The sequence below is a fragment of the Aedes aegypti genome, chromosome 3, assembly GCF_002204515.2.
Source record: "Aedes aegypti strain LVP_AGWG chromosome 3, AaegL5.0 Primary Assembly, whole genome shotgun sequence".
Lineage (NCBI taxonomy): Eukaryota > Metazoa > Arthropoda > Insecta > Diptera > Culicidae > Aedes > Aedes aegypti.
The window spans coordinates 230462569-230583015 of NC_035109.1; the positions used below are offsets into that span (position 1 = coordinate 230462569).

The 120447-nt window shown below is 37.4% G+C and overlaps 2 protein-coding genes and 2 long non-coding RNA genes across 4 annotated transcripts; 2 read left to right on the forward strand and 2 right to left on the reverse strand.

Moving 5' to 3' along the window:
- Positions 1-20108: 20108 nt before the first annotated feature.
- LOC5579041 (protein transport protein Sec61 subunit beta) lies at positions 20109-27230 on the forward strand. The gene is made up of 3 exons (XM_001657185.2): positions 20109-20364; positions 20478-20686; positions 26810-27230. The coding sequence occupies exons 1-3, from the start codon at positions 20362-20364 to the stop codon at positions 26895-26897; spliced, it is 300 nt and encodes a 99-aa protein (XP_001657235.1). The 5' UTR covers positions 20109-20361; the 3' UTR covers positions 26898-27230.
- A 6856-nt stretch (positions 27231-34086) lies between these two features.
- Positions 34087-76466, reverse strand: LOC5579043. Its single transcript, XM_001657186.2, has 5 exons — positions 75977-76466; positions 47085-47766; positions 35611-36283; positions 34915-35542; positions 34087-34851 (listed from the first exon to the last, which is right to left on the reverse strand). The coding sequence occupies exons 3-5, from the start codon at positions 35781-35783 to the stop codon at positions 34678-34680; spliced, it is 975 nt and encodes a 324-aa protein (XP_001657236.2). The 5' UTR covers positions 35784-36283; positions 47085-47766; positions 75977-76466; the 3' UTR covers positions 34087-34677.
- Positions 76467-103398: 26932 nt separating this feature from the next.
- LOC110679297 lies at positions 103399-104025 on the forward strand. The gene is made up of 2 exons (XR_002502370.1): positions 103399-103673; positions 103743-104025. It is a non-coding gene; the product is annotated as an uncharacterized LOC110679297 (long non-coding RNA).
- Positions 104026-108840: 4815 nt separating this feature from the next.
- On the reverse strand, positions 108841-109586 carry LOC110679298. The gene is made up of 3 exons (XR_002502371.1): positions 109240-109586; positions 109087-109183; positions 108841-109024 (listed from the first exon to the last, which is right to left on the reverse strand). It is a non-coding gene; the product is annotated as an uncharacterized LOC110679298 (long non-coding RNA).
- Between the last annotated feature and the right edge of the window lie 10861 nt (positions 109587-120447).

Consider the following 120447-nt stretch of genomic DNA (forward strand, 5'->3'; position numbering starts at 1 on the left):
TTTTTTAGAGTTTGCGACCATTATTATCAATCGCAGATCATATTTCAGTAAAAAAAACCTTGATATAGTCATTTATCATCATCTTAAGTCACGTTGGTATTATTTTAACTAATGAAGCAATATAAATTTAGTTGACCAATAATTGCATTTCTGACAATGTGCACTTATGAAGTCAAGTATCGGGATTACATAGGATCAGGTTGCTGTCTACACATAGGGTGGAGGGCGGCTGTCAACTGGGAGTAAAATTGAAAAGCCGCCAACCTAAGCCCAGAACCAGTTTTATGGCTTAACGCGGATAAGTAAAAATAATCATTCGCAAAATTACAGGTAATCTATGCGCTTGGAAGATATTGTTCGCAAGCAGTTATTTGCTACGTTCTACTGCAGTGTGCTGTTGGCAATTTAATCAGCAAATTCTGAAAAATTCTCATAATGGATAATTTTGAGAAAATTGATTACGCCTTAATCATTGTTTGGTCGTAATTTTGTATGGTTGTTTACTTTTTAGAACCAGCGAAACGTTGTGGGCTTCGTAGCCGAGTGGTTGGTGTCGCCAGGCAGTAATCGCTTCGTGTCATGGGGTGTGGGTTCGATTTCCGCTTCAGACGTCAAAACTTTTCGTCAGAAATGTTTCTCGGCTGTGCCACTGGAGCATGCTTGTCCGTTGTCTAGTGTTAAGTTACAGTCTGTGTAGCTAAATGGCTGAAGACGGTGTCCGTGTCTTTTTTAAAGAGCCGCTAATACCACCCTTGGTCTACACCGCGCTTATTCGTCGTTTCACGCTACAAGTGGCCGATTTCTTCACCCCCGTTTATTAAACGTGGCTTACGGTTTAAACGAAAGTAAAGAAATCGGCCCTAAGACACTTAATGGATCCGACTTATTCCCACACTTTGATTCGACATCCCGTACTACGATCCACACTATTTAAGATCGGGGAGATAAATGACAAAAATTAGTATAAATCCCATTGGAAAAACAAACAATAACTTATAAATTCACTCGTTTTTCTGATTTTGTAGAACTCGACACTGGTTGAATACCGGAATTTCTAATAATTTCTCTTCCCTGGCTATGAACCAGACGTCAGTCATTTACTCTGGATAGTGGATCTGATGCGCCATATCGAGTGCTTAGTTTGAGGATTTGGAGAAAAATCTTGTTCATGCATTCCAAACTAGTGGTGCTATAGCAAAGTAGATTTGTATTAATTTATTTCAACGAAAAGAAAGAGCTTTAAACCACGTCAAATTAATCAACCTTGCACTCGTCTAAAAATTTCCACATCAAACTGACAGCTGTTTTTCCTGCTTCTCTCACATCATAGCAAACCTTTGGTGAAAATAATAAACAAAACATGTGTTGGAAGAGGTTTGGGGGCACGAGTTTGTGTTTGAACAGAAAAATCAAACTCGTTAAGCAAAAACAGTGTTTGCGGCACACTTTGCATGAAGGGAAACTTATTTTCGACATCTTTTTCTTTACAGGATGGAAGAAAATTGAAATTAGAGATTTTTTTCTAAGTTAAATAACAAATTCATTCCCCGTGAAGCAAGGGGACGGGGGAACTTGATAATGGTTGGTTCAGGTCGAAAACTCCGGTCGCCCATAAAGGATGTCCCAAGTAACATTAGTAGCTGAACAATAGTTTATTAATATGAAATAAGCTTAAGAATGATTTGTTCAGCTCTTGTTGAACAAAAATGTTTGTTGGGGTTACCACTTACCACACCATTTTTATCACATTTTCAAAGAAAAACCCAAAAGGATGCTAAAGTCAATAATCAGCGGAAAATCGTTCATGTTTGCCTATCGGAGCCTATCAGGTTTTTGATTTATGTAGGGAAGATGAACCAGTATTCGCCGCCTCGAATTATATACCGTTGTACGAAACATATAGGCAAAAACCGTAGCGTGTTAGTCCAATCGTTTTACAATTATTCGGAAATATTCTTAGAAATCTCAAACTTTTCTCAGAAAATTATAGGAAAAAAATTTCAAAATATTTGCATCTGAATTCACCACCATCAATAAGAAATCTACGTAAATGGCGAATTCAAAAGAAAAAAAAATCTGACCAGTGCTTATATTTTTCAGTTTTCCTTCTAAACATGAATTGGAAGCTTTCGTTCACTGTATCAACAGTGATCTAGGGTCTTTTGATCTATTTATAAAACATATTTTTCCTTAGGCTGGCGAATACTGGTATACCTACCCTACCTACTTGACTGCAAGGCTTACTGTGCCGGCGAATCAACAAAGTTTACATAACGTCAAACAACTTATACGAACAAAGGAGATCTTTTTAAACGAGACTAACGTCAATATTCTGTACAGTAAATACCAATTGGGTAAACAATGTTTTATTCGCCTACTCTGCTACATACTTTTTCGTACTCTAGCCGAAATCTGCTTATTGTTCTAGGATGGTGTAGTAAATAGATGATTATATGTATTGTAGTAAAATTTAACATTGAGTAGTAATTTATTTAGGTGTACCGTTATGAAAAGATGGGCATCGCGCAAGCCTACACTGAAATTAATGTTGGAGTAACTACAACCACTTCATGGTTCTTAAAATTACTATTCAGAATTATGTTTAAATTTAATGTGTTTGTCTTTATAATTACTGAAATGTTGTTGAAATTACTATGCCAGCAATGGATAAAATTTACTACCATGTTCAGTCAAGTGCACTATTGTCATGTATTGGAGATAAACACAAGATCCGTAATTTTTAATGAGCAATGTTATCATTTTTACCATGTGCATGGTAATTTAAACAACAAAAGCGTAGTAATAATGCCCCCATCAACATTCTCCGTCAGCTTGTGAAAAGTTAACACAAGTGTGGACAGAAAAAGTATTATTTTCAGTGTTTTGGGCGTAATATTGAACAAAGTTTTGTTTATTTTTCATAATATTGTACCCATGTTGCTGTTGATCTAGAGTTGGTAAGAAATATTGAAATTTAATACACAAAACAAACAATTCGCTTAACAACTTCTTTTCATGTTGCAGATGATACCATTCAATTTCCAGGCCCAATTAAGTTATCCAAATTATAATTAAGATTAATTTATACTATGTTTCTAGGTGAGTATTCTTCCAATCAACGATTTGTTACTTTTTGTAAATTGACGGAATATTAATCGTGCACATTTTTTTTTTTTCAACAGATAACTCGAGCGATGTGGAGCATAAGTTGAATTAGCCGCCATAATCGTGGATCAGAGATCGGTGTGAAAGCAAATACGGACATTAAATTCATCACAGGACTCCACTACAAGCGCCGTCTTCATATCTAAGATTCGCTTTTTATGGATTAAAAAACAATAAATTATTATAGACATTATTATAGAATAAACGATTATGATTTAGTAATGGAATAGGTATATTGATTTAAAAAAAGTTGGAATAAATATAAAGAGTATTTAAATTTACTATCCGATAGCTGTCTTTTTAAACGCATCGCATGGTAAAAAAATTGACAATAATTCGTTCTCAATATTACCATGTAGCATGGTAGTTTTAACTGATGTTTCTAATATCGTCGGCATGGTAAAAAAGACCACACATCCCGTTTGAGATGAATGTGTAACGTAGTCTGCACAAATCAAGTGGTGCGATGTATTTAATTTAAACCATCAACATGGTAATTTTTACTGCAATGCTGCTCTCAGTGTATCGAGCTTTCTCATTCGACGAATGTCTGATGAAAGCTCATAATTTTTCGATTGACCTGCTTGATCGCGCTCAAATGAAGTTCGTCAGAAGATTGAAACAAAGCTTATGTATGGAAGTGCGAAAGAGATAGTAGTTTTGGAAACAGACGATGTCGGTGACGAGGCTGGTGTTGAATCAGAGTGTGAGAGTTCGGTAGTCTATTGACGATGTTGAGAATGAACGGTTTATTTTTATGGTGCGCGGTAAATTTGATTGTTCGGAGGATTTTAATTGGGTCCTAAAGCCCTGTCCCAATTTTAGTGCCAAACGCTTAAGTTTAGGCCAAAAACACATGTTTACTCAATTTTCTAATGTTTTCCGTTGGTTTAAGCCCAAAAACATTTTTATTAGATTTTGTCACATCCTTTGGCTTAAACTCAAATTTTGAGTGTATTTTGTTTTCCGTGTCCCTTACGAAATGTCAGATAGGAACAACCCCAGTGGTCGAACTAAAACCCCTGTGGTGTTTTTGTCGACTAAGCGAACGTCAAACATGATCAAAAGTGTCAAGGTTCATTTATGGACCAAATTTTTAAATTAAAGTTTAAACATGATATAGCCATTATATGAGCGGGAAAAATTGCTAAAGTAATTACAGTAACATGCTTTTTCGTGTTATTAAATAAAAACAAGATTTCATTACAAATTTTAGGACCCAATTAATCGTCAATATTTTAGTTTAGTCATTTCCGAAAGTGTATAAAAAAGTGTGTGAATCTTAGTGTGCGAAGAATTATGGTTTGTATACTACATGGCGTGGACGGTAGGTCTGTTTGATTCCAATTTTGAGCTGGAATTTATTGATTCATTGAAACTTGAAGAGGTGGAATGGCGCTTGTGTGTTGAGAAGGGTACTAAATGGGTGGTATGAATAAAAAACTTTGAACTTTACTACATGTAGCATCTACTCAAAAACAAAATCCACAAAGTTTACTACACTTTTGGTATGAATAAAAAACTTTTCGAACATGTAGTACTTACTACTTTCGAACATGAGCAGTGACTGAAGCTGCACGTTAAGAAATTTCCATTCAGAGTGCAGAGTGATTCTGCACGTAAAGAACAATCTATTCAGAGTGACGCCTAAAATTAATACAATCATGCATATGAAGAAAATGCATGGAATCTAATCGATTACGCGACAATTTGCACAAATCATGAAGGTGCTGTTATTTGACAAAAATTGTAGTGTAATTTTGCGATTAGTCTGGTATTCTCTTTATGACTATGATTTTATGATGATGTACATCAAAGAATTTTCTGGGTGGTTTTCGGCCTTCGCCAACGCCAGTGATTGATGATTTTTTAAATACTAGCTTAACATCTATGAAGAGATCTTGAGATAACAGCTATCAAATTTGGAACCACATTTTTTCTAGCACCAGTACTGAGATTCTGGTGAAATTGCGGTAGAATTTTGATGCTCCCCGTGTGTTTTCTTAACAGCATGTTGAATTCCGGAAGTTCTAAGTGTTTCTGCGATATTCTCGTTATTTTGGTGGGGTTTCTGATAGTATCCTTGGAATGTCTAGAACTTAGAATGTCGAGATTTTTATGGGAATTGTAGTGATTTCATTGGTAGTCGTTAGAATTCAATGAGGATCTCCCCTAAATCACCGGGAACCCTGGTGAAATTATCAAAATTCTTGTTGATTTCACAAATAATCCCATTGAAATCTATAAAATATTTACTGACATTCAAATCGTTTATATTAAAGCTTTGCTTTGAAATTCCAACGGAACTGGAGATCAACGGAATCTTAAAGGTTTTTACAATAATTACGAAGATTGGTTTTCAGAATTACAAATATTCACACAATAAATTGCAGGAATCCTACCGCAATCTCATACATTCTTACAAAAATACCGTCTCAAAGATACCCACAGAATTCCAAGAGATTATTATTCGGAATCCCATTCCCACCCCAATTCTAGAGTTTTTAACAGATTCCTAATATTTCCGCAATATTCCTAGAATGGTATTTAAACTTCCAGAATTATCACAAAAAATCCGACATCCCTATCGGAATCCCAAAGTTCCTACAGGAATTCCGGAATTCAAAAGGAAATCTGAGATGTCAGAGTTTACAAGTAAAATTCCAAATTATATTATAAATATCTAAATTCCTACCGACATCCTAAAATTCCTAGAAAATAACATAATTATCGTAATGCCAGAATTCACACGGATATTACAAATTGCTACTGCCGGTAATCTTACCGGAATCTCAGCATTGGCGGGGCGAATGTTTTCGTAACCTCTGAATTCCTAAGCAAAACTCAAAATACCTTCCGAAATATCAAAACTCATATCGTTTTCCCATGATTTTTACTCAAAAGTAAATTATTCCATTCAATTCCGCAATCTCAAAGCATGTGTAGCAACCTCTGAAGCTAACTACCAGTAGCTTTGTAGTAAATGCTACCTTTATTCATAGCAATGCGTTGTTTGTAGTATGTTCGAAAGGTGTAGAAAGGAAAATGACACAAACATGTTCCACTCGTGTTCCACATATAGCGTTTACTACCGAGAATGTAGTAAACTCAACTTTACTACATTTCTAGCGTAACATTTGAAAAGGTCCTATCTGCAAAACGTAAACATTGAGAAATTCTCAATTGAAGATTCCGTACCACATTTATAATTCCTATTTTAAACCCATTTGCATTTTTACTAGTTTCATACCTGTGTTCGACACCCATTAAAGTCTGTTGCGTGGCCCATTATGTTTCTAATCTCAAATAACACAACAACTCGTAAAAATTGTTGAATTCAAACATCATCGGCAGATAGGCCCTTTTATGAATCTTCAAACCAGTTAGGCCCTTTGATTGAACATGGTTTCAGTTAGGCCCTTTTATAATTTGCTAATTTTATTGATTTTTGAATCGGTTTGCATAAATCTTGAACAAAATTTAGCGATTATGTGAAAAAACACTATATAATAGCTAAATATTGGAAATTTTCGGTTGAAGATTCAGTACCATATTGATTATTCCTATTTCAAACCCATTCGCTTTTTATTAGTTTCATACTTGGGGAAGATCCAAAAATGACCTCCATTGTTTTTCGGGATTTCTAGAACCCTTCTACCCCCTCTGTCACGCTTTTTCTGATACCCAATCCATGCACTGTCACGTTTTCGTACATCCCCCCATTGCACAGTGGGCAAAAACTGACCAAAAATCGCACTTATTTCGTGCCGCTGATTTCAGGAGGTGGGAAGTAGCTATTTTCATTGAAAAACATACGAGGAATCAAATGGCGCCATTTTCATTCACCGCACGCCATCGGAAGTACCTCATTTTGCCCCATTTTCCCCTTTCTGATTTGAAAACTAGAGTTTTTAGGAGTTTATTTGCTTCTGCTGATTAAAATCGATGAATTATATAATTGAAAACCCATCGGCAAACCAAATATGTATATGAAAAATAATATTTTTGGACAAACTTGACCAATGTACCAGTTTACCCCTTTTTCCCCTATAATTTAGTCTTTTTGATAGTTTCAATAAATTCCTCAAAACTGACACTTGATTTACAATTAATAACTCGCAAACCCTTCCATTAAAAGTTTGCGAAATGGACTGAGGGATATATCGAACTATGCGGACCAAGACGAATAGCTCATTTTACCCCTTTTCCCCTAATATTTCTTCATATATGGCAGTTTTACGATACTTCATACTACTGCCGCTAGATTTTCAATTCAAATCGACAAATCCTATTGTAAAACAGTAGTATGTGAAAGCGACATATGCGTGAATCATGGTTTACTAACCATGATAAATAGCTCATTTTGCTCTTTTTTCCCCTATAATTAGCTTTATACGAAGGTTTTGCTATATTTCTGAATACTGCAGTTAGATTTTAAACTTTAAACATATAATTTATTTTGTAAAATTGGAAAATTGAAAGATGCATATATGAAGCTTAAGGTAGCACGGTGAATAGCCCATTTTACCCCTTTTCCCCTACACTTCGATACATATGGAAGTTTAACGATATTTTACATTACTGCCGCTAGATTCTCAACTCAAACTATCAAATCCTTTCGCAACACAGTAAGTAAAAGCGACATATACGTATATCCTATTTAACCAGTAAAGGAAAATAGCTCATTTTGACCTTTTCCCCTCATAATCCTTTTAAAATTGAACTACAGTATTCAGAAAAACCGTAAAACCTTCGTATAAAGCTAATTATAGGGGAAAAGAGGCAAAATGAGCTATTTACCATGGTTCGTAAACCATGATATACGCATATGTTGCTTTTACTTACTGTATTGCGAAAGGATTTGGTAGTTTGAGATGAAAATCTAGCAACAGTTATGTGAAATATCGTTAAACTTCCATATGTATCGAAGTGTAGGAGAAAAGGGGGAAAATGGGCTATTCACCATGGTACGCTAAGCTTGATATATGCATCTGTCCAATTCCCATACTATTTTACAAAATAAATTATATGTTTAAAGTTTAAAATCTAACTGCAGTATTCAGAACAATAGTAAATATTCGTATCAAGCTAATTATAGGGAAAAAGGGGCAAAATGAGCTATTTACCATGGTTCGTAAATCATGATTCACGCATATGTTTCTTTTACTTACTGTATTGCGAAAGGATTTGGTAGTTTGAGTTGAAAATCTGGCGGCAGTAATATGAAATATCGTAAAACTGCCATATATGAATAAATATTAGGGGAAAAGGGGTAAAATGAGCGATTTGTCGTGGTCCGCATAGTTCGATATATCCCTTAGTCCATTCCGCAAACTTTTAATGGAAGGGTTTGCGAGTTATTAATTGTAAATCAAGTGTCAGTTTTGAGGAATTTATTGAAACTATCAATATGTCTAAATTATAGGGGAAAAAGGGGTAAACTGGTACATTGGTCAAGTTTGTCCAAAAATATTATTTTTCATATACATATTTGGTTTGCCGATGGGTTTTCAATTATATAAAATTCATCGATTTTAATCAGCAGAAGCAAATAAACTCCTAAAAACTCTAGTTTCCATATCAGAAAGGGGAAAATGGGTCAAAATGAGGCGTGCGGTGAATGAAAATGGCGCCATTCGATTCCTCGCATGTTTTTCAATGAAAATAGCTACTTCCCACCTCCTGAAATCAGCGGCACGAAATAAATGCGATTTTGGGTCGGTTTTTGCCCACTGTGCATTGGAGGAGGCCCCAATTGATGGACGTCATTTTCGGATAACCCCTTGTGTTCGACACTTATAATGGTCTATTACGTGGCTCACAACGATTTGAATTTGAAATAGCACAACAACTTGTAAAAATAGTTCAATTCAAACATCATCCGCAGATAGGCCCTTCTACGAATTTTCAAACCAGTTAGGCCCTTTTTAAATTTGCTAATTTTATTGATTATTGAAGTGATTTCTAGCGTAACATTTGAAAAGGGCCTATCTGCAAAACGTAAACATTGAGAAATTCTCAATTGAAGATTCCGTACCATATTTATAATTCCTATTTTAAACCCATTCGCATTTTTACTAGTTTCATACCTGTGTTCGACACCCATTAAAGTCTGTTGCGTGGCCCATTATGTTTCTAATCTCAAATAACACAACAACTCGTAAAAATTGTTGAATTCAAACATCATCGGCAGATAGGCCCTATTATGAATCTTCAAACCAGTTAGGCCCTTTCAGTTAGGCCCTTTGATTGAACATGGTTTCAGTTAGGCCCTTTAATAATTTGCTAATTTTATTGATTTTTGAATTGGTTTGCATAAATCTTGAACAAAATTTAGCGATTATGTGAAAAAACACTATATAATAGCTAAATATTGGAAATTTTCGGTTGAAGATTCAGTACCATATTGATTATTCCTATTTCAAACCCATTCGATTTTTATTAGTTTCATACTTGGGGAAGATCCAAAAATGACGTCCATCGTTTTTCGGGATTTCTAGAACCCTTCTACCACCTCTGTCACGCTTTTTCTAATACCCAATCCATGCACTGTCACATTTTCGTACATCCCCCCATTGGAGGAGGCCCCAATTGATGGACGTCATTTTCGGATAACCTCTTGTGTTCGACACTTATAATGGTCTATTACGTGGCTCACAACGATTTGAATTTGAAATAGCACAACAACTTGTAAAAATAGTTCAATTCAAACATCATCCGCAGATAGGCCCCTTAACGAATTTTCAAACCAGTTAGGCCCTTTTTGAATTTGCTAATTTTATTGATTATTGAAGTGATTTGCATAATTCTTCGACAACATTTGATGATTATGTGAGGAAACAACACAATATCATACAAGCTAAATATTGGAAACTATTCTATACAAAATCAGCAACATATTGATTATTGATTTTTTAAACCCATTAACTTTTTTTACTAGTTTTATACTTGTGTTAGACACTCATTATGGTTTATTACGTGGCCCAGAACGTTAGTAATCTCAAATAGCATAACGACTCGTGAAAATGGTTGCATTCAAATATAATCAGCAGTTAGGCCCTTCAATGAATCTTCAAACCAGTTAGGCCCTTTCAGTTAGGCCCTTCGATTGGACATGGTTTCAGTTAGGCCTCTCCAGTTAGGCCCTTTTATTAAACATAGTTCCAGTTAGGCCCTTTTGGAATTTGTTGATATTATTGCTTATTGAAGTGATTTTCATAGTTTTTAAATAAGATAAAGCGAGAGAAAAACAATGTAATAGCTAAATGTTGGATATTCTCGGTTGAAGGTTCAGTACCTTATTGATTATATCTATTTCAAACCCATTCACTTTTTTACTTGTTTTATACTTGAGGGCCTTCCTTAGCCGAGCAGTTTAAGTCCGCAGCTACAAGCTACAAGCCATTCTGAAGGTATCAGAGTTCCATTCCCGGTCGGTCCAGGTTTTTTCGTAATGGAAATTTCCTTTACTTTCCTGAATATAGAGTACCTTCGTACTTGTCACACGATATACGAATGCAAAAATGGCAACTTGTCAAAGAAAGCTCTCAGTTTATAACTGTGGAAGTACTCATTGAACACAAAGCTTAGAAGCAGGCTCTGTCCCAGTGAGGACGTAATGCCAAGAAGAAGTATAAGAAGAATTCTTGCAGAGCTGTTACAAAAACAAACGAATTTGTTTTTGTGAAAATCGCGACTTTTGGAACTCGATCCACAACTAGAGACAACAAATAAAAATTAATAAATAAAAATTATTCAAATTTTTTAATGTAATTGATTTTTTTTTTCAGGATAAAAAATCAGTTTTTCAACTAACTTCGCATTAAGATTATGATAAAACTAGTAAAAAAGAGAATGGGCTTGAAATAGGAATCAATATAGTACTGAATCTTCAATAAAGTATTTTTATTAATCAATGTTGATTTTCTCACATACCTAATCGATTGATTTTGATCTAAAACTTTGAAAATCACTTCAATAATCAATAAAATTAACAAATTCCAAAAGGGCCTAACTGGAACTAAGTTTAATAAAAGGGCCTAACTGGAGGGGCCTAACTGAAACCATGTTCAATCGAAGGGCCTAACTGAAAGGGCCTAACTGGTTTGCAGACTCGTTAAAGGGCCTATCTGCCGATGATGTTTGAATTCAACCATTTTCACGAGTTGTTTTGTTATTTATGGATTTAAAACGTTATGGGCCACCTAGTAGACTATTATGAGTGTGAACACAAGTATAAAACTAGTAAATAGGAGAAAGGGTTTGAAATATGAATAATCAATATAGTACTGAATCTTCAATAAAGAATTTTCAATATTCAATGTTGATTTCCTCACATAATCGATTGATTATGTTCTAAAACTTTGAAAATCTATTCAATAATCAATAAAATCGACAAATTCCAAAAAAGCCTAACTGGAACTATGTTAAATAAAAGGGCCTAACTGGAGGGGCCTAACTGAAACCATGTTCAATTAAAGGGCCTAATTGAAAGGGCCTAACTGGTTTGAAGACTCGTAAAAGGGCCTATCTGCCAATGATGTTTGAATTCAAATTTTTTTACTAGTTTTTATGTTATGTTAGATATAAAACGGTACGTGGCCCAGTAATAGACTGTGAGTGCCGAACAAAAGTTCAAAACTATTAGATAGCAATGAGTTTAAAATAGTAACAATCAATATGTTACAGAATCTTCAATCGAGCATTTCTCAATTTTTACGTTATGCTGATAGACCCTTTTCAAATATTTCACCAGGTTCCATTATGTGAGAAAAACACTATACAATGGCTAAATATTGAAAAATATGGGGGGAAATTAAAAATGCACGGAAGGGCCAATCTGATTTTGATGGAAATTTTCAGTTAGGCCCTTTTATGACCAGTTAGGCCCTCTTAGTTTTATCATTTTCAGATAGGCCCTTTTAAATTTGAATAAAATTACCATTAATAATGCATTTTGCATGCCCTTTAGAGTATGTAGGAGTAATTTACGTAAAAAATGATACGAATAATGAATAATCAAGTTTGTTTACATTTTGCAGTTAGGCCCTTTTCAAATGTTACGCTAGATTTTATTCATACGGCCCAATGTTTCATTTCATGGATCAGTTTATTGAATGGTTGATTAATTAATTGTTGCGCACTGGACCTTTACTGGATTTCACACTGCAGAAGTCTGAACGGGTTCATAAATGTGGAAAAGGCAATCCTTTTGTTTTCGCCATTGGCGAAGGTAGTGAATAGCTTTCGCGTCAATGAAAATTGTTTACTTTTTAGCAAAACCATGTGCTTTTAGCCGGGTTGCTAGTTTGTTTGTGTTATGAAACACTTGCTTGCGAAAAAAAAATGTTATAGAGCAAACAGGTCTCTACAAGAAAATGGTTTAAATTAAAATACTTTCTAAGTGGATAAAAAAAAATAAACGAAAATTTTGAAACAAATGATTCTATTCAATTAATGAAAAAAAAAATAAATGAAAAAAATACAGAGAATTGAAAAAATAGAGGGCGAAGGTCTATCTTTGGGTTAATTAGTAGAGCGAGTAGTTCTCTACATAAAAAAATCGGAGCGAGTAGGACTCCCATGAGAAAAAAAGAGCGAGTAGGTCTCTTCACAAAACAAAAACGGAGCGAGTAGGTCTCCCATTATTAAAAAAGAGCGAGTAGGTCTCTTCTCAAAACAAAAACGGAGCGAGTAGGTCTCCTTGAAAAGAAATTGTAGAGCGAGTAGGTCTCTACAGAAAAAAAAATCGGAGCGAGTAGGTCTCCCATGAGAAAAAAAATGTAGAGCGAGTAGGTCTCTACATAAAAAAATCGGAGCGAGTAGGTCTCCCATGAGAAAAAAAAAGAGCGAGTAGGTCTCTTAAAAAAAACAAAAACGGAACGAGTAGGTTTCCTATGAAAAGAAATTGTAGAGTGAGTAGGACTCTATCGAAATAAATCAGAGCGTGTACGTCTCCCATGAGAAAAACAAAAATGTAGAGCGAGTAGGTCTCTACATAAGAAAAAATCGGAGCGAGTAGGTCTCCCATGAAAAAAAAGAGCGAGTAGGTCTCTTCACAAAACAAAAACGGAGCGAGTAGGTCTCCTTGAAAAGAAATTGTAGAGCGAGTAGGTCTCTAAAGAAAAAAAACGAAGCGTGTAGGTCTACTGTGAATGAAAAGTTGAGCGAGTAGGTCTCACATTGAAATCGATTGTAGAGCGAGTCAGTTTCTACACTAGGAATTTGGATCGAGTAGGTCTCCTGTGGAAAAAAATGTAAAGCGAGTAGGTCTCTACATAAAAGAAAAAAAAAACAGCGAGTAGGTCTCCCATGAAAAAAAATAAAGCAAATAGGTATACAAAAAAAAATGAGCAAGTAGGAAAACAAATTTAGAGCGAGTAGGCCTCTACGTAAGAAAATCAGAGCGAGTAAGCCTCCCACGAGAAAAAAAATAGTAGAGCGAGTAGGCCTCCAGTAAAAAAAAAATGTAGAGCGAGTATATCTCTACATAAAAATAATGAGTAGCAAGTAGGTCTCATTGGTCCAATAGTAAGTTGGTCCATATACAAACAAATTTGGAGCAAATAAGTCTCCTGGGAAAAGTAAAGCGAGTAGGTCTCTGTATAAATAATTCATAATTCAATTTCAGATTGTAAGAGGAGATGTACAGAGCACTTCAACTATTAAATTAGATTTAAGCGATGCATTATTGAATTGTAACTGAATTAGTTTTGATATGTTGATGCACCTTTCTGTGCCCCTTTCTACAAAAGATAACAGAAAAAATTAAAGCAGCTAGGTTACTTGTGGAAAAAAGAGTAGAGAGAGTAGCCTCTTCAAATGATGAGTTTGTCAAATGGAAATTATTCTTTTTGGCATTTTCTGGAGCCTGGCAAGCTCCATTGATGAGAGCAAAATAAAAATCAGCTATAATGTTATAAGTAGATGAAACCTTGAAGATTTATTATAATAATGTTATGTTACAGATAATTGAACATGAAGAGAATTCGCAGGAGAAAAGAATTGTTTGAAGTTTTTTTTTGGTATTGTGGTCTATAGAATCTTATGGAGCCTTCATCCAAGAGATTATAATCAAAATCTGCTATTGTTGTACCATGGAAAGTATGTAGAATATGTAAATATTTAGTAGAAAAATAAATTAGTTTTGCAATCTTTTGGTTTTGTGCATCAGAAGAATCCATAACTAGCAAGCTCCATTCAAGAGATCAAAATCTGCTATAATGTTGTTTAATATGTAAAAAAAATCACAGAAGAAAATTGTTTGAGACTGTCTGATTGTGTGCTTCGTAAACCTTTTGGAACCTGATAAGCTCCATCCAAAAGAGCACCATTTAAATCAGCTATTTTTATGTCGCGGATAGCAGAACATACATAAATGGTTCGTAAAATAAATTTGTTGGAAATTTCCTGATTTCGTGCTTCTTGGAATCTTCTGGAGGCAAGCTCCATTGAAGGGAGCCAAATCAAAATTTAGCTTTGTTGTTGTGTTACAGATAGTAGAATTGAGAGAATTCGCAGAAGAAAACAATTGTTTGAAGTTTGTTTTGGTATTGTGCTATATGGTTTGGTTTGGTATTGTCCTCTATGTGCTTAAGGGGCCTGGTAAGCTTCATCCAAGAGAGCAAAATCAATATAAGCACAATTCAATCGCTACGATGAAATTCAGATAGGCTTATTTTTTTCGTTCTTCAATGACGTGAATATTCGACATGCAAATTTGCAACATTTGATGATTTTTGTTATCATTGTGACGGTAGATCGACAATTTCAGATAATCGCGTCCCGTGAATTTTTCTGGCAGACCATAATATTTAAAAGAAGAATCAATTTATTTTGCAATTTTCTGATTGCGTGCTTCATGGCATTTTCTAGATCCTGGCAAGCTCCATTAAAGTGAGCAAAATCAAAATCAGCTTAAGTATGTTACCTAACAGCAGGCTTGATAATTCTCCTCAACATCATCAGAGTTCGGTGACATACTCTAGAGCAGCGTGCTGCCAGTGCCTCTTTGCGAGGGAGCCAAAAAATGCTAAGCAGCGAGGCAACGAAAAATGAGCGAGGAAGATGCAGCACAAAAAAAAACCGAGTTAAATTCCATCAAAAAAGGGTGCTCTCACAACTCCCCGAGGACTGTCTGTTCGGGCGGCAGACTCGAGAGTTCGTTTGAAGTGTGAGTAATGGTGAGCATCGCAACGAGAGAGAGAGAGTGTCTGAAAAAATCCTCGCATTTTTCTGCACTCTCACTCGAATCGCTTGAGGATCTGTGTTGAAAATTTTGAGTTTATTTTTTTCTCCTCAGAAAAACGGCAAAATCGCCTCCTCGTTGCATCGCAGAGGAGTTTCTATCAAGCCTGCCTAACAGAAGCACATATGAAGATCTAACAGAAGATTTTTTTTCAATGCATGTATAAAAAGAGCCTGGGAAGTTCCATGGTAAAAGTAAAAGCAGCTTCATATATTGTAGTGTTATCGAAGTTACAGTCGGGAAATTAAATTGGCTTAGAATTTTATATTTTTTTTGCACCATCCAAAAGAGCATTATTATATGCAACCATAGTTTTATTTTCATTAAAATATACACATATGTATAAAGTATATGCATTACGTATCTTTATAACGTCGCATTGTTATATTCAACGACAACAAAAATGAAAAATGTTCGCGATAGTTCAAAGGTAGAGAAAGGGGCGAATGTAGTAAATAGATGATTATATGTATTGTAGTAAAATTTAACATTGAGTAGTAATTTATTTAGGTGTACCGTTATGAAAAGATGGGCATCGCGCAAGCCTATCGAGCTTTCTCATTCGACGAATGTCTGATGAAAGCTCATAATTTTTCGATTGACCTGCTTGATCGCGCTCAAATGAAGTTCGTCAGAAGATTGAAACAAAGCTTATGTATTGCGGCGCTTATATTAAATCCACATCCAGCGGCGGCGGTAGCACGCAGAAGATATGCGCGCAATTCAAACGCAACGTCAAAATTCAAGTAGGCTTGGATTTTTTCGTCCTTCAAGGACGCAAATGTTTCAAATTTGCTAAATCTGATACATTTGGTTATTTTCATTACCACTGCGACGGTATATCGACATTTTCAGATAATCGCATTACGTGGATTTATCTTGCAGAGCACAATATGGAAGTGCGAAAGAGATAGTAGTTTTGGAAACAGACGATGTCGGTGACGAGGCTGGTGTTGAATCAGAGTGTGAGAGTTCGGTAGTCTATTGACGATGTTGAGAATGAACGGTTTATTTTTATGGTGCGCGGTAAATTTGATTGTTCGGAGGATTTTAATTAATCGTCAATATTTTAGTTTAGTCATTTCCGAAAGTGTATAAAAAAGTGTGTGAATCTTAGTGTGCGAAGAATTATGGTTTGTATACTACAGAGGGCTATCTGTTCTGTGATAAAGGCTCCCCCAGATCTAAGCGACTTTTTGCGATGACAGCAACAAAAAATCGTCGCGATTTCACTGATGTTTCGCTGCAAGCACTGTTTGATGAGCGCATCTAAGTCACAGCGACGTGATTTCGCAGCGATTCGCGTCGTGTCAGTCAAGATGGTTTCATAGAAGAGTGCTTGCAGCGACACAACAACGAAATCGCGACGAGTTTTTGTCACTGTCGCCGTAAAAAGTCGCGTAGATTTGAGAGAGCCTTAATACAGAAAACTACTTTATCAGCAGATTATCACTCTTCCTCTTTGAAAATATTTTGTTCAAAACAGATTTAGAATGTTGCTTCACAAGTATTCGAATTCGATACACAAAAATCTATAATACTTCCATTACGAAACATATTGTTGATCAACTTTTGGAAACGAAATAACTCTTCAACTTGGAGAATAACAAGTTTGACACTTTGATAAGGACAACACTCAAACGTTTGAGCAAGCCATGATTTGCAAGTTTGCTGAAAGTGTACATTTAAAATGCATTTGAATGCATCAAATTTTCTCGATACATCAAGTGCATCAAGTGATCCACCCCTTGGAGTGGGCCCAAGAGATGTCGACGCAAACGGTGCACAGCCACCAAACCGGATCGCGCCGGTGTGACTCACGACGCGCCTCAACTCGCCGCATTTTGAAATCAGTTTTTTAGAGTGGCGCTAGATTTTTACAATTTTTATGAAATCAGCGCCCTTCCGCTATTTATTTATTGATAATTCAACGGACTCCTCTGGTCTAATTGAATGGGTAAACTTAATCTAAAAACACACGATTGAAAGGATGCAAGCATAACATTTACACACATTAAATCCTTGAATTAACATTTCATTAACGAATTCTAACACACTAAAAAAAATCAAACATTGATATATTTCGATCGGTTATATCTATCTTCACAGTGGTTGCCAAACATCATCTTTAAACTCTCTGAAGCGTAATGCAGTCGGCCAGGTAGTCGGTAGTAGCGCAAGCTCCTTGAAACGTGCGTTAACTCCAACCTTAAATGACACGTATGGCATAGATAGTACATCCTTCCCTGCAGGAACAAGTTTCTTTACGTCAGCATCATTGGTTCCAAGTGAATCGGAGACTAATTTCGTAATCTGGTGCTCGTCAACGCAGTTTTTAACCCTCGTAAAAAAGAGCCAGAATCGATCGTTTGCGTTCCGTTGCCTCACTACACTACTACCTTGACTACTACTGTTGAGGTTTGTACCGCGTTGGATGTCGGGATATGACAATAGCGACGACTCAGCAAGTGGACGATGCTCATTCAAAACGTTTGTCTCTACACTAGGTATGGTAGATAGGAGAAGTGACTGATGTATATCGGCTATTTGTTACTTCAACTTAGAAATTTCGTCATCGATGCGAATAATGTCGTTAGTTTTCGGTGATCTGTCGATTATATGTCGATTATAGGTGTTAATGCATCATATGGGCTCATTCATTTATTTCATAATGCTAAAATTGACCATTTTGGACACCCACCCACCCCCTTGTAACGCTTTTTGTATGTTATTCAGTTTTTGTATGGGCCGTAACATCCTTAGGACACCCACCCAAGTCCCACGTCTGCGGCTGTGTTTTTTAAATGAAGGAAACTGACTCCCCTGGGCACCCTAATTACTTGGTAGATAAGACCCACGCCCGCATCTAGAAACAACGCAATTAAAAAGCAACAAAATATCGTAACTGGGCACTCTGAGCACTCAAAACATAGGTGGTAAGTCCCACGTCTGCGACTTTATCAACAAACTGAATGACCCCACTCGTACAACAAGAAAGAAAACCGGATCCTGAAAAGAAATAAAAATCATCAAATTGGGCATAATTAAGCTACTTTATACCCGACTCACCCCAAGCTGTCAGTCGATCCCCCCTCCGACACGATACGTTTTTGGAGGAGAGAAACAGCTTCCCACATAAGGCATATCGTTTGCCTGAATCAGGGATGCTGACAGGATCAACCATCTCTCCGAATCCACACTGCTACCCCCGCGGCTGCCGGTCGCTCAGGGCTTGTTCATATATTTCATAACGCTAAAATTGGTCATTTTGGATACCCACCCACCCCTATGTAACGCTTTTTGTATTATTATTTTTCTGTTTTTGTACGAACCGTAACATCGCAAGGACACCCACCCACCCCCTCCAGCGTTATGAAATTTGTGAATGGGCCCTCATCGGTTCAATAGCTGATTGGTGGTCTTCTCCCGCACCCGTCGTAGCCGGATTTGCCGCATACTCCAACCTTGGGATAAAGGAGTCTCAAACTTTCCTTCCTCACACGACGGCACATCGAGGATTTTCCGCTGAAAGGCTGGTGGGTGCTCCTTCTAGTACCCGTTGTACTCTTTTACGCGGCTCATCACAGAGACGAAGGGGAAAAATCCTTTTTTCCCGTATACGGTGTTCCCACGACGAAATGAAATCGGGTTCCACAAATCCATCACGGGGCTCACCAGTCCTCGGCGGTTTTTGGACAGACCCAGAATTGGCCGAAACAAGAGAAAAATTACGGACATTACAACACAAGAAGAGGAAGCGCGTGAATGTCAAACGTTGGGACATCACAAAACGGAACGCAAGTTCCATGCAAGATGCAAAAAGCCTCCTCATTAGCTAGGAAAATATGTTGTTTCTTTGTTTGTTCAATTCCAATCTTAACTTGTAGTATTGTTCCTTTCATTTTACTTGTTTGTTTGAATGTGTTAACTGTAACTAGTAACGTTAAATATGTGAAAACTTTCTATTTTTTCCGTCTAGGCTAGCCCATCTGGCTAGTATTTTAGTCGTTAAAAGTGGTGAACTCGCCAAGGGCGAAAAGCCACTCTAATAAAGATAAATAATAATAATAGGACACCCACCCACCCCCTCCAGCGTTATGAAATTTGTGAATGAGCCCTATCGCTACACTGATTACACAGCCACCAGAAGTTGGAAACTCGGCGATATTGAATTAGATCTTCGTGACTCAGCTTCACACACGAAGCATGAATCCCTCGCAACCAACACAATCAACACCACTAGCGATCACATTTGAACAGTGTTTGCACGTTGATGATTTGTTCACTTTTGTTTTATCATCCATGTTGAAAAAGCAGCAGAAATACACTCGTTGACAACAAGCCGGTTAATATATAATTAATCGACCAGTAACACTTCTTCGCCGATAATATTGTCCGTTTTATTCCAAGGAATTGTAAAATAATGCTTTGACGTACTTTTCACGATTTTTTTAGCAAAACTAATCGGATAGCAAGAAAATAATTTAAGAGCAAAAGCGAGAGACTTCGTGATAGTGCGTTACGTAATATTTAAACAATCCCTTCCGTGTACAATATTTTTAGAGTGCTCTCATCAACTTTACTCATTTTAATTTGCTGTTTCGAATCAGCGTGTACGGTGTTGCGCCCTTTCATAAAATTCAGCTCGCAAGCTTTTCAAAATGACAGATCTGTCACCACGTCTGTCAGTCGTGTGCGCTGTTGATGACGTTTGCTTGCGACGTGTAGTGGTTTCTTCGATACGTGGATTCCCAAAGTGGCGTAGAAAGTGTTCCGAAGGCATCCATCCAGCACAGACAGGCAGCTTGATCATTGAGTGTGAGCTGGAACGTTAATCGCGGTAGCAAATCCTAACCAACTCTCAGCCAGTCGAGAGTATAATTCGTGTGTTTTCGATCTGAACTTTGAAGTGCTTTGGTGAATATCCACTAAAACACAAAACCGACAAAATGGTACGTATTATTCCTTCCGGAAAAGGCAATTTACGATGTGCTGATTTTGTAATGTGACCATTTTCTACGTGTGATGTGTCCTAATTCGGTTCAATTATGTTTTCGCTTTTCAGCCTGCTCCAGCCAGTTCAACATCCGTGGGAAGCGGAAGTCGATCTCCCACAAAGCCCACATCGGCCCCCCGGGCAAGTGCCGGAGGTTCCAGCAATCTGAAGCAAAGGAAGACAACGACCACGACCACTGCTGCCCGGAATCGTACCACTGGAACCGGCTCCGGTGGCATGTGGCGTTTCTACACTGACGATTCTCCCGGAATCAAAGTGTAAGTACAGTCCCTAATTATTATTTAACATTTATCGTCAAAATTAAGGCTAAAGTGAGATTGAAGCGTTTTCGGAACAGAAATCATAGAAAAATACTAACGTCCGTTTATCGTAACTGGCAAGTTTTAAAAAAAAAGCTTACGTAGGACTGGTAGCAGGTTCTTTTTTAGAGACTTGGTCATTATTGGAAGGCAATCCTTTCAAAAGTCTATTTCTAACGGAAGGGCTTTAAAGCCACCTTTTCTTTCTTCTTAAGAATGGGGCATATAGCTCCAGAGATACCTTCAGAGATTCGTACAAGACTATTCCACGGGTTCTTCAGTAATTTCTTTACGCATTCCTCGAGGAAATACATCAACATTTCTCTGGAGGGATCTTCTAGAATATTTGAAACAACTTCTCCTGGTATCTCTTCAGCAATACTTCTTGGGATTTCTCCATCAATTCTTCCAAAAATTTTCACCAGTGATTTTTTCAAGGTATGCTTAGAAGCACTTCTCTAGTATTTTTACAAAAAAAAATCAGCACTCCAACGCTCTTTGCTCTTTTTGAAATAATGTCTTTATGACATTTCTTTTGCAAAATACAAAAATGATTCAAAAATAATATTAAATAAATAAAAAAACTGTTTTAAGACAATGTTGTTGATATGTCCAGTAATTCGTCGAACCTTTTTCACAAAGCCATTCTTGAGATATTATCAACGGTTCCTCCCAGGAATTGCTTCAAAAAATTCTGCAAGGATTACTCCTGGAAATCTATTCGAAGCAATTTCAGGAAATCGATAAATTCAGCCAGGGATTCCTAATGAAATTCTTCCGGCAAATCTCAATAAATTTCTCCAGCACTACATCCAGAGATTACTCCTCCAAATTTTCTTTTTGTCTCTCAAGTAATTTCTTAAGTAAAACTTCTAAACCTTTGTAATTCAGCGATTATGCCAGCAATTCCTCCAACCTCCGATAGTTTTCAAGGAATTCCTGCTTGATATTATCTAGGAACTCTATTGAATGTTTATGTATAAAATTCAGGGGTTTTTTGTTTTTTTTTATTCAAGAATTCAGGATTTTTTTTTAAAGTTCCTCGCAAAAGTTTATCAGAAAAATAATATGATTCCTTTTTGGAAACGCATTATTGGAAATTTCAAGTACTCATTCCAAAAATATTTGAAAAATTTTCATTACTTACAGCCCTGGAGACATTCTTAACATTCTTTGGGAAATTTCTCAACGAATTTCTGGAGCAATTTATGAGGGAATCTGATTCAGGTGGCATCTCTAGAGTTATTACTGAAAAGAAAATTCTTGGTCGAAATTTTAAAGAAATCCTTAACAGTAATTTAATCTCACCAGAAATTTCTTTACAGATTTTCCACAAACTCTTACAAGAATTCATTCTGAAAATCATCAAGTGATTTTTAGGGAATAATTTAATGAATTGCTTTGCTACAGGAAATCCGACGTAACTGTCTTCAGTAATTTCCACAGGTATTATCTGCCATCTACCAAAGTTTCCAAAAAAAAAATTCTTATTCTGATTTTTTTCCAAAATTCCTTCATAAAACGATCCACAGTTTGTCTTAGAAATTGCTTCAAAATTTCTGAAGCTATTAAAAAAAATATATAAAGAACTCTTCTAGGAATTTACAAAAAAATCAATCAGGGGTTCCTCATTGAGTCACACCAGATTTTGTTTCCAGTAAGTAAGCTCTCAACTAAAATCTCTTCAAAATGATATTTAAGGTTCCACACCAGCAAATACTACAGCAATTATTCCGTTCATTCCCGAGCAATGCTTAAGATTACATTGCAAACTAATTTTGATGTTGTGATGTCGCGAATATTGATATCTCAGTTTCTGTAATTATTCCGTTCATTCCCGAGCAATGCTTAAGATTACATTGCAAACTAATTTTGATGTTGTGATGTCGCGAATATTGATATCTCAGTTTCTGTAATTTTTGTCGTTTTAACAGGTAGGGGGACACGGGGCAGTATGGACACCCTAAAGATTTTGCCTATTTTGACTGTAAATACATGAATATTATACTGTTTTTTATTAGCAGTATGCTTTTTAAAGTTCTTAAGCATTTGTTAAATTTGGAAGAACATATTTAGTTTTCAATAAAAGGTTAAAAAACTTATATTTGGTAGTTGACATCAAGCTGGCGGGGCAAAGTAGACACCCCCATGGGGCAATATGGACACCCTTACATTTATAGGAAAATTGTCTCGCGATTATTCTCAAAACCTCGAAAAATGAAGTACATATTCAGGGAACCATAGTGACAGGTCACTATGCTAGTGAAAACATGATTAAAACCAATTTACGACATTTTACGTAGAAATGCTTGCAATTTTGCCTCCAGGTTAGTTTCTAATCAAGAATTGACGATTTTCAACCGATTTGTGGTTCCGCATCATAATCATTGCATCAAATGCTAAATGTTTTTGGATAATTTTGTGTTTGAAGTTATATTTTTTTCTCTTTCAAGTGTCAGCTCTATTGTATCACCCGGTTTCCATATTTCCCCAGCAGTATAAAAAGTTTTTTAATGTCTTAAGGGGACACGGGAGACCGTGTTATTTTCCCTATCTTTCGTCTCACTCTAACAATAATCATCAAAACTTTGTGGAAGCAAATCTCGAGTTTTAGTGAACCGATGAAGCTGAAAATTTATCGGGTTGTGCACTACATATATAGAATCATAGTGATACATTTTTGCATCGATATATGGAGTGGATCTTGAGATTTGCTTCTTGAAATGGATAAGGTGATTATGATGACGTCCCGTGCGGCCTTAACGATCAACGCTCCGTCATCGTAATCATCGTCATCATCGAAACTTGAAAAGCAGTTTTCCTGTTCAAAACTAAACATTATTCGATGAAAATGTGTTCACAGTGTTTCGGGAGGGGAACAGAATACAGTGAACACATTTTCGTGTAAATTTTCTTGATTTTGAACGAAAAAACTGCTTTTGAAAATTCCGAAATCAATGACGGATCCTGCCCCCTTAAAGTACCAGAAAAAAATCTACTATATTTTTGAATATAGCATAAATAATTGAAGATTCAATCAAGAGCTACATTATTGGTCAACTTGCAGTTACTTGACCCTGAAACCTTATTTGATGAAGTGTGAATTTTTGAACCAAACAAAATCATGCTCAATTTTTTGGTTTAATATCAATGTTTTAAACATTTTTTCTGAAAGTTTTGTGGATAACTTACTTTTCGCCAGGCAATTGAAATATTGTTTTCATCGAAAGTGTAAATTTATTTTTTTATGCAAAGAGCAAAATGAGAACTCATTGAGGTGTACATTTTTTCGATTGATGTTGAAAAGTGTCTGCTATAAAATAAATGCTTCATTTTTAGATTCTCATAGCGTTTGTACATGTTGCACGAATAAATTTTATAATTAGGGTGCCGGTACCAATGGTTGTAATGTACCAGTAGATTGGACTATGGAATAAAACGTACATTTTTCGATAAAAACGACATGTGCTATTTTTGGTGGATAGATCGCCTCTAGTTTATTCGATTTGTCAAATTTCAGCTTTTTTATCTTATCAAAAAGTCATCTAAATAATTAAGTTTACGTAAAAAATTGGCTCCCTTGCACCAATAGTAGCCGTCGTGTTCCAGTAGTGGATCAACGGTTGGAAGCAGTTTTGAAAATGGATGTATAAAAATGGAGAAAAGCCCTAGAGATGATCTTTATGCTTCATTCGAAAGATATCAATTGCTGTTCCGAGGGAAAAATGTTAAACCTATGTAAAAATTTACCATTTTGTTTAAAATTCCTTTTATCATTCCCGAACGTCTACTACTGGAGCACTAGCGCAACTACTGGAACACGTGTACCAATAGTGGCTCAAGCGATTTTATGTTAAAAAAATAGTTTTATCACTCTTTTTATATTTTTCCCATATAGTAGAGGTTGAAATCTTTGTGTTGACGCCAAAAGATCTCTGTTAGGGCGTTATTTTGTTATGATTTTTTATAGCTTAGGTAGTCCACTAATGGCACCGGCACCCTATTTATATAAAATGAAAACATTACCAAAAATTTAAAACAATAGCAGGACGAAAACAAAATATGGTATCGAATATTTCAATAACAAATAGATATCAAATTATGATATCCACTTGATGCTGAAAACAGAATATGCTTTCGACTTCTTCTTCTTCTTTCTGGCGTTACGTCCCAACTGGGACAAAGCCTGCTTCTCAGATTAGTGTTCTTATGAGCACTTCCACAGTTATTAACTGAGAGCTTTCTTTACCGATTGACCATTTTTGCATGTGTATATCGTGTGGCAGGTACGAAGATACTCTATGCCGTGGGAATCGAGAAAATTTCCTTTACGAAAAGATTTTCGACCAGCGGGATTCGAACCCACGACCCTCAGCTTGGTCATGCTGAATAGCTGCGCGTTTACCGCTACGGCTATCTGGGCCCTGCTTTCGACTTGCTTACTTTTTAATGTTGGACTTTGCTCGGGTTCCTACACACATTTCATTGGGGATTTCGCTTGCTGTTTTTCAAGTATTTCAGGATTCCTTCCTGGGATTAAATTGATTATTTTTAAATACGGTCGAAACTTGTTATAACGACATTGCAAGATACCGTCGTAATAGAGAAAAGTCGTTATGAACAATGGTTATAAAATATATTTTTAGAGAGCTATTCTTGCTTCAAAAGATGTCGGTATAACGAGCTTTTACTGTAACTATCTTAGCAATTTCCAGCAAAGCATTCAAATAGTTATTCCCAGCAAAATATATCAAGATATCCTCAGGAGTTAGGGAGTTTTTTTATCCTTGCAAGAGTTGATCAAGAATTTATACAAAAGTTTCACTAGAGATTACTATAAGATTTGTACTAGCAAAATCAACCAGATTTTTTGCAGAAATTTCTCCAATGATTTCTATCCTATCTGTAAACAGTTCTTTTGAGACACCTAAACAATTTCCTGGTGAAATTCTTCGAGGTCTTCATTAAGAAAGAACATTCTGTAGGAATGTGTAGCAATTTTCTTGATGTATTCTTAGGCATATTCATGTTTCAAATATTAAAGATATCCTGAACAACAATGTTGGTGTAAACACAAAAAACTTCCTGTAAACATCTCTGGATAAATAACTACTATGAAAATGTTGGACAAAATCCCATCGAAAATAATGGAAAAATCACTGAATGAACTCCTGAAGCACTTAGAATTTTCTTGAGAAATTGGTTAAAGAATTTGATGAAATACAAAACGAAATTCACGATGGAACCTCGGGAGTAATTTCTAGGATTATTCTTTAGCAAATTCCAGGTATCTTGAACGAAATTCATGGAAATGATTTCCTGAAGAAATCTTCGGGGTAATAGGGTGCAGAGCTGCTTGGGCACTTCCATGATTCACTTTGGCATGGAGGTTTTTTCTCGGTCGAAATGTCTGAAACTTTGCACAAAGATAGGACGCAAATTGTGGCCAAATATGAGATCGATAGCTTTCAAAAATCCCCACTGCCGAAGTGAATCAAAAGTGCCAAGAATAGGATCCGGCTCCCTACCTGAATAATTTTCTGATGAAATGTATGCAAAAATAAAACTCGAGAAAGTACATACATTAATAAGAAAAGGTCGTAATGTCACGAGTAAAACTCGGCGTAATTAAAAAGAAAACTTAATACTTTCATCTCCTGGTTCCCGCTATTCAAAAAAAATCCAGTGATACCTTCTGTTTTTTGAAGGATCATGAAATCATGCAGGATGTGATCCATGGAATTATGTTCAATATTTTTATCAATAATTATCTCAACAATTTATCTAGAAAATTCGCCAAGACTTTCTTAAGAAATCATGAATTCTTTCAGAAGTCCTTGCAAAAGATCATCAGGAATTTCTACTGAAATTTCGTCAGAGATTTCTTCAGAATGTCCTTACATCTATTAATTCCTATAGACAATAAAAGTCGAAAACAAACAAAATTTCAATTTCAAAATTAACATCTAGATTAACTGTGCTTGATGCATGCAGTAAAATACTAATCTAAACAAACGTTTGCTCACCTTATATTCGACTATGTATTTACCCTCACTCCCCTTATTCTATTTGTGTTTCCAGTGGTCCAGTGCCAGTTCTAGTGATGTCTCTGCTGTTCATTGCATCCGTGTTCATGCTGCACATCTGGGGCAAGTACACTCGCTCTTAAGGATACCTAGTTTTATAAGCCGCGTTCGCGTTTTCTAAACTGCTCGTGGAAAGCACTCCGCAAAGACGCATTCACTTTATACTATTATAACTCTTTAACATTATTGTGTCTAAGTATGTTTCACTCGATGTGTGCCCGGAAGGCATTTTCCTTATATTTTTTCATATGTTGAGTACGTTCCGGGGAAGATATTCTTTTCCGGAGATGATTCATGAACCCATATGATTTTGTACTGATGTGTCGATTCTTGTAGAGGAATATACAAAATAATTTAATTCACAAAAGGAAAATAACGTTATCATTTGAAAAACTATAATAAAAATATAGAGATTTAAGAAGTGTAAAGTTGCTTTGAAAGAAATCTTCCTTGAAATAGTTCTAAAAGCTTAGTCGTGGGGCGAAAATTTACCATTAATGTACATGATCGAGGTATCTCGATTCTTTAGTATTCTCCCTTCTTGTATCAAGAGCTCGGGTTATTCTTAGGGAACCACCAAAGCGTAGCGTCACGCCATTGCCGGGCGTATTGTAGAGCTCCATCTTCGTCGGTCTTGGGCGAAACTTCTCCAGTTGCCCCGAACGTTTAGGGTCGCCAGGTCCTCTTCCACTGCGTACAGCCAGCGTATTCGTGGTCTTCCCCAAAGCCGCCAACCTCTACTTGGTTCCCTGCTGAATATTATTTTCGCAATTCTTTCTTCCGGCATTCGCACTAAGTGTACAGCCCACTGAAGTCTGCCGGATTTTACACGATTGATAATATTTGCATCTTTGTACACTTGATACAACTCGTGATTCATGCGTCTGCGCCTCACACCATTTTCGAGTTTCCCACCGAGTATTGTCCGCAGCACTTTACGCTCGAAAACACTGAAAGCTTTCCGGTTAGACTCTTTCAACGTCCACGCTTCATGCCCGTAGAGAACCACCGGAAGAATCAATATTTTATACAGGGCGAATTTTGTTTCCATTTGCAAGCTGCGGGACCTAAGCTAGTTAGATAGTCCGTAAAATGCCCTATTCGCAGCCGCAACACGTCTTTTCACTTCGCGGGAAACGTCGTTGTCACATGTCACAAGTGTTCCAAGGTAAACAAATTCTTCAACAACTTCAAACACATCCCCATCAAACACTACCTCAGCACCTACACCACCATGCCTGACTCTATCTCTACCTGCAACCATGTACTTCGTCTTGATAGAATTGATGGTCAGGCCTATCCTCGCTGTCTCCCTCTTCAGAGGCACGAAGGCCTCTTCCACTGACCTGCGATCGATTCCAATTAGGTCTATATCGTCTGCATAGCCAAGGAGCATGTGCGACCTTTTGATAATAGTGCCATTTCTCTGCACGCCAGATCTCCTAATAGCACCCTCGAGTGCAATGTTTAACAGTAAATTCGAAAGTGCTTCAATCCGTCTAACGTCACGAACGAGGTTGACACCTCGTCTGCGATCCGAACACTTGATTTCGAACCATCCAGCGTAGCACGTATCCGCCTAATTAGTTTCGCCGGAAAACCATTTTCAGACATTATCTGCCAAAGCTCATTTCTTTTCAATGAGTCGTACGCTGCCAAACAGATGGTGAGTCTGCAAGTTATACTCCCGGAATTTGTCTAGGATCATTCGCAAGCTAAACATCTGGTCCGTTGTCGAACGGCCCTCACGAAAACCAGCTTGGTATTCGCCGAAGAAGCACTCCTCGAGCGGTCGCAGTCTGTTAAACAGGATGCGCGACAGAATTTAGTACGCCGAATTCAGCAGGGTAATTCCTCTGTAATTAGCACACTCCAGTATGTGCCCTTTCTTGTAGATAGGGCGGATGAGGCCATCCAACCAGCCGGTAGGCAAGTTCACAATTACAACTCTATAAGTTTTGAAGAAATCATTCGTTTAAATATAAAAACACAGATTCTCTAAGCTTGAAAAAATAGTCAATCCAAAAAAGCAGATTGGAGCACCTTGTGCCTTAAATTAAAATGTACGAGGTACTCCAATCTACTTGTTTGATTCTCTATTGAGATTATGCTAAGAGGATTCGAATTCATTAAAATTAAATAGGCAATGTTTCCAACAAATTTTCTATTTAGAACATAGGAAAATTGTAACACAAAGAAGTTCCATTGAAGAGCTCAACCTACATCTTCTTCTTCTTGGTATTACGTCCTTACTGGGACAGAGCCTGCTTCTCAGCGTAGTGTTCTTATGAGCACTTCCACAGTTGTTAACTGAGAGCTTTCTTTGCCAAAGTTGCCATTTTCGCATTCGTATCTCGTGTGGCAGGTACGATGATACTCTATGCCCAGGGAAGTCAAGGAAATTTCCATTACGAAAAAATCCTGGACCGACCGGGATTCGAACCCAGACACCTTCAGCATGGCTTTGCTTTGTAGCCGCGGACTCTAACCACTCGGCTAAGGAAGGCCCTACATGTTTAGGTATATAGGTTGCAACTCCCAAGCGCATGTCATTCGGACTTATTCTGCGAGTCGGGTGGGTCGTGACGAGTCACTCTCACTTCGAATGATTTGAGACGACTAATGTTAATCAAATAGGAGCGAATCAACTTTCGTCACTTCATTCAACTGATCTCATGTGACCTGACATTTAAAATAAGCACAGGAAGTGAATAATGAGAGAAGGCAAAATAAGGAATGAGGTGTGAAGAGTGAGGAATGAGGAGTGAAGAATGAGGAATAAGAAATAAGGAATGTGGAATGAGAGCTGAGGAATGCGAAGTGAAGAATGAGGAACCAGGAGTCAATAATGAGGAATGAGGAGTAAGAAATGAGGAATAACGAATGAAGAGTGAGGAATGTGGAATGAGAAGTGAGGAACGAGGAATGAGGAGTGAGAAGTGAGGAATGAGAAATAAAGAGTGAGTAGTTAGGAATGAGGAGTGATAAGTGAGGAGGATTATAGAGAAGATATAAGATAAGCAGAAGGGCATATAGTTTCAGTAACAATGAAAAACTAAGCAAACGGGAAAAGACGAATGACAAGTCAGTGTTGTAAAGTGTTTTGAGCGATAAAGTTGCGCTGGAATAGCTACTGTTGCAATTCGGCTGATCGAGCCATTAGCTTTTAATGTGCCGGATCCTCCCTCCGGACACTACAGTTACTTACCTTATTCTAACACACGCTTGAATTGTTTCATGTGAATAGGAAATCTAGCAAGCATGGTACTGACATGGAATTATAGGCAGTAGATAGTCTCAGCCGGGAGCGGGTTATTTGGCATAATGGCCATTTGGCATAACTAGAATTATATCTCTTTCAAAATATGCCTGTTCTTGATGAAATTTGTTTATGCCAAATGATCACTATTCCAAATGACTGTTATGCCAAATTGCGTTATGCCAAATGACCCAGACCCGTATCAGTCCATAGTACAGTGAAATGAAATTTCATAGATTTATACAAATAAAGAAGAGGCAATATACATGTTGTTGAGCAAGTTTAGAACAATCTTCAATTAAATATGTCCGCGAATTTCATTTTTTGCCGGAATTTTGGGGAGGGCGCAATGATACCCACGGCGTGTATTATCACAAAAAATCAGAGGGGGTTGTGTACAAGACATGACCGCATGACGTTAACTAGTCCAAGTGATTTTCTGCATTTGAATTTTAGTCGATTGTCATAGTTGCAGCCTTCCTTTAGTTCAAACTCTAACATGATATCGTAACGGTCGCAACATTTTAGATTTTCAAATGACACCCAGTATATTGCCGTAAGACGTAGTTAACGTCAAAAGAATAATGAGCGAAGAAGCAAAAATTGGTCTGCTTTTATAGTGCACTAGCCAACCCAAAGGAATCGTGGAAGACAATATGAACGAGTTTGGTTGCGTAAGAAAGGGGTCGACATTTTCGACAGTCTATCATCAAAAATCAAAAGTTTTCTCCATTTGAGTAAAATGTTGTATAAATTTCCGACCGATTGGTGGGAAAATATTGAAAATCTACCGATAAATGGCTGAGTTATTAGTATTTAAAATCTTACATCAATATCTTGTGTTGCCTCAATATAAAAAAAACTAATTGTATAAAACATCGGACTATAAACCGAAATTAAAAACTACTTACTAGTATATAAACCATTCAAACAATCAATATTATCAAAGATTATTTGCCCATCACATAATTATTCAGTAAAGTGAATTTGAAATTTGTCAATAACATTGAAATGGTTTGGATGTTTGCAAGATACAATTTCAAAATTAAAAAAATATAGTTGAAGCATTGGGTACATTAAAAGAATCAATATATTTCCTGTTCAATTAAACATTAAAACCATGAAAGCGATTTTCTGCCAAGCATAACAACAATAATGGGACATTCTCACAATTGCTGCAAGAATTAAAAGCAACTTATAAAAAAGAAAGTTTGGCCATAGTATACTCCTCTTAACGCTTTCCATGAAGAATTTTCGAATGATCTTGATTACATGGCATACACATTTAATTTATTTCGCCGGCGAAAATAATTGCCGAGAACCCAACAGCTGAGATTTCGTTAAAAATCTCGGTAAAAGTTCAAAGTGCCGATCGTACTGCAAAATTTATAAATCAATCCAACTGTCAAAATTTGACGAAGATATCGGTAATCCATTGCCGGAAATCTCGGTATACCTTTACCGAAATTCGGCGAAGCAATATTATTTTTATTGGATGAATAGAATAATAAAAACATTTTGATTGGAAGACAAATTTAATATCCATATTAGTGAAATGCGTGCACTACAAATGCATAAAACGCCGCCACTCTAGTCATCTCACTTTACTCTCAATATGTGATATATTGTCCTTTTCCACGTGAGTTGAATTCTGCCTGCTTCATCGTGCTTCAGTAGCAACGAATTTCCTGAAAATGTAATAAAGCTAGCAATAGATCAATGCTGACTACACTGAACAGATGCTCTGTATGCATAATTGTACGTAATAATCACAATATCCAGCGAATTACATAAATACTTACATGTTAATGTTTCCTAAAATGCTCCTTTCCACGTCTTAAACATTTCAAGCATATTTTGGGTTCCGCAGCTTTGAGTTTTCGATTTTGACAGATGCGCTTTGCCGAAATTCAATGAAAATTTTGGTTTGCCGATTGATGTCGCAAAATAAATTACCGAATCTCAGTTATTCATCCAAATTACCGATATTCATCAATTTTCATCTGTGAATATTGTTCATCTGCCAAAATTGAACGAGAGTTCATTAAAATATGTTTTAGGGACTGAAATCATCATTTAGTTTTACCGAGAGGAAATTCTACGATTAACCTGTGGGCAAGTGAAAAGTAAGAAGACGTTTTTCAAAAAAAAAAATCTGTACTTTTTTCTTCAATTTTACATAAAAATTAATTTCAGTATGCTGCTTATATTTTGAGGGAGTCAAGCTAAAAATATACACGGCCTCATTTGTTTTAATTTAAGGTCTCTAGAATTTGAAGAATCCCAGCTATGCGAAATCCATTACCCACTTGCTCCACGGTACCTTAGATAAAATATCATAGAGGACGAATGTCGCTGGTGTTCCCTTTATTCTCGCTCAGAAACACGTTGGGTACGTAAGTGTCGAACTGAATACTTTTTGACATTTATAACCCCTGTGCTTATGCGCAGCGTATCGAATGAGGTGACAATTGTCAGCTCGCGCTCATTTGATTATCAACAGTCGTCTCACGTCACTCGCGGTGAGAGCGACTCTTGTCGATTCACACGCCGCACAGAATAAGCAAACCCGCCTATCTCCACCAGAAAAAAAATGATCCGACAAAGACATTCTGCATCTATAGTTTATTGTCTCTATTTGTTCCCTTTTTATTTGAACTGAAAACCGCACACAAACTTCAATCCAAATACGCCAGATCTTGGAACAATCGAATAAACTGAAACTTTCAGAAGGACTAATCAAGGCATAAACCTGAGAGGACTAAGGCATAAATCCCGAGGACCTGGGATCGAATCCCATCCCCGAGATAGTCATTTATAACACTAAGGTTATAGCACAGGCAAACAGAAGTCAGACTCTCATCATTGCCCATCGACCAGCTTTTTAACGGTTGATTCAATAATATGGTAGGTGGCTAATTCGTCACCCGCAGCGCTCGCATCGTTTTTGTTCGTGTTTGACGTTTACACACTACCAGCATCTGTTGACCCGTCGGCCAAAAACACTAATTTTAGCATTGTGCGTACATGTCCTCGTAACTATTTTTTAATGGAGATTTATTCTAAGTGTTACGTATGTTCGTCTGTGATTATAATGACGACTTCCTTCGCAAGGAAAGTAAAGCCGTTGCTCCCGGGTTGAACTAGCCTAGGGCTAAAAATCTCGTTAATAAAGACAAAAACATGGGAGGACCGGGTTGCCCTGTGGAAACCTACACCACAGACAAACAGACGTAACACTTAGAACAAATTTCTTCAAAATCCATCGCCCAGTTTACACCGTCATCATCTGGTGAGCATGTTGCACAAAAAGGTGTTTCGTGCAACAAGACCGGCAGATGGCGGTAGTGTGAAACGTCAAACGCGAAGAAAAACGATGCGCGCGCCTCTAGTTGTGAGATTTGTAACATAACGAATTTGAATCGTTAAATGAGTGGTCGATGGAAATTTCGTCAGTTTTACGTCTGTTTGTCTGTGCCTACACCTTTAGTTTTCTCCCATACTGAACTGAGCCATTAGTCTGGTCATTTGACATAACGATGCAGATCAGCCTATTGAAAACTAAGGAGCATAACTATGGTGGGAAAACAGTCATGCTAAAAGGCCACCCAGTATTGAAAATGATTATGCCAAATGGGTTTTTGACAAATGACGTTATGCTATTTGGGCTCCCCCTGAAAAAGGGGTAGCCTAAATGGCATAAAGTTGTTTTACATAAGGTCAGTTGGCATAAAGCCATTTGGTATAGCTAATTAAACGACCTAGGGCCATTAGGACCCTCGTTCCTGTTTGGTGCCTTTTTTCAGGTATGAGGTCTTGGAATCGGCATTGTGAGAGTTTGATGAAATTTTCATAATCGGACACAAGAGTTTGACTTGTACAAAACATCGAAACTTTGTTTGTCATTAAAAAATATGTTTTCGATAGTTGTATTTAAGCAATGTTTGATTTTGAGGAATTGTTTTTTATACATATCAAATTGTTTGAAGAATCTTTCAAATAAAAAGCATCGGTTGTTGTTTATTAAGCCATCCCGAGTGGGAATCTTTATTCATAAGCTATATGATCCTTGCTTGGTAGTATTTTAGACAATGTCCACGGGAAACATAACCGAATCATCGTGCATGGTTCTGCCTACTAGTTTAGTGTCATAGTTCTTACGTTTTCTTGCGTACAACAAAGTAACTCAAATCTATCCTGCTGTCTAAAGACCCTTCCCGTAATATAAACGATAACGAATGGAATTTTTGTTATTCTTAATAGGTTTTGTTACTGAGAAATATCTAGCGTTTCAACTTGTGTTTGTGAGTTTTTGTGTTGGTCTGTATATAAGTAGCTTAGAAGTTTTAAGTGTTTTACCTACATATTTGAATTGTGTCTTTCGTTTATAGTGAATACGCGGTTAGATATATTTTGAAAAGTGTTTTGATCATCGGTCCTGTAGATGACAAAAACCGTTCGGTTATAAATGAATTAATCTACCCGAATCAAACAAAACCTTGAACTTGCTGGTATTTATAAAGAAGATATTAAACGAATGTTTTCTAACGTTGGGAAAATTAAGTGCATGTTTGTGTGGAAAGTTATGAAAAGTAATGCTCTGTTTAGTTATCAGCCGACATTTCGGTGATGCAATTGTTGATGTCCAGCAACTGTTTTACAAATTCTGCATCCTGCATAGAATCCGCTAGATCACTCATCAATTCAATTAGGTCAGTCCGTTCCATCCGCAGTTGCGGAGCAAGATTTTCCAAATGAGCCATAATATTATCAGGAATCTGAAATTAGAACAAAAAGTTCTTTACTACACCATTCTGTGCATTGGTTGAAAATATACTTACGATTTTAGGATCTTTAAACGACGAGAACTTGAATTTTTGCTTTACTTGTGTATCGTTGACACTATCGTAGAAAAGAGTCACCTGGGCATCCGTTGGATTGAGAACGACTGGGAAATACAGTCCGGCGCATACACGTCCTTTAGCATCACGAGATAGTAACGAGCGGAAGTTGTAAACGAGATTTCTACGAACAGTGACGTCGATCGCTGTCCGATAGGGTCGCTCAATGTAGATTAAAGACATCTCGTACTGCTGCTTACCGGCACGTGTAACGCGTTCTGTCCAAGTGATGAAATTGGAATTGTGGTGACTCAATACGTAACAGTACTCTCGTTTGCAGTGAGGCTCATCCGATTGCGTAAACCAGCCGGAATGTGGATAGCATTGGTCCTTCATTACAGTAACGGCGCGTGCCACATGATAACCCGGATCAAGAATTAGCACACCTTCGCGTCCTCCGACAACGATTTGCATCGCAACCAGAGCATGTTCCTTCTCCAAACCTGGTCCGGCGTGTTCGATGTCCTTCTCTGTGCAGTGGTTGATGTAAGCTTCTGATTCTTCCACTGCTTCTTCGCACGAGACCAGGTAGAAATGTTCAGCAATATGCGGGTGGTGTTCTGCTAGTCTGAAATAGGGGAAAATGGGTTTTCATTAGTAATAGAACGGGGGTTTTGGGTGTTCCCTTGAACTTACCTTGAAACAATCTCCATTGCCAAACTGACACACATGTGATGCCGACGGTTGATCGGTATCGTGTAGTTTTGGAAATGGGTTCTAAGATCCGGGTTGGCACTGTGAGCGCCGCGGTATGCCTTGTGAAAATCCACAAAGTTATTGGCTGTATTGTAATGAGTTTCCTCCAACATCCGCTGTAGTTTTGTTTCAATCAAGCCTATCAAATCTTCATACTGCCACACTTTATCGATGATGTACGGTTTGGCCGGTTTGCTGGACCACTTTGGTAGCGGTAACGGCGAGTCAATCGGCCACGCTCCATTGGTCTGGTCAAACTTGGCCAGGTTATAGCTATCCTCGTCGAGTGTCCATCCGAGGCTAGCACTACCAAGGGCAAGGCCCGATTTCGTTTCCGTCACATAGTGTCTGTGACTTTCCGGGTCGGTCAATCGTCTGGTGGATTGACCGAGCCCGCGGTCCAATGATAGGACCGAGGGAAGTTCGCTGCGCACGACGGCGAGTCAACTTGGCCATTCGTTGCCCCAGCGGCCAACGGTTGGTACGTAGGCGCCATCCTGACGTTCAACGCTCGTGAATGAAATGGTGTTCGCACCGTTAAGATCGTTCCGGCCCTGCACTTTGCCGGTCAGGCCCGGTTCGTCCCCTTTTGATGGTATTGATTTTTCACGCTCTGTGGAAAAGGAAATAAAGGATTATAAAGTATGATTCTCAGCTATATAGGTATATTCACAAGTTGTAAGTTAGCAACTGTAATCGTAATGCATGGAAGTCTTTTGAGAGTACGTATAGTTACCAGATAAACTGATCACAACTAATCATTCGTAGCAAACAAGAGATAAGATAATTTAACCAGGTCTATCAATTTTTGACTAACCTGTCGATTTACAGGCCTGTGTCAATAAACTACCTTTTAGCGTTTATTTTTTGTTCCCTTCAAGAATTCTTTTAACGATTCCTTCCATACATTCTGTAGAGTTTCTTCAGCAATATTTCACATATATTCCACCACTCCAAGAAAATCATGCAAAAGTGTTTCGTAGAATTCCACTAAAAATTTCGACACGATTCAAAAAAAAATCTTAAGGGATATTTTACAAATTACAATAATCACCCCTATTTTTGTTTACGTTCGAATGCACATTCGATCGAAAGTCGCTTCGCATTCCTGTTTACGCCAGCAAAATCAATAGGGCCATGGATTCGATCGAATATTGGATCCGCCGTAAACGAGAATGAGGGTGAATGTTCTTAAAAATGTCTCCAACAGATAAAATTCTCTCCATTAGATATTTCTGCACAGATTCTAAGTAGAGTCCTGTACACACTTAAACGGTTTCGCCGAGAACCCAACAGCTGATATCTCGGTAATATTTTGACGATTCTCGGTAAAACTCGGTAAAAAGTTTACCAAATTTCGGTAACGTTCGCCGAGATCTCGGCAAAAAATTCGGATTGCCGAAATCTCGGTAAAATAAGTACCGAGATTCGGCATTAAAAATTAACGAATTCTCAGCTGTTGGGTTCTCGGCGAAAAATTTTACTGAGGTCGGTGAAATAATTTAAGTGTGTAGGTAATCTTGAAAGGGATTTCTACTTACGTTTTTCGAAGGATTCCTCCAAAATTCTTCTACTGATTGTTTGAAGATTATTTTTTATTTCCAGTTTGAAGTATTTCGCATAATAATTCAGCAAAACGAATCGCCGAGAACCCAATAGCTGAGAATTCGGTACTTTTCAATACCGATTCTCGTTATTTATTTTACCGAGATTTGGGTTCTCGGTGAATCCGTTTACCGAAGCCAATTATAGAATTTAAGTGTGAACATGTCTTTAGTACATCTTCCGCGGGGGCAGGACGTTTCGCATAAGGACGTTTCGTATAATGGACATTTCGCATAATTTGAGTTATGAACAATGGACATTTCGCATAATTTTATTTATACATTAGGCTGATACAAATATTAATTTTCTTTTATGTCACCCCCCCTTCGAAAATCCGAAAATTTTGAGGGGGAGAAAAAAAAGATTCATCATTTTTTTGACATCAGTTAGGTTTTTTCAATTTACAAAGTAAAAAACAAGTAAAATAATGATCCAAAGGACGATTAAAAACAGTTTAACAACTATCATTAAAAATAAAAATTCGAAAAAAAACTTTTTTTTTCATTTTTTTTTTTGTTTTTTATTTATTTTTATCCCTCCCTCGTACCTTCCAAGTAGTCTCGGACATAAAAGAAATTTAATATTTGTATCAGCCTTATTTCTTTCTATAATTGTTATAGTGGCTGTGCAGTGCATCCCTCCAAATCTTCTATCACGGTAGTTACCCTTGCCCCATTAAACATCAAGCATTCTTTGCAAAGAGCTTGTTTTTTGTTAAAAATAAAAAGTTAGTGGAAAACAACAATTGTTGTTGACAGCTCGAGCAACATAGCAAAAATAGTACAAACTACCCTAAGTGAGTTTCCAACATCTGTCCAGTCAAGAATATCTGTGGCAGCTCGCCGAAAACTTGTGCAAAGAGTGCCTGCTGACGGAAAATCTGAAGATATGGAACCCGAAACATTGGAAGGATTCCTGGTTCCAGACGAGCTACAAAAATCTATTGATGGAGATCGATTCATGATTAGTGACAATGAGGATGGGTCTGAGCAAGGAATGATCTCTGCGACAAACGAATCGCTGCGTCGTCTCTCAGATACAAAAGTTTGGGGTAATCGATGGAACGCCTGCGACTGTGCCGGGATTGTTTCGACAACTTGTGACTATTCATGAAAGTCTTGCATCAGATCAGATCACACTCGTGTGTTTCCATTGGTTATTATTCTGATGACATCCAAATCTGAGTCCCTTTACCGTAAAACTTTCAATACATTGATTGACAAATGTAGTAAGTTCAATCGATCTATTATTGCATCTAATTTAACTGATCATTCCTTTTTTTTTCAGAGGAAATCTACAGAGACCTAGACCCAGGATATGTTATCACGGATTCTGAAAGGGCACTGATGAACGCATTTGCCGCAGCATTTTCAGATGCGCAACATTCTTTTTGTTTTTTTTTTCATCTCAGCAAAAATTTGTACAAATTCATTCAACAGCATAAACTGATGAATGAATTTGTACAAAATTCTACTGTGTACAAACGTACAAAAAACTCAAACTCTGGCATTCTTGCCTACGGCTAAGATACCAGAGGCTTTGGAAGTTATTAAGTCAAAAGCTCCATCCTCTATGGCCGAATTCATCCAATATATCGATGAAACCTATGTCAATGGTCGTCCCACTAGACCAGCGCGGAAAAATCGTGTAGCGAAGTCAGTTCCTCTTTATCCTCCGACACTGTGGTCCATATACGAGAATGTATTGCAAGGACTTCCACGAACAAGTAACCAGGCGGAAAGCTTTCACAGCAGATGGAACAAACTTGTTGGTGCGAAACATGTCGGCGTTCTGCGTATGATAACTGGGCTTAGCAACGAGGATACATATACGGCCGCCCTGATAGTTTCCTGTATATCTGGATCTACATAATGAACGACAGAAGAAAAATTGTTCAGACTTATAAGAATTATTCTGAATCTTAAATCAGAATAAATATAAGACAAATTTATGTTTATTTGTATAAATTAAAAAAACATTTAAAAATAATTCTTTTTTTTAATACCAAATATATATTATTACAATTCCACATCCCATAAACAGAGAATCATTCTAGCGAGAAGTATTCTATCTTAAAACTTTTGATTCATTTCAAGAAGACTCGCAATTTGTTAGTATTATAAATATTTATAAAAAATATACGAAATGTCCATTATGCGAAATGGGTCACCCCCATCTTCAGCAGAGTAACAAATCGAATGCTGAATTAAAAGAAATAAATAACTCATCATACGATTTGTATCGCAGTTGAAGTCGGCCTAAGAAACTATTTTTGCTGCACGATAAATATATCAGTGTTTCTAAATCTACTTTTAGAGTCATTTTTTATACCGTCTAAGGATTTGAAATTAACTGGTGCGATCGTTTTACTTCTCAAAATCGCACATCAGCCCCATGTTAGCTGGATTTCCTGTTCTCATGGGACAGTTATGCGTTGGTGGGCTCTTCTTTTTGGTTGCACTAGATAGATTATTCTCTTGGTAAGCAATAATTTTCGCTGAGAATCGAAATAAGAGCCAAAACAAACTCAATCGCGTGTGAACGGATCTAACCGTGTAGTCAGTCGTTTATACAAGCAAAGTGAAAACATCTGATTAATCTTGGAGGTATGGGTCTGCACTCGAACTACCGTTTCACGCTTTGCTGTTGGTATAAGAATGCAATATACATATGTCTAGATGTGAGTAAGTATATAGCATGTCTACATCTATGTCGCTTTACGCATTTCAAAACAGAAGCAAGAAATGCTGACTTACTATTTCTTGGAGGAAATGAGTAATAAGATAGTGCAAACGAGCTTGGACTTCCAATTGTAAAATTGGCGTAGAGGCTTAATTTGCATTCCGACGTAGGTAGTAAATTTACGTCATATTTGATTTCTCTTTTAAAAAACACGTGAACTGTAAACCTCAGATACTGAATAACTTAATTTATTAGTGAGCACATCTTTTTCTCAAAATGTTTAATAGGTGTATGGATTGTTTTTAATGATTCTGAACCAGACACAATCGTAGAGCAAATAAATTATCGTCGTAGAGTTTCTTAATACTACAAATCTGTAGCTATATGCTTCGCTTGAAACTATTATTGTATCTGCATGTTTTTGCGTCGTTAGGAAAACTTCAACGAGCCATCCTAAGTTATATTGTCGCCAATATGTTGGTTGTTGTGTCTTATTGTCGCGAATTGGGTCAAACACACAAGGGTATTGCGCTGAAAAATTGCAGTGGCTCTTATAAATAGCAGTCGGCCGACAAAAACGGCTTGTACCGTGGAAAACGTACCTGTTCATTTTGCTGTTTCACATGAAGTACTAATTTTATGAAAATTCAAATGCAAAATTCATCATTACGAAGAAATATGCACAATACTACTAGAATCTGATTCAGATCTATAATCACGGTGTTTGCTCAAGAAATTTCACAATTTTTAAACAAATTTTTTTGCAGTTTAATTATTTACGCGGTTTTGAATGTTAGTTAAACACGAAAGGACTTCAATTTCTCATTTGGACATTTTTAATTTCTATATGCCATAAAACGGGGTAACTTTGATAGTTTTTTTTTAAGAAAATTTATTATTTCTGCATTCTAATTTGAAGTTTTTATATTTTGTATTTTTAAAACAGGCACTGGTGTCTTAGTTATAGATTTCAGATGAAAGATTGCATAACAATTCATTATGAATGCTCCAATAACTATTCATATTAACGAAAGTCAGTTTTTGGTTTGGTTTGATAATGGCTATGTAAACACATGTAAATCCTAAACCAAACTACTCTTTGATATCATTGCAGTTGGTACTGGATTGGATAATGTTAATAGAGAATATATATATATATATATATATATATATATATATATATATATATATATATATATATAACATGAAAGTGCAGAATTTATAGGGAAAATCACATACAAAAGTGTTTAAAATTGAAACAAACATGACAAACACCGTTAATAGTTTCTAAGGATTAGACCAAAAATATCTAAAATTATATTTCTGAATTGATTCTTATGTTTCAACATTGAATTCAGCCAAAATCAATCGAAACATAACAAACATAGGTATTTAAAACTTCACCAAATAGTGATCGTAGAACAAATTGTTTATGAGTGTTCCAAATATGCTACGTGAATTGAAAGACTTAAATGTTTTCAAATTTTATGAAAATAACTTTGACATGAACTGTCATACTAATAGTCTTCACTTTTGCATTCGTTTTGCTTAACTGATTTGCAGAGAATATGTTTTTTCGTTTATCCGAAACTGAAACCAAGGTCGACTCTTATTAATTATTTATCATTTCACTTGTACCGAAGTGATTGGCCAAATATTGGCGCTCATTTCCTATACCTTGTTGTTTCATGTGTCGCCACGCTGGAGGCAGTTTTATTGACCTTAATTCTGTCAATCACCGAAAAAAATCGCAAAATTGCCATTATAGCCTTGATTGTCTCATTCAGAGATGTCATTCAACCAGCGGGCAAGTCAGCACAAAAAGAATCCAGATAGCCACACAAAAACACGTAGGTATGGAAGCCTTCAACAGCAATCACGTGATTCGTTTGCACAGTGCCGCGTGACTAATCACTAGCAACAACCACTTCATCGTCGAGTTTGCACTTTGTCCGTCGATGTGTATGCCACGTGAATGCCGTGCAGCCGTCTCGTTATCATAACTTGAACTTTTATTCGCAATATGTACTCTGCGGACTACTACTTAGGCTTTGTTGTACATTTTCACTATTTCCGATCGCAAGTGATGCGCTGTGTCTGGGCTTCCCCGTATTATGTACTTTTCCTTAGAGTTGGAGTTCTTTTATCGCAACCCACTTTCAATTATAGGAAATGCAATTGTTTGGAATACAAAGATGTACCTCGCGAGTTTTTGCATAACTTAAACAACGATTTCTCCATAAGCGAAATCAAGTATTCTTCGAATATTATTAGTATTATTCAAGTATTGTTTGTTGTATTAGTATTATGCAAATACCGTAAAACGAGATTTTAGTATTTTTGAAACACTCACAAACAATTTGTTCTACGATTACTACATGATGAAGTTTTAAAGAGTTCGTCAATCATCCTTGATAGTCTAGTTATAGTAGAACTTGAATTCAGTCTCAAATCTCTTAGAAAAGAGCACTTATGCAAATTGGGACGTTTTTTGTAATCCAAGTCTAAATAGGGTCCTACAGCCCTGTCCCAATTTTAGTGCCGAACGGTTTGGTTTAGGTCAAAAACACATGTTTACTTAATTTTTTAATGTTTTTCGTTTGTTTAAGTTCAAACATTTTTGTATGTTTCTTTAGATTTTGTCACACCCCTTTGCCTTAAACTCAAATTTTGGTTTTATTTTGTTTTCCGTGTCCATTCCGAAATGTCAGGTAGGAACAACCCCAGTGTTAAAACTAAAAGCCTTGTGGTGTTTTTGTCGACCAAGTGAACGTCAAACATGATCAAAAGTGTCAAGATTCATTTATGGACCAAAATTTTAAATTAAAGTTCAAATATGATATAACCGATATTTGAGCTGGAAAAATTGCTGAAGTACTTGCAGTAGCATGCTCTTTCGTGTTATTAAACAAAAACAAGATTTCATTAAACATTTTAGGATCTAATGTTTAACGCCTAGAGGTATGCAACGTCCTATATCTCTAAGTAATTCATTCAATTTTGTTTCAAAATATACCTATTTATTTTCCAAAACCGATTGATTTTAGCTGAATTCAATGTCGAAACATGAGAATCAATGCAGAAATATTTTAAATAAATTCTTAAAGACTTATGATAGCGTTTGTCGTGTTCGTTTCAATTTAAAATGCTTGTGCAGGTGATTTGTTTTTAATTCTGTATTTTGTTGTATAATCCATGTTCCCGTAATCACCGTTACCATCGAAACTTCAAAAGCAGTTTTTCTGTTCAAATATTCGATGAAAATGTGTTCGTTGTGTTTCGCTTGGAAAATAGAATACAGTGAACACATTTTTGAGTATTTTTTCTTTATTTTGAACGAAAGAAAAATCTCTAATCTAGATCCAACTGCAATGATGTCTAACAGTAGGTTGGTTGAAGATTTGAAAGTGTTTACATACCCATTATCAAAGTTACCCCAAAATCAAAAACCAACTTTCGTTCATATGGAAAATTATTGGTACACTAAAAACGAATTGTTATGCAAACATTCATCTGCAATCGATAACTGAGATACCAGTACTTATTATAGAAATATATATTTTCAAAAAAAACTATCAAAGTTTTACGGTATTCTTTAAAAAAAATTCCAAGGATTATTTGTATCCTGAATTTAAGAGGAATTTCTGCAGCGGTTCCCGTAAAAGTTTTTCTCTGAATTATTTGCTAATTCAACGGAGGAATTAATTTGTCTCAGGAGCTCCTTAAGAGCTGTTGGGCGATTCTCTGGAGTATTTTTACGAATTTTCCAGGGAACATGTCAAAGAATTGTTCAAGAGATGGTCAAATCTAAGAAATTACTTGCCGCAAATTACGAAAAATATATCTAGGCAATCTGAAATAATTCTTGATAATATAATTTTGATACAGCTCTGACAAAACACCCATAATTTATTTATAAATGATTATTTTTTTCTAGAGATTGTTTTCAGAAAGAATCTCCTTCAGAAATTCCGCCATTCCTTCAATAATTGTATTTAAAATACCTATGGGAAATTCGTCAGCTATTTCTTCACAAATATCTAAAAAAGCAAAGAACTTCTGAAACATCCTGTAAGTGCATTTTTTTTTCTATCTTTATTAACGAGATTTTTAGCCCGGGGCTAGTTCATCTCGGGACCAACGGCTTTACTTCCCTTCCGAAGGAAGTCGTCACTGAAATTTTTAGTGACTATCTCGGGGATGGGATTCGATCCCTGGTCCTCGGCGTGAGAGGCGTGTGTTCTAACCACTACACCAGGTCCGCCCCCACAAGTGCATATTTCTAGATGAGTCCTTAGGAGAACTTCAAATAGATTGCTGAGAACCTGAGAAGAGATGATGGAGTCCTAGGTAAAATTCCTGATAAAATTTCTGAATATTTCCTGGTATGAGTCATGTACAAATTTTTCGAGACTTTATACTTGATTCTAGTTAGAATTTTAAATGCAATTTCCAGGCTATTGGGTTTTATTTCAAAACTTTTCTTGCAGACAAATTAGCAAAACAAACAAACAAATTTAAAAATTGTCCTTGAGGAACTTCAACTTCATGTATTATTATTAGTTTAATTATTTAGTGATTTTACGAGATCTCAATTAAAAAAAATGAAGGAGAAGAATCTCTATGGAATTGCACCATAAGTCCTAAAATAAATCCAAGTAGGGTAGATGTATTATTCTTCGTTTTTTTTTTTGTATGAAGGGGCGAAGATTAGTGCAAATTTCTTGGGGGCGAAGACTAGATTTTTACCCTAGCGTTAATTAAGGACGAACTCCTGAAGGAAAATTCGATGAGTTTCTGAACGCAACTTTGATTTGAGAGATTTTTTTTTGATGATGCTATATTGCTTTTTTTTAATATTCCAGAGAAAATTCCTCGGAAAAAATTTGCAGGGATCGTTGCATTAATTTATGGAAATCTTATATTTCTTGCTGGCGATTCGTCTCAACTGGAACAGAGCCTGCTTCTCAGCTTAATGTTAAGAGCACTTCTATAATTATTAACTGACAGGTTTCTTTGCAATTTGACCATTTTTGCACTCGTCTAAGCGTATTATCGCAAGCTCGAAGATTATTATTATTATTTAGTTGGTGTTACATCAATTAATTTGATAAAACCTCGTTAACGATGTTACGCCAATTTACTCGGTCCAAGGCTGTGTCTCTCCAACCTCGATTTTGGCTCACGTTCTCCAGATCTTGTTGCACCTGATCAAGCCACCTCGCTCGCTGTGCTCCCCGCCTTCTTGTGCCAACCGGATTCGACGCGAACACCATCTTTGCAGGATTGTTGTCCGGTAGTCTTGCAACATGCCCTGCCCAGCGCACCCTTCCGGCTTTAGCAACCTTCTGGATACTTGGTTCGCCGTAGAGCCTAGCGAGCTCGTGGTTCATTCTCCGCCGCCACACACCGTTCTCCTGCACTCCGCCAAAGATCGTCCTAAGCACCCTTCGTTCGAACACTCCAAGTGCTTGCAGGTCCTCTTCCAGCATGGCCCATGCTTCATGTCCATAGAGGACCACCGGTCTTATAAGCGTTTTGTACATGGTACATTTGGTGCGGGGGTGAATCTTTCTCGACCGCAGCTTCTTCTGGAGCCCATAGTAGGCGCGACTTCCACTGATGATGCGTCTCCGTATTTCACGACTAACGTTGTTATCAGCCGTTAACAAGGATCCGAGGTAGACGAACTCATCAACCACCTCAAAAGTATCCCCGTCTATCGTAACACTGCTTCCCAGGCGGGCTCTGTCGCGCTCGGTTCCGCCTATCAGCATGTACTTTGTTTTTGACGCATTCACCACCAGGCCGACTTTTGTTGCTTCACGTTTCAGGCGGGTGTAGAGGTCTGTCACCGTTCCAAATGTTCTGCCGACAACATCCATATCATCCGCGAAGCAAACAAATTGGCTGGATCTTGTGAAAATCGTACCTCGGTTATTGAACCCGGCTCTCCGCATGACACCTTCTAGCGCGATGTTGAACAGCAGGCACGAAAGTCCATCACCCTGTCGAAGTCCCCGGCGGGATTCGAACGAACTGGAATGTTCGCCCGAAATCTTCACGCTATTCTGCACAAGCTCGAAGATACTCGATCAATTAACGAGGTGAAGAATCACTCTTTTTTCGCGACTTTAAGCAACTATTTTTTATCAAAAAAACATTTTTTTTAGTGCTTGAACAATAATGTTGCAAATGAACTGAAGTTTTCGAAATCAGTTCAATTTTTCTATTTGGTTTCTATTTCTATTGGTTTTGTTTCCAGTTCGTTGAAAATCAATAAAGCTCTGGAGCTCCCACGGGAAAGAGAGGGTTAAGGAACTACTGAAGATATTTCAAGGAAAATGGAGAATTTTGTGAGGAATTCTCAAACAATAAAGTGCTTCGAAAATATTTCTGGAGGTAACTACTGGATGAATTAAAATGGGATTTCATGAAGAAATTTCTTGAAAATGTGTAGATGGTTTCTTAAAGATGTCAATAGTTCTCACAAATCTTTTCAAAAATTTATAGATGTTTTTTTTGAAAATTATATGTGAAATGTAGTAAAAAATTTCATAAGCTCCAATGCACATACGTAGAAAGAACTCTGAGAAGATTACTGAAGCAATCGACAAACACTCTGGAGAAGTTTTTGGTATACTCCAGGAACGTTCCAAGAATTTAATAAATACGCCATTGTTTTATGAAGACAATCTTTGAAAAATACAAACAAAAGATCCCCCTTCGTAGCAAACCAGTTGACATCGAAATTTGTTGTCATCGGTCAGGGCTACGCCCATGGAGCAATATAATTTCATGCTGACTTTCAATATCGACCAGCAAAACTAGTTTAATGAGAGCATATGTACGCTGTGACGCAAGGAATAAGAAAAAACCCATATAATTCGTGATACATAGGTACACACTTACAAGTTTACGTTTATCAACATTCATCATAAGTCTAGTTTGCGCAATCAAAGTAGTGGATGTCGGGATGACTCACGCACTTTTTCAAGTATTGTGCGTCACGAGAAAGAACTGTAGGTATAACTTTCGAATAGGCATAGCAACAGTTCGCATCATGATTACAGGTGCCAAGTAAGTGTTCAATATGTTCATCATTATAATCTACGATAGGTACTTACCCATACAACGGCCTAAGCCACAAGAAGAAAAATTGTTTTGCGCTCCTCTTTAGAAAAAAGTTGTTTTCCTCGTTCCGCTGCAGAAAATATCCACCAGTTGGTCTATTCAACTAAGCAAATAAAACGAATTGTACAACTTAAAAGTCACTGTCACTGTTCGTAAACTGTTTATAGTTCATCTACACCACCGTTTGTAACGTGTGTAGGCAAATAGATCAACTATTTTTATTAGCTACCGCTTAGTTATTTACTGCACTTGGTCACTATCCAGGTAGAGCCACTAGCCAGACGATCTGATCCGTCCAATCGCTTGAGCGCGACTGCTTTGTCCAACTTGAGAATACGTCGGAGGCCTCGACAACTTATATAGAGTTCGCCTCGCAGGTCGGACAATACCAGTTCAAGCGTCTGTACCCTTCGCACTAACACCGTAGTCAGTTCTGGCCTTATCTCTCGTTCACTAGTTATGTTTGAAATATACCAACAAACAGTGTGTGACGAAAGCACCCTCTATAGCAGAAAATATTCATATGTTCATACCCCGGATGCTTCAAGATCAGATGATCTTATTGGACGATGGACCGTTCTACCTTCAAAAAGCGTCCCTTGTATAGATGTTTTGTTGGGACCAGTGATGAAAGGCTCGATCACGCGTCCTGCACAGAGTTTATTCGATGAAAAGCTGAAAAAAAGAAAACGTGTAAATACCCTGTGCAGTAGTGTGAAATGTAAACAAGCCCACATCACGTTGAGCTCAACACAAAATAAAAATGCGATATAGCTGCAGTGCCGTTATTGGTACCCATGTCGTCGCTTTACCTTTATTATAGCAACAACAAGATTGTAGGGGTAGCCGAGGTATAATGAACGAATTAATTTATATCGAACATATGTTTTGGATGTACCTTCAAAATATGTATACGTAATTATTATGTGAAAGCATCTGTTGTATTTTTTTGTTTAGCCTGTTCTAAAACAGAACATTTCTGTAAATAAATTTTGTTTATAGCAACCGAGGATAAAATAGATTTTTTATGTTTTCTTATCGAAACGGTTTTCGTAACATTACTCGTATCCTAATTGTTTGAAATTATTGTATTCCTTAACCTTGGCCAAACATTGAGTCTATAAATAAGAAACAAATACAATTTTTGAAAATTCGGCTCCATCAGGCTTGATAACGCATAAGCCTACAACATAAACGTTTTAGTAGAAAATATGTTTGAAGTTGTTTCAAAACCAATACCATAAATCTATATTCTCTACTTTTTTCTAATACTGTAATACCCAGTAGACAAACAGACGTATCACTTAGAACAAATCGCGATTGATATCATCATCGTGATAACGATTCTACCCCATTACCCCGAATTCCATCACCCCGAATTTCATCATCCCGAATGTACCATTCCCCCGGATTCCATCACCCCGAATGCTATTTCCCCGAATTTACAAATATCTTGACATGATGATATTGATGGCATTTCCCTATGATATTGTAATTCGGGGTAATGTCATTCGGGGTGATGGGTCGTTCAGGGTTTTGGAATTCGAGGTAATGGCGTTCGGGTTAATGGCGTTCGGGGTAATGGGGTAGAATCGTAATAACATGTACGTTAGGGCGGGTAATTCATTATGTCAAATTAACGTATGCTCTATTCCTAATGAGGTTTATACAGGGGATAGGCAAAATGATTGAGATAGGTAAAATTTTGCCTGTATTCAAATGCTTATAACTTTATTTATTATCGACGGAAAATTTGGTCTAGTTTCAGGAACTTGCTTGACCATGCTTATCGGCCACTGGACACCGAAGATATTCCTGATTTTCTGAGTTCATGTCCAATTGTCATTTTTTCTGTCGTTTGTATTTTTGTGCGGTATGAAGTTAGATAGATGTTTACAATTTTCCAAGAAACAAAAACTAATAGGAAGTTGAATGCCGCCGGACGCATTAAGATTGGTTGGAAAGCTTCAGAAATATGACCATTTCTATAAAACTGGTTCCGGACAACATGGACAGTCATGTTTGTATTTCCAATCATGTAAATATTATCCGGAGCTATATCCAAGTGGGCATCAACCTTCAAAATGATGTTTCCAGTAGCATATTCAGAACCGTTAGAGGCACAGGCCACTCTATAGTAGGTTTCAGGTGTTCTGGAGGAAGTGGTCAATTAGGAACATAGGGATGGTACACAAATTATGTCACGCTAAATTTCAGCTTTTTTGACCCCCCCCCCCTTTGTCAGGTTTTTTGTATGAGTCCTCCGAATTTTTTGTAAGGCTTGTCACGCTTGGCTTGACCCCCCCCCCCCCGGAGCGTGACGTAATTTGTGCATGACCCCATATCTGGAACCATATCAATATGAGCATCATACTTCATGATTTTCAAAGGTTATGCTTTCCGAAGCATTTCCAGCACCACCGACTGCCATGACCACTCTGTAGTAGGTTCCAGGTAATAAAAATACAAGCGAAAGAAATAGCAACTGACAATTGAACATGGCCTCAGAAAATCCGGAACATCTCCGGTGTCCAGTGGCCAATATGCATGGCCAAGCAAGTTCCTGAAACCAAATTTGCTGTCGACTGCTTCCAGATGCATCCAATTCCATCAGTGTTTCATAAAGTTATCCAGCTTTTTACGAGCGCTAATGGCTGCCACCAACAGGCTCACTTCCTAGTTGGGATTGGTCGATTTGACGTTTGGCTTGGGTTGGCTCAATAAGCCTTTTCACATGACGTTTCAAATCAGCTGATCCGGAAGGTCGTTGAAAGCTCTTCTATGAAAATGACAGGCCCGTGTTAGCACCGGTCTTCCACCGATGAAAACAAATACATAGACGGACCTGTCACATAAAAGGCCTATATAAAACGACCCAAGCTAAACGTCAAATCGACCGATCACTACCAGAAAGCGAGCTTATTGGCGGCAGTCATTAGCGTTTTTAAAAAGCTGGATAAGCATTTGAATTTAGGCAAAATATTACCTATCTCAATCATTTTGCCTATCCCCTGTATTCTCATTGCTCTATTCCATTTGGAGCTCTGTGTAACATTTAGGTGCCATCTATTTCGCTATGCTTAAAAAAAATACAAATGTTTGCAATCTGACAAAAAATCCGACGTGCCGCTTCATATTTGTACGTAATAAACAGTGCTTTTGTATATGTAAAAATAATTTAAAAAGCAAAAGCAAGATCATGGACAGATGGAATCGCACCTGTTTCATTGGAAAACTTAGCCAATGAATTTAGTATCACTAAAATAGCTATTTTCAATCATTTATATCAAATATTCCATATCCTTGGTGGTCCTTCCAAATATTTTCAAGTCAACATACTTACTTGAATGATCGTAAAACGGTTAGAGAGTCGTTAATAAAAAAGTTAACATTGTAGAGAAATAATGTTCCATTCCGGTAAATGGTTTTCCGGGTAATGTCAAAGAAATCTCACTAGTTATATTGATAGTTTCAGAACATCAGCTATCAGCTGATAGAACTAACATTGTGCAACTGTGTGTTATTAACAAGATCATATAAAACCAATAATTTCAGAGATACAAATTTTTCGGCTTAGGTGTCCGATACTGAATGATCTCTCCCCGACAAATCTTTGACCAGAAAAAAAAGTAAGAGGTTGTTTCCGAGATACGACCGCCAAGCTGACGTTAGATAACGTTAGCTTCTTTTATTACCTGGTTTGAGATCGTCACGAGCTTATGGAAGATTTGTATTGCTAAAAATCTAATCAGTTTTCACATGTTGCATGTCAATTTTGACGTATTATGGTCACAGGCTTGATAATACTCCTCAATATCATCAGAGTTCGGTGCAGCGTGCTGCCTTTGCCTCTTTGTGAGGGCGCGAAAAAAATGCTAAGCAGAGAGGCAACGAAAATTGAGTGAGGAGGAAGTAGCACAAAACACACTAGAGTAAAATTCCATAAAAAAAAAGAATGCTCTCGCAACTCCCCGAGGACTCCCTTGTTAGGGCTGGGTGCTCAAGAGTTCTTTTCTCGCATAATTTGGTCATTGGTAACCACGTGTGTAGCTCGTTGTTTCTGACCATTTTAAATGGAGTTACATGTTATTTTACAATGGTATGGTGAAGAAGGGATAATTCTCTACACTTCAGTGATGTTAGTTTGGATGCTTTTTGCACTCTCATTCGAATTCTTCGAGGATCTGTGTTGAAAATTTTGAGTTCAATTTTTTCTCCTCAGAAAATCGGCAAAATCGCCTCCTCTTTGCATCGGAGGAGTTTCTATCAAGCCTGATTATGGACATTATGTGTTATTATTTGGTTGGTTCAGTTAAGGCTAAGTAGCCGGTCATTCGTTTTGGCAATAATGATGACTTTTCAGCTTGCATTTCAAAGTGATAAAACTCAGTCTTGATAGTTTATATTGACTTGAAAATGTATCACTGTACACACCAATATGTATAGTGTATGCTGATACTTTTTCAGATGTGCCAGTTCAGAACCAACTGATTATCTTTGATTCGAAATCGTGAGATGAATTAGCAACAAAAATCAAGGGCGCTGATTGGCATGGTCTCCTTTTGATACTCGAAGAAGTTCCACGCCATAAAGAACTTCTTCTGCTTCGTCGTGGTATCCGGGGAAATGTGCCTCTACATCTACCAGTAGTGCCCGACATTTCATTATAGTGATCTCGGCAGCGCAGACATCACCATAATCATCTGACAAGCCCAGCCTTACATCATAGCAGGTGCAGAGTTTGCGAATCGTGCGCCACAGTCATCCTTGTTGCGGAGCTGCTGATCCACAAGTTGTCATTCCAGTGCCTGGCTGTGAAATATCTACCAATTAGTCCATACAGTTGAAATGATTAAATTTCTTTTAGATATCAGGGATTTTCTTAGGAAGTTGCCTAAATTTAGGCGTTTTCATTGCAATTCTTGAAATTAACTATTCATTATTTCTTGAAATTGACTATTAACTATTGAACTATTAACTATTGAAATTAACTATTCATTATTTCTTCAAATATTGCATTATTAGGAATCTAGAAAGCGTATTCGGATCCATGGAGCTCATATTGATTATGTAGAGTCGTTTCAAAAATTAACAATAATCGCATTGACAATTGATCAAATTCATCCCGAAATGGGATACCCCGATCAAACGTCAAACGTCAAAACCTTATAACAGCAAGAAAAATGTGCCTTTCTTTGGAAAATAAGACATTCTTTTATTTTAGCCAATTTTTCAATAGTTTAGTCATGCAAATCAATAGTTTTAATTATTGGAGTCGATTCGTAGAAAGATTACCAATCGATTGGTGCAAGAATCTTGAAAATCTGTCCGGGCGTTAGTATGTTATTAACAGTCAAAATCTAACCACTTTTCGTGACGCGAGCGATTTTCCTTTTTCGAAATTGTACCCCAGTATGTTGCCGTAAGACGTTATTCAACGTAAAAAAACGATCACATCTATCCGCCCTAATGTACGCCTAATATCAAAATAACGGTGTTTTGTCAATTCGAAACCCGTCAACGGTGTAATTCAAATGCTCAGAAACGACGTGCTTCTTTTTCTTCTTGGCATTAACGTCCCCACTGGGACAGAGCCGGCTACTCAGTATAGTGTTCTTATGAGCACTTCCACAGTTATTAACTGAGAGCTTTCTTTGCCTAAATTGCCATTTTCGCATTCGTATATCGTGTGGCAGGTACAATGATACTTTATGCCCAGGGAAGTCAAGTAAATTTCCATTACGAAAAGATCCTGGATCGACCGGGAATGGAACCCAGACACCTTCAGCATGGCTTTGCTTTGTACCCGCGGACTCTAATCACTCGGCTAAGGAAGGCCCCCGACGTGCTACATACATAGTTATCAATGGCTTTCAAGGCGATTTCCTAAAGTAAACAAAAAAAATCAAATTTTTGTCTTAAAATACTTTACTTTAGCTAGCTCATTATGACCCACGCACTCCTACATATCTACTTCTTCAACCTTAATGAATTGCTACCAGTCTTTACAAATGATAACGTTGTTTTTTTCCTCCTTGCTAGGAAACTTACTGTTCTGTACAATAACAGAAGTAGGCAAATAGCAAATTCCTGATATTTTCTTATTATCCACTTATATGCTTCTATTCAATCTTAACATTATCAAAAACAATCTGTTCAGTATTCATAACTGAAGAACACGCACCATATGCGTTGATGATACCTTATAGTTAGACAACCGTGTTTAATATTAGTGAAACGTTACAAATTAAAATTCAATACAATGTTTCGTTAAAAAAACTATTTCGATTACAAAGTGATAGTTGTTATCATCACTTCGTTGAGTTATGAATCAATTAGTGTTAAACTAAATTTAGTTAAACAAAAGGTTACAAATCAATTTTGAAGCTTAATTTGTTTCGGTTTAAGCTGAACTGTTGGTTAGGCATTATCCATTTATTACGTAACGCTAAGAATTTTCAAATTTTGGGCACCTCCTCCCGCTCCTAGACGCTTTTTGTATGAGTCGTAACGCGTAAGCCTAGCCATCTTTTCGTAATGGAAATTTTCCTGAGTTCACTGGGTATACAGTATCACATAGTGCCTGCCACATAATATACGAATGCAAAAATGGCAACTTATGCAAAGAAAACTCTCAGTTAATAACTGCGGAAGTGCACTCATAACACTAAGCTAAGTTGGATTGATCGCCTCAAGTTTGGTTGATTCGCCAAATTTCAGTTTTTTATTTGAAGTCATACAGGTAATTAAGAATTCTCAAAAATTCTGTTGGTAGAGGTTGAAATCTACCGATTGGAAATCAGATAATTTATATAGGATTACTCGTTATTATGTTATGATTTTTCGTGGTCGAGCAATCCACAATTGGTACCGGGACTCTACATGTTCTTAAATTATAAAACTTGCAATATTTCCTACAAATGAATATAAAAAAATATCAAAATATAACCCGGAATACGTAACTGAAATCTGAGAAAGTAAAGAAACTCGTTCAGTAATATAGATCAAAATATGTTGTTTTTATTCTAGGCTTGGCAATGCCCTTGATCAGTTAGTGCATTCAAAGTACCCAGCCTAATTTTTAACACTTGTATCAACTTCAACATAAATGGGATCCAAATTCATGGTAAAAATAATAATATTCACAATTTGTTTCAAACAATTTGTCTTTACCGTTTAACCATTACTATTGCATAGCACTCAGTTGCAAAAGTTGTACACCCTGTAGATAGTAATTTTCCCAGAAATAAAATTTCCACTCGTAGCTAGACTTTATGGTTTTGTTGATGTTTTCGACTTTTCAACTACGTAATGCTATTTATAGTTGAGTATAATGTACCTTATTCTTGGCATTAAGTCCTCACTTGGACAGAGCCTGCTTCTCAGCTTATATTCTTATGAGCACTTCCACAGTTATTAACTGAGAGCTTTCATTGCCGATTGACCATTTTTGCATGTGTATATCGTGTGGCAGGTACGAAGATACTATACTCTATGCCCTGGGAATCGAGAAAATTTCCTTTACGAAAAGATCCTCGACCAGCGAGATTCGAACCCACGACCCTCAGCATGGTCATGTTGAATAGCTGCGCGTTTACCGCTACGGCTATCTGGGTCCCTTTATTATTTATTTATTTATTTATTTATTTATTGTGAAAATAATGTAACGTAAGACTTAAGTCTTTTTTTGTGTTACAAATAGAAGATTTTAGTAGAAACAAAGTGCCATGAAACTGTTGAAAAAATGCTATTCTTAAATATATAGGGTCGATGTACCAATAGCCAAAAGAACAAAAATTCGTATAAAATCGAAAAATAACGCTAGCGTCATTAGTTTTACATCATCTGAAAGCTTTTTATCTTGGTTTTGTGGGAAAAATATGAAAACTACGAAAACTCAAATGTTTGTATTTATTATCACGTGTGCCACTATAGGAATACATGCGCCTATAGTAGCACTATTTCTAACTTCTGTTCCTATAGTAGCACTAGCATCACGGCGTTGGCAAAATAGTTATCAAAACCGTATTTTTACAAACCTTTTATATTTCTCCTACAAAGTGTGGTCAAAAGCTTTCGTTCGATGTAAAAAAAGTTCTTAATTCATCAATTATTTCGTATAAAAAAAAAAGTTTCTATCAGTAGTGCTACTATAGGAACAATAGGTTTACTATACTGCCCATAACTGCAAAACAGTCACATTCGACATTTTTGACAAAATGGAGTTAATACCGGGGAGAGTCATCAAATGGCAAATACTTTCGATCAACTTACTGAAATCTGTGAGATTGTTCTAGAAAATTCGAAAAAAATACCAAGTTGTTTTGTCACATTGGCAATTGTAACCGCATAACAGTCACATTGAGATTGTACATGAGCCTCATAATGCAGTAGCAACGAAATTTCTATCAGAATTTTTTTCTGACTATGCACCTTATATGCGATATGAGTTGTACAAAATTTCAGCCTCAAATAAGCACTTTTGAATTCTTAGTGATTTTTTGAAATATTAGTTTCCTCCCATACTGCGATAAAATGCAAACTTGGTATCTCATTTACTCAATGCCTACTTTTGTCGAATGTTACAAATATGCAGTTATGGGCAGTATAGGCGCAAGGGAGCTCAAATTTTAAGCTAAACTAATTATTTAGATCATTTTTTGAACAAAATCAAGCTATGTATCAGAGGTGCTTAAATAAATAGCTCCTGACCTTCATGTCAAAAAATGTTTTGAAAAGATTTAAAGCAAAACGGCCGTAAAAAGCCACTAGTGCGACTATAGGGGACTGTCCACTAAGGGAACACTGACCCTATATCTACTTTTAATGCTCTATACATCTACTTGAAATTCTCTCTACATCCCCTCTTAAATGCCATTGACGAGTTTTCATTGGAAAGATGATTAGGTAGCGAATTCTAGTGCACTACACCTCGCACAAATAATGTATTCCCATACTTCGTCGTATTGTATCTAGGCAATATGAACTTTTTGTAACGGTTGCTTCTTGCTAATTTTAACTTGTTGTGTAGATAGTCGGGTTGTCCTGTGCTGGAAATTTTATGCAAAAGACAACAGCGAAATTTACTAAAGTTCACTAAACGACATCCTATAAGTAAGTGTTGTAGCTAACGCTAGAATATCTATTTAAATTAAAAACATATCGCACACATGCATTTAAAGCAACTTTAAGCTTGTTAAATGTAAGAACAGATATAGAATTAAGTAAAAAATCACATGACATGAAATATGGAAAAATAAGACTTTTAAACAATTTTAACTTTGTAGTACTAGACAAAAATGTCGATGTTTTGAAAAGCATTCGTAAACAAGCATAATTTTTTCCGCATTGCGGTGGTTATCCCATTCAAAATTTGACTCAATGTGGAGGCCTAGGCTGGTTGCGGTATTAACAAAGTTTATAGTTTCATTGTTCAGTTTCAACTTTGGTTTCAAGAAGTTTTGGAAAGAGTTGTTTGAAATGAAAATAGCATTCGTTTTGCATTCAAAGTTAGCCTATTTTTATGAGACCATTCATTGATACGCCGCAAGTCCTCATTAACATGTCGTGTAATTTTTTCAACAGAGTTTGTCATGCATGCATAATACAGTTAAGCATCATCTGCAAAAAGATGAATTTCACATTTTTTCACTACTGTAGGAAGGTCGTTTATATAGAGAGAGAATAAAATAGGTCCTAATATAGAACCTTGGGGAACTCCTGATTCTATTGAAAGAAATTTTGATAAACTACCATTGCTATAAACTGCTTGTGATCTAGAGCTCAAATAAGAATTGATGAGATGAGTAGCATGATCCGAAAAAGCAAACATAGTTTTTAGTTTGTAGCAGAGCATTGCATGAGAAACAGTACCAAATGCTTTTGAAAAATCCAAAAGAATGAACACCACCGGTCGCCCATTGTCAATCACTACTCCAGTATCATCGATTATTTTCAGCTTTGCAGTTTTCGTGCTGCGTTTTTGGTCGATAACCCGATTTAAATTGTGTAAGCAGATTTTGTCGTTTTATATAATGACAAATGTCAGATTTAATCACTTTTTCGAAAACTTTAGACAATGCGCATAGGATACTGATAGGCCTCAAATTATCCAAAGAGCTTAAATTATGTGTTTTTCCTTTATGAGTATAATTTTAGATTTCTTCGATTCATCTGGAAAAACGATAGTGTTTATGATAGAATTAAACAAGTGTGTTATTGGCTCAATCAAAATTGGACAAATAGCTTTTAAGAATTTCATGGGCAACATGTCCAAGCCAAGTGCATTTGACTTAATTGAGTTCATAGCAAATTTAACGTCAATTTTGTTTATTCTGCCGAATTAAAATGGTTCGCTTTCAATAGAAACGGTTGCACTTTGAATGTTTATATCGGTAGTAGCAGCGTCCGTAAAATTGTTACGAAAAGAATGATTGATTTCGTCAGCAGAGAAATTACCAATGGTTTGAGTTTCTTTTTAATTAATTCCAAGTGTTTTAACATGCTTCCACAACTCTTTAGCTGAGACGTTTTGATCATACTTCGAATTAAAGTAAGTCTGTTTAGCTGCTCTTATAAGCTTATTAACATAGTTGCGCGATGTCTTGAAAGCTAGTAAATCATTCGGGTTCCTAGAGCACTTCCACTTTTTATATAGCAAATCACGATCTATAACAGCTCTGCCAATAACAGGATTGAACCATGAATTGGAATTCTTTTGACTACGAAAAGTACGAATAGGAACAAATATATTGTGTACACACTTAAATTATTTCACCAACCTCAGTAAAATTCGCCGAGAACCCAACAGCTGAGAATTCGGTAATTTTTAACGCCGAATTTCGGTACTTATTTTACCGAGATTTCGGCAATCCGAATTTTTCGCCGAGATCTCGGCGAACGTTACCGAGATTCGGTAAACGTTTACCGAGATCTCGGTAAAAGTTTTACCGAGAATCGTCAAATTTATTATCAGCTGTTGGGTTCTCGGCGAAACCGTTTAAGTGTGTAAGTAAATTAATAAAGAGTTAAAAAAAAATCCAACTGTTCATTTGTGTCATTCGAACGATAGAATGATGCCCAATCTGCTGAATAAAAAGCATTTACAAGCGAATCAACTTGAAAAGCTTTGTAGTCACGAAACTCAAAGTTTTTTGGATTTGCATTATATTCAAAATCCAGAGATACGAAAACAAGATCGTGGTTTGATAGCACGGGAACCTCAATCTGACAAAACCTTAACACTTTTGAGGCGTCATTGGCCAGTATCAAATCCAATTGAGAAGCTCCATAGCTGTCAAAAAATGTTGATTGAGATCCTAAACATTGCAGTGAGTGAGTGGACAATACACTACGAAACCTATTTAGTTTTAATGAGTTTACTAAGAGATTCGTGCTAAAGTCACCCAGGAAAAACATATTACTGTAAGAACTGCCATATGATGATAATAAGCAGCGTTTCAGAACAATCTATTTCAGGTGGATTATAGAATGCCGTAAGAAGCAATTTTTCCTTGTGTATGATCAGTTCAACGGTAATAAATTCAGTATTTGCTACACCACACTGATTATTCGGATTTAAGGACAACATCATAAGTAATTCCTTTCTTGATGTAAATCAACACACCACCTAAGCATCACAATAAAACAGCACCAACTGCAGCATCCCGAAAACATGTCGCACCTTTCAGTGCCCAGCTCACACCGACAGCAGCAGAAACTCCAACAGACCTTTAGGAAAGGATTCACAAGATGTAGGGAAAGGAAACAATGGATAAATAAAACTTATAAGGAAAAGAAAACTTGTAGATCTTTTTTTTTTCGATGAGACTGAGACCTCTCTATCGTCGCCAATTTTCTTCACGAATAGTATTCCATTCCGTGTAAATACTCCTCGCACCATTCCATCCTTCTACAACTGTAAAGCCTTCGATCGTAGGCTCCTGATATCGGGTCCTATGTTTTCATTGACAAATACAAAGAGCGACAAGGAACGGCAGCGAAGATATCGCGAGTAGAACTCATTACGCTGAACAGTGATAGCAAATTGTAGCAGAACCTTGTATACGTTTCCAGCCGTTAAAGTTCCCTTGGAGAGTCGACGGGCATCGACCAACGGATAGTTTCTCTCGCTATAGCCGAATGATTTACACTATGTGTGAAAATAGGATAACAGATCTTCTCCATCCACAAACGGGATTCCGTTGACCAAAAGATCATTTTTTCTACCAGATATGTCCAGAGCTATCGATGTATCCTTCCTTGCAGTGTTGATCGATGCTGATAAGTTATTGAATGTTTGGCTGTTCTATTCTCGTAGCTTCTCGATGTTCGAAGCAATATCCTCTCGTAGCTCACTCATTTGTGTGGTCAGTGACGAAAGAGAATCTCCAAGCTTGTTGAAATCTTCCTTGACCGTCCGTTGGTAGGTAGCCAGCTGAGACTGCATGAGGTTAACTAGCTCTGCCATAGTCATGTCGGTCTCAGTACCCTTTGCACCTCCCTTCGCAAGTGAGTTACTCTGTAATCGTGTGCCGTGGTCTTTGTCAGCCATGACGAGTGTAATAGTGTTCGAAGAATTGGGTCCTAAAATGTTTAATGAAATCTTGTTTTTATTTAATGACACGAAAGAGCATGTTACTGCAACTATTTTAGCAATTTTTCCCGCTCAAATAACGGCTACATCATATTTAAACTTTAATTTAAAAATTGGGTCCATAAATGAACCTTGACACTTTTGATCATGTTTGACGTTCGCCTAATCGACAAAAACACCACAGGGTTTTTAGTTTTAACACTGGGGTTGTTCCTATCTGACATTTTAGAAGGGACACGGAAAGCAAAATACACCCAAAATTTGAGTTTAAGCCAAGGAGTGTGACAAAATCTAAAAAAATGTTTTTTGAACTTAAACAAAAAAAATATTAAAAAATTGAGTAAACATGTGTTTTTAGCCTAAACTTAAGCGTTTGGCATCAAAATTGGGGCAGGCCTTTAGGAGCCTATTGATCTCTTGTTTCACACAATGGCAAATTACGAGCACAGGATACACTGAGAACAGCGTTGCGGTTGAAAATACTATATCAGAGGGTTAAATTAAATACACAACGCCACTTGATTTGTGCAGACTAAATTCGCATTTATTTAGAATATTTTGTGCATTCAATTTTACCATGGCACCATTTGTATAGTAAAAATTACTATATCATGGTTAAAAACTTGCAGCAGACCAGAATCGAACCGAGGGTCTGACGATTGCCAAGCGCAAACGCTAGCCGCTCGGCTATCGACGCGGTTGGATTGAGAGGGAACATAACGCAAATAAAAAGCGTTCATGATAGCTCAATCGTGGTTGGAATAGTAAATTTAAAAACACGTTCATGGTTCTCATTACTGCAACGCTTGTTTCAGTGTACTATTACCTGCACCAAATACGGAAATAAGCGATTGTTATATCAAATAAGCGATACGCACGTGAATTACAATTTACTTCATTGGTAAGTTGACCAAATTTTTGTGATTTTTCCGTGGAAAAAATAGCTTGTTTTACAGTTTGCGCCACAAGGTTCGTTTTTACGTGCACTTCATTCTACCACTTTACATAATATGTAGCTTAGTGTTCTCATGAGCACTTCCACATTTATTAACTGAGATCTTTCTTTGCCATTTTCGCATTCGTATATCGTGTGGCTATGCCCAGGGAAGTTAAGGAAATTTCCATGACGTAAAGATCTTGGACCGACCGTGAGTCGAACCCAGACACCTTCAGCATGGCTTTGCTTTGTACCCGTGGCTCTAACCACTCGGCTAAGGAAGACCCCTCAATGTACCTGTTATTAGGATATTATTTAAGGCTAAGTAGCCCGTCATTCGTTTTGGCAACAAAGATGACTTTTCAGCTTGCATTTCAAAGTGATAAAACTCAGCCTTGATAGCTTATATTGACTTGAAAAAGTATCACTGTACGTGCTAGCATGTATAAAGTATGCTGATACTTTTTCAGCTGTGTCAGTGCAAAACCAACTGATTTTCTTTGATTCGAAATCATGAGATGAATAAGCAACAAACATTAACGACGCGTACAAATTTCAATGACGGCCTACTTCGTCTTAATATGGTTCTATCCCGTTAGGCCGTATTTCGCATGGTCGAAAAGGTCGTTAGGCCGAAAGGGTCATTAGGCCAATGTCCGATAGTTCAAATGAACCTTTTTTTTACTTTATTTGTATGAATTTTAACTCATCCGACTAGTTCTTCACTTGTTCTAATGAATTGTAAGTTCGAAAGGGTAACTAACAGGGCTAGGTCAGGAAGTTTGCATTACTGCATTACCTAAAAGCCGCCGAATAAATTGTTAGTTATATCAGGATAACTTGCATTACTTAGAAGCCCACTATATCCGCTGTAAAATATAACTAGAAATAACAGAAAACATATCAAGATCTTCCAACAATCTAGAGGTTACACATTTTTGTTGATACTTCCGAGTCATGCTAGAAGCTCCGGTTTTAGCCATACGCCAGTCGTAGCCATAGTGGATTATACACCGTTTTACATAGCCAATCTGCATAAAACGTTTGTGTTCAGTAGATCACAATCACATGATAGAGCTACATTCAATTTTCCGACCGAATTGATTCAGAACATAATAAATATAATTCATTTTCCTTATTATTTTAACTTCCTAGCTGCATGGAAGTTTGGCCACTCTCATACAAATCAATGTAATTGGTCAAATTAGGAACCGAAGCTAAATCTCTGGACGAAACTGGTTCTGGTGGCCAATATTGACCAACTAGATTTTCAAAGCGAAAACATAGTTTCAGCCTAGGGTTCATCCACAAATTATGCCACGCTCCAAGCAAGGGAGGGTGTCAAGACAAGATTCCCGAATACGAGCCACCGCTAGCGCAACCTAGACTTATATGGCAGTGACCAACAAGAAGTTTATGAAACTGAGCAATAATCTCGCTAATATGCTTCATATGCTGACCGCATGTGCTCCTACAATGCTAGAATAACTACAAAATACTTATTTGAGAGCAACATAATGGAAATTGTGTAAATTTTCTCCAAAAGTATCGTCGGTTTTGAAAATAAACCTGATTTTTTGAAAAGCTATTGCATTACACGAATGAAGCGTGCAAGAATCTACCAAATGATGAGCCGCAGACAGACGTTCAAGTTAGACTCAGCCACTTGTGTAAAAACATGGCCGCCACAAACCGCCAAGTGGCAATCAGCTAACAGATGGCGTTAGTGGCGTATGCGTCCCGCCACATTTCGTTGACAGCTTGACACACAACCGCTCCCACAGCCAACGTGCTCAACGCTAAAAACTTTTCACCTTTATTTTGCGCTAGGTGGGTGATGTTCCCTTTTGAATCTAATTTCTCATGTAAAAGTTGATTAAATCTATCGTAATTTTTACCACAAGTTGGCATTAAATTTACTCACAGATTCATGCTAGTATAATACCCTTGAATGATCGTTACTCATGTAAAATAAATTGGCGTGAAAGCACGTGAAAGTATCACAATTGTGTAAATCATTTTTAAAGTGATTGTTTCGATATTTTTGTTCAGTGGGTGGTGGACTGGGTAGTGAGCGAGAAGTTGAAACCACGTGCTTTTACGAACTGTCACTGTACTGTAGCAATTTGCTCCCTAGGTGACATCACGGTAGAATTTACACAGGAATTATGAATAATTTGTTCCTGCTCAAACGTCTGTCTGCGGATGAACCTTAATATTTGAATTGGTTCACAAGATTTGCTTGAAAAGGATACTGGTAGCACTGGCTTTTGTATCGTCAAGGGTATCGACTTAAAAGCAACGAGGTAGTCTTAGTTGAGCTGTCACGACCCGTCCTAGGGTTAACCTTAGCACTTTAAGGGTCAGAGTCGCACACTGGCACTACCTAGTAATCCTTTATAAGAGAGATTCGCGGAAGCTGACATTTCTGTCAAAGTGTGAGCCAATCGAGCAGCGAGAGCTGTCAAAGTGTGAGCCAAACGAACATGCGTTATGTTTGTTTTGAAATTTTCTTGAGGAGTAATATAATCCGCTTGTAATTATTTCGGTAAAAGTAATTTTGCATGAAGCAAAAAAATGAAATGTTTTACATTTTTGAATTTTTGTCAATGCGATTTTCAGTTTTTGATTTTTCGGCTGTTTATTAGTTTTGATATGTACAATGTACAATGATATGTAGCTCAGAGATCTATAACGAAACAAAATACACTTTTTAGCAATGAGGAAGTCATGTCCGTGTTACAATATTATTCTCGCCGCCGAGCAAAATCAGCACTGCTGGTCTGTTGCCAAATCATTCCATTTTACTTCCGCTTATCTCTCTATAAAGGATCACTAGTACTACCCATAGCGAAGAATAAATTGTCTTGTTTTCCACTTCCTTACATTTCCATGCATTGATTCATACATCTCAAGAATGTAATAACTTAAACATCAAAGATGTTCCTGTACAATATTCATAGTAGGTCTCTGAATGATATAGTATATTTTTCATGTGTTATAAATACGTAAAATTTCTGCACATTGTTTATTTATTTATTTATTTATTTATTTATTTATTCGAAACACATCAACAGGCAAATTGTAGCCCCAATGATGTCTAAAATATATATAAAACAATCAGAGGACAAAAACTTAACAAAAGCACTAAACAGTCAAGAGATAAAACTTAAATTAAACTCTTCGTTCGTCAAAAAATGCTAAAAACCTTCGGCGAAGCATCTCTCGGGTGGTATTGAAGTCGAACAATGATGCGACTTTATTGAACACTCGCTGCAACCCACTAAGTGCTCCGTGAAGTCCGTAGTTGGTTCGAGTTAGAGGCAATCTCAGCATGACGCTGTTCCGGAGGGAGCGTGGACGGGCATTTAGATGGACTCGCTCCAGGATTGTCCCACAGTCAATACGACCCAGTAAAACGTCTGCAATTGTTAAAGCTCTGAATGTGTCCCTTCTGTTCCGGAGGAGGTCCAAGTCTATCAATCGGCATCGACTCTCATAGCTCGGCAAGCGGAATGGATCTCTCCAAGCTAGCTTACGGAGTGCGAATCGGAGAAATCGGCGTTGAACAGATTCGATCCTTTCTGCGCCATTATTATAAATAGGACTCCAAACAGCGGAACCATATTCCAACGTGGAACGCACGAGAGAACAATAGAGTGATTTTAGACAGTATATGTCGGAGAAATTCTTGGCGATTCTAAAGATGAATCCCAAAGTCGTTGACGCTTTACTGACGGTATACGAGATATGCTGTTTATACGTTAACTGTGAATCAAGGAACACGCCCAAATCCTTAATGTGATTCACACGTTCAATTTTCGTGCCAAGCAAACTATAATCGAACGTGATTGGTTGCTTTTTTCTAGAAAACGTGATGATGGAGCACTTGGTGGGGTTAACCACCATTCCATTCAGCGAGCACCAACTGGCGAAACTATCAAGTTGCTGTTGTAGGTATAAACAGTCGGCAACGGAGCATATCCGTAAAAATATTTTCAGGTCGTCTGCATACGATAAGCGGGGGCCTTTGATAACGAGATGAACGTCGTTGAAGTAAAGCAGAAAAATCAGTGGTCCCAGGTGGCTTCCTTGTGGTATACCGGATGTAGCGTGAAAACTGTCGGAACTGCAATCGCCTATCACAACTCTTAGCTGACGATTGGTTAGGTAAGAGCCGAACCAGCTCAGAAGATTACCGCAGACGCCAAATCTGTCAAGTTTGGCAATAGCAATATCGTGATTCAACTTGTCAAAAGCGGCCGACAGGTCAGTATATATAGCGTCAGTCTGCACTCGAGCGATCATACTGTCGGTAATGAAAGTGGTGAAGCACAGTAGATTAGTGGTTGTTGAGCGGCCGGCGATGAATCCGTGCTGATCGGAATCCAGCAGGTGCTTGCAATGAGAGAGCAAAGGTTCCATCACAACAAGCTCGAATAACTTCGACACAGCACTCAAGGACGTAATACCACGGTAATTATCCACGTCGCGTTTCCTTCCTTTTTTATGCACCGGGAACATGTTTGCCACTTTCCAACAGGAAGGGAAAATTCCGGAAGATAGAGATAATCGGAATAAACAACAGAGCGGTGCAAGCAAATTTCCGATATGCTCTTTGAGAAATGCTGAGGGAACTCCATCTGGTCCAGGATGGTTGGACGATTTCAACTGCGAAGCGGCCCTGGATACAGCATTGATATCCAAATCAAGACTCCCCAAAGCTTGGCCATTCATGGGGACATTGTTGGCTGCACAAATGACCTGATCAGTACTTATACTTTCCCCGCTGAATACGCTGGAAAATTTGCTAGCGAAGAACTGACAGATTTCCTGTAAGCATGACGAGGATTTGCCATTCCATTCCATCGAAGAAGGAAAGCCCGATTCTTTGCGCTGCTCATTTACGTACTTCCAGAACGATTTTGGTTTGCGTTTAAATTTCAGTTCTATGCTCCGCTGGTACTGCAAAAAACAGTGACGACTGACACGTTGGTACTCGTAGTTGACTCTCAGGTAGTAGCTTCGCAATGAAGGTGTCCGATACTTTGTATATCTCCTTAGAGCTGCTCTCTTGACTGATTTCAATTTTCGCAATTCGCTAGTTTGCCATGGAGGGCGGGAGTCATGATGGACAACCTTTTTCGGCACGTGTCTGTCTATGACGTATGTCAAGATGTGAGAAAAAGTTTGCGCAGAAGTATTAATGTCTCTGAGATCGAGAACGTTATCCCAGTTGATGTCGGCCAATACGGCTGCTATGCTACGGTGATCCGCCTTAGAAAAGTCATATGACACACCTGCAGGACAGTTGTCGAAATCATGGGCCTGGTTATTCTCAACGGCAATAATCAACGGAGGGTGGTGCGGTACTGCTTTTACGAGCTCACAGGGTGCCGCTCCAATAAATGGAGCTTGGTCTTGCACAGAAACAAAACAAAGATCCAGGCTACGATTATTTTCGTTGACCACGTGGTTGATTTGTGCTAGTGTGGCTGCGCTGTAACTGTCTAGAAGACTGACTGCACAATCATGCATAGAAGAGTGTACAGGGTCTGGATAAAGGAAGCCGTTTTGAGATAATAACCACGAAATGCCTGGTAGATTGAAGTCGCCCAAGATGAAAACATCGTCGACGGGATTGGCGGATTCCATTGCAGTGATGACTGAGTCACAGTGCGCCTCTATGAGCTCATTATCACGAACTCGATCAGGAGCAATGTAGAGCGTGCACAATAAAAGAGATCGATCGCCAAGCTTGATGGACACCCAAACTTGATCCAGACATTTCCACGATTCTTTTTCGATTAACTTTGCTTTCAATCTGGAACGGACAGCTACGAGTACGCCGCCTCCCGTGAGCTTCCTGCTGTTGTTAGGATTACGATCGCAGCGAAACACTTCGTAATCAGTTCCGAACACCTGACTAGATAGCGTTCGCGAGTCAAGCCAAGTTTCTGTCAGGACGATAATGTCGAAGCAGGAATCCGACACGGCCATTCAGTAGTCGTTTACGCGCGAGTTCATACCGCCGACGTTCTGGTAGTAGATAACGATGTCTTCTTTCCGCCGCACTTTGGAGACGCCAATATTTCTGGAAGGCACGTGTGCATCAGGCATTGATTGAGAGCTAACATAAGTGGAGTACTCGCCGTTGTTAAGTGGTTGGAAGACCCTCGCCCCACTTCCGACAGCAGGGCCGGAACGACTATGGAGAACGACGACGGCAGGGGGCTGGACTGCGTCGGAGGGATTGAGAGCTTCCATATGGCTTTCTACGGTGCGTTCCGGGTGTCCATGAGTAAGTGTTGAAGAAGCATCACTTGCGTCGGTCGAGTCCAAAATACTGAAATTTGGAACCGCATCAGGCATCGGGAAAGCGAAAACTTGAGTGTACTTGCCTAGCAGAGCAGACTGGAAGATCTCTGAACCACATCTAGCAACAGGACCAGGACGACTGTGAAGAACGCTGGCTGGAAAAGGCCGGACTGAGCTAGAGGATCCAGAGACTTCCAAAATGCTAGCTGCACTGCGTCCTGGTTGTGAGCTTGACGTAAAACTGCGTTCCACTTGATGTTCTGTTGTCGTCGGAGTAGACTGGTTGTTCGGATTTAGTTGGATGGAATACTGGGTTCCAGTATCGATGTTATTGTGATCGACAAGATCAGAAGGAAAACTGAAAAATTGGAGCTGATCAGGCAGAGAATTGCTACAAAAGCATGCGTACTTGCCTGAGATAGAAGGTTGGGAGACTCCGTCACCAATCTCGACAACAGGACCAGATTGTTTATTGTCTTCGCAAACCAGAATCAATTGGTTTTTCAATCAGTTTAGGTTACAGAATCTTAGTACAAATTTATATCTTTTCTGATATATTCTAGAGTTTTATGTTTATCTAGGGACCTTTTCTTAGCCAATTGGTTAGAGTCCGCGGCTACAAAACAATGCCATGCTGAAGGTGTCTCTCAGTTAATAACTGTGGAAGTGCTCATAAGAACACTAAGCTAAGAAGCAGGCTCTGTCCCAGTGGGGACGTAATGCCAAGAAGAACAAGAAGATGTGACATCTAAGAATCAGTATTGATGTGAGTAATTAGGACAGAAATATAGTCACTTCATAACTTGAAGTACGTGTTTGAATATGTTCTTGATCATATTTAATCACCATTTAATGCCACCAAATTATCATGTTTGAGTAGGAAAATGAATCTGTGAAGATTTAAGCTACAAGTATTTGCAAATAAGTTAGCAGCGCCAAAGTTAGTTAGTTTTTACCAAACCATTGCCTTGTGTATACGATTCAAAATATCACTCGACACAATATCTTCAAAATAAATGTATCATTGATCATTCCAAATTTTATTCTAATGCGCAATTAAATAACAACAGGGAAGTGTTAATCGCAAAACAAACATAAATTCTCTGGAACGGATGGCAGGCTTCACGTTTCAATTGATAAGTGTGGTAGGTAGGTAGGTATATGCCAGAGGTTCCCAAACTTTCTAAGATCGTGGCGCCCTTAACAGTTTTCTGGGAATGGCACGGCGCACCGGAACAAAAAAAAACTGAAGGGTAAGGACTTTCTTATACATGGGCTATATATTTTTATTATATTTTCCTTACTTCATAACTAGAAGTAAAAAAATCAATATGGACAAAAAAAAACTAAAATAACTTCGAGGATTACATATTAGGGTGTTTTATGTATTTTGGAAAGAGCGTTACGCGTATATAATGCGGCCACTTCAATTTCATTTTGCCGTAAATAACCAAATTATATACGCGTAACGGTCAATCCAAAATACTTATTTTATTAGCACAACTTTAGTGTCTATTAATATCAAAAATTAATTTAATTTTTAATATCGATTCTCAAACGTTATTGAGATAATCTAATTTATTCCCAAATATACTCATACAGATATGCTGTTGCAAATAAAATGTGAACTCGTGAAACTTTCGTTCTAACAAGTGAGTATTCTTCTTCAATACTCACTAGCGATAAAAAATGTACTTTTACTAAATAATTACAATCAATGCACACACTCCAAACTCTCCTGTTTCTTTTATTGTGAACGATTGACAATTTTCTCGAAAATTACCCTGCACATCACATTAAATTTTGTTTATATATTTTTTTATTGTTCATTGATGCTCATACATTTTTTTAAACTATACTTTAGATTTGTTGAAACTTATTAATTGTGCAAGCAGAGGAATGAGATAATAAAATATAAAAATAAAAGAGAAGCTCCAGTTTTCAAAACTCAAATAAAAAGTTGGATTGGACATTCAACAAATGATAAATTTGAAAGCTTATCATCAAAATTTAGTGTTTTCTGAACTGTTGATGTTGAATCAAATTTTCTTGCTCATCTTAACAAAAATATCCCTATATTACCAATGGTAACAATTTTAAAAATCATCAGTTAACACCTTTTTTTAATTTTTTTGTGCAACCCCCTGTGAGTTCCAAAAACGAGTTCAAGTTCAAAAGTTCTCAACAATGAATGTTCAAATGACAGTATTCTCATCGACTGGCTATAAATTGCTTCAATGTCGTCGAAGAATTGTTTTCTTTAAACGAGCCTTACCATCATTTATATCCGAAAATTTGAAACATTTTCTCAGAAAATGAGGAGATTTCAAATTTATTCATGAGTCAACTTGCGGCGCCCCTGAAGAAATGCTACGGTGCACCAGGGCGCCGCGGCGCACAGTTTGGGAAGTCCTGGTATATGCCATGCGTATTTGTCTCGCGAATGATGCATGTCCTCTCAACAACGTTGATTGTGGCTGAGAAACAAAGACGGCATTATGAGTCGTCATCATTCCAGTAGCTATAAGTATCTGGTTCGTGTTATCTTGTTGAAAGATCATGAGTGTGTCGAATTGCCATAGTTCATCATTTTCTTCTTGACATATATCTTAACTCATACAAAGCCTTATTTTGATTTAAAAACAATAATAAAACAGACGATTCACAAAAAGTTATAGATTCGTTTAGAATTAGCTTCGAATCTAAAAGGCATGCATATTTAGATTGCAACAGGGAACTGCACACAGCTGCAGTGAGTCTTGTTCTGCAATTCTCTTTCTGAGTCATAAAAGTACAAGTAATTCTTTATCATCCTATTTGGCTTTTTTAAGAATCGTTATCGGATCTGATTTGAATATATCTTAAAAAATGAAATATGGCAAGAAATGTGCTAAGATGTTCGCAAGATCTTTAGAAAATTATTAACATATCCTTTAACGATATTCATTTCGTCAAAAACAATGTTTTATTAGAATTACAAAACTCATCAAAAACAGTGAATTTCCATAGAACTATCATCTAGTTACTTTATCAAAAAAATCTAATGCCAGAGACGATCACTAAAAAAAAATGCAAACAGTTGTTTTATTTAGAAATGTTTCAAAACATGACTCATGCAAATGGAAAACTGAACTTTTAAGCATGAAAATTGCCAATGACAGGTTTTCAAAAGTCGATCAAATTCTTATGCATTTTTATCAACAACTTCTGTTTTTAAACAAAGGTTTCTAGAAGCTCATATTAGTGTCTATCTAGTTCTGCAACGAGATGCTTACAACATTTTTTTTTTTTTTATTTTTGTAGAAGGCAACTTGAGGGAATCAGAAATAACATCGGAATGCATTCACCTTTTTTTTAAAATTTCTGAAAATTGTTATTATATGATCCAATTTCGTAGAAGACCACTTGATGATATCAGAAATCATATCGGAATACATTCACCATTATTTTACAATTTCTGATTTTTTTTGTAATGGTTAATTACGCACCTTAAAACAGTTGCTTAATGAGAAAGCGTTGCGTAATGGATCGTTACACCACTGGTTTCGTAATGACAATTTTCGCACTGTATAATTCAGTGCAGGAAAGTAGGCCGTTTCATGAAAGATTTGCGTGATGAAAAACAGCCTTTTACGATGAGCAATTGCAAAAAGTAAGTCACAGTAGTTTATGTATTTTACATAATAACTATGTGGTTTATTTTTGGCCTCATTTATACGGCTATGTCGAATCAATGGCTAACACTGCGGAACACGTTTTTGTCTCAAGCACCAAAATACCACTATTTACTCAATTAGGGGCTGCTGAATCCCTTGCCATTTTCAAAAATATCATAGCACGTCTAGTTTTTGAGATATTGACTGTTGAAAATGCTAAATTTTACGATTTCAGCCAACTTGCATACAAGTTTTCCAACTTGTATAGCAATTTATTTGCTTAATTTGTCACAAAATTCAAACTTCATGTGTTAAACAATACTTTTCAACGAAGTTCATAATTCTTCCGCTGGTAAAATGTTATTTTTTGATGGTTCTGAAAAGTATTGTCTTATGCCATATAAGAGAAACGAAGAATTTTATATGGAGACTGCAAGCATGTTAAAAAAACGATTTAAACTGGATTTAATGGCAAAATTTACAATCAAATTATATCTAAACTGAAAGTTCAAGTTCTATTTTGCATGATTGATGGATTAAATCACAAAAAAGTTCGATAAATTATACTTTAAATTTCATGTAAACATTGATAAAACCTGTGTTTTGTACAACTTTGGCGACCTGTAGCTAAAAATTGTGACGTGCTAGAACATTTCTGAAAACGGCATCAAATTCAGCGACCCAAAATCTACTAGAGACACATAATTTGATCCTTGAGACACGCAAAAATGTCATTTTTGTTACGCTGTGTAACAGATGCGCGACCATGTAGCTAACGACGAATTTAAAAATAGGAGATTAGAGACCTCTTGCTAAAAAAAAATCAAAACGAGGCCGAAAAAAGATCTAACTGGAATCAAGAAAATAAAACGAAATCTAATAGGAGCCAAAAGATAAGAGTTTGATTCTTCATACCATAAGAGCACATATTTATCTAAGATCTAAGACTCTTTTTTGAGAATTCCTCGTGACATTACGGCAAGTATTAGTGCTCGTATTGTGTATGTGTTTTTTCATGGTCTTCTCTAGATATTTCATCAGAAATTACTTCTGGTATGTTCAAATATTACTCCCGAAATTTCTAAAGGAGTACATTTAGTAATTATTTCCCCACGAATATTTCTAGGGAATTTCTCAAGGAATTTCGTTAAGGATACCTCATGAATTCAATCTGGATTTATCAAGAAGTACCACAGAAAAGGAATTTATACTAAGATTATTTCAGAAATCTTCGTATTTCCTCCAGAAATTCTTTAAAATTTTTATAAGAAAATCCCAATTTCTGCAAGATTTTATCCAGGGATTCATACATTGATTTCCCTGGGACACCCTCCAAGATTCGTTGGAGAAACATCTTCTAGAATTTAATCAACAACTTCTCCAGAAATGCCTCCAAAAATGTCTAAGGATTTCCTATGATTTAATTTAAAGATTTCTCTGGAGATACCTTCAGCAATTGCTGAAGAGATTTCAGCAGTTTTCTAAAGAAGTTCCTCGACTAATTCTATAAGATTTTCTAAAGTTAGTTTTAAAAGTTTATTTTAAATTAATCTTTAATTAATCTTCGAGGAATATCTCCAGAGAAATGCCAAGATTTTTTTTCAGAAATATATAACCTTGCGGAATTTCTCAAGAAAATCCTAAACTAACCTCTGATAAAACTTGTGTAAGTTTAAAAGTCATCCTTATTGAAGAAGGATCTCTGAAAGAACTCTTTTATTCAATAGTACCGTCGATGGGGTGATAATGGGTCAGAGGGGTGAGAATGTATCAAAACATAATTTGAAATATCTTAGCAAATATTGAAAAATTAAAAACATCGTCTATTTAAACTTTTAATTTAGAGTGCCATAGAACACTATGTCTTTTACAAAAGCCATCATCATGATCATGTTATTGGTATGTAGTGTCAAACTTGAATAGAGGACAATTCCTTTGCTTTGTTCATAATGCGAACCAATTCCAGTTTCACTGACCCACTGGCATCCCCTCGATGGGATGAAAATGGGTAAATTTTCATACATTTATAAATCAGTGAAAATCGTCGAATTTTAAAAAAATATTTAACATTTATACAGACATAACCCATGAATGTTTTCTCATACTCGAAAGAATATTTTTAGTCAAACAACGAGAGTTATCATCATACAATCAACTTGGGCATATGTATTTTTGACCCATTCTGACCCCGGAAGACGGTATTTGAAAGAACTTTATGGCACATTTATAAGGGCTTCAAGATAGGAGTTGTGTTTGATCCTTTGCTCGCGTCACTTGCTCCTGCGGGGGCGGGTGATGTGAGCAGGATCAATCGTGTCGCGCGTCGCTCGCGTGGCATGATTTATTAGTGGCGCGGTTCGCGAAGCAGGTTAGTTGTGTTTGATCCTTTGCTCGCGTCACTTGCTCCTGCGGGGGCGGGTGATGTGAGCAGGATCAATCGTGTCGCGCGTCGCTCGCGTGGCATGATTTATTAGTGTCGCGGATCGCGAAGCAGGTTAGTTGTGTTTGATCCTTTGCTCGCGTAGCTTGCTCCTGCGGGGGCGGGTGATGTGAGCAGGATCAATCGTGTCGCGCGTCGCTCGCGTGGCATGATTTATTAGTGTCGTGGATCGCGAAGCAGGTTAGTTGTGTTTGATCCTTTGCTCGCGTCGCAGGATCAATCGTGTCGCGCGTCGCTCGCGTGGCATGATCTATTAGTGGCGCGGTTCGCGAAGCAGGTTAGTTGTGTTTGATCCTTTGCTCGCGTCGCTTGCTCTCGCGGGGGCGGGTGATGTGAGCAGGATCAATCGTGTCGCGCGTCGCTCGCGTGGCATGATTTATTAGTGGCGCGGTTCGCGAAGCAGGTTGGTAGTGTTCGATCCTTAGCTCGCGTCAAATAATTTATCATGGTCTAATCGCTTATCAAAGTGAATCCTGTGACCCAACGATCCTCCCCATTAACAAACATCCCTCCCAGTAACCTTTGTGGAGATGCAGAGGTAAACACGGTCTCCATATAGCAAAGGTTACACACTAACATTCCTTCCTCCAATCCCACCTGACTGCAAGGACGTGGCCGGCGCCGTTATTGACCCTGTATAAATAGAGGCACTGAATTATGCACACTGAAGAAGATTATGGCCAATCCCAGCCGAACTTCTAGTTGATTCTTTGTGCATTTTCACTGACTTCGGTCAATCACGGAATAGCAACCATTGATATGTGTAGTCAGTCTAAGCTAAGCTAAGCTAAGCATTTATAAGGGCTTCAAGATAGTTTAAAAAATATGTTTTGTGGTTAGAACCTTAGAACCATAGAATTGACAAGAAAAGTAATTATGGAAATTATCTCGTAGTCCATTCCAAAAGGAATATTTAAAAATATCCGGCCCTGACAATACTGCAAGAAATTTTTGTTGTGCTAAATTAAATTAAATGTAACATAAACTTTCGCGTTCTGATATTCACGTTAGGTGTAATTTTCAGAATTTTTATCTGTGTAGGTCAAAGAGTGTCGTCGTACTTGTCACACAATATACATAGGGTAGGTGTACCAGTTATGGACATAGTGGTTCCTTATTTCGCCATACGTGATAACTTTGATGCCTTCAAATTTTGAAAATTTTTGTGTGTTGTAGAAGTTAGATTTAAGATATATCTTGATGCTAAAACATTCAAAAAGATTTAAAATGTGAAAGTTTTCAAAATTTCACATATGGCCAAATAGGGAACCACTATGGCCATAACTGGTACACTTTCCCTATACAAAAATAGTCTATTGCGGATGACACAGGCCTCTTCGCCAAAGGGTGAAGCCTGCGTGTCATCTGTAGTCGATTGCAAAAAAGTGGATATTTTTTCTTCATACTTGCAAAAATGGAAGATTTCTCCCAATGCTTTCAAAACTCAACTAATAATATTCCCACATAAACCAAAAGCTCTTACCACAATAGATCAATTAATGGTCGCAGTGGTTCAAATCCCAACAAAAAAAAGCTCCTTATTGGAAACCTTCAAGTAGACATGTTGTCATGATGAGAGGTGTTCCAATAAATTGGGCTCATGCTAGATAAGAATTTAACTTTCAAAAATCACATTGAGGGCATTCAAGCCAAATGTAATAAATATGTAAAATGTCTCTATCCCCTTATTAATAGAAAATCAAAATTGTGTCTTAAGAACAAGCTTTTGATATTCAAACAAATTTTCAGGCTAGCCACGTTGTATGCTATACCAATATAGACTAGCTGTTGTAAAACCAGCAAAAAATTTCTGCAGAGAATTCAAAATAAAATTTTGAAAATTATTCTGAGGCTTCCTCCCTGGTATAGTACCAATGAGTTACATAGAATATCCAATGTTGAAACATTGGAACAAATGTCAAATAAAATAATTAATAATTTCAGGCAACAATCGTTGCAATCTTCTATTGCCACGATTAATGCGTTATATGTTTAGGTTAAGTTGGGTTAAGTAAATTAAAAACTTTTATTTTTCTCTTATGAGCAGGTGAAATCAACTCACCTGTAAGAAATCTGAACTTCTACGGCAAATGAAATGTAATATGTTGTTAACAAAATGTTAATAAAATCTTAAATTTATTTTACCAAATTAGGATGATAGTGTTTTCTAATAACACAGAACACCTGGATATAAGAAATAAATGTAATGTTGGAATGATACTTAAAAAGAAATTTAAAAAAAAATAGTCTATTGGAAAAGCTGAGAAGCAATCTCTGTCCCTGTTAGAATGTAATACCAGAAAGAAGAAAATAATATTATTGTGCCTGTCACACGAATGCCAAAACGGCAACTTTCTCAAAGAAAGCTCTCAGTTGATAACTGCTGAAGTGCTCTTAGCGCACTTAATCAAGAAGACAGCTCTGTCCCAGTGGGGATGTAAGGCCAAGAAGAAGTAGAAGTGGGGATATCTTCTTGCTTTTTAGAAGTTTAAGCAATCAAATCTTTAATTTACCCTCCTTCAACAGCGTGACGTAATCAATGGTATCTATTTCAATATTACTCAATTATCGACGATTTAATATAATTATAAAAGTTTGAACTGTCAATAAAATTAGAACAACACAACCATACCTTTTTTTTCTATTGTATATAGTTTATCATATAATAAAACGAATGTTTAATGGTTAAAAATAATCACCGTAACGTGGCCCTCAGCCTATGACGTTTGTTTTAGTTTCTCTTCAATCGATATTCGAAAAATAGACCTTCAATGCTTTACTTTCCCGTGCCACTAAGGCAAACAGATAAATTGTTACTAGGTACGTGTCTCCTGGAAAATTCCCCCTAAAACATATTTTTCTCCACATGGTGATGACTCATAACCAATGGCCATGAACGTGTGCTGCAGCTATTCGCATCATACCTTTTTTATACTTACTCGAAATGCGAAGATTGACAAATTTTGTTTTTTGAAATCCCTTTGAGACCACTTTTACACTTTAATGTTTATTGATATTCTTTTTAAAATATATTATGTCACAATTAAAATAAACCAACAAAATCATCATAGTCTGCACGAATTTCATCACCATCATTTCCTTCATAATCCAGGAGCTATGCCCTTTTTGCACAGTAATCCACAATTTTTCTGCTCCTCATAGAATCGATCGATGCCACGTTTCCGAAAAAAGTTTAATTTTCCCAACGCCAAAACTGTCTGCCCGAACCGCGATGAATTGTCCGACTATTTTACACGCACTTCATTGGAATTCGCCCTGTCTTCTCAAAGTAGTTTAGAAGCGAATCTTTATTGAGTTGGATAGGAATGATTAACTTAAATAAGAAAATAGATGCAGGGAAATAATATTTCACAATAATACTACGGTTGGAGCAAGACGCCTTAATGGCGTTGCTGTCTGTGAAAAACTGAATTTTCTTTCCTGCTTCGGGTTCTCTATGGTTGTTTTCCACAACTTCGATCATTTTCCGCTCACGAGTAGGACTTCTCTCTGAGAAAAGCTACTGTAAACAAATTCATATTCGATGTCTTGTTCCATTTACCAGAAATGAAATCAAATCCTTTGGAAGCATGCGCAAAAATAATGTGACTTGTCAATCATTCTATTGTGTCACGGTGCTTCCCCCAACCGTTATCATCATGAGTCACATGCCAATTCAACATGAGTCTTACCAGGTTTCTTATTTTAATAATAATATCATTTCAAACATTACATTCATCTAGGTTTTCTGTGTTATGTCATAGCTCTTACAGGAAGTTTTTCAGACCTGGAGTCCTGATAATTAACCTGAAGCGTACGATTTGACAGATAACTTTGAATTATTCTAATAATGTGTGTTGGAAAATTAAAGTTTTTTAAATTTACAATCAAGCCTTTATGCCAAACACTTTTGAATGCTTTTTCTATGTCTAGAAGAGCAAGACCAGATTTGTTACGCGTAAAAGTTGATGAGTGGTCGAATGTCCATGGCGGAATCCGAACTGTTCATTGCCAAAAATTGTTATTTCGTTGATGTGGACCATCATTCTGTTCAAAATGACTATTTCAAAAAGTTTACTGATGGAAGAAAGCAAACTGATTGGACGATAGCTAGAAGCTTCTGTAGGATTTTTGTCTGGTTTCAAAATTGATACAACCTTAGCATTTTTTCATTTGTCAGGAAATATGCTAATTGAAAACATTTGTTAAATATATCAACTAATCAACTGATAAGCTACTTTCTGGAAGTTTCTTGATAAGGATATATAAAATTCCATCATCGCCAGGGAATTTCATTTTTTTAATTGTGTGATGATAGTTCTCACTTCTTCCAAATCAGTCTCCCAGGAATTTTCGAAAATGTTCTTTTGGTTAAGAATGTTTTCGAAGACCTGAGTAACATGATTTTGTATTGGACTAGTAAGTCCTAAATTAAAATTTTGCGCGCTTTCAAACTGCATAGCAAGTTTTTGAGCTTTTTGCAATTTAGTAATAATTTGTTTCCCTCCTTTAATGCCGGTATTGGCTTCTGAATGAATGAATGAATGAATTGTCTTTATTATCGAGACTTTCAACCCTTGGCTGGTTCGTCTCTTATTGGCTTCTGAAGTTTTTTTTTTCTAAATTTTAGATAATTTTCAAAAGGGCTCAGAGCCAGAATTGAGAAATTAAGATATTTTTTTTTCAAACTTTATGTTTCTTCATTATGAAAATCGTTTTTTGATTTCTTTCTGCAGATCCTGCCATATAATTCTCATAGTTGCATCGCGAGTGCGTTGAAATTGCCTTCTCACGTTTTAAAGGCGGATCAAGAGTTCATCTATAATCACGGATTCAAATTTTACTTCACATTTTGGTACTGCAATGCCCCTGACTTCAACAATGGAATTAGTTAAAGTTTCAAAAGCATTGTCAATATCAAGTTTTATTTGTAAAAAAATGTTTCAACAGAAACACCTAAAGTTTCAAAAACATTATTTTCAAATGACGAAAACAGTTGATGTTTTATACGCCTATGATGATTGCAACTCCCAAACATGCCCCATCAAGTCAATCATTACGATAAACAAAAAAATAAGATCTCTTTTGAGTTTAGATCCAGGTTTTAAATGAGTTTCAGTAATAACTGCTACATGTATGTTATTAACTATTGAGCAATTCTCGCTGAAACCAGGCCGCCATCGGCACCCATCGTTAGAATTCCAATTTTATGTCACTGATCGCTAGTTTTCGATAAAACTTAAGGGTGGTCCTTTCGGTTTTCTCAAATTGGTGGGCCCCTCGTACGCCATCTAGCTAAACAGTTTGCGAAAAACCCCTTTTTTTCAAAATCTTGGGTATATCTTTCATTTGAAGTTAAAAAAACAAATTTAATTTTCTTAGAAAAATCGTTTTTTCACCATTAGCGCACCGCTAGTTATTAATTCTGAGATCAGAAAGCTGAGGAAAAACTGAGTATGAAATGAACGATTTTCTAAATCATGTTCTACGATTTTGACGTATATGGCGAGTGCGATCAATGCAAACATCATATTTTGTACAACAAAGAAACAAGTTTTCCAAAGTTGGTGTATTGTTCGAGTGAGATGAAAAATAGGAGTATTATTTTGCGTGAAAAATTTAGCGGGTATCTTGGATTTTGACGCCATCTTGGTTTTAAGCCGTAAATCACGATTCATAATCAAAAACAAGTATTTATCGAGCAACGGACTCATGTTCCGTAACCGGTCGTTTGAGAACGTCGCGACCCATTGGAAGCCCACACTTGCACACGCTTTCCAGACTCATCAAAATGCATATGGAAATATTACCCAATTTGAAAAATTTACACCCGATTTCTGGGTGTTTTTCGAGACTGAGTGCATATTGTTTTCCTCTAAGGTTCACAACTACATCTACACTAGGGCACCCATACCATTGGGCGTGATAACCACTATTGGATATATATAGAAAGCGTTGTGTTTGGATGGGCATCTAATAGGGTCCTAAAGCCCTGTCTCAATTTTAGTGCCAAACGCTTATGTTTAGGCCAGAAACACATGTTTACTCAATTTTCTAATGTTTTCCGTTGGTTTAAGCCCAAAAAACATTTTTTTAGATTTTGTCACATACTTTGGCTTAAACTCAAATTTTCGGTGTATTTTGTTTTCCGTGTCCCTTACGAAATGTCAGATAGGAAACACCCCAGTGGTCGAATTAGTTACAGTGACATGCTTTTTTGTGTTATTAAATAAAAACAAGATTTCATTAAAAATTTTAGGACCCAATTCTTCCGAAAGAGGTGCACTTTGCGAAAGAGGACCACGTGATTACACTGTTCGACAAAAAAAAGTCGATATGAATGCACAGAGACCGGACACCCCGGGCTTGAAAGTATAAAAATAAACAAAAATAATGGCGTTTTCAGAATGTTCGCGTCTGCCCCAGGTCATTTTTAAAATATACTTGAACTTTTTGCATTTTTTATTTAAAAATCTAATCTAATCAATAAACCGACACAGTGTTTTATATTCAGGACAGGGGAATTCATGTGCCATATAATGTTTTCAACTTTAAATACAATATGAAGAGTTGTAATAAGATTTGCAGGGAGCCCTCCCCCCTTTTTTGTACCCTCCCCATTTTTAAAGTATCGCAAATGATGGAATATTTGATATACAGGGGGTTGTCAAAATAACTGGGACAGGCAAAAATTGGGCCAGCTTTGGAATGCTGTAACTTTGACAAAAATTGACCGATTTCAATTCTTTAAGAAGTAATGGACGGGTCAACTAATCTAGTTTTGAGGTGCATCCACGGAGATGAACTATGACCACCGGATACCGGTGATAATCCGGATTTCCGGAAGCATGTCTTATGCAGTAAAATTATGACGTGTTTTTAGCAAAGGTCTCGGCTAAAAAATCAAAATTTTACTACACATGAAGATAGAAGATCTAATTCTGAAGCGATTGGTGCGCCAAGTATTAATATTGGTCCAGAAACAACCAATATATGGCCATTTCCCCGAAATCGGTGCCGGTAGTGGATCCGAATTGGGATCAAACAATTTATTCACTCAAAATATGTCGCGCAATATTGTTTTCTCCCTAGCTTATCATAAAATACCCTATTATAAGTTGAAAATGAGTCTTGTACAGATTTGGCCACTCATGGCGCCGCCCAGTGCCCCGGGGGAACCTTGCATAGGGGACATTTCGATTTTGACACCAAAGCATATCATGCGACGGCTCATTCTTCATGTCTTGTCGTAAATAGGGCAACTGTAGACTCAAAACGGATAGTTGACTACAGTGACTACTTCCGGTACCACCGGATGTTCCAGAGGGAACCTGTAATTAGGGACAATTGATATTGAACTCCAATACATATCGTGCGACAGTTCATTTTTCATGTCTCGTGCTAAATAGGGCTATTGTAGACCTTAAGTGGATATTTGACTACAGTGGCCACTTTTGTGACCACCGGATATCCCTGAGGGAGGCTGTGATGTCTTCAATGACAGATTCCTCCGGGAAATTCCGGTGGTCCCAAAAGTGATAGGTTCCTTAGGGAACTATAGGAGGTCCCCAAAGTGGCCATTCTAGTTAAATATCCATTTTCGGTCTAAAGTTGACCTATTCATGACTAAACATGAAGAATGAGCCGTTGCACGATGAGTATTGGAGCTCAATTCCAATTGTCCCTAATCATAGGTTCCCTAGGGGACACCCGGTAGACCCAAAAGTGGCCAATTCAATTAAATTCCCATTATGAGTCTACAGTTATTTTATTTACGACAAGGCATGAAGAAAGAGCCGTCGCATGATATGTTTTGGTGTAAAAACAGAAATGTCCCCAATGACAAGTTCCTCCGGGAAATTCCGGTAGTCCCAAAATTGGCCACTGTAGTCAATTATTCATTTTAGGTCTACAATAGCCCTATTTAGCACGAGACATGAAAAATGAACTGTCGCACGATATGTATTGGAGTTCAATTTCAATTGTCCCTAATTATAGGTTCCCTCGGGGACATCCGGTGGTCCCGGAAGTAGTCACTGTAGTCAACTATCCATTTTGAGTCTACAGTTGCCCTATTTACGACAAGACTTGAAGAATGAGCCTTCGCATGATATGCTTTGGTGTCAAAATCGAAATGTCCTCTATGCAAGGTTCCCCGGGGCACTGGGCGGCGCCATGAGTGGCCAAATCTGTACAAGACTCATTTTCAACTTATAATAGGGTATTTTATGATAAGCTAGGGAGAAAACAATATTGCGCGACATATTTTGAGTGAATAAATTGTTTGATCCCAATTCGGATCCACTACCGGCACCGATTCCGGGGAAATGGCCATATATTGGTTGTTTCTGGACCAATATTAATACTTGGCGCACCAATCGCTTCAGAATTAGATCTTCTATCTTCATGTGTAGTAAAATTTTGATTTTTTAGCAGAGACCTTTGCTAAAAACACGTCATAATTTTACTGCATAAGACATGCTTCCGGAAATCCGGATTATCACCGGTATCCGGTGGTCATAGTTCATCTCCGTGGATGCACCTCAAAACTAGATTAGTTGACCCGTCCATTACTTCTTAAAGAATTGAAATCGGTCAATTTTTGTCAAAGTTACAGCATTCCAAAGTTGGCCCAATTTTTGCCTGTCCCAGTTATTTTGACAACCTCCTGTATATCAAATATTCCATCATTTGCGATACTTTAAAAATGGTCTCTGTGCATTCATATCGACTTTTTTTGTCGAACAGTGTTATTGAGCTGAAATCGAATTCAGGTTAACTTCTGCGTTCATGAGTCCTCTCATGGCGTAGTGGTAACGCGCCCCAACTAGAGATCGGGGAGTCGTGAGTTCGATTCTCACTGAGAAGACAAGTAACTTTTTCGCAAATCTTCACATCAATTTGTCCATCTAATCCAATTGCAAATTATATGTAATGTTTAGCTTTTCGGTAGTTGTTAAACTTCCACTCGGCTGGTTAGCCGTAAATCACGATTCATAATGAAAAACAAGTATAAATTGACGATTATATTGAGCTGTTCGGTAATCCAATCCTCATGATTATTAAATTAATTAAGATAAAGATGGACAAATTATGGGTAAAATTATGAAAAAACATCACGTGCTCGGCTGGAATTTGAACCCAGGACTTTTGTATGCTAGACGAGCGCTTTACCAACTAAGCTACAGAACCACTTGGTTATTAGGTCATTAAGTGGCTCGGTAGCTTAGTTGGTAATGCACTCGTGTAGCATACGAGAGTCCTGGGTTCAAATCCCAGCAGATCACGTGGATTTTTTTATTATAATTTCACCCATAATTTGTCCACCTTTACCACGCGTAAAGCCTTATTTGCTGCTGAACAGGAATCGTTAAAGAAAATTTCTCGCCGATTCCTTGCAGAAATTTTCTTTAGCGACTCCCGTTTGAACTGACATCTCTTTTCAACTGCGTACTGCGATAAGAAAAAAGCGCTTTCTTGATCGATTCCTTGCAGGAATTTCCCATGCATCAAGATAGGCCAAGAAATTACTTGTCAGCAGCGAATCAGGCTTAATGAGTTAATTAATTTACTTGGAAAAGCTAAATTGGGAGTCGTTGATTCGTATTTCACCGAGAAGACATGTTACTTTTTCACAAATTTTTCTTCATTTTGCCTATTCAATCCAATTGCGAAGTATATATAATGTATATATTTTCGGTAGTTGTTAATGCTTTCACTCGGCTGGTTGGGCGCAAATACAAAAAAAAATCTGAATTAGTTGAATGCTTAGAAAGAAAACCTAAAAAAAACCATCAAAATGCATCCTTTTAGGAATTTTGTGCGAATTCATTGGAAATATTTGGATTAAACTAGGGTAGAAGTACCAATTATGGCTATAGTACCAATTATGGCAATAGTGGGAACAATAAGAGATTTTTCTTATTGTTTCACTAGACTATAATGGCTTATATTCACAGGAATGATTAAACTATTTGTTTTGATGGTAACTAAACACTTGAAAAGAACTGGGGTCAATATGACCCAGAAATGTATACCCCTATAAATCAGCGAAATATCAACCGAATAATGAAATTTATGCCGCATTCGAAAGATATACTCCTCAAGATTCTGATCACTACCTGGAATACCGGTTCCGGATCCAGTGGCCACCGGGAATCGGCTACGAAGGGGACCATGTTGGCCACGTGGAATTTCAGTACACTCAGTCCAGAAATCTGCAGTCATCACCAAATTGTATAAGATGCAGGCCATATAGGAATGTACTGTCTTCAGCAAACTTGCTTCGGGGACCAAGAACTTCCACATGGGATACAATTTAGTTAAGAACTCGACCGCTGCGTGGCGCTAGCGTCGATATGAACTTCCGGTAGGAGCTAATTATGCGATAACTCGAGATTGCGAGCACATAGAAGGATGCTGTCTTCGGCAAAGTTGCTCAGGAGGATAAGGACTTTCACATGAGATACAATTTAGTTCAGAACTTGACCACCGCGTGGCGCTAGCGTCGATATGAACTTCCGGTAGGAGCTAATTATGCGATAACTCGAGATTGCGAGCACATAGAAGGATGCTGTCTTCGCAAAGTTGCTCAGGAGGATAAGGACTTCCACATGAGATACAATTTAGTTCAAAACTCGACCACCGCGTGGCGCTAGCGTCGATACGAACTTCCGGTAGAGGCTAATTATGCGATAACTCGAGAATGCGAACACATAGAAGGATGCTGTCTTCGGCAAAGTTGCTCAGGAGGATAAGGACTTTCTCATGAGATACAATTTAGTTCAGAACTCGACCACCGCGTGGCGCTAGCGTCGATATGAACTTCCGGTAGGAGCTAATTATGCGATAACTCGAGATTGCGAGCACATAGAAGGATGCTGTCTTCGGCAAAGTTGCTCAGGAGGATAAGGACTTCCACATGAGATACAATTTAGTTCAAAACTCGACCACCGCGTGGCGCTAGCGTCGATACGAACTTCCGGTAGAGGCTAATTATGCGATAACTCGAGAATGCGAACACATAGAAGGATGCTGTCTTCGGCAAAGTTGCTCAGGAGGATAAGAACTTCCTTTCGAGATACAATTTAGTTCAGAACTCGACCACCGCGTGGCGCTAGCGTCGATACGAACTTCCGGTAGAGGCTAATTATGCGATAACTCGAGATTGCGAGCACATAGAAGGATACTGTCTTCGGCAAAGTTGCTCAGGAGGATAAGGACTTTCTCATGAGATACAATTTAGTTCAGAACTCGACCACCGCGTGGCACTAGCGTCGATATGAACTTCCGGTAGGAGCTAATTATGCGATAACTCGAGATTGCGAGCACATAGAAGGATGCAGTCTTCAGCAAAGTTGCTCAGGAGGATAAGAACTTCCTTTCGAGATACAATTTAGTTCAGAACTCGACCGCTGCGTGGCGCTAGCGTCGATATGAACTTCCGGTAGGAGCTAATTATGCGATAACTCGAGATTGCGAGCACATAGAAGGATGCTGTCTCCGGCAAAGTTGCTCAGGAGGATAAGGACTTCCACATGAGATACAATTTAGTTCAGAACTCGACCACCGCGTGGCGCTAGCGTCGATATGAACTTCCGGTAGAGGCTAATTATGCGATAACTCGAGATTGCGAGCACATAGAAAAATGCTGTCTTCGGCAAAGTTGCTCAGGAGGATAAGGACTTTCACATGAGATACAATTTAGTTCAGAACTCGACCACTGCGTGGCACTAGCGTCGATATGAACTTCCGGTAGGGGCTAATTATGCGATAACTCGAGATTGCGAGCACATAGAAGGATGTTGTCTTCCGAATAGTTGCTCAGGAAGATAAGGACTTTCACATGAGATACAATTCAGTTCAGAACTCGACCGCTGCGTGGCACTAGCGACGATATGAACTTCCGGTAGATGCTAATTATGCAATAACTCGAGATTGCGAGCACATAGAAGGATTTTGTCTTCGGCAAAGTTGCTCAGGAGGATAAGGACTTCCAAATGAGATACAATTTAGTTCAGAACTCGACCACCGCGTGGCGCTAGCGTCAAGATGGACTTTCGGTAGAAATTACACAGATATTGTCCGTGCATCAGAATCATAGTCCCTACTTCTTCAAACTAGAGAATCAAATGAATGAAGGATTATGAAACAAATTGTTCAATTCGACTTCATATTTTTCCTTGTCTCGATCATTGTCAGATCATTCTCTGCAACTGGGAAAACCGCGACTTGTCACTTTCAACAAGGTTTAAAATGTAACAAGGACTAATAAGTGTTCCTTTCATTACTCGAACATCCTGTTCTCTTTGTTTGAAGCAGTCATGACTAGGGTTCACTGGTATATCTTTTCTCCAAAACGCACCACGAAACTATGACGTACCCGCGTTATGGGTCATTTAGAAGGATGCTGTCTTCCACAAAGTTGCTCGACCACCCGGTGGATTTGACGTCGATTTGTATTTCCGATAGAGGTTAATTATTAGAGGGGGGTTTCACATTTTTTGAGCCCAAACACGACCCGTACCCGTCTTACTTTATTTTTTTAAACCCGGACCCGACCCGTACTCAGACCTGACCCGAACTTGAAAAAAAAAATCCGCTGTTCAAATCCGAATCTGACTCGAAACCTAAACATTTTTTGTAAGAAAAGACCTATTTTTAAAAATAGATAAATTCATCGTTTCTGATGCATAAGGAAGCTTTTTGGTTGTTACTCTTACCATAACTCTTACTAAAGTCCACCTAAATCCGAATTTTTACAAGCCCGATTCCGACGTACTCGAAAAAAATGTTCTAGCCTTCAAATCCGTCCCGCACCATTCGAGTTCGGGTTTGAAAACCCGAGACCCGACTTATAGAAGGATGCTGTCTGCGGTAAAATTGTTCGAGAGAATAAGGAATTAGTCATGAATATACGTTCAAAATTTAACCAGCATGTGGTGCTGGTGTCTATATGTATTTCCAGAAGGAACTCTTTTTTGAAGGTTTTATCTTCGGCAAAGTTGTTCAGTTTTTTTTTAATTCTGCGTAGTAAATATATGTTACGATATAAACTACAGTCGACTCTCCATAACTCGATATTCAAGGGACCATCGACTTATAGAATTATGTTATAATAGAATATACCGACACAAAATCGAAGGAACAAGATTATGTATTTCCAATATTTTTATTATCATTTTTGTAAGAAAGCAATATTATTTTGTTGATAGCATTTTACAAACTATTATTTGAAAACATTTTTCGAAGTGCTCGAAAAATCACGTTATTTTTACTGACAATAGTTTTATCATTTTCATGTCATTACAACTTGTAAGTATTTATTCACCTTCAAACAAAAATTAGATCACGTTTCCCCAAAAAATAAAAAGAATGAAATAAATATCGAGTTATGGAGAGAAATTCACATCTCACGTAACATCAACTTTTGGAGATATCGAGTTACAGAAAATCCATCTAGTTATAGAGTATATCGGGTTATAGAATATCGAGTTGTGGAAAGTCGATTGTATATAATATAAAATGAGCTCTATGATATGATACGAACTATATTGTACTCACTTCTAAAATTCCAACAAGAGTTCAGATACAGATAACGTCATGAAGTTGCAAAAACAATTACTTCTAATTTTCTTTAGAAGTTGTTGCAGTAACTGTGCACTTTAGTTTTTAATTGGATCCGGAGAAATCTTATGACTTTATACCAGTATTTCCTTCTGGATTTCCTCCAAAAAGTTATCTAGATCTCAAGACGTAGTTCACATCGGAGTTATTCAAAGGATATAGTCCAGTAACCTTAAATGATTTGTATGATGGATTCTACAGTTATTTACCGAGAGCTCATCCGATGGAATACAAACCCATGCCCTTCTGTCCTCATCCTCTCGAAATATCTCCAGAGACTCTCCCAAAGATTTTTTCCAGGAAATCTTTCGAAGATTCCTCCAAGTATATTACCAGAAAATAATCCAAGCTATTCTGTACCTTAATCTCTACAATGATTTCTTCTGGGGTTCCCTAGGACTTTTGCCAGGAAGAACTCTTGTTTGCCATGCATGGAATAGCTTCCTCCAGGGAGTTGACATGGAATTTTTACAAGGATTCCTACAAAAAAAATATGTTTAAGGATTTCTTTAGAGATTTCGCAAAGGTTTCCAGCAGAAATGTCTTTAGTGATTCCTTCATAGAATCCTCCAGAAAAATCTTTATTGGGATTGGGATTTCAGGAGTTTTTCCAAGGATTCCTCCAGGATTCGTTTCAGGAATACTTCGAAATTTCTCCGGCGATTCCTCCAGGGATTTTTTAAGTTATTTCTTCTAGTATTCCTCTATAAAATTTTCCACAGACTTTTGCAAGGATTTCTCCAGGAAAATGTCTTCAAGGATTCTTGCCCAGATATCTTCAAGGCTTTTTTCAGGAATTCCTCCAGGAGTAACACTTAAAACAATTTCTTCAAGGATTACTAAAGATCTTTCTCTAATGATATCTGCAGAAATTTTTCCGAGGATTCCTCCACGGATACATACAAAAATATCCCAAAGCAGTTCTCTCGAGATTCGTTATTCCGGGATTCCTCCAGGGATGATTCTACGAGGAAATTCTACAAGGATTCCACAAGGAATTTCTGCAGGTGTTCTAATATTCACGAATTCCTCAAGGAAATTTCATGAAACGCCTCAAGAATTTCTCAAAATAATCTTCCAGGGATACCCCAAGAATTTCTCCAGGGATTCGTACTGGGTCTTCAATAATACTACATGGATTCCCCCAAGAGTTCTTTTTGAAATTTGTCTAGAGATTCTCCCATTAATTCCTGCTAGAATATTATCAGAACTTATGCTAAAAATTTCTCCATGGATTTCATTAAAAAAAAATCTCTACATATCCTACAGTAAAATCTCTATAATTTTTATTTTAGATCTATTCACGGATTTCTTTAGATATTTCTCCTTAGATTTTTCGAGAAATTTTTCTATTTTAATACTCCTATAAGGATTCTTTCAGGGATTTATCCAACAAAAATCTACAGGGGTTTTTCCAGCAAAAAATCTACAGGGGTTTTTCCAGGGATTTCTCTAGCGATTCCACCTGCAAAATTTCTACATCGATTCTTCCTAGGATACGTCCATTCATCAGTGATTCCTCCAAAGATGTCTCCAAGAGTCCTTCATGGATGCCTACACTGCCCATATCTGCATATTTGTCACATTCGACATTTTTGACAAATTGAAGTTAATACCATGGAGAGTCATCAAATGATAAATACTTTCGATCAACTTACTGAAATATGTGAGATTGTTCTATAAAATTCGAAAAAAAATACCAAGTTGTTTTGTCACATTGGTAATTATAACCGCATAACAGTAACATTGAGATTATAAATGAGCCTCGTAATGTAACAGCAATGAAATTTCTACCAGAATTATTTTCTGACTATTCACCTAGTATGCGATATGAGTTGTACAAAATATCAGCCTCAAATAAGCACTTTTGAGTTCCTGGTAATTTTTAGTAATTTTAGTTTCCTCCCATACTGTCATCAAATGTACAAATGTATTTACTCAATGCCTACTTTTGTCGAATGTTACAAATATGCAGTTATGGGCAGAACATGAGTCTATCCAAAGACTCCTACAGAGATTTCTCTATGCAAATCTTTACAGGAATTCCTGCAGAGATTTCTCCAGCTTTTTCTTCAGGAATTTCTCCAAGGATCGCTTCAGAAAAATCTCTACATGGTTTCCTGTAGATATCGTTTCAGGAATGAACTGGTAGAGATTTGACTGTATAAATAAATGAAATATGAGTTTCGTCTACGCAGTCTTCATCATAAATAGAACGTTGAAAAAAATAAAGACTGCGTAACTGAAAAGCATGTATGCTGTTCCGGGGATTTTTGTAAGGAATTTCTCCAGAGCTTTCCTCGAGAATCCCTTCTTGGGCTCTTGCAAGAATTTCTCCAGCGACCCCTATTAGAACTCATAAAATAATTTCTTGTAAAATCCCCCAATTGAATGGTAGAATCTCTGGAATAATTCGTTATAGGATTTCGGAGCGATCCCTGGAGGAAATCTTAGAAGTAAATCCTAGAGGAATCTTGAGAGGACTACCAGCGGAATGTCTGGAGAATTCACTGTGGAAATATTTTAAGTAATCCTTGAAGAAATGTTACTTAGAGAAACCGCTGACATTCTGCAAAAATCTCTGTAGAGCTCTTCTTGGAGGAATCCTTAGGGGAATCTCTTATTTTTTATTAGAGGAATGTCAGGAGAAATCGCTTGAAGAATCTTTGGAAAAATCGCTGGAGAAGTGCTTGAAGTAATCTATGCAATAATTCCTGGAAAACTTCCCTGAGGATGGATTAATTCCCGGAGAAATCTATCTGGAGTGAATTCTTCAGAGTTTTTGCAATTCCCTCACAGGTATTTTTTTTTATTGAATTCTTCTACGATCTGATTTTAAAATTGTTTTCGGTATTTCTCAAGTTATTATTTTTGGATTTGACGGAATAATAGTCTGATTTTTTTTCTAAAGGATAATTTTGAATATGCTCAAGAGGATTTTTTAAAAACACTTCAGAGTAGTTTTTAATAATGCGTCCCAATGAAGCTATTTTTGAAATTCCTCCAGCTGTTCTTTCTAGTATAAGACCATAAAATATTTCCAACATTCGTTCGAGTTAATGTATGAATTCCTCCACGGTCATTTATTCAATTGTTCCAGAAATCTACTGAAGGTCTCCTCGAAGTTCTGCATGAGTCTAATTTGATTCTTCTAATCCTTTATTATAGAATTCTACGAGAAATTTTGATTTTTGGGATTTTTTCATTGGTGTTTGCGAAATTGCTTAATTTTTTTACAAATCTGACGAAATTTTTCTGAGTTCTTCCTGCCGATATTGTTATCATACAAAACCTGTATGCAAATTCTTGTTGAAATTTCTGCAGAAGCTGATTCAAAAGAAATGTCCAGAAGTTAACGAAGAAGAATGTTTTATGTTGGCGTTACTATCCTGTTAATTATTTTTACTTACGCAAAAATAATTGATTCTGAATCAAATCAACTACTTCAGCACTAAATTTTACGTTAAATCAAATTCACACACTCTATTGATTTTACAGTGATACCTCCATGAGTCGATGTTCCATGACTCGATATCGGCTCATGGGACCATAGTAAAAACAAACTTTCATGGTTACTATGATGGTCCCTAGAAGCTGCTATCCAAAGGAATGCTGTTCCATGACCCGATATTTCCATGAGTCGATGGTCCCTTCAATATCAACTCATGGAGGTTTCACTGTACTATAAACTTTCAATTATTTCAATAATAATATTGATAATTATCACTATCCGAACACATTCACATCTTGATACTTCAAGTCATGCTCGCAAATCTACTTACTCTAACTTGCGAAGAATAGTGCAGGTGATTAGATAATCACAACTCAAACAGAAGATTACGTTCAAATTAAATTTTATGACGTGCACTTTTTTAAGTAGGGGTAAGAAAATGTAGGAAGTTTCTTATGAAATGTGCTCAAGAGTTTCTTTCGGAATTCTATCTCTTATTTCTTCTAGGGATACGCCACAGATTTTTTTTTTCGGTGACATCCTTATAAATTATTTCCTAGGAGAGACACCCCCAGTACTACTCAAGGCGTAATTTTATCAATTTATTTATTTATCCAATGATTTTAAAAATTACTCCTTAAATTACTGTTTAGGTCTTTTTGGAGTTTCTCACGAATTTCTTTCAGCAATTTATTTCTATGTTTTCATTAAAAATTAGCCACGTGGTGGTCGTGTTCTAAACTAAATTGTGTCGTATGTGGAAGTCCTTATCCTCCTGAGCAACTTTGCCGAAGACATCATCCTTCTATGTGCTCGCAATCTCGAGTTATCGCATAATTAGCCTCTACCGAAAGTCCATATCGACGCTAGCGTCACGCGGTGATCGAGTTCTGAACTAAATTGTATCTTATGTGGAAGTCCTTATCCTCATGAACAACTTTGCCGAAGACTGCATCCTTCTATGTGCTCGCAATCTCGAGTTATCGCATAATTAGCTCCTACCGGAAGTTCATAGCAACACCAACGCCACGCAGCGGTCGAGCTCTGAACTAAATTGTATCTCATGTGGAAGTCCTTATCCTCATGAACAACTTTGCCGAAGACTGCATCCTTCTATGTGCTCGCAATCTCGTGTTATCGCATAATTAGCCCTAAACCGAAAGTTCATATCGACACTAGCGCCACGCGGTGGTCGAGTTCTGAACTAAATTGTATCTTATGTGGAAGTCCTTATCCTCCTGAGCAACTTTGCCGAAGACAGCATCCTTCTATGTACTCGCAATCTCGAGTTATCGCATAATTGGCCCTTACCGAAAGTCCATATCGACACTAGCGCCACGCGGTGGTCGTGTTCTAAACTTAATTGTGTCTTATGTGGAAGTCCTTATCCTCCTGAGCAACTTTGCCGAAGACAGCATCCTTCTATGTGCTCGCAATCTCGAGTTATCGCATAATAAGCCCCTACCGGAAGTTCATATCAACGCCAACGCCACGCAGCGGTTGAGCTCTGAACTAAATTGTATCTCATGTGGAAGTCCTTATCCTCCTGAGCAACTTTGCCGAAGACATCATCCTTCTATGTGCTCGCAATCTCGTGTTATCGCATAATTAGCCTCTACCGAAAGTCCATATCGACGCTAGCGTCACGCGGTGATCGAGTTCTGAACTAAATTGTATCTTATGTGGAAGTCCTTATCCTCATGAACAACTTTGCCGAAGACTGCATCCTTCTATGTGCTCGCAATCTCGAGTTATCGCATAATTAGCTCCTACCGGAAGTTCATAGCAACACCAACGCCACGCAGCGGTCGAGCTCTGAACTAAATTGTATCTCATGTGGAAGTCCTTATCCTCATGAACAACTTTGCCGAAGACTGCATCCTTCTATGAGCTCGCAATCTCGTGTTATCGCATAATTAGCCCTAAACCGAAAGTTCATATCGACACTAGCGCCACGCGGTGGTCGAGTTCTGAACTAAATTGTATCTTATGTGGAAGTCCTTATCCTCCTGAGCAACTTTGCCGAAGACAGCATCCTTCTATGTACTCGCAATCTCGAGTTATCGCATAATTGGCCCTTACCGAAAGTCCATATCGACACTAGCGCCACGCGGTGGTCGTGTTCTAAACTTAATTGTGTCTTATGTGGAAGTCCTTATCCTCCTGAGCAACTTTGCCGAAGACAGCATCCTTCTATGTGCTCGCAATCTCGAGTTATCGCATAATAAGCCCCTACCGGAAGTTCATATCAACGCCAACGCCACGCAGCGGTTGAGCTCTGAACTAAATTGTATCTCATGTGGAAGTCCTTATCCTCCTGAGCAACTTTGCCGAAGGCATCATCCTTCTATGTGCTCGCAATCTCGTGTTATCGCATAATTAGCTCCTACCGGAAGTTCATAGCAACACCAACGCCACGCAGCGGTCGAGCTCTGAACTAAATTGTATCTCATGTGGAAGTCCTTATCCTCATGAACAACTTTGCCGAAGACAAAATCCTTCTATGTGCTCGCAATCTCGAGTTATCGCATAATTGGCCCTTACTGAAAGTCCATATCGACGCTAGCGCCACGCGGTGGTCGAGTTCTAAACTAAATTGTATCTCATGTGGAAGTCCTTATCCTCCTGAGCAACTTTGCCGAAGACAGCATCCTTCTATGTGCTCGCAATCTCGAGTTATCGCATAATAAGCCCTTACCGAAAGTCCATATCGACACTAGCGCCACGCGGTGGTCGAGTTCTGAACTAAATTGTATCTTATGTGGCAGTCCTTACCCTCCTGAACAACTTTGCCGAAGACTGCATCTTTCTATGTGCTCGCAATCTCGAGTTATTGCATAATTAGCTCCTACCGGAAGTTCATATCGACGCTAGCGCCACGCAGCGGTCGAGTTCTGAACTAAATTGTATCTTATGTGGAAGTCCTTATCCTCCCTAGCAACTTTGCCGAAGACAGCATCCTTCTATGTGTTCGCAATCTCGAGTTTGTGTGTGTGTGTGTGTGTGTACAATTCACCTCCCACTGACCGGCAGTGCTTTTATGGAAGAAATCTGCGTGCACCTATTTACTAATATTTTGACATCTATAGATGCACATAGTTTTAGCCCAGGAGACTATGTGTTCGCAATCTCGAGTTATCGCATAATTAGCTCCTACCGGAAGTTCATATCGACGCTAGCGCCACGCAGCGGTCGAGTTCTTAACTAAATTGTATCCCATGTGGAAGTTCTTGGTCCCCGAAGCAAGTTTGCTGAAGACAGTACATTCCTATATGGCCTGCATCTTATACAATTTGGTGATGACTGCAGATTTCTGGACTGAGTGTACTGAAATTCCACGTGGCCAACATGGTCCCCTTCGTAGCCGATTCCCGGTGGCCACTGGATCCGGAACCGGTATTCCAGGTAGTGATCAGAATCTTGAGGAGCATATCTTTCGAATGCGGCATAAATTTCATTATTCGGTTGATATTTCGCTGATTTATAGGGGTATACATTTCTGGGTCATAATGACCCCAGTATCTTATTAAGTTGTTTTTTTGTGGCGCCATCTTAGAATCACCTTAAGAAAAATTTTTTTTGGTCTTGCGCTTCGTTTCCACAAAATATTAAAAGTCAGGGAATTTCAGAAAGATCCGTTTGATAACAACAGAGATATTGCAGGTTGAAATTCGATTTTGGGTCATTATGACCCCAGTATCTAACTAAGGTTAAACTATTTGTTTTTGATGGTAACTAAACCTTGAAAAGAACATTCGTGCAATAGGCTTCGAAAAATGAACATTTGAAAATATTGCCTCACATATATGTCACCTTCTTAGCAGTTGGCTAAGGGACCTCCGTTACGAAATGTATGTTTTCATCCGGATAAACTGTTTCAACCGATGAATGTATGCTGCCTAGTGAGAACAAATGAATAAATTTAGCTGGTATGCTATCAATTTTACTGTTTTAAGTTGGAAATCGTGTTATTTCCACTATGTCGATAACTGGTACAAGGAGTGTATGAGAGCCCAATTATGGCAATACTCTGGAGGCGGATTGTTTACATTTTTTGATCAGTGAAATAAAAGAAGTAAAGCTATTTTACGGGTGACTTCCACGACGGGACGGTTCTGTAAGGCATTATCTTTATGTTTTGTTCTCAATTACTAAGATTTTTCAATCACACGTTCGAAAACGTTCGCGAGCGGAAGATGCTAATTTCATGGTAGAGAGGGGTTATCAGCGACACTAGATTTTTGAATTTTCCCTCTTTTTTCGTTAAAAATTGGCACTGGAAAGGTAATGTGAGATCATTAATGCTGTTTTGTATCATAATTTGCATTTACACTACATTTTGACTTCTTTTCGAAAATTAATTTTCTCCCATGAACCCATTGCAAAAAAATGATTTAACATCTATTTAACCCAAAATTTTAGGAAAATTTTATGAGCGATATCTTCATTACATATTAGCGTTGCATTATCATTCGCTCTTCATGGCGTTTGAGTTCATTTCCTGCAAATATTCGATAGTCCATAATTGGTACACTTTTATGTCGAATGCTAGGAACGCTATTGCCATAATTGGTACAAAGACAACGCTTTTTAAAATCCATTTTTAGAAGCTTAAAGTCAATTTAGTACTAAAACTGTTTAAATCAACAGATTCGCAAGGCTTTAAACTAGTAATTGACACCAACAAGTCATGCTTGCGTTTTAGAAACGCGGTTACAACTTGATTTTTATCACTACTGTTGACATATTACATCCATAATTGGTACACCTACCCTATTGAAGAATTTTCTGCATCAAATGCTGAAGGAATTTCGAGAGAAATCCCTGAACGAAGTTCTCGATGATTTTTTTGGAAATAGTTCCGTGGAAAAATGAAGAAATTGCGATGTATATTTAAAAGAAGTTTTCTTCTTCTTCTTGACATTACGTCTTCTCTGGGATTGAGCCTTCTTCTCAGCCAAAAGTGTCTTATAAGCACTTCCACAGCTATTATTTAACTGAAACTAAAACCAAATTGCCGTTCTAGCATTCGTATATCGTGTGACAGGTAGCCTTGACAGAAACTTTTCTGCGATGCAAAGATGAGGCGATATTGCCGTTTTTCTGAGGAGTAAAAACTGAAATCAAAATTTTCAACACAAATCCTCAAGCGATTTGAGTAAGAGTGCAAAAAAAATGCGAGGATTTTTTCGGGGACTCTCTCTCTCTCTTTTGTTGCGATGCTCACCTCTACTTACGCTTCAAAAGAATTCTTGAGTGTCCCGTCCGAACAAGACAGTTGTGAGAGCATCCTTTTTTATGGAATTTTACTCTATTGTGTTTTGTGCTGCTCATGTTTCGTTCTCTGTTTAGCATTTTTTTCGCTCCCTCGTGAAGAGGCAAAGACAGCACGCTGCTCTAGAGTATGTCATCGAACGTTGATGATGTCGAGGACTATTATCAAGCCTGGTGGCAGGTACGATGCTACTCTATGCCCAGAAAAGTCAAGAGAATTTCCATTACGAAAAGATACTGGACCGACCGGGAATCGAACCCATACAACTTCAGCATGGAGGAATTTCTGAAAGAGATGTTAAAACACATCATTTAAAAAACTGAAATATGTCCAAGTCGTCATGTATCTTATAAAACACGATTCATTCATTCATTCAATAGGCGAAAAGCTTGTTTTCAAAAGTAATTTTATTATACAATATTTTGCTTTTTAACTAAAATATAATTAATACTCTGCTATTCTCCCTCGGCCTCATGTAGAAGCTCTCGAATGGTTTTCAAAATGTGCTTGACATTATCAGTGTCTACACCCTCAGTTGTCGTCGCTGGTTGGTCCTCTTCTTCCGGCTGCTTGTTATTCTGGCAATCACAATGGCACGGATCCGCCTCGCTAGTTTCTGTACTTGCAACCCCGGAAGCCGGTGTGGTAGTTTTTTCGTCATCATCTGACACAATTACCATCCCATGGGGATCCTTAGGACCACTTTCAGAGGGAGTCGCTGCTTGAGCGAATTGCTCTTCGTATGATTTGAGTTCTTCTGACACCGAATCGATGTATTCACGCATTCGACGAACTAGTTCGCGTAGACGTTCAGCGGAATTCTCCGTTTCTGATCGTTGTGTCCTTACGGGTTTGACTGCTGGAAAATATCCAAACAGGATCAAATAGCCATAGAGCGCCAGCATAAGAGGGTTCAGTTTCAGCATTTTGGAATGTTGATAAATGTCAAAGACTGCGCCTACTGCCACTGAAAAAATAGGACATTTTAAGTGATTATAACTTCTAGTACTGCATTTGGTCCCTCGGTAGTGCAAAAGGTACCCAAGTTTGACAGATCGCAGTATACTTTTCACGGCATTCTAGATTACCTTATGAGCCATAATTTTTTGTGCAACTGCAAGGGACATGTAGGTCTTTAATGTGTCTTTGCTAAGACCCTGAGACGAGACTCGCGAAGACGGTCTTCTTTTTATGTGATTGCTGAGTTTTTTCTTATTCGAATTTGCGTTTATAGTTCATTTTACGAGTCGTTTTTAAGCAGCTGATCGCTAATTTTATGAATGAAATTACAGGAGGCGGTGTCGTAACGTGTGAACGTAACAGCAATATCATAAGTGTTGCCGTTTCGTAAAATGAACTACACCAACCATGCGCAAGTCGTTCAAACCCTCACATGAACCTCTCAGCAAAAAATGATTGCGTTTGCATCACACCTAATCATGAATAGCTTTTTGAGTGAATTTTCATGCCAGCAAACGTAGCAGACTTTAGAAATAACTAATCTTGTGTTTAGATTCAACAGCAACTTTGGAAAAAACTGATCCGTCGACAGAAGTTTTAATGACAGTTTATTTTGAATACAATACTTTTCACTGTTTCAGCCATAAAAAAACGGCTGGCTGCATTTGACGTTTCGTGACAGCGCAATCTGGGCTGCATATGACGTTGATAATTTACCTCTTCGCGAGTCTCTTTCAGATTATGACCATAGCAAAGAAGGATTTTTTTTTGTAAAGAGTGGTCCTTGGATTGAACTCATGGTCATAATAAGCCAGTGATTGTTCTTTAACACCCCTAACGCCAACAAACCGTATAAGGTACACCAAATTTCAATCATTACGGTATACTAACTAATTTTAGAACATTCAATCAATCAGTATTGCAAAAAGGGATCCTTATTATATAATAATTGAAAAGAGAGAATAAATTATTTTACGCTCAGACTACAGTTCATATTACGTTATCGCGTTTCAGGCGGGTGAACAAATCTGCAACCGTTTTAATTTTATTTTTTTATTTTTAAATATCCTTGTCGTCCGCGAAATAGAAAAATTGCCCGGATCTCGTGAAAATCGTGCCTCGACTGTTAAGTCCGGCTCTCCACATGGCACCTTCAAGCGCAATAGAGCGCTGCATATGACGAGCCTAACCTCACTTATTTGACAGCTGCTGGTCCTGTTGTTTACGTTTCGGACTTAGTCGTTTTTTCCATCATTTTTTCATCTTCGCATTTCTGTCACCAGCATGCTGATGGTGACGATTTTCCACGGTAGGAAGATAGAATAATACGATCCGTGGGTATCTGCAGTGGATTTGACCTCTCCTCGCAGCAAACTTTCACGAAATTAAGAATGATTCGAAAAAATTACTAAGTCCAAACTGTAAACAACAGGACCAGTACTTGTCAAAATTGATGCGTGACGTCACAGTGCAGTGGAGTATATTGAACAGCCTATCACCTTGTCGTAGTCCCTGGCGTGATTCGAACGAGATCTTCACGCAGTTTTGCACATCATCCCCTCTACCGGCAGTTTTATTTTTTCACCACAAATTGCTATAACTTTTTTGTTTCTCGATATATTTGCACCATTTTTTCACAAATTCTCAAAAAACTCTTCTATTTTTGAATTCTGTGTCGGTATTGACCATTGGTTATCTTGTTTTAAAAGATATTCCGGTATTCCTTGGAAGACCGATGTTTCCTATATAATTTTTTTTTAGCAACCATATGGTTTTTAGTCAATTTATCAAAAAAATAAAATGTATAGCCCACAATGTCAGATAATCAGGTGCTTCTCTAAAATAAAACTATTTGAATCGGTTGAGTTGTCTCCGAGAATTCCAATTGCCAATTACCGAACATGAGAAAAAATCTGTAACTTGCGATGTTCACGTGGGTCATGGCTACGCGTCAGTCCCCCAAGGAATTTTGGAATACCTCCGTATCCGGATGACCAATGATCAAAGCCAATACAGGTTATTCAAATAGAAGAGAGACCTTGTGAAGAAATGGTGCAAATATATCGAGAAAAATTATAGCAATTTGATTATTTCTTTATGGCCAAAAATTGAAGCTGCTGGTAGAGGGGTTAATCAATATTGTGAGCTTCCCTGGAAAGCTGTTCTCGTCCATGATCTTCCATAGCTCTACACAGTCAATTCTGTCGTATGTCCCTTTGAAGTCGATGAACAGGTGGTCCATAGGGACCTAGTGCTCGCGCCACCGCGGCCTGGTCGAGCGGCTGTCAAAGAAACCTGCTTGATCACTTCCCACGAATTAATTTACTATAGATGATAGACGAAGGAAGATAATCTGAGATTGTAAGCGGCGTTAAAGACAATGATTGCACGAGTTTTCAGAATCCAGTTTGTCGCCGTTTTTGTAGATGGAACATATAACGCTTTGCTTCCACTCCTACGGTAGCTCATCCGTCTCCCAGATTCTGACAATCAGCCTATGCAGACAAGCGGCCAACCTCTCCGGGTCCATATTGATGAGTTCGGCTCCGATACCATCCATACCAGCGGCCTTATTGTTCTTGAGCTGTTGAATGGCATCCGTAACTTCCTGGTTGATTGGTTTCCATTATCCACAGTGCTGACGTAGGCAACACCTCAGCTGTCCTGATCTTCTATGCATATGTCCTCTGCGCCATTTAGCTGTTCATCGTAGTGCTTATCCCTGCACATTTCAGCTCGCGGCATGAAGCCTTTGCGGGATGCGTTGTGCTTCTGATAGAACTTCTGCGTTTCTTGAGAATGGTACACTGCCGTGAATCGCAGGTCAGTCCCATATGTAGAAAGTAGGCATTGAGAAAATGGGCTGTTAAGTTATCAAACTCGTTTTCCATGCGAATATTCAAAAAAATTCCAGAGGATTGTAACATGTTCAAATCTTATTGAAACTTTCACAATTTGCTTTTCACTACGATATCTTTCCGAGAAAAATATAAAGATGAACAAAACACGGTTCATGTTTGTGTTACTCAGTGCGGAAATCTGTAGTGGGACTGATATCACTGCGAAACACGTGTTTGTCTCAAGCACCAAAATTCTCTCAATTAAGGGTTGCTGAATCCATCGCTTTCAAAGATATCATAGCACGTCTATTTTTTGAGATATTGACTGTTGAAAATGCAAAAATTGGCTATTTTAGCTTACTTTCATGCAAGTTTGCCAGCTTGTAAGGCAATTTATTTTATTATTTCCATCTCTTGACATTCCACTTCTTCCAGGCGGCGCTTTTTGTCCCGGAATAGGCGGGTTTGCTGTTTCCGCTTAAGTCTGTATCGTTCCAGGTTCTGCTGCGTATCACGGTGCAGCCCGCGCTACATTGTTCTCCCCCAAAACTCCTGGCACTCCTCGTCGTTATCGGCAATCGTTTCTTGGACTTCGTTCCATATACCCGACAATGCTTTCGGCAGCGTCGTTAATGGCTGCTTTGACTGTCCTCCAGCAATCTTCAAGAGGGGCCCTAGTGAGCTCCGACAATGCTGCTTCAGGATGCTGCGCGTGCATTGATGACATCTGGTTGTTTCAGTTGCGCTAGATTGTACCAATGTGGTCGTCGGTACCGTACATCGTTGATGACGGATAGTTTTAGGCGCAGTTTCACCATGACGTGGTAGTGGTCGGAGTCAATGTTAGCGCCACGATAGGTTCTGACGTCGGAGAAGTGTCGTCCATCGATCATAACGTGATCGATTTTCGATTCTGTCTGCTGAGCTAATCTCCAGGTGTACCGATACTGAGTGTGGGCTATGCACGTTGATTATGCTGAAGTTAAATAATCGTCCTATAATTCTCAACTTGCACATTCCCATTCCCATGCATTTCCCATATAAACTATTATGGACTTGTGCAGTGTCAGTTTTCATTCGAATGATCTCAAATTTTGGGAGAACACTCAGAATTTTATCTGGAATCGAATGAGCGGTGTTGATCAAATACGATTTTTTGAACCACTCTAATGGTTACCTCCTGGGAGGGAGGCACCGATACTACACACGAAATATGACACAAAGTTATTTGGAACTGCAAGAAAACTCCAGCTTGCCAATGACAATCAAGGCAGACTTGATGAAAATCGCTAGTTTTCTTTTATTGTGTTCCTTCGATCGTTCTGGACAAATATGGAAAAAGGGCTTAAGTTTTCTATGCATTTAATTTTCGTTCTTAAGGGAAAAAGTAAAATGATGCGTATTTGAATACTTTATATTCAATCAGAATAAAAAGTGCTATTGTGACATTACTTTTGAATAAGCATGACTAGCTTTACAATCGATTTTTGTCACATTTGATAAAATGCAAAAATATGTTTTAATCGATTACGCGCTTTTATCATGATTGTCCATTGTTTTAGATCTGGGCTCACAGTGACAGTTCGTGACAGCAGAATCTCGGCTCACCTTGACGTACATAAATTTCGTATCGGTTTCTCCCTCCCAGGTTACCTCTAAACGTTCGCAACGTTGATTTCGGTCGCAGTGATCTTTACTGATTGTTCTGGTCTGTATTCTCTCGTTGACGTCCCTGTGCTGATGTATTTTTTTCGGAAGACCATAGTGCGCAGTTTAGCTTAGAGTTCTTCTCTGGAACTCGGACAACCCTGACATGGGGAACAGACGCTTTTGTGAGCCGCTCCTAACATAGAGTACAAACGCTCCAGGCTTGCATACGAGTTCCTACCGGGGTTGGTTACCCGATCTTTCCTAAGGTTGCTCGTACCCCGGCCAGTACCACGAGGAGGTATGGATAGGAGTTGCTGGGCAGGAGGCTAAGGACCACACAAAGGGATCTGTTTTATTCCCTTAGGTATGCGAGGTTTGCCATGCCCAGCATTTACCAGCCTTCATATTATTATGTTTTTTTTTATTCAGTTACAGCTTATTGAAATTTGAAAAGTCTTAAGTGCGCAGAATATGGGACCTTCACGGTACTGTGTATTTGGCATTTAAATTTGACAATGATAGTCGAATGGTGTCCAAGCCGTAAATTACTCTAGCTTGAAAAATGTTATTTGACAAAAATGGATTTTGAAAAGGATTTTTAAATAAATATAGAGGTAAGAAGTGAAATGTACACTACACGTGATATCGACTAAATTAACATCGAGCTATGGAGTCCACGATGTGTGGCAATGTGAAGGGGCCAACAAATCCATCGAGTCATATCCATCGTATATATCGAGTTATAGAATATCGAGTTGTGTAGAGTCGACTATAGTTAATTTGGGGTATGGTCGGTGTACCAATAGCCGATAAGCTGACAATAAATATTTTCGAAACTATTCCTTCATATGGGCTTATCTGAATATTAAATTTCTCTCCTCCGATTCTTGTGATTCTTTCGCTTGTAAGGTACCGTGGGGTAAGTGGGTAATGGAATTCGCATAGTTGAGATTCTTCAAGTTCTAGAGACTTTGAATTGAAACAAATGAGGTCATGTATATAGATAGCTTGACTCCCATCAAGTATAAGCCGTATGCTAAATTTGATTTTATTGTGAAATTAAAGAAAAAAACACAGAAAAACTTTTTGAAAAATGTCTCCTTACTTTTCACTTGCCCCACAAGTTTATCATTTTGAACAATAAATTCAAAAACTAACAGTTATATTCACAATTTCTATTACCTTTAACATTTGTTAAGGCATCCCAATGAACGATAACATGAATAACATATAAACAATAAAAATTTTATTCTTGTCACTTGAATTTTCTTCTGTTCAGTTATTTTTGTTGAAATGATTCGACAACATTGTAACTGCAATATTTCCAAAGTGAGTTCTTACATCATGGGACAGCAATTTGCATTTCTGCTGTGTAGTTATTTGTTTTCAAGAAAGTCGGATATGACGTCGAATAACTCTTCGGGAGAAATCGGAATCCTTCAATAAAGTATTTAGAATCTGTTTTATGTGGATAGACTTATACCCCATTTTTATGTTTTGAACTAGTTTTACATAGACATGTCACGGGATTTCCGTGCGCTTTCTTATATTGGAACTTTTCCATGAAAGTCTTCCTTTTAATAGGCTGTCCGAAGTAGACATATTAAAATACAAAGGTATCGACCGTGATAATTATATTTTGAATTTGTTTATCGGCATATCGGTCTATTTTGCTCGAAGTAAGAGGGAGCCTGGAGAAGAAAGCATACTAGATGGATAAGTACCGTAAGGGAACGGCGAGAGAAATTGGATTAGATGTTGGGCATAATACCTTTTAAAGCTTTGAGTATAGTTTTTTTTTTTAATTATCAACACGTTCTGTTGTTCTATGATCATTGCGAACCTTGTTTACTTTAAGCTACTTGAAGAGAAAACACAAATTCAGTCTCTAATGAGAAACTTTTCACTTGCCCCACGTGATTAGAAGAATGACAGTTTTTAAATTTAGTTTCTTTTAGGTCTACGTCGAATTAATTCTAAAACTTTTTATTGCAGTTCAAAACTGTCAGAGGAGACAACTTAGAAGTGGTACAGAAAATTATTGTCCGCAACTTTTTTCCACTGAAAATATTAAAATAAGATTGCACGCCGCCAACTTGTTAAGGAGTGATAGTTGAAAGGTTAACAATCTTTCGCTCTATTATGCAATAATGGCTGAAATACCTCAGGAACCTCTTACTTATCGTAATTTTCTGAATGGCCTCAAAGGTTTACGCACGAGTTTGAAACGTTAATTCACATATTCAGTAAAATATACCAATTATTTTCACTTACCCCATTTACCCACTTGCTCCGCGGTACCTTAATTTTTTCAAAATACAAAAAAAATCCAAATGTGTGTTGCATACGGGATAGGACATGTCCAAGGTTATTCTCGGCCATAAACCGAAACGAAACTTTTTCCGGTACTAATTAAAATTCCCATATATTTCCAGCTTTTCTCCTGAAATTCCCGGATATTTCCTGCCTGCTGATTACCCTGCATTACGCCACAAAAATGAGTTTTCGTAATGAGCAATTCTTTATGCAATTCTTCTTCATGAGCATGGATGACGTACAATTCGTAGTTGCTATTCCGTGATTGACCAGAATAATCGAAATTGTACAGGGAATCAACAGATGTAGTTTGGGAATAGCGTACCAACGCGTCGACATCCTAAACATCGAACTATTCAAAGATTTGAATTTCCAAATTTTAATAAACACTCGTTTACCGTGTGGGACTGAAATCCGTACAGCACCGAAATCCGTACACTTGCTCCGCGTACCTTAATTTTTTCAAAATACAAAAAAAATCCAAATGTGTGTTGCATACGGGATAGGACATGTCCAAGGTTATTCTCGGCCATAAACCGAAACGAAACTTTTTTCCGGTACTAATTAAAATTCCCATATATTTCCAGCTTTTCTCCTGAAATTCCCGGATATTTCCTGCCTGCTGATTACCCTGCATTACGCCACAAAAATGAGTTTCGTAATGAGCAATTCTTTATGCAATTCTTCTTCATGAGCATGGATGACCGTACAATTCGTAGTTGCTATTCCGTGATTGACCAGAATAATCGAAATTGTACAGGGAATCAACAGATGTAGTTTGGGAATAGCGTACCAACGCGTCGACATCCTAAACATCGAACTATTCAAAGATTTGAATTTCCAAATTTTAATAAACACTCGTTTACCGTGTGGGACTGAAATCCGTACAGCACCGAAATCCGTACACTTGATTGAATTTTCCTTATTTTTTTATTAAAATGAACAAGTATACAGTTTTAAAATTACACATCTAATTACAATAAGTTGTAAGTTATTGTTCATGCTTATTTGATACAAGTAGGCCATGATTAAAAAATAGTAAAAATCAAAATGTCACCGCTCATCATAGTGATGATTGGTTTGTGTGCCTTCTTAGTGATTTGGTAAGAAGAGTGAGAATAGTTTTCAACATATTAATAGTCAAATTCGCACTTTTTCTGAACCAACTGTTGATCATAATGACTTCTTATGGTGAGTATTTGGTGAGTATTTGTAATTCCACAGGAGTAAATCAGGGTGTCTACTCGTTTACGAAATGAAATCCCCTGATATTTCCAGGTTTTTCCAGGGTTTCCAAAAATGTTCCAGGTTCATGAAATACTCCAATTTTGTATGCCTAAAAACAACTTTTGACGATTTACCGTAAACTACCCATTAGACCTGGTCATATTTAAAAAATTGTTTGGAAATCTACCGGTCAAGCATTATTCGGGATTCTCATGCCAAACAATGTTCGGTCAAATTTTCAGCTCATTTGATAAAGATTTCAGTATGCTTCAAGTTGAAAATGTGTTTTTGGGCTTATTTCAAGGTTTAAAAACCACTTGCTATTTCCACTATTTGAAAACTTATTCTATTCTGTTAAAGTTTGTCGAACACGCTAATAAGATTAAATTGAGTTCTAACATAGTTTGGTCCAAATTTGTTCTCCACAGTACCCAGAAATTACCAGAAATTGGGTCCTAAAATGTTTAATGAAATCTTGTTTTTATTTAATGACACGAAAGAGCATGTTACTGCAACTATTTTAGCAATTTTTCCCGCTCAAATAACGGCTACATCATATTAAAACTTTAATTTAAAAATTGGGTCCATAAATGAACCTTGACAGTTTTGATCATGTTTGACGTTCGCTTAATCGACAAAAACACCACAGGACTTTTAGTTTTAACACTGGGGTTGTTCCTATCTGACATTTTGGAAGGGACACGGAAAGCAAAATACACTCAAAATTTGAGTTTAAGCCAAGGAGTGTGACAAAATTAAAAAAAAAATGTTTTTTGGACTTAAACAAAAGAAAACCATTAAAAAATTGAGTAAATATGTGTTTTTAGCCTAAACTTAAGCGTTTGGCACTAAAATTGGGACAGGCCTTTAGGACCCTATTACAGTTTTCCTAATATACATGGTATATATAATACCCATTGACATTATTTTTTTCAGGCCCTAGTCAACGGGAATCAAACATAATAAATTTATGACTTTATTGGCCATCAACAGCTTACATGTTGCTTAAGGCAATAAATTACAATAAATGCCCAAATATCGAACACCGCATCGCAACTTGATGATAGTTAAATCATGCATGACACATGTACCGAAAACGAATGAATTGAACAAGTTAGCATTGCTGTTTCTTTAGTGATGATTGTTTTGATCGCATTTCACTGATCATTGTTATGTCTACCTATTTCCTTAGATCACCCTTAAGGAAAGAGGCTTTTCAGAAAGACTCACTCTTGAAGAACTTTTAGAAGATTTCCAAGATTATTGCTAAGATAATTGAAGAAAAAAGTAAAAAAAAACATAATATCTCGCAGGATATTGTGAAAGAGGAGGATTCAATAGAAAACATGTTGGGGAAGTGGTGGTAAAATGAACACTGTGCCTTTTACCGAGGAAAAACAAATTTCGACGATTTTTATCACGCACGGACGATTTAGATCATAAATCTGAGTGTTCGAGTCGATACGTAGGTCAATTGAAGTGAAAATATCAACGAAAACTAAGATTTCAGAAACCACGTTTGAAAATTAGAACTGACGTAACTTTTAGCTCGGAAGACTTGAGGATTTTCAGTGAGGTGCATATTGTTATGATATGATGTCAAATCTGTTACTTTTACAATTCTTTTTGAATGGGTTTCAATCATTAATGGATGTTTTTTCGGTGGGGCAATGAAAATTTTCAGAAATATTTGTTTTGCTCATGTTTTTTTGCATGGTGTTCATTTTGCCACTAACCGCTGTTCATTTTACCCACATAGTGCAGGTAAATCGCTTTCTGATAGCGATGTATCGCTTTTTGATAGCGATGAAAATATGAGAAAATTTAGCTATTTTAGTCTGAATCCATGTCGCTGCTATAGATTACATCCCTATTTTTGATGTTGTGCGATAGAAATATACAAATTCCTCGTTTTTCTATCAGAAACTAGATGATTTCCTTAAGGTGTTCATTTTACCACCCCTTCCCCTTATAGTTTTAAATGGTACACTGAAAACAGCATTGCGGTAAAAATTACCATGTTGATAGTTTAAAATAAATGCACAGCACTACTTCTTTTGTGCAGACTACCCACTGCATTCATTTCAATCAAAGATTGTCGTCTTTTTTACCATGCTGGCGAAGTAAGAGGTAAGCAGTGAAAATTACCATGTTCCATGGTTATGTTGAAAACCAAGAAAAGTTAATCTTTCAACCATCTCTTGCATTCAAAGCAACGACAATCATGGAGTAAATTTCACTATTAGACGTGGTAAGGATAAATAGAATTCGAAGTGGAATATTCAACCATTAATTGCATTTAAAATAAAGAATGCCGAGTAGTTAATATATCTAGCTGCTTGTATTATTTCATTTTCATTTTGCAGCGTTTGGTGGGGCAATGAGAGCGCAAGTCAGTCCAAAGCCGGGGTAAGGGATAGGTAATGGCCGTAATAGTCTATGCGGACCACTTGAACACCATCGGAAAGGATAAGAAGGGTTGGGGTAGGGTATAGGGAATGGAGAAGACTTGACACAGTAATGCGATTAATGCTGCAAAATGTAAATGTGCTGAAAGCAATTTAATTTGAGTTTTGAAGTTTGATTTGACTTATTAAATTTCCAAATAGATCGGCCATTGTACAAGTAAGAAAGAATATGCTGATCGCTTTCTAGAAATTTTATAAACAACAAAATAATAACAATATGAGAGTGATGCTAAGGGCTGCTGATGGCACAATGCGACGCTTTAGGAGATTTTGATACTGAATGAACATTACTATACAGAGCGCAATTTAATCGATGGTGATAACTTTACAAACTTTATCTGTTTTTACACTGATTGACGATGCTGATTTATATAAAAATATTTAAAAAATATTTGATATTAGTTCATTTGTTTGTGTGATCTAGGTGTTAATAATGGAAAAATTTTACATACCCTTGATGAAATACTTCCCTGACCAGAAATATTATATTTTGAGCGCCCTTTTCGAAGCTGTTCTATCCAGGTATCCATGTACTGCTTTCAATCCTGAAATTATTCTTATTGTGCATGCATTATATTAGTGATGCTCATAATCATGCAACAGATAAGAAGAAGAGAAAAAGAGAATATAGGAACAGTGATTAGTAATGAGTTAATTATGTAGTTTTGTTAGAATTATAAACAATTAAACAGCAGTAATGAATAACTTATAAAATTACTTTGCAGCATAGCTGAGCCTTTCGGAACGTAAGACCGATGTATAAAAATAATTTGTTTCGAAATTGTCCGCGTGGTCTTCTAGTGCCCCTATTAGATCAGAATCAGTCATAGACATACATATCGAATGCTCGCCATGACCCTATGACCAACTATCAAATTTGTATATGTATAGACTTAGCTGATGTGGCTTTTCTAATAGGTAGTTCTTTCACTCATTGATTGTCTTCAAAACCTTGTCAAGTATAGAAAATTGATTTTATTTCATTTATTACTACATTAAAGCTACATTGTACTTATTAAGTATTAGGTATTATTTTATGTTTTTATCACTATTGATATTATCAAGGCCAGAATTCCCAGTGAGTGAAGAATTTTATAGTACTAGAACACCATAGAAGATCGCTTAACATTACCTAATCATGGAACGGCTTTTTGCTCTATTATTTTAGGTAGATGCTATTGATCTCCCTTTGCTCCTATCCGCAACCCGGTGCACGCGCCCTCTTGGTTTTCGAAAACCTCGTAGAAGATTACAAACCGTCAATGGCATTCCCAATTACTACCCCACATTGCACATTCAAGGGTCTGATTGTGCTCCTAACCCACCCTCAGTCTGTAATCTTCTCGCCAGTTTGAAATTATATTTTCCCGAAGTGAAAGTAATTTTGATGAGTGATAGCGTAGTGCAGCCCAACTGCATAGTACAGTAGTTTAACCAGAATCTTTAGGTCAGAAGATAAAATCTAAATTTTGTAATAAAAAGGTTGCCATTGCTTTGAAATTTACCCAACATCTAATCAAAACTACTAACAACAGCGATCAATTATCAAAATTCATCGCTCCCTGGAAAATATAATCCCAAGCCCAGGGATATATCTAGCTGCTTGTATTATTGGATATTATTAATTCATCAAGGTCCACGCATAATGCATTTAGATTTATCGGTATTCCAATCTAAATGCAAATGCGCATACCTTGAATAGAGTCAATTTATATTTGCAAGATATTATTTTTTATTTAGTTCGAAAATTTTCACTTAAAAATACCTTTTAATTATTTAGATCGAAGAATTCTCGCATAACTTATGATCTCGCCCTAAAAGCCATTGGTAACCATGTGTGTAGCTCGTTGTTTCTGAGCATTTGAATAGATTTACTCGTTATTTAACAATTCTATGGCGAAGAAAGAATAATCCTCTACCTGCCGGTGGTATTGGTTTGGATGCTTATTCGTTCATTTGCTCAGAAACAACGAGCTACACATGTGGTTACCAATGGCTTTTAGGGCGTTATCTCAAATTATGCGAGAATTCGTCGTTGAATTTTGGAAGCAAAACAAAAGTAGGGACGATATGCATGACAGCTTCTGTAAACTCTTCCGCTTTCCCGTGGCATCGATTATAAAGAAATCCGGGTGGAGGTTCTCATTGCTCGATACGTAGGTCAAAGTACACTCCTGTAAATGAGTTAGCTTAAAAGAAAATAAATTATGCTGTGATATAAAATAGAAGCAATTACAGCAGGTTTGGTTGGTATTTCTCTGCTATACATTGCGCGACTCGAGTCTTGGCAGCTCTGGATTTTGGTATGAGGAACTCTAGATTCTCAGCCCGGGCTAAAAATATAAATGAGTATTACTTTATATCCAACTCAAATTTAGATCATACGCACCATTTCGCAGGTCTGTATTGTTTGATTTAATTAATACATTTTGAAGCGAACCACACAAATAAGCAAGGTCCAGGCTTGACTGGTGCACAAAAAATGTCGTCATAATGAAAGTGAGCTCGAAACGTAAGTGAGCGCTGGTGAGAATTACATTCTTTTAATTCTTATTCCTACCATGGGCATGGTAAAATCGAGAACACTTTCCGTTATTCATTACTAAACGGGTAGTCAGTTTAACTTGAGAAAGAATGATTTTCGACTATAACAACATAGTTGAAAATACACAGTATTGTGGTATTGCAACATGGTAATTTCAATAACATTGTTTTTATAATTGAAACAAATTCATTCAAATTAACAATAATTGAAATTAGTTGCGTTAACAACAGTGGTATGGTTTAAGTTACTACAGCATTAGTTTCAGTGTATGGAACCTTAAATGAACTTTTCAATATTCCATGGGGATTTTTTTTTAAATTCATTAAAAAATGTTTTGATGAACTCCAATAATGCTTGGATGAAATGCTGGAAAAATTCCTAGAAAAAATCTAAAGAAACTTAATAATGAAACACAGGTCGAATTTAAGGAATTATTTGAAATGTTCTTAATAGATTCATTCGAATAACCCTTCGATGAAATTTTGGAGCTCTTCTTTGGAATAACCGCAGATGAAATGGCGTTGAAATTCTTGTCGGGTTTTCTTGGAAGAAATTCTGTGGGAAACTTTGGATGCCCCTTAGGTTAACAACTGTAGAATTCGGTTGAAACAATATCTGGAGGAAGTCCTAAGATAGTCTTTGTTCAAAGTACTCTTTGAGAAAATTACTAGAGGTAGTAACGTTGAAATGCTCAAGGATTACCTGAAGAAAATTCTGGACGAATTCTCGTAAGCATCATATGAAAAATTTCTGAAGGAATTTGTAGAGGAATTTCTTGAAGAATTATCTGGAGAAACCACAAGGATAATTCTTGAAGCTGTTTTCGAGAAATATGAGAAAAATATTTTGCATCTCAATTATCTGCTAACAAGAAAAGGGGAAAAAGAGACTTTAGATTATTTTGGTTGAAATGGAAACTTCAGACACCTTTCATCAAAACTAGAGGCTTTTTAGAGACTTGCATAGAGATGGTATCTAACAATAAGCCTGCTACCAACCCTAGGTATGTGAATCATTTACTGAATAAATATAGAGCCATTAAAAACATCAATCATGTTTTGGTAAGCTGATGAAATTTGATACTCGAAAAGATCCTCACTGAACAGGTCATATAGTGTTTTGAAAGCGGCGAAGCCGATTTTTTTTTCGAATGAAGAGAGTTTTCTGTCAAATAATGGTAGCTCTGGATTATGACGCAAAAATCCTTTGTCGTGAACATATTCTATAATGAATTACTGCCTCAAAATAATTTCCCTGATTGTGATCGAAATTCCCTGAGAATTCCAGGTTTTTTCCAGGTTGAATAAAATTCCCTGATAATTCCAGGTTTTCCAGGTTTTACCAGGTAGTAGACACCCTGTAAATGCTATTTCTGAACTGTACAATAACTGTTTGGGAGGATTGGGATGATTCATAATTCCAAATTGAATCTTAATCCGTACTGTGCAAAAGTTTAACATATTTCATCACGTTTTAAGTATAGTATAAATAAGATAATATAAAGCTGAAATGTAACGCTGATGATTTAAGAAGAAGAGTTGAAGCAGTGTTCAATGGCGTTTAGGTATTTTGAAAATCACCCTCACAGATGCGGTAATACAGGGGATAAGCAAAATGATGTAGATAGGCAATATTTTGCCTAAACTCAAATGCTTATAACTTTATAAAAATGGATGAATCCAGAAGCAGTCGTCAGCAAATTTGGTCTAGTTTCAGGAAATTACTTGGCTATGAAAATTGGCCGTCGCACACCGGACATGTTCCGAATATTCCGAGATCATGTCCAAATGATATTTTTCTCTTTGGTGCTATCCCGTTAGGCCGAATGCCGATAGGCCGAATGTCGTTAGGCCGAAGGCCGTTAGGCCGAATGTCATTAGGCCGAAAGGGTCGTTAGGCCGAAAGGGTCGTTAGGCCGAAAGGGTCATTAGACCGAAAATGGCTTATAGTCCTAATGGGTCGTTGGGCAGAATGGGTTGTTGGGCCGAATTGGCCTTTGGGTCGGAAAGGTGAATGAATTGATAGTACAATTAGGTTTCAAGTCAAGCCAAGTGAATTATCATTGAGTATTTCACCGAGATTGGTTTCACTGAATCTATGACATTTGGTCGAAAGATATTTGGTCGAATGACATTTAGTCGAATGACGTTTGGTCGAAAGTACATCTGGTCGAACGGACATTTCGTCGAATGGACATTTGGTCGAAAAGGTTTAATTGCAACAGCATTTTGTCGCTCATACGCAGGATAATTGAATAATGGAAAACAAGTATCGATTATTCTACAAACAATCTATTTGCGGTTAGCAAAATTTTGTTGTTCAATTTAATGGACTTTATTCTTGCGTTTTTTGACATTTCATGCTGCTTTTTTATTCAGTAGCGATTAGCTGATCTTAAATGGAAGTAAGGCCACTTTTGTCACTACAGTCAACTCGTCCTCCCTTACTCAATACATAGTTAGCACAACTTTCTCGTTTAATTGATAAAAGATTCTAACGCAAACTCTGTTATTCACTCGTGGTCATCAACACCGACAGCAAAGCCAAATATTTTTGTGAAGAATGTTATTAAGATGAAAGTCACAATAAGGCAATTGGCCATAATTAGAGTTATCGATATTTAATATTCACTTCGCCATAAAGATTTCTTTGAAGCAATTTGTTCCTGCCGTTCCATTCAAAAATCTAACCCACGTCCGTGAACTATATGACTCGGAATTCAAAGAAAGATCCCGAGCACTCTTTCCAAATGCTTTCATCAGATGAGGATTATCAGTTCATTACGAAGAACGATGAAATTTTAAAAGAATAATAAATTCAAAATATCACCATGTACACATCATTTATGATAAAGAAGCTTGTTGAATAGTCTTTAAAGAATGATGATATTTTAAAAGAATAATAAATTCACTAGAGCTAAACATATCAGTCATGTAATAAAAAACTACTTCTAAAAAGTTAACTAATCATAAATCAAGTAGCAAATCACAAACAAATAGATTTATGAAATTTCGAAATACACCCGATTCTGTTTTTGCACGGATTTTTTTTTACACGGCCGTGCAAAAAAAGTTTCCATACATTGTTTTCCGCCCAAACCTTATTTTTGCATGAAACGTCGAGAAATTGTGTTACTTTTTTTGCACGGTTTTTGAAATTTTGAACTGAAAACTTTTTTTGCACGGTACGCATCCCCCGTACAAAAACAGAATCGGGTGTAAAATGTCTCATGTTTTATTCTACACAAGTTTTTAATTCAGATTATTCATTTTCATTTTTTATTTTTCCAACTTTGCTAAACATAGATGCAATAATCAATTTTACCAAATGAACTTTCAATAAACCATAACCAAAATAACCTTTCCACCAAATTTCCGTTCAACTAAACATCATTCGACGTTCTAAAGCCATTCGACCAAATGTCCTTTCGACCAAATGTCATTCGACCAAACGTCATTCGACCAAATGTGTTTCGACGAAATGTCCTAAATCATTATACCAAACAGTATTGTCACATGTTTCGGAGGTGGCAGCCAATATCGGGATAGAGTTGAACCCCACCATGATTTTGACCGATTTCGAACTTGCTATGATAAACGCGTTTAGCCACGAATTCAAAGGTGCCTCACAGGTGGGATGTTTTTTCCACTTCAGCCAAAACTTGTGGAAGAAAGTTCAAAAAAGTGGTCTTGTTTCTCAATTTTCCAGCCAAGGCTTAAACGACCACTTTAAGCGCCTTCAAGCTTTAGCATTTTTGCCAGCTGAAGATGTTCCTCAAGGATTAGCTTTATTGGATAAACAAATACCTGAGGTGATGCGACCGTTGGTAACGTATCTTGAAAATACGTACGTGTTGGGTAGAATTAAGCCAGGAACTTCTCTAAGAACGCAACCAATGTTTTCACCTGCTCTTTGGTCTGTTTATAATAACGTACTGAACACGTACCACAAATAATGTGGAAGCATGGCATAGCCGATGGGCAAAACTAGTCGGAGAGAGTCATGTGGGTACATTTCGGATAATCGAGGAAATGCGTCTTGAGCAAAAAGCTTCCGTTAGTCGTGCATCAGTATGGCTAGCGGGAGGAGCGACAGGCAAGAGAAAAGAAACCATTGATAAAGATGTACGCCTCCAGAGAGTAGTGCAGAATTACAAGGAATATCAGTTATTGGATTATATTAATGCTGTAGCATCTAACCTGAGTAGTAAATAGTATTTAATGTCAAGTATTTTAGTTTGCTATAACTGTAATAAAACATGAACTCGTTAAACATAATAAACAATGTTTCGCTTACACATAATTTGTAGCATTGAAGGGGGCAGGATCCGTCATTGATTTCGAAATTTTCAAAAGCAGTTTTTTCGTTCAAAATCAAGAACATTTACAGGAAAATGTGTTCACTCTATTCTATTCCCCAACTGAAACACAGTGAACACATTTTCATCGAACAATTTTTAGTTTTGAACAGAAAAACTGCCTTTGAAGTTTCGATGATGACGATGATTACGATGACAGAGCGTTGAACGTTAAAGGCAGACAGTATCACTTGTTTGACTCAACCATTTTTGACAAGCTAATTTTTTTGAAATCCTAACATCGCTCAGACGGCTTTAGGACATTTGGTCAAAAGACATTTGGTCGAATGACGTTTGGTCGAATGGCATTTGGTCGAAAGTACATTTGGTCGAAGGGACATTTGGTCGAATGGACGTTTGGTCGAATGGCTTTAGAAAATTTCGTAGGAAGATTTTTTAGTAATAGTTGATTGCAATATCGATTGGTTCAATATATATAAAATCAAACTAATTTTTTGTTCAATGGATGATCTAAAGTTTATTTTAGATGAACATATTTTTCATCTGAGGTCAGTAACAAATCCATCTACATGACAATTATTATCTACGCTTAACAACGTGATTAGTATATATACTAGCGTTTATATATGATTAATTATTCTTGAAAGTGTTCACACTTAGATTTTATTACCGAAGTCAGTAAAATTTTACTGGGTTTTTGAACAGCAGAGTTAAGTCGGTAAAAAATATAATTACCGAAAACTCAGCAAGGCAGCAAATATCGAAATGTCAAAAAAGTACGGATTAAATCAGTAAAAATTGTTGCGAAACTTTACTGTCTTTTTCAGTAAAGTGCTTTTTATTTACATTTTTTGCTGATTTTTTCAGTTAAACGATTTTAGTACTACTGGTTGTTCGCGATATGAATATAATGCTAATCATTCCCATTTTTATGCTCCTATCAACTTCTCATGGTTGGAATATGATGTCCTCATTTCCTCGCGACTTCCCAAACTGGGTTTATATTACACCATGGTTTGCCAGAGATCCACTTGTTTTTTTTTTTGCAGCCCGAGCATGTCTCCGACAAGCTGGATCTCCTATAATGATTGGGTATGCTTTGCATACAAGGAAAGAAGGAAATACATGACGAATATTATATTTATCCACCAGAATTGAAACGGCCTCCAGTAAGTTCAGAATGCAAGACATGTTGCTGCACAATCTTAGCACCAGCCAAATTGTCCAGCATTATGCGAGTTCCGTTGCACAAACATTGGCGGAAGATCGTTTCGATTTTTATTCGTCTGATTTTCGCATACTTACCATGAGCAGTGATGCAGATGGACGAGTTTAAATACCTATCAAATGTATATTTCTATCACAAAATTGAAATTTTCGTCAGTAGGCATTCTTTTTCTGTTTTTTTTTTAGCTATAAGTACATCCTCTTGACAGATAGCACACGTGGTCAATTGTTTTCATTGCATATTAACGAAAACTCGGTTAAAAAGAATCGATACTGGTAAGTCAGTAATAACATTTTACTGGCTTTTTGCTTCTTTCGGTGAATTTGAAACTTTACGGTACTATCAGCATAATTGATTACCGAGTTCAGTAAACTAGGAAACATTTTACTGAAAATTAGTAATATTATCCAAAAGAGCTGAAATCTCAGTATTTTCTGTGGTTCACTGATTGAAAACCGTAAAATAAATTACCGAACAGAGATATCGTTTTTAAGTGTGTTCATATTCTTCACCCTTTTTGAATTAGGATTTTATCCAATTTTGTAAAATTTTAGAAATTATTTTATCTTTTTATTGCTCAATGTTGAATTTATTATTCTTAAAAAATATCATCATTCTTTGTGAAAAATCCTCCTGAATACTCTCGTTGTTCAGATATTGGAATATTATACATTGTTGAATTTACTATTCTTCCACAATGTCATCGTTCTTTATATATTAACCTCAAAGTGAGTGCTCGGAACCATTATTACCAATCACGTTCGATAAAAAGGTAAAATTTGCGGGGACCAGATCTGATACAGCTGGATATAGAACAATTTGATAATCTTGAATGGTCTGCATATAATGCAGTTTTGTGCAAAGAATAAACAGGCTAATTTTAATGGCCATGGCTTTTACGAAACGATTTTGACGAAGTGTATTTAAAAGTATTAGCTTTATGATATGTTTTCCTACTCATGGTGATTTAGTGTAATGATTGCTACTCTCAGTTCAAATACATTCTTTGACTCTGACTCAATCACTGTGATTGAGTCAGATTCAAACCCTGTACAATAATCTGAAAAATCCCTATTCGACAAAATTTTCGACTAAAAATCCTTCTAACAAAATATCATATGCTTCTTAAAGCAATAAAAATTTTTTCGACCAAATGTCCATTAGACGAAATGTCCATTCGACCAAATGTACTTTCGACTAAATGTCATTCGACCAAATGTCATTCGACTAAATGTCATTCGACCAAATGTCATAGATTCTTTCAAGATACGTTACCAACGGTCGCATCACCTCAGGTATTTGTTTATCCAATAAAGCTAATCATTGAGGAACATCTTCAGCTGGCAAACATGCTAAAGCTTGAAGGCGCTTAAAGTGGTCGTTTAAGCCTTGGCTGGAAAATTGAGAAACAAGACCACTTTTTTGAACTTTCTTCCACAAGTTTTGGCTGAAGTGGAAAAAACATCCCACCTGTGAGGCACCTTTGAATTCGTGGCTAAACGCGTTTATCATAGCAAGTTCGAAATCGGTCAAAATCATGGTGGGGTTCAACTCTATCCCGATATTGGCTGCCACCTCCGAAACATGTGACAATACTGTTTGGTATAATGATTGTGATTTTTTGGTCATTAACACAAACACTACTGGCACAGTATTCACATGATCCGGACCTACACTTCCATGAACAGTAAACATTTGCCTAAACTCTCCAGGGACAGTATCAAAGGTGGCATCTGCTAACCAATATCGTGATAAAGCCAATCTCCTGAGATCATCGTCCGCGGCAAAGACTAACGCCTTTCCACCGTTGTCGTCTGTCACTTCACCTCGATAAAATAATCCGCCTTCAAATGTCACTCGACTCTTTTCCGGAATCACAAATTCTTGATTTCCCGGATTTGGCGGTGGCTGAGCACATGGACGATGGCGCTGGATCACCTTTTTCTGCGCGTTATTGGTGAAGCGTTGATTAACTCCAACCGAAAACTCAGCTGCAACTTTTCGAATGATTCTGGCTGGAGGACCGGAATCATGCTCTGCTTGCCGCTTGAGATTGTTGCGGAGTTTGAACTCATCAACCGCTGCAGGATCCGGAGCATGATGATGAGAAGCTGGATTTCCCGAAATAATTACGTGGTTGTTGCCCACGAATTTTGTCACCAGTCTGGAAGAACACTTGCTCTCTTGTAGCTTGTTGTGTTTTCTTCGGGAGCATTCCCAGTAGTGGGTATCATCAGCCTGGTAATACAAAACAAGGTTAGGTTTAAGTAAATTAATACAGCGTTACTACTTACTTTCTTATTGCGATGATATAAGTAGTCGTTTACTACTAATATTTCGCCACCACGGGAGCTACGCAATACTTCAATATGGTCGGACATTATGACGAAATTCGAATACGCAAAATCGGTCCGTTTGCGACGACGACGAAATGGAAATAATTTTCTTCTACAAAATCAACAAATATGTATCATAGCAACATGCCAAAATACTATAGCAACCACGATGAAATTACTTGTTACGATAATTTTTGTTAAAATGACTCAATGCTTACTTAGTTAATTTGCAGACACTAGATCATGACAAAAGCTGGTTAGGGATCGTTCAAACATTACGTAACGTAACAGGGGGTCTTACATAGTGATACGTTTCACACAAAAATTTAAAATTGTCCACCTTTTGCGTGGGGGAGGTAGGGAGCCTAGAATTGGCAAATTTTGCGCTACGTTACAGTTGAATGAACCCATTACTATTGTACTGTTAGCCTACTGTAAGTATTAGCATGCGTAATTTTGGGAAATTCGAGCTCTCTTAATTTAACGTCTTATCCAAAGATTAGCTGATGTTAATAGAATAAAAATATAAAAGATGAAAATAAAGAAAACAATCTGCCAGCGTTTAAAGAAGAAATAATATCTGACCCTAGCATTTAGTCAATTACTACTTTGAAGCTTAACATGAAAGAAAAGCCGATGTCTAAAAAAGGATCATCACTGAAGAAAATGTTAGAAACTTTATTTCAAAAATAAAAATCTTTTTCGCCTCTCTTTTCTGACCCTGTACATCCGGTGTCAATTATAACTAGAAAGAATAGCCTTCTTTTAAAAGAAGGAAAAAAACACTGATTGATGTGTAAGCCATTTAAAAAAATAGTTTGTATTTTGCATCTGAAATAGTCAAATGTCATTTCCATTTGATTAACCTCTCTATCGACAGCTTCATTTTTTACCGCTAAAAAAATCAAATCGCGATAACTTTTTGTTTCTTGTTATTTTTGCACCATTTATTCTCAATATCTCAAAAAACTAGTTTAGGAATCCCTGTCGATATTAATCATTGGTGAACTAGGGGCCCAGTTAGCCGTAGCGGTAAACGCGCAGCTAATCAGCAAGACCAAGCTGAGGGTCGTGGGTTCGAATTCCACCGGTCGAGGATCTTTTCGGGTTGGAAATTTTCTCGACTTCCCAGGGCATAAAGTATCTTCGTACCTGCCACACGATATACGCATGCAAAAATGGTCATTGGCACAGTAAGCTCTCAGTTAATAACTGTGGAAGTGCTCATAAGAACACTAAGCTGAGAAGCAGGCTCTGTTCCAGTGGGTACGTAATGCCAGAAAGAAGAAGAAGAAGAACTAGTTTAAAAAATATTCCGATGTTCCTTGGGGGACCATATTCTTCATATGAAATGTCTTTGCCAGCCATTTTGATTTTGGTCAATTTATCAAAAAATAATATGTGTACCAATGCCAATTCGGTTCAGAATTCTTAGAGAAATCTGAAAATTACGATATGATGTTTTTAAGGGTTTTCAAGATTTTTATTTGTCCAGCGTGGTACCAGAAACATAAATGCTCATTACTCAAAGACGACTGCACCAAATTGCTTCATTTTTTAACAACATAATCGCATTAATGTTTCACTTCGTGGAGTGAAAATCAAAAAACGGGAAAAAAATTGTAGCCTGAGATAGATTTCGGCCTAACGACCCTTTCGGCCTAACGACCTTTTCGGCCTAACGGCATTCGGCCTAATGGCCTTCGGCCTAACGACTTTCGGCCTAACGGCCTGCTCCCTTTCTCTTTCGCTTGTAATTTTGTGCGATGTGAAGTTGTATAGATGTTTACAATTTTTCTTTTTTTTTTTTTTCTATCTTTATTAACGAGATTTTTAGCCCTGGGCTAGTTCATCTCGGGACCAACGGCTTTACTTCCCTTCCGAAGGAAGTCGTCACTGAATTTTTTAGTGACTATCTCGGGGATGGGATTCGATCCCAGGTCCTCGGCGTGAGAGGCGTGTGTTCTAACCACTACACCAGGTCCGTCCCCTTACAATTTTTCTTGAAACTAGAACTAATTTGAATTTAAATGCCGGTAAACGCATTAAGATTCATTAGAAATCTTCAGATATGTGACCATTTCCGTAAAACTGGTTCCGGAAAATATGGTCAGTCATGTTAATCATGTAAATATTACAGTGATACCTCCATGAGTCGATGTTCCATAACTCGATATCGACTCATGGAACCATACTAAAACCTAAATTTCATGGTTACTACGATGGTCCCCTCAAACTGCTTTCCAAAGCATTTGTTTCCACTACTCGATATTTCCATGAGTCGATGGTCCCTTCAGATATCGACTCATGGAGGTTTGACTGTATATCCAAGTGAGCATCAAACTTCAAAATTATGTTTTCGGCAGAACCATTCGATGCACGGACCACTGTATAGTAGGTTCAAGATGCCCTGGGGGAAGTGGGCAATTAGGAGCAAGTCTGGAGCCATATCAATATGGCTATTAAACTTCAAGATTTTTGAAGGTAGAGCTCCCGGGAGCATTTTCAGAACCAGCGGCAACTAGACCACTTATAGCACATTACAAGTGCCCGGGAGATGTTGTCATGTTCAGAATTGGCCACTTCTCTAGGAACCCCTTAAATCTACTATAGAATGGTTTTACATCTAGTGGTTCTGAAAATACTTCCCATCTTCTAAGGCATATGGAACCTACTGTCCATGGTAGACGGTGATTCTGAAACTGCTTCCGAAAGCATGAATTTTATAAATATTGAACTAACCCAAATTGATATAATTTCGTACATGTGTGAAATTGGCCACTTCCATCGGGGTACCTCTAATGTACTATACAGTGGTCATGGTAGCCTGTGGTTCTGAAAGTGTTTTCGGAAGCATCACCTTCGAAAATCTTAATATTTGATACCCATATTGAAGTAACTCCGGAAATTTGGCTGCATCCCCCGGAGCACCTGGAACCTACTATCGAGTGTTCAATGCGTCTGATGGTTCTACAGGAAGCATCATTTTCAAGTTTGATGCTCACTTGCAATAAAAAGACAAAGATAAAATTGACGTATTTAGCATTAATTTATAACTTAACGCTAAAATTGGAAATTTTTGAACAACTCCCCCCCCCCTACGTAACGCTTTTTGTATCTCAAATCTTTTTGTATTTCAAATATTTGTATGAACCGTAACCCTTGAGCTT

What these genes read in the sequence shown, in the direction of transcription:
- LOC5579041 (XM_001657185.2), top strand. An exon ending in GATTCTCCCGGAATCAAAGT is followed by an intron (nt 20,687 to 26,809) that starts GTAAGTACAGTC and finishes TTGTGTTTCCAG; the next exon opens with TGGTCCAGTGCCAGTTCTAG.
- LOC5579043 (XM_001657186.2), bottom strand. Translation starts at nt 35,783, where the DNA reads ATGTTGGAGGAAACTCATTACAATACAGCCAATAACTTTGTGGATTTT. An exon ending in GCAATGGAGATTGTTTCAAG is followed by an intron (nt 35,543 to 35,610) that starts GTAAGTTCAAGG and finishes CCCCTATTTCAG; the next exon opens with ACTAGCAGAACACCACCCGC. An exon ending in CGTTTAAAGATCCTAAAATC is followed by an intron (nt 34,852 to 34,914) that starts GTAAGTATATTT and finishes TTCTAATTTCAG; the next exon opens with ATTCCTGATAATATTATGGC.